General features: G+C 37.6%; 2 protein-coding genes and 1 long non-coding RNA gene across 4 annotated transcripts; 1 reads left to right on the forward strand and 2 right to left on the reverse strand.

The window, feature by feature from the left end:
• Window positions 1-14,935: 14,935 nt before the first annotated feature.
• On the forward strand, window positions 14,936-16,443 carry LOC136775096 (uncharacterized). 2 transcript variants are annotated; one of them, XR_010822880.1, is made up of 5 exons: window positions 14,936-14,972; window positions 15,039-15,389; window positions 15,489-15,638; window positions 15,704-15,838; window positions 16,201-16,443. It is a non-coding gene; the product is annotated as an uncharacterized lncRNA (long non-coding RNA). The 2 variants fall into 2 exon arrangements; XR_010822879.1 differs by having other exon boundaries at window positions 15,039-15,638.
• A 38,987-nt stretch (window positions 16,444-55,430) lies between these two features.
• LOC136774996 (uncharacterized) lies at window positions 55,431-56,209 on the reverse strand. Its single transcript, XM_066729472.1, has 2 exons — window positions 55,837-56,209; window positions 55,431-55,765 (listed from the first exon to the last, which is right to left on the reverse strand). The coding sequence occupies exons 1-2, from the start codon at window positions 56,207-56,209 to the stop codon at window positions 55,431-55,433; spliced, it is 708 nt and encodes a 235-aa protein (XP_066585569.1).
• A 37,575-nt stretch (window positions 56,210-93,784) lies between these two features.
• LOC136774998 (uncharacterized) lies at window positions 93,785-99,497 on the reverse strand. The gene is made up of 5 exons (XM_066729473.1): window positions 99,362-99,497; window positions 98,579-99,123; window positions 94,357-98,499; window positions 93,940-94,312; window positions 93,785-93,801 (listed from the first exon to the last, which is right to left on the reverse strand). Exons 1-5 carry the CDS (start codon window positions 99,495-99,497, stop codon window positions 93,785-93,787), a joined length of 5,214 nt encoding a protein of 1,737 aa, XP_066585570.1.
• Between the last annotated feature and the right edge of the window lie 44,682 nt (window positions 99,498-144,179).

Here is a 144,179-nt window from a genome sequence, read left to right on the forward strand (position 1 = left end):
CCATGGGTTTAATAACTCCGAAATCTTATCACTAACAGGGATCACGGAAGGAAGGTTAGCTATTTTGGGATCGGTTAGACTAAACCTCTTTGGAACATCTGCCAAGTTCCATGTAGTTTCAGATTCTTTCCCTATTAAATATGATGGAATCCTCGGGGATGAATTCTTTGCGCACAATAAGGTGCAAATTAATTATGAGGGAAAATGCTTGAAGATGAACGGCATCACCGTACCGTTTAAAATTCCAGTGTTAATCTCGCTGCCTGCTAGGACGTGTAGCCCTTTTAAATTTCGGATAGGTAACCCGGAAATAAAGAAGGGATGGGTCCCCAGGATTAACCTTCTTCAGGGGCTATACGCGGGAGAAGCCTTGGTTACCAACTCCGAAGGGTATGCCCATGTCGCTGCCCGTAATGTTAACGAAGACGATGTGTTGGCCGAAGTTCCTACCGTGGAACTTCTCGAATATAACGGGGTGCCTAGCAAAACACCACCGTCCACTGAATTTTCTAAATCCACTGAATCCACTGAATTTTCAAAGTCCACAGAATCCGCTGAATCCACTGAATTCCAAAATATTTTTCAAATCTCTAGTAGTAGTAAGTTAGGAGTAAATCTAAATCTAGATAATCTGAACACTGAAGAAAGGGAGTACGTAACGAATTTAGTTGCAAAGCACATAGAGAATTTTAAGAGACCGGGGGGCCGATTGGGTCCAGCCAACATTCCAAACTGCTCTTTCAATACCATCGACGAAATCCCAGTCGATACTAAACAATACAGGTTCCCTCCCGTACATAAAACAGAAATAAACCGATAAGTACAGGAATTGTTGGACAATGACATCATTGAACCCTCATTCTCTCCTTTCAATTCCCCAGTCTGGATTGTCCCGAAGAAAGAGGACGCCGACGGTAATAAGCGTTGGCGCATGGTGATAGATTTCCGCCACTTAAACGAGAAAACCATAGCCGATAGATACCCGCTGCCTAACGTTACGGATATCTTAGACCAACTAGGAGAGGCCAGGTATTTCACGATACTAGACTTGGCATCGGGTTTTCATCAAATTGAAATGTCTAAAAGGGATGCACATAAAACTGTGTTTTCTACCCCCCACGGACATTACCAATTCAAACGAATGCCATTCGGCCTGAAAAATGCTCCAGCCACGTTTCAACGCGTCATGAACTCGGTACTAGCAGGGTTGCAAGGGACAGAATTGTTCGTCTATATGGATGACATTGTGATTTATGCCAAGACCCTGCAAGAACACACGGTAAAATTCGAGAGGCTGATGAAAAGACTGAGAGGCGCTAATCTCAAGTTACAGCCTGAGAAATGCAGTTTTCTGAGGAAAGAAGTAGTATATTTAGGGCACGTTATTAGTGAGGACGGAGTTAGGGCAGACCCGAAGAAGATAGAGGCACTTCAGACTTTTCTTTTACCTAAAACCCCTAAAAACATAAAACAGTTCCTGGGACTCGTGGGTTATTACCGACGATTTATCCCCGATTTTTCTAAAGTCGCCAAACCCTTGACAGACCTACTGCAAAAGGCGAAACCTTTTGTCTGGACTCATTTACAACAAAAAGCGTTCGAAACTTTGCGAGACGCCCTGTGTACGGCCCCGATACTCCAGTACCCGAATTTCGACCAGCCTTTCATAATCACAACTAACGCATCAGGTTACTAGATAGGCGCGGCGCTGAGCCAAGGAGACGTAGGCAAAGACTTGCCGATTTCATACGCATCGCGTGTATTAAACAAAACCGAGGCGAAATATTCCACAATAGAGAAGGAGTGTTTAGCCATTCATTACGCCATCTCTATCTTCCGACATTACGTTTACGGGCATAAATTCACGGTAATCACGGACCACAAGCCATTAGTGTGGCTTAAAAACGCAAAAGACAAATCGTCCAAACTCTGAAACTGGTGGTTAAAGATCTCTGATTTCGATTTTGAAATAAAGTATAAACCCGAAAAAATAAACGACAACGCGGATGCCCTTTCGAGAAACCCTCCAGAATATGTCCTCTTCAGTCGTGTTATTTATTACCTCGACTGCCATAAACCCGAGCTATGTGGACCCCACTCAAACCTTCTTACTGACCAAGAGACAGAAACCAACGCACACTATTTAGATTACGAGGAACATGAACCGACAAACATGCGGGACAAAGCCGAAATCTACGCTCTCCACGAAGACCCCAGTAGCAACGAGTTGACTGACGATGAAATAATAGACGATATAGATGACAACGCGCAAATTACTGGGGCAATAAGTTATATTGCTTTACCACGAAAATTAATTCGTGACAATTATATTTCGTAATTATATTATTTTTACTTCAATGTATTGATTTTTTAAGAAGTTTATTAAAATATGATTAATTATTTCAAGTTATTACAACTCCTTTTTCTTAACTTTTTTAAGATCAACTTGAAGACAAGCTTCACAAACTCGTAATGTTATATTTCACCTAGGCAACCAAAAACATCTATATTCAATTCGTATAGAATAAACGCGCCTTTAAACAATTAAGGCGCGTTCAATTACTACACCCCTAAACATCGACTCGCCCAAGTTTGTCGAAACACGCGATTGCCTGACTAACCGGCGCGATAATATCGTCATTCTTACTGATTGCAATGGAGAACCTGTAGACAAAGGCGCTCTGAAATTGCGTGAAGAGAACCTTTTGCCCTCCTATCAGGAACTAACGCTAAACGAAGCTCATATAGTTTACCAAAATCAGAAGGTCCTTGTAACTCTTCCAATAAAAAAAGAGTGTAAAGATTTACTAACAGATGAAGATTTAAACCTAGCTTTACTATCATTACTGCAGGTACAGGACACCTTCAAATTTAAGACCATATGCATAGCCAAAACAGAGTCAATGGACGACATCCCTTGGAAGCGAGTTGTAAATCTGCTAAAGCGAATTTTTATAGGAAGAGAGATAACCTTCATAGTTTGTAAGCAATTAGTAGTAACACCAGAGAAGGAAACGCGTAGAACTTTAATCAGGGAATACCACGAATCTAGCTCAGGAGGGCACAAGGGCATCTCCAAAACGTACAACAGAATGCGGCCTTATTATCATTGGAATTCCATGAAAAGGGATATCCAAGAATTCATTCAAAGTTGCAGGAATTGCCAACTCCGTAAACTAATTCGGGTAAAAACAAAACAACCGATGATTCTAACGGATACTCCAGGAGCCTCTTTCGACAAGATAGCTATAGACATTGTTGGCCCTCTGCCTGAAACACCTAGAAATAATAAATATATCCTAACTATGCAATATTTGCTAACAAAGTTCCTAATTGCCGTACCATTGTCGGCCGCTAATAGCATAGAGACCGCGCAAGGGTTGCTTAAGAGATGCATTTGCGTATTCGGCGCCCTGAAAGCCCTGCTCACCGATCAGGGGTCGAATTTTCTATCTAGCATAATGAAGAGCGTTTCTAAAAAATTTAACATTAAGCAGTTCAAAACTACTGCTTATCACCCGCAGTCCAACGGGTCCTTGGAGAGGTCCCATCATGTATTGGCCGAGTACCTAAAGGCTCATGTTAATGAAAATTTCACCAATTGGGACGAATGGTTGGAAAGAGCCACGTTTTCTTACAATACAAGCGTACATGAGAGTACCCAGTTCACCCCTTATGAATTGGTATTCGGGAAAATAGCTAAGCTCCCCGCGTCCGACCCTCCAATAGAAGAATCTACCGAAAACACGTATGTCGAATATATCACCGAATTATTTCATCGCATTAACAATGCCCAAACGTTAGCCAGAGAAAACCTGATAAAATCCAAAGAACGGAACAAAAGATATTATGACTCGCGAATTAGACCTGTGACTTTCAAAAGAGGAGACTGGGTATACATCATAAAGGAACCGCGAGTTGGGAAATTCGCAAACCAATACGAGGGACCCTTCGAGGTTTTGGAAACGCTCTCCAATAATAATATTAAGATTAGATATAAGAACAAAATACGCATTGTACACGAAGATAAGGCTAGGCTAAGTAAGGATGTGCCTGGATTTCAGGATACATCATGCACACCTCACCTCCCCACATCCTCCTCATCTTAGCACTCGTACATCTCTGCACGGGACTGATCGGTTATGACTGCCGAGGACCACACCTGAATGTCACCACCATCAGCCTACTAGATGTAGACGACTGCAATATAAAAAGCATCCAAACCGAAACCTATCCCACCTATGTCCAAGTACTCCAAATCGCCGATTATCAACCCATCGAGATCATACAATGTCTAGTCCATTATTCGCGGACTGTAAAATATTGCGGAATGCACTCACACACCTCTGAGGTACACAACGGGTTTGTCTCATATATCAAGGAGATCAACGAGCAACAATGCCGCACCATGCACTCCACCGGTGTTTTTTACTTTAACGACCGTATAGTCATATCGGATTTGAAACCAAACTCTACCACATCCAGGCCGGTCACAGCTGCAGGGAGAATAGACAATGACGGGAAATGTATTGGAACATATTATGCAGATACCTACGGGTCCTGGGACAATGTGATCGTCCAGGGGTCATTGGAAATTACGTTGAAGTCTGGGATAAGCATACTACGAACACCTACAGGCAAGATCAATTTACCCTCCGGTACAGTATGCCACGCTGGAGACCTAGAATGCATGGATGTATAAGACGGGAACACGTACTGGCAGTTAACTCCTTCCAGTACCTGCGATTTCTCTGGGTATGATGTCCTATATGAAGGCAAAGCCCAGAAAATTCAGGAGGTCGGGTCAACAAATGCACCTAAAATCTTCTCTGTCATCTCTAACGACATTACCTTCGCCTTGACTCATACAATTAGCCTGAAGATATGCGGATACGAGCTATACCGCACCGAACACCCCAAACTATTCATACTGGAAACTCAAGCAGGAAATACTTTCCCGAAATCCTGGGACAAGTCGGTCGAAAACATGGACCTGTTCACCTACATAAACTCGAAGTTTATCTACGTAGAAAGACATATTCGCAACCAGGTAAATTCACTATATACAGACATCATCAGACAAAAGTGCGATATGGAACGCCAACTATTAGAGATTACACTGTCAACCGCTGCTTCCAACCCCACCGATTTCGCGTATACCCTTATGAAAGAACCAGGATACACCGCGGACCCAGCAGGAGAAGTCATCTACGTGATAAAATGCATCCCCGTGCGGGTGGAAATCCGGGAAACACTCGACTGCTTCCTGGAACTCCCAGTGACTTACCTCATCGAGTCTTACTTTTCGTAGCCCCCAGGTCAAGGGTTCTGAAAAGATATGGCACAAAAAGGGACTGCTCTAGCGTCTTACCGACGCGACACTTGACTGAGCACGAATGGGTGAGACTATTACCAAAAGCTCTGGACGTAAGTGCCCCCGAAAAACTGAAACCGAAAACCCGACTTACTTGGAAATACCTATCACCTGGGAATCTTGCTACTTCCGGTATATATAGCCAGAGTGACATCGATCGGCTAAGAGACCACATCATGTTCTCAGCCGAAACACCCGCCCTAACCAAAAACGTCATTAGGAATTTCTCGGGACGACCATCTATGGAGGAGGGCGTATCTATTCACCACCTGTTAGACGAAACCGCCCTAGAAAAAATCACGCAGCATACTTTAGGGAAAATTTGGATGGGAATGACTACATTTGGGACCACGAGCGCTGGTTTGTTGGGAGTCTATTTGGTATACATAATGTTCAAAATGATGATCGATACGCTATTGCATGGGTATGCCCTGCACGCTGCGTACGGTTGGGGAATTCACCTGGTAGGAGCATGCTGGAACTCTCTCACGAATTTGTTGCTTCATCGGACCGTCGCAAGGAGACAAAACCAGGGTACAGAAGCTGAACGAGAAAATGACGGAATGGAAAGAGGAACCGACGGGGCTGTCCCTGAAGATCCACGCCCCACGACTGAGCCAACAATATATCCTACCTTACGCCGAACCGAAAGGTCCATGGACCTTCGCAGAGACGATCTCGATGAGCGAAATGATAGACGAATACCTTATACTCCCAGTGCACCGCTTAATCCTAGTTCAACATTCCTAGACCTCACTAGAGGGTAATCAAGTGCTACTAACGTTCTCGAACGATACTAACGATCCTTTATTTCAGGTTTTCCTTCCAGACCCTCCTACCTCACACAGCAACATTACGACCATGGACACTGAGCAATTCTACATAAAGGGGGCTGCCAGGGTATACTGCACCAAGGGCTCTCGCATCGTGTTACAGGGAGACCTCGCTAGTCCCGGGCTCATCTGCCGCCAATGTTTCGACGCCAAGGATTCCGAGCTGCAACAACTATACCATGTGCGAGAACACCTGCAGATTTCGAGGTCGACCCCCTCCAAGGAAATAAAGTGTTTCGAATGCCGAGCAAGAATCTACACCTGTTACCCTCGATGTCCTAGCTGCCACCTGTGTTTCATAATAGACAATTGGTGTAATAACTGCATGGCACAGGATCCCCAGTATAGTTTCCACAAGGTGTGCAACCTGTGCGAAACGTACATCGATGACCCCAGGGACGAGTGCCCACGCTGTGTGAAATGGGTCCTGGAAAGGCGTACCAGGCGATCGAAAGCAGAAGAAGATGTTCAGGCCCCTACCTCAGAAAACTAGCGTTAGTCCTTTAATTTAGAGATAAATAAAGCCCCTATGGCGAGCTATGGGCTCCCTGATCCCATTTTCATAAAAGAATTTTTCTAATTCTTTTAACCCATTAACGTCCAAAATGTCAAAATTTCTTGCACGTTTTCAAAGTGATTTTTTCCTATGTAATTGGCGTTGAAAAAATTCTTGAACCACATATTCTGATGTAAAATTGCATGCTCTTTCAGAATCCGTTGCCAGAATCATGATAAAACTCACAGGAAAAGAGATATGCTCGATTGAAACATAAAAAACACCTAAATATTCGAAAAAAAAATTTTTTAGGATTTTTTTTCGAAGTGTTACGGTGAAGATATCACCTTGCGACCGTGATCAAAGGTGATCATGGGAGTTGAAGTTTAACAGGGAATTTTTTTGTTGACCTTGAACCATCGCTTCTTTACAAAATGGCGGAAAAAACGATTTTTTTTTTCAATCTTCATCAACGTTTTTCTCGAAATCTATGGTCTTTAGAAAAAAATTCATAAAAACAAAAATGCCTTAGAATCGCTCGAGGAACATTCTCAATTTTTTTCAGAATTTTTTGAGATAATTTTTGATTTTCCGGGAAACTTGTGAAATGGAATTTTCAAAAATGTCTCCAAAAATTCTGAAAAAATTTTAGGATGTTTCTCGAGTGCTTCTAAGACATTTTTGTTCTTATGAATTTTTTTCTAAAATCCATAGATTTCGAGAAAAAAATTGATAAATTTGAAAAAATAAAAATTCGTTTCGGCCGATGTTTTGAAAACCTATTGGTAAAAAAACGTTCTGTCTACGAAAACTCGGAAAAAATTTTACAATATTGCTCGAATGATTCTAACTTATTTTCATTCTTTTTTCAAAGACTTATAGATTCCGACAAAAATTTCATCCTTTATTTCCATTTCATTTCGGCAGATAAGCGTAATTTTTGGTCTCATGTATTCATGAATATTCGTCTTTTTTTGTTCTCTTCTTTCGTATTTTTGTACATACGGATGAGTGATCAATAAACGAAATCATTAATTTCATACATTATGTCGCGGAAACGTGTAAGATCTTCGGAATATGAATCAGATTCTTCAGATAGTGATTCAGAACGCAACGTATTGATTCCGGATCCTGACTATTCAGGTTCCGATGATTCTGGTTCCGATTTTGATTCAGATTGCGAACATGAAATACCCAATATCACTTACAATAAAGCTCGTGCAAATTATTCTGAAAAACAAGATAAACTTGAAAAAGGTCATGAATTCACTTGGATTGAGGGTGAAAAGTTACACCCTGATTCTTGTGAAGATAAAGTATTATTGTCCGAATCGCAAAAAAAGAAAATACGTAGGAGCGAACCTTTTCAATTGTTTGAAACCTTTTTTTTTCTATTGAAATGAAAAAATATATTATTGATGCGTGTAAAGACAATGGTTATGATCTGAAATTGAAAGATCTTGATATTTTTATTGGAATAGTTATTTTTTCTACATTCAATCCCAGAAAATCACAGAGAGATTACTGGTCATCTGATCCGTATTTATCTAATGAAGTAGTTTCTTCTGCAATGTCTCGCCAACAATTTGAAATCACAAAATCTAAATTGAAGTTTTCAAAAAACAAAGACAAAGATTCAAATGATCGAGGATGGCGCGTTCGTTCTCTACTGAAACTTTTTCAAAATAACATCATGAAATTCGGAATATGGAGAACTGCTCTATCCGTTGATGAGATGATGGCCAAATCCTATGCAAAAACTGTTTTGAAACAATTTATTCGAGGAAAACCGATAAGATTTGGTTTAAAATTTTGGGGCTTGTGTACTTCGGACGGCTATCTACTGAATTTGGATCTTTATTGCGGCAAGAATTCTCAAATTGGAGATAAGTTATCTAAATGTGCTTTAGGTTCACGAGTAGTATTATATTTATTACAACCATTTTTTCAAATAATAAGTTATAACAAAATTTCTCAATTTCATCTGTACTTTGACAACTTCTTCACGAACATGGATTTGGTATTACATTTGAAGAAATTGCGTTTGAAATGCACTGGTACTATCAGAGATAATCGAGTCAAAGAAAAAAATGTGCTTGATAAGAAAGCTCCAAGAGGGACATATGTGGTGAAGCACGACGTAAACAGTGGCATAAATTTCATTACTATCATGGATTCGAAGCCCGTCTCAATAGCTTCAACTGCAGCAGGTGTCAATCCTCTATCTATTTCAAAAAGATACAGCGCAGAGGCTAAATCTAAAATTGAAATACCTTTTCCGCAAGCTTTTCACCTATATAACAAATTCATGGGAGGTGTTGACCTGCATGACGGACATTGCAATGACATACTCCCAAGTATACGATCAAAAAAATGGACATGGGTAGTTTTTATGAGACTTATACAGGCGTCTATTACTAATTCTCTTGTAATTTTCAATGCTGCTAACGATGGAAAGAAAAAAGTTGGAATAAAAGAGTTCACTATTTCGATTGCCAAATACTACTTACAAAAAAGTAGTCGCAAAAGTAAAGCACATGGACGATCTAATAGTGACAAATTGAGGATTTGTTCGAATGGAAACTGTCCAATAAGAACAAGAATTTTCTGCAAAACATGTAATTTAAATATTTGCAATAAATGTTGGCTAAAAAAGCACACCTAAAAGTATGAATAAGTGAGAGGCAAGGGGACTCACGGAAAACAAGCACCCCGAGACGTGAGAGGCAAGGGGACTCACGGGAAAAAAGCACCCCAAAGGAGACAGAATTTTACCACGTCCACGCCGTAGTCTCTGGGTAACGCTAAGAGTAAAAAAATCTTCCTAAAATTTGCACAGAAATCGTTTTTTACCAATAGGTTTTTAGAACATAGCGGCCGAAACGAATTTTTATTTTTTCAACTTTATCAATTTTTTTCTCGAAATCTATGGACTTTAGAAAAAAATTCATAAGAACAAAAATGTCTTAGAAGCACTCGAGAAACATCCTAAAATTTTTTCAGAATTTTTGGAGACATTTTTGAAAATTCCATTTCACAAGTTTCCCGGAAAATCAAAAATTGTCTCAAAAAATTCTGAAAAAAATTGAGAATGTTCCTCGAGCGATTCTAAGGCATTTTTGTTTTTATGAATTTTTTTCTAAAGACCATAGATTTCGAGAAAAAAGTTGATGAAGATTGAAAAAAAAAAAATTCGTTTTTTCCGCCATTTTGTAAAGAAGCGATGGTTGAAGGTCAACAAAAAAATTCCCTGTTAAACTTCAACTCCCATGATCACCTTTGATCACGGTCGCAAGGTGATATCTTCACCGTGACACTTCGAAAAAAAATCCTAAAAATTTTTTGTTTCGAAAATTTAGGTGTTTTTTATGTTTCAATCGAGCATATCTCTTTTCCTGTGAGTTTTATCATGATTCTGGTAACGGATTCTGAAAGAGCATGCAATTTTACATCAGAATATGTGGTTCAAGAATTTTTTCAACGCCAATTACATAGGAAAAAATCACTTTGAAAACGTGCAAGAAATTTTGACATTTTGGACGTTAATGGGTTAATTATCCCAGAGGGGGGGGAGGTGTAACGTCTCAGTCCTCCTCTGGGAACAGATATTATAGCAGCAAGATAGTGGGGGAACCATAATATGCGCCTTAGCTCGACGCGCACCCCCACTCCAAGGGTCGGAGAGTCCCGCTCTAAGTTAAGTTAATGTATCAGTTAGTTCTTAGATTCAATTCATTCTATTCTTCTTTCTTAAATGAAGCACATCGTTTGCTAGCTAATCGATTAGTCTCAATTCCGTTTAATTACTTGTATTCAGTATTTTGCATAGTTAAATAAGTAACTCTGTATAATTGTTATAATTCTAATTATCCATAATAATAATATCTTTATACGGTACTAAATTGTGAACGGAGTTTACGTTTTCCTTTTCCCGCCATCGTTTTCCATCTTCATAGAGAGGACGGCCACCAACATCACCCAGGTATAACTCTAGATTTCTTTCATTTAACCAATCGAATCGCGGCCAAGTTCCCGGGAAACTAGTCCAAAGTATAGTGCCCGAACTAGAGAATCCACGAACAAGCCGACAGTACAGTAAAATCAGTCCTCACGAGTCAGGACATTACACAGTCAATAGCGGAACGGGGCCGCAGACTGCACAAAGTATACTGCCAGCAGAGATGAAACGGGAGATAGCTCACCTGCAGCTTCCAGATGATTATGCCCTCGCGCCATCTATCGAAACTGATGCGAAACAATACGGCAGAGCGGTAGTATCCCATATGGCCGAACAGTATTATGGCCGAAAAAGTGCTATAGTCAGATCAGACAATCTGTCGTAAGATTGTTATCGACAGAACAACATTTCTGTAGGTAACTTGACAGTTAGCCGGAGAATAAGTATATGATACAGGCTGTTCAAAAAGTATGTACGGGTGATTCTCTAATGGCGGGACATAGGAGATTGGTTTTAGTTGATTATAGCACCCGCAATGATGAAATCCAAGAACCCTGATTGGTCAATATCGTATAGTGCCAACTTAAAATAAGCCATTACCAATAGTTTAACACAAAAAATGAGACCTATCCGCCATTTTTGTGTAAAAGTGTTTACACACTTTTCGTAAATAGAAGCAGAACGAAATGAATGAGCTGTCAAAAGTAGTGATGATTCGGATTAATTTGTGATAAGTGTAACTCTGGCAAATAAAAGTGATGATTATAATAAAAAGAGGAGATAGGGAAGAACTTGGTTTTCATAAAATTTGTTATTTAATGTATTAACCATGACTGACTCAATGGGTTCAGTCAAAGCCTTACATTACAGCGTTTCCATCTTCTTTAATAATCAAGTGTATTTTTGTAACAACAAACACAAAGTTCTTGTTATACCAGTGGACACAATGACCTATCAGATGTTATCCATTTCCATCAAAGGAAAACATATTTAAGTTCTCATTGAGTCAGTCATGGTTAATACATTAAATAACAAATTTTATGAAAATCAAGTTCTTCCCTATCTCCTCTCTTTATTACAATCATCACTTTTATTTGCCAAAGTTACACTTATCACAAATTAATCGGAATCACTACTTTTGAGAGCTCATTCATTTCCTTCTGCTTCTATTTACGAAAAGTGTGTAAACACCTTTACACCAAAATGGCGGATGGGTCTCATTTTTTGTATCAAACTATTGGTAATGGCCTATTTTAAGTTGGTACTATACGATATTGACCAATCAGGGTTCTTGGATTTCATCATTGCGGATGCTATAATCAACTAACACCAATCTCCTATGTCCCGCCATTAGAGAATCACCCGTACATACTTTTTGAACAGCTTGTATCATATACTTATTCTCCAGCTAACTGTCAAGTTACCTACAGAAATGTTGTTCTGTCGGTAACAATCTTATGACAGATTGTCTGATCTGACTATAGCACTTTTTCGGCTATAATACCTTTCGGCGGTCGTAGACCAAATCGCAGAAAGACATTTTCGCAGAAAAAAGCTAACTTCAGGTCAAGAAAATTAATTCGCAGAAATTGTCGGTAATGCATGCCGGTAATGCCGGTATTTAACGTACCAAGATTGAAGAAAGCTTAAATGGAGTATACAAATATTTTGACAGGAGGAGAAGAGGTTAGTGTCAGGAATAAACTGCGGAAGTAATCATCTGTAATGTAATTACAGACAAGCTAAGAGAATAAATATCAGATAAGTATCTCGTATGTCATGTAAAAGTATACAATTATTTTATTTTAAAAGAGATTGATTCTTTGGTATCATATATATTACAGATCTTTTCCTGAACTCTAATATAAGGAGAGTGATTGAAGACACAATGGTTTACAAAAATGTTGGTTATACAACGGAACTTTGTTATTGCTGCATGTGCGTTTACTCAATATGGATGATACATTATAGCAAGCTGTTACGATTAGGTTATTATGAGTTAATACAAGGAATTATTCATTTAGGTGATATGGTTACCACATTCAGGAAACAATATATTTTTGATTTTTATGGGTCAATCTCTCTTTTAAAAAATCTCCACATACCTAAATACTTATATATTTATTATAGGTGTACAAGGAAACCAGTGGTATGACTCTAGGGGAACCAGTACTCAAACCAAGAAAGCCCTTGTCTGTGTTGAATTGTGACCTGATATTCTTGGTAGCATCTTCCATGGTATTCAGCGTACACTCAAAGACATCAATGAGCTCGCTAGCTCCATTTGTGTTCCAAAGGGTGTTAGGGTGTCTTGCTTGTTCGATAATACACATCCTGAGAATTCAATCTAAAAAATGTTAAAAGTGGCAGCCACATCACTGCTGCTGATTTATTTGGAATTATTCACGAGAACACACTGGTAAAGCACAGTATGTTACTTCCCTTAGTAAATATTGAAGAGCCTTGAACGAGTTCTACAACAAGAAGTTTCCTGAATTTGTCCAACTCACAGCAAAAGTTAATCAAATTCTTCAGGAAGAATAGGATTTGTCTGTAATCAAGTTGTTAAAGGACGACTTCTTGCAACAAAACATATAATATTAATAGTTTAAATTTATAATGTAAAAATTAGTAATGTTATTTTGTAAATTCATTTTTTTGTTCTCTAGCTACCCGCTGCACGATCGTTTCTGTCCGCTCTACAAAACTGTCGGAAAGTTACGAATAATGATTGCCTGTAACAATATGGCTAGGCACGATATAAAAGGAACAGCTCAGCCAGACAATAAAATTACGTAGAACGTTATTCGCGAGGGCATGGGAAACATTCTCCATCAACTATCATGAATTTCAAGGTAAATTTATCAAAACTATTTATATTGTTACATATTTTATTCCTATCTTATAATTTATTTTTCTTAGGACCCTATAAAAGAAGGAGAAGCAATGATTAACTCAGACTTCGATCACTTTCGCGAAGACATCCAACGGACATTCAGGAATGTGGAAGATTAATTTTGTCGCATCATCTACAAAAGAATTTTGCTATACGGAATGATGACCCTCGGCGATTGTAGCATGTCCTGATTCATTTTAAAGATGCTTGAAAATGAAGGAGGGTGAACAAAAAATTGCTCTTTCAAAAATGTATCATCTAATTTTAAATTTTATTTACTTAAATTCAAAAGCTTATTTTAATTGCACATAGAAAGTGTTTCTTGCTCTTAAAAAATGTTTATAAAGAAAAAAGCACTGGGCCTTTCAAAAGTAGTTTCATCAGAATAATTCCGTCATGGGCGACAATTATTTATTGATTACTACTTCCTGCTTCCATTTCTCCTTGGGCCGAGATATTTCCGGAAATATTCCGTTGTCTGCTTGAACTGGCTAGCTCTCTCCTTTGATCGTCCGTAGCATTTTCATTGTGATTAACTGCAAAATAGAAATGGAATTCGCTGATGTGGATAAGTGAAATTATAAATCAAGAGACACGGTAGTGTCTCGACGGCAAGTACAGAAAAAAGTAGATAATGACATGTATATACGGCCGTCGAGGCACTACTCTCTTATACAGCAAGTTTGGCTGTCCTAATTTTCAAACCGATTTTTCTTTGTGAATAATCCACTATCATGATTTAAGCAAAGCTTTTCTTAAAATGGTTTTGAACGAGCTTTCATTTGAGCCCATAAACATTAAAATCGGTTCACGCAATCCAGAGATCTCATACTCTGTTAGCTATATATATGCCGAAGTTGAAATTCTTCTCCTTCCTTTCTGTATGTCTCGGGCTGATCTGTATGTCTCGGGCTGAAGTTGACCGCTTCTGTATGTCTCGGGCTGAAGTTGGCTGCTATATTCACCTGCTATATTCAATACCGGCATAACCCTAAATTTCAATCGATTTCGATAGAACTGTCAAAATCAAAATTACTCTGTTGGGATAAAAATAGTATGATATAATTCAAAGTGTAGATAATTAAACAAACTAAAGGAATAAATACATGAAGGAGTCTGATGGAGAATCAGATAAGTAACACAACATTGTAAAATATATTAAAATTTAATATTTTGTGGTACTTTGTGGGATTTTATTTCAGGTTATAAATAAAATATTTTCCTTGTATGCACCTCTGATTTGAAGTCATACCAGTGCCAAATGCTCTAACAATTCTTGGAAATACCCTGTTATTAAAGAATGTAGATTAACGAAAATTGTAAATGAAACAGAAGGATGAGGTTGTTACGTTCACTCATAACCAACACACATGGTAGTGTTTCAACAACAATTAACATAAACGTTTTTAAGAAAAGTAAGTACATTGTGAAAAAAATTAGTTTAATTAAAGCAAAGTTATATACAAGGTATCCTTTCATAGTTTGCAATTTGATGCCAGACCAGTGCCAAATGCTATAACAATTCTTGGAAAAATGCAAGCACCAAAAAGTACTACAATAGTTAAAGAGGAATCAGTTACAGTTCCAGTGGATATTACTACTTTTTATAATAAAATAGATAATGAAGATAGTGCTGCCATGTGTTGCTGGAAAACAGAGCTTTGGTTTAATGCAACTACGGAGTACTGGTTGAGCAATGGAAACAGTAGTTTGAAATGTGATTAACTGTTGATGACTCAATGATATGTCAATTTACTAGCGAAAGAAAAAGATAAGCCAATTGTTCATTATCACATGGTAAAGTATGTGTAACTCATTCAACCGCTTAAAATGTATGTAATTAAAAATTAATTGTTTATTTATTTATTTTTTAATTCAGCTCAAGCATGTATTAAAATATAACAATTACTTTGTTGAGTCTCTCTTTCCAGATGTACTTCAAAGGTTATTGAAATACCCTGTTATTCAAAAATGCAGGTTATTGCAGATAAAACAGATAAGGATAATCTTGTTACATTCACTCATAATTAAGACACACGGTAGTGTCTCAATAGCTATAAACATAAACATTTTCATGTAAAGTAAGTACATTGTAAAAAGAATTTGTTTAATTAAAACAAAGTTATATATAGGCATTATTTCATAGTTTGCAGTTTGATGCCAACCAGTGCCAAATGCTATAACAATTCTTGGAAATACCCTGTCATTGGAGAATGCAGATTAACAAAGGTTGTAAATGAAACAGAGAAGGATGAGGTTTAAACATATGCTAAACATCCAGGTATGGAAATAAATAACAAAATTCATGTTTAAATTTTTCTTTTCTTTAAACTCATATGGATTTCAATTGTCCGATAGGTTATATCATATATAGAAACAATTTTCCATGAGACAATAAATCTTTCTTATTACTACGATTAAAGAAAAGCAGATAAATATTTTCTAATCGTTATTTAATATTCAATTATAATATAAAAAAGTATTAAAACCATATATTTACCTACGCTTCCCCAATCAGAATAGAAAGAAATTATTATTATTACCAAAAAAATTATTCAAATTTAATTTTTTATAAGAATAACATTGATTTTTATAATATAATATGTAATATATCTTTTGGTACTTAGTGAGATTTTATTTCAGATTGATTTACAATAACATGTTTATTGTGTCATTGTGCAGGGTTAAGCTGTAATATTTAATACAAGAAGTCAGAAATGATTCCAGTTTACCATAGAAAGAGCCATAATGCAAAGTTAATGTTGAGAGTTAAACCTAAGGAAAAGGTGGAGAAATTAAAAAATTAATTTGGAAGCCAATTTTTAATAGCGAAAGGCTTGCAGGTGATTTTGGGCATAAACCCTTTGAAATATATAAGTCAATTAAATCATAATTTTAATGATAACGTCATCTAGAAATGACACAATGAAAAGAAGTCATCATATTAATATTTTCCATGCAATAGAATTTACAGTGAATAACTTTGCGAAACTGAAAGCAGTATATCCACAAAAGAGTGGCTTCCATTGTATAAATTGGTGTATTTCCTAGTTTATATTAATGAAAGGAAAATATAAATGGTACTAGTGTGCTGGAGAAAGTGCCATAATTCAAAGTTGATATTGACGGTAACAGCTAAGAAAATGATGGATAAATATGAGCTAATTTATAAGAAAATCCTTAAGAGTGAAGTGCTTGCAGGTGATTTTAGGCATACAACTTTGGAATTAGAAATCACATAGTTGATGAAAATTATAATAAATTTATGTAGATGTGTAAATATGAAAAGAATTCATGATTGCAATATTTTACATGTGATCAGGCATATGGTGAATAAAATTAGGAAACTGAAAGCTGTATATTTAATAAAGAGAGGCATCCATTGTATAAATTGGTGTATTTCCTAGTTTATACTAATGAAGGGAAAATATAAATGGCACTAGTGTGCTGGAGAAAGTGCCATAATTCAAAGTTGATGTTGAGGTTAACAGCTAAAAAAGTGATGGATAAATATGAGTTAATTTATAAGAAAATCCTTGAGAGTGAAGTGCCTGCAGGTGATTTTGGGCATACAACTTTGGAATTAGAAATAACATAGTTGATGAAAATTATAATAAAATCATGTAAATGTGTAAATATGAAAGGAATTCATAATTTCAATATTTCACATGTAATAGAACATACAGTGTGTAACTTCAAGAAACTGAAAGCAGTATACCTAAAAAACATAGACTTCCATTGCATTAACTGGTATATATTTTACAGTTTATATTAATGAAAAGAATATATAAATGTCACTAGTTTACCAGGGAAAGAGCCATAATGCAAAGATGATAGTGAGAGTAACACCTAAGAAAAAAGTGGATTTAAAGGTAAATTTAGAAACAAATTTTTGAAAGTGAAAGGCTTTAATGTGATATTGGGTATATGATGTTGAAAATATAACTCAAACAGTCATTGAATCCTATGTTAAATGCCTCTAAAAGTGTAATTATGATAAGAACTCATCATTGTAATAATTTGTATTATATTTAATAGATTAATAAATTAATATCTCGAATTGAAGCTTTACATTATGGAACGATGAGAACATTGGAAAATGTTTTATTAGATTGAATTAGTTAAAAGAATTTTTAGTTTTAATTCCTATATTCTTACAAAACGTTATAAGATCCCACAAAAAACAAGCTTTGCTTGTAAAAAAAGGACGGCAAGTACATAAGTCGTATCTAGTATGATTAATATATAGTAATATAAAATATTTTAATTAAAAAAAAGTAGTGAAATCCAAATGTTAGGCAAGTATAAATTTTTTCCATGGCGAAAATTGAAATTTAGAAAAAAGTAAATAGTAATACAAAAATTACTTGCCGGGCCCGTAATATTCATGTGTAAGTTGCTATCTTGCAATATAAGCATTGCTTCTCGTAAGTTAAAAATGTGGCTATTTAATACGATTGCATACAACGGGCCTGGCAAGTAATTTTTGTATTACTATTTACTTTTTTCTAAATTTCAATTTTCGCCATGGAAAAAATTTATACTTGCCTAACATTTGGATTTCACTACTTTTTTTTAATTAAAATATTTTATATTACTATATATTAATCATACTAGATACGACTTATGTACTTGCCATCCTTTTTTTACAAGCAAAGCTTGTTTTTTGTGGGATTATACTATTTATTAAGATTATATTTTAGTATCATTCACATTGCAGATACAAGTACCATAGTATTTAAAGTTATTATGAAAATAAAAAAAAAGAGAATTATTTGTATAAAGAATGTACCTGTTTCTCTTGAGTCGTTGTCACTAAATATGAAGGGAGTAAAGTTGGTCGATTGCTCCAAAAATTCAGCTATTATTCTTTCAACCATTCCCTCATTTTCAGTTGATAGAGCCTGAAATAAATTGGCCCATGCAATAGGTAACCACTTGTCCAATTTGGAATAGGTCTTGCCTACTTTGCAATTACCTCTTCCTAATTGTTTGTACTTAATGCGATAATTTCTCGCTATATCCAATATTCCGCCTATAAAGAAATTAGTTTATTTAATTCTTTTTACATATTTTTCATAAAATATTGTATTTAAATAATTATAATTATAAAATAAACTATTTACTCACAAATAAATTTATAAAAGGTTGGTTTAACTCCTATGAAACTTGTTGAAAATAGGTGGTATCGCTCTTGGGCGTTGTTTGTTCGATTCGCTGCCTTATAAACCGAAAATAAATCAGGGCCCCTTTTTCTTATCCATTCTCTGTGAAAATACAGTATCAATGGAGAAACAAATTCGAATAGAGTGTCGTACTCTTCTATTTTCTCCAATAATTTTGAGTATGCCGTTTCTATTAAGGATGCAGGCAACAACGCTAGATTTAACAATTTTCGCAAAAATTTGTCACACATTTTGCGATCGGTATTGCTTAATCCCACAAAAAACAGACTTGGCCTGTAAAAAAAGGCGGCAAGTATATAAACCATCTAGCATAAATAATATAGTAAAATTATCTAATTAAAAAAAGTAGTGAAATCCAAATATTAGGCAAGTATATTTTTTCACCTTACCAAAGTTAAATTTTCGAAAAAAAAAGGAACAAAAAAGTTACTTGCCGGGCCCGTAATATCCATGCACAGTGAGAAATAGAATCGTATGTGGATCGGCTAACTTCACTCTGTATTTTAACATGACATTTGCTATACTACGCTATAGCTGAATCTCACACACGATTCAATTTCCCACTGTGCATGGACATTACGGGCCTGGCAAGTCACTTTTTTGTTCCTTTTTTTTTCGAAAATTTAACTTTTGCTAAGGTAATAAAATATACTTGCCTAATATTTGGATTTCACTACTTTTTTTAATTAGATAATTTTACTATATTATTTATGCTAGATGGTTTATGTACTTGCCGCCTTTTTTTACAGGCGAAGTCTATTTTTTGTGGGATTTCATAACGTTTTGTAACAGTATAATATTTAAAAAATTAAATTATTCTTTTAATTTCTACAGATTTTAAAGAAAATTTCCACCATTCTCATTTTTTGAAACAGCAGCGCTTAACTAATAAAAATATATATATTTATATTGAAAAAATATCGCAGTCAACACATTGATTTTATTGATATTTGTAATGTATTTTGTATAAATGAACTTTATAATTAATGCTCAGGCTAGTTTTTTAATGTTTTCAGTTTCACCATAATAAAAGTATGATTAAATTTTTCATAATCAATAAACATACTTTCAACATATAAAAATAATGAAATAAAATGTTTATATTTTAATTAATTTACATTTTCTATTTATGAACATTTGACTTGTTACCAACATCTAACTTTGCCAAACTTCAGTAACTCCCTCAGCTACTTCAGGTGATACAGGGGCAAGACTGGAAAAGCAATTCGTAAAGCTTCAAATAAGATACAATGAAGCATATAATCGAAGTTGGCATTGTCGTTTTGCATACGCCGATTCTTTTTAGCACCAATCATTGTCACCTTTATGCTGCTAACACTTGACAAAGGTGACATGGGAGATACATTGGCAATTCGTCCTTATAACATTTCCTGTGCCAAAGTCCTCAAATTTTCGTTTCGTAAATTTCTATACACTTGAAACTGGTCTGATTTCTGGTGCTGCAAAATGCAGTCGAAACAACTAATTTTTAGACTGAGTTTTTTTCCATTGAGAATAAACGTGCATTTTTTCATCCATACCAATGACCAGTATACTGCCTCTCGTCTTGAATACTTGCATAGGTAATGGAGAAAAACAATCAGCAGCTATTAACTGCATTTTATATCATTTCATCCAATAAATCTCATACTTAAATTGTGGCTGAGCAATGGACGACGTTTTTCTGAAAATTGGCTTATTCTTACTTTGCCAATCTTTCAATACTTTTTATATTTGCCTGTTTCAAGTCTCAGAATACAGGAGCGAAAAGCATAATCTTTAATCCAACTCCAATAGTCACTATGTGTGCGAAAAATCCTCATTGGATTTTTAATTGAATTGTACCAAAAGTATTTAAGTCAAAGCACAAGTATTACTGTTTGCTATAATACACTTGCACAGTGACTGTAAAATACTAAATGATAACACTATGAGTAAGCCTGAAATCAAATTCATCATTTAAGAATTATAATTCCTCAAAGAAAATAAATATTTGAAGGTACATGAAGCATCTTATTTGCTTACCGACATTTGACTTTTTACCACCATCTGACCTTGCTAGACTTCACTAGTTTCATCAACTGCTTGAGATAATACTGGGGCAAGGCTGGACAAGCAATTCGCAAAGCTTTGAATAAGCTACAATTAAGCATATAATCAAAGCTGACATTGTCGTTTTGTATACCACGTTTCTTTTTAACACCAATCATTGTTAGATTTATGCTGCTAACTCTTGACAAAGGTGGCATGGGAGATACATTGGCAAGTCGTCCTTATAACATTTCCTGTGCCAGAGTCCTCAGATGTTCATTTCGCAAATTTCTACGCACTTTTGAAACTGGTCGAATTTCTGGTGCTACAAAATGGAGTGGAAACCATTAAATTTGGACTTTGCTTCAATTGAGAATAAACGTTCATTTTTGCATCCATACCAATGACCAGTATACTACCTTTGGCGCAGAATACTAGTATAGGTAACAGAGGAAAACAATCAACAGTTATTAACTCAATTTTACAGAATTTCATCCAATGAGTCTCATCCTTAAATTATGGCTGTGCAATGGATGACGTTTTTCTGAATATTGGCTTATTCTTACTTTGCCAATCTTTCAATGCTTTCATCTTTGCCTGTTTCAAGTACCAGAATGCAGGAGTGAAAAGCACAATTGTTGATTCAACTCCAATAGCCAGTATGTATGCGAACCTTCCTCCTTGGATATTTAATTCAATTGTACCAAATGTATTTAAGTCAAAGCACAAGTGTTACTATTTGCTATAATACACTTGCACAGTGACTGTAAAATAATAAATGATGACACTACGAGTTAACCTAAAATCAAATTCATCATTTAACAATCTCAATCTTCAAAGAAAATAAATTTTTGAAGAAACATGAAGCATCTCAGTTACTTACCAGTATTTGATGTTGCTCCATCTCCATTTTCTTTAGTGCTTGGTGACTTAACTTCCTTGAGACTAAAGATCTGTAATATTTGGGTGTCTTTGCGTCTTTTGTAAACATCTATTATTGTATAATTAGCTTAAATCCAAACACTAGTCAACTGGTACTCTACGTAAATGAAGGTTCATCGGAATGCTTCATATTTTCCAAACAAGCATTACTATAATTTAGTCTGAAATATTTGTACGCATATATGATATTTGTTTTATTTAAAATCTTCCTTAATCTGCATCCTCCAATAACAGGGTATTTCCAAGATTTGATACATTATTTGGCACTGGTTTGGCATCATACTGCAAACTATGAAATGGTGCCTTATATATAACTTTATTTTAATAAAACAAACTTTTTTTACAATGCACTTACTTTACTTTAAAACCTTTATGTTAATTGCTGTTGAGACAATACCATGTGTCTTGATTATGAGTGACGTAACAACCTCATCCTTCTCTGTTTCATTTACAATCATCCTCAATCTACATTCTTCAATAACAGGATATTTCCAAGAATTGTTAGATCATTTGGCATTGGTAGGACTTCAAATCAGAGCTGCATACAAGGAATATGCATATAAGGAATATTATATAACCTGCAATAAAAAAAATCCCAGAAAGTACCACCGAACATTAAATTTTATACGTATTTTTCAATACAATGTGACTTATCTGATAATCTTGCTGGCTCCTTCATGTTTCTCCCTTAAATTATCCGTAGTTTTGATTATATTACACTATTACACTATCATTACAGCCAATTCATTTTTATAAAAATATTAAGGTTATACCGGTAAACCTTACAATTCAATTGACATTCATTTGACAGCTAACAGTAGTCGCCATATTAGTTATCGATTATATCGATTATTTAGACGTCGCGTTTGTAATAATTACGTCATTTTCTTTAGCGATTAACTTCAGCCCGAGACATACATTCTGGTTGGAGAAGAAGATGACGGAAAGAAATTAAATTCGTTATATATATATAGCTAACAGATTATGAGATCTCTGGATTGCGTGAACCAATTTTGATGTTTATGGGCTCAAATAAAAGCTTGTTCCAAACCATTTCAAGAAAAGCTTTACTGAAATCATGACAGTGTTTCATTTACGGAGTAAAATCTATTTAAAAATTGAGACAGCCAAACTTGCTGTATAAGATACAGTAGTGCCTCGACGGCGGTATAGACACGTCTATACTTACTTTTATGTACTTGCCGTCGAGACACTACCGTGTCTCTTGATTCGGATATCCCACTCTCTATTTTCATCTCTCGAGCCTTTTTTCTAATATTCTTTAAAAGATTAATATGAATGTATTTTAATTATGCCACAATTGTTATTATGGTCTATTTGCATTACACAATAAAATATATTATCCAGACTTATATAAACAAAATAAAAGTAGCATCCCTGTGTGTGACATTCAGGAAAGATTTGCCTGATGCTACTATATAATCCACTTTCATAATCAGTAATGAATGTTTTTGGATTCATTGCAGGCGTAAGTTTTTCTTTAATCAATTTCAATGATTCTAAGTAGAGTTTTTTTGTCTTATTAGACATTAAGACCCAAGCAAAGGGAAATACCTACAAAAAGCATAATAAACGTTAAAGTTTCAAAAACTGTAATAAAATGTTTTTTTTTTGTAGTACGCAATATTTCTTTTGCTATACAGGGTGTCCGGTTAACTGTGGCTAATCCGGGATATTCGGATAGAGGGTAAAATTTCGAGTAAAAAAGTTCGAAACACTTTGTGGCTAGCACCCTCAATTAAAAAGTTGTTAGCGATTAAAGATCCTGAGTTTTAATTGGATTTGATTAGACGGATGATTCTATTGGTCGCATTATTGTTAGCCCATAAACGCTAAGATTCAGTAAAAGTTAATACTAATGCAAACACACGGGCAGTGGACACACCCATTTGAGCCTGTGGTAGTGACCGAAAGCCGAGCGACCGAGTCTCGAGAGCGAGCGTCATAAAAACAATGAAAACATAAACACATTGTCAAGAGTGTTTATGTTTTCATTGTTTTTATGACGCTCGCTCTCGAGACTCGGTCGCTCGGCTTTCGGTCACTACCACAGGCTCAAATGGGTGTGTCCACTGCCCGTGTGTTTGCATTAGTATTAACTTTTACTGAATCTTAGCGTTTATGGGCTAACAATAATGCGACCAATAGAATCATCCGTCTAAGCAAATCCAATTAAAACTCAGGATCTTTAATCGCTAACAACTTTTTAATTAAGGGTGCTAGCCACAAAGTGTTTCGAACTTTTTTACTCGAAATTTTACCCTCTATCCGAATATCCCGGATTGGCCATAGTTAACCCGACACCCGTATATTTAATGAAATATTATTATATAATGATAATGGGACGAACTTTGCCATATTTTTCCGTCATAACAGTTAACAATTGATATGTCCCTTTTAATTGCGGCTTGGTCTTATATGTTGCATCTGCAAAATAATCTGTTGCGTCTTTTGTGATTTCTTCGGCTAATTTAGGAAATCCAAAAACAACGCATCTTGAATTATTAATTTCGTCATAATAGCTATAAGCTTCGAGCTTAAAGCTTACGCGTTCTCCGTTTTCAATAGCAAAAAAATTCATGATATTTAGCCATTGAATTTGGCTTCTCAAAAGCTCTTCGATATTATCCAAGCTTTTGGGTACTGTCGGCTTTGTATGTTGAATCCAATTTTTTAATGACCTTTTAATATTTTCAAATGAAACATATTGGCATTCTTCGGGGTATCTGAAATGAAACAATCCATACAATTTACATATTGATAAAATATACAGTTATTATACTGAATATTTTATCAATTTGAATTTATTACCTTCTAACACATTCGTCATAAATCTCCCGCGGTGTTGCCATTGAATTTTGACAAAGATCAAATGCATATTTTCTTATTTTTGCTTCACATAAATATGAAGGGTCCGCATTGTGCATGTTGTGTTCTGTTGTTAGTAAGAAATTGCCGGCTGCATCAATTATGCCTTTGCCCGAACAAAGCCGGTCTTTACAAATTAAATACCTACCAATAAAATTAATATTAGTTCATAAACTGTTAAAAATTAGCGGAACAGTTATTTTCATACAAAATTTAATTATGTTGAATCTACGAAACTATTTTATAACTGTTTTGTAGATTCTACATTTATCAACAAATGTAATAACGAAGACTAGAAAAAAAGCTAATGAAAATATTCTTTATCACGATTGGTTTCAATAACTGTAAGGCTATTAAATTATATTTATAATAAATATAAATTTACTGTTTGGTTTCTCCTCTGGCATTCACATATTTTTTGTTACAGTGGTAGATGAACCCGTCATAAAATACATTATCCTTTTTTTTGGGATTGATCTCTTTACTGCCTGAAAATTTACATTTCCTCGGCCTAATTTGAAGGGATTGGGACACAGTATTGATAGATTCGATGAATTCGTTATTAGACATTGTCTATCGTTTATCACAATACACAGCTTATACGGGAAGTGAGTATATATAATAAATAACAATATGGATACAGAGAAGAACGATTTTTATTTGTTTCAAGATACATTGGCTGCATTTCAAAATTTTAGCGTTACGGTAGCGCTAAAGTTTTGAAACGCAGCCTTCAATCGGCTCACAATAATAGTAAGATAGCTGATTGGACGTAATAGACGCATGATAAATAAATTATTTGGTTTGTATACTTGATTGCCCCTCAGATAAGAACACACCGAAAAACAATTCAATCCCAAACTTCGAATAAAACTACTTTTGAAAGGCCCAGTGCTTTTTTCTTTATAAACATTTTTTATGAGCAAGAAACACTTTCTATGTGCAATTAAAATAAGCTTTTGAATTTAAGTAAATAAAACTTAATATTAGATGATACATTTTTGATAGAGCAATTTTTTGTTCACCCTCTTTCATTTTCAAGCATCTTTAAAATGAATCAGGACATGCTACAATCGCCGAGGGTCATCATTCCGTATAGCAAAATTCTTTTGTAGATGATGCGACAAAATTAATCTTCCACATTCCTGAATGTCCGTTGGATGTCTTCGCGAAAGTGATCGAAGTCTGAGTTAATCTTTGCTTCTCCTTCTTTTATAGGGTCCTAAGAAAAATAAATTATAAGATAGGAATAAAATATGTAACAATATAAATAGTTTTGATAAATTTACCTTGAAATTCATGATAGTTGATGGAGAATGTTTCCCATGCCCTCGCGAATAACGTTCTACGTAATTTTATTGTCTGGCTGAGCTGTTCCTTTTATATCGTGCCTAGCCATATTGTTACAGGCAATCATTATTCGTAACTTTCCGACAGTTTTGTAGAGCGGACAGAAACGATCGTGCAGCGGGTAGCTAGAGAACAAAAAAATGAATTTACAAAATAACATTACTAATTTTTACATTATAAATTTAAACTATTAATATTATATGTTTTGTTGCAAGAAGTCGTCCTTTAACAACTTGATTACAGACAAATCCTATTCTTCCTGAAGAATTTGATTAACTTTTGCTGTGAGTTGGACAAATTCAGGAAACTTCTTGTTGTAGAACTCGTTCAAGGCTCTTCAATATTTACTAAGGGAAGTAACATACTGTGCTTTACCAGTGTGTTCTCGTGAATAATTCCAAATAAATCAGCAGCAGTGATGTGGCTGCCACTTTTAACATTTTTTAGATTGAATTCTCAGGATGTGTATTATCGAACAAGCAAGACACCCTAACACCCTTTGGAACACAAATGGAGCTAGCGAGCTCATTGATGTCTTTGAGTGTACGCTGAATACCATGGAAGATGCTACCAAGAATATCAGGTCACAATTCAACACAGACAAGGGCTTTCTTGGTTTGAGTACTGGTTCCCCTAGAGTCATACCACTGGTTTCCTTGTACACCTATAATAAATATATAAGTATTTAGGTATGTGGAGATTTTTTAAAAGAGAGATTGACCCATAAAAATCAAAAATATATTGTTTCCTGAATGTGGTAACCATATCACCTAAATGAATAATTCCTTGTATTAACTCATAATAACCTAATCGTAACAGCTTGCTATAATGTATCATCCATATTGAGTAAACGCACATGCAGCAATAACAAAGTTCCGTTGTATAACCAACATTTTTGTAAACCATTGTGTCTTCAATCACTCTCCTTATATTAGAGTTCAGGAAAAGATCTGTAATATATATGATACCAAAGAATCAATCTCTTTTAAAATAAAATAATTGTATACTTTTACATGACATACGAGATACTTATCTGATATTTATTCTCTTAGCTTGTCTGTAATTACATTACAGATGATTACTTCCGCAGTTTATTCCTGACACTAACCTCTTCTCCTCCTGTCAAAATATTTGTATACTCCATTTAAGCTTTCTTCAATCTTGGTACGTTAAATACCGGCATTACCGGCATGCATTACCGACAATTTCTGCGAATTAATTTTCTTGACCTGAAGTTAGCGTTTTTCTGCGAAAATGTCTTTCTGCGATTTCGTCTAAGGCCCGGGTCGATAAATCAAACCTAGCTCGAATTTGAGCTTAGCATTAACTTTAGATTTTCCTAGTGAAGTTTAAGCTTAGCTAATGATCTAAGAACAGACTAAGTTGATTGTAAAATACTAGGGACATTCATAAGATAATACTATAGTTACATGTACAATACATGCGGTTTGACGGGCTGTGCGGTAAATGGCAGTAAATTCGGTTGTATTATGTCGTAAGTCTTGGCTTAAACATTAAAATTTATTAATGGGTCTTTATATATATATATTAAACTAAAGAATATTAAATCCCACAATTAAAGCATTTTTATTAACTTTTTATATAATAAATTGCATCCTAATTATTGCTTGAAAAAAGTTTAGAGAAGGTATATATTTTTCTCTCCGTTGAAGTTTTTTGATTATGCATTTGCATCCACTGCATGATGGTTATAATCATCTTTATAAATAATTATTAAAAGAGAGCAGTAACTTTCATTCTTGTGTTTAAAAACTTGAAACCACAATTTTCTGATATAATTGTAAGTCTATTATATATATATATATATATATATATATATATATATATTGTCAGTTGAGATATAATTTTGATGTATAGAATAACATTATTTTATTTATATGCAATTAAACAAACTCTTCAAAACTTCTTTCAAGCCATGGTGGAATTTCAAAAATAAACTGCAGACCTCAACCATAACTTCTGTTTGTAACATGGAAGGATATTTGGCTTTAAAGTCTATATTGCAGAAGTTTACCGACAATACAATTTTTGTAGCTATATTAGGCTTTGTTTAGCAAAGTATTATTATTTTACAATTTATATTACAGCTTTTAAATAAATAAAAAACGAACAATAATCACTTAAATAAGTATGTTAAATGTAGATGATGTAAAATTCATATTTCGTATTTTTTAATAATATTGATACCTTAATTCTCTATCGAGTTGCAATCATTTGAAATTTGTCGATTATTTTTTTAATTTTCTGGATACCTGTTTTTCAGAAATTCATATACCGCGACAAGTGTTTATAATACTCTGAGTTTATTATGAAGATTCTACCTTATTGATACAATTTTTGGTGCTTTTTGCAAACAAATCAAACTTAACTGGAAAAATTGTTATTCATTTATTCTACAGAGACCCTACAGGAGCAGAAACAGTAAATTTTCAAGCAATAGATCGTAGTATTAGAAGATGGAAGCAAAAAGATTTTTTAAAATTAGACATTACACTAGAAAATATGGAAAACGTCTTAAACGATAAGAAATTGAAAAACTTTTTAAGATTTTATGTAAAGAAGAATAAACACAGATTACGTGTGTTTGAATACATTGAAAATGAAATCATAGCTATTTTCTTCTACGATAAAAAGTTATGCCAGTCGCTTAAAACGTTCGAGGAAATATATGTCGATGGAACGTTTGAAAGTACTCCTCAATTAAACAATATAAAAATTTACCAGCTTTTAACTTTTATGACTGAGCACAAAACAAAAGTAATAATTCATTGAAGTATATATTAATAAAATGCTTTAAAAATATGCTATGAAATAATTATTATTTTAAAATCAATATAGGCAGTCCCATTTTTATGGGTATTAGCTACTTCTAAATCACAGCAGTTGTATTCAGCAATATTAAATTTTATGAAATTGAAGATCATACCCAATTTGGAACCTGATATAATCCATGTTGATTATGAAACTGCTTTGCAGAATGCTTTATTCTTTCATTTTCCAAGAAGCAAAATAAGAGGCTGTTATTTTCATTTTGTTCAGGTAAAAAATAAAAAGTAGCTACGATAATGCAGTTTCATATGAAATTTATTTCTAAATCTCTATTTGTAGAGTATAAGGAAAAATGCAAAAAAATTAAAAATTTTTAAAGGCTTCAAGAACTTATTACCGGAAACACAAATGGAAATTTTATTTTATTTGAGGCTTCTTTACAATATTCCCTTACTTCCCAATTTTTTGTTACAAACTGGATTTCATCCAATAAAAAGAAAAATAGAACAGTCGAATGTCCGCAACAAATTTGATAAATTACTATTGTATATAGAAAGATACTGGATAAACATTGTGGATCCTAGAACAGTATCGGTGTTCAATGAAAAAACCAGGACAAATAATGTCATAGAACGTTACCATCGAATATTAAAGGAGAAATTCGGATCACATCCTAACTTATTTAATTTTATTAGTAAATTATAATTTTTAATTATATACTTATAAACCCTATTTTCATAATGTTATAGATACATGGAAAAGCTATATAGATGTTTTAATAATGAGGTTTTTATTCCTATTTCATAGACGAGTTAATAAAACTAATAAAAATATACACAATTGAAATTATTAATGGAAAACAAATTATAAAAAAGCGAATTAAAAGCAAAACAAGAAAATATGAAAATAATTTACAAAATATTTCGAAGAGAGCTTTCGTAATCGTCACACCCGAAAATGAAAATCAAATTGTTTATAATTTTCTAGTGCAAATAGCTTTTAAAAATCCAAATTTTAAAAAAAGTATTGACAAGTTAATTTCCACAAATACTGCAGGTTTGAATACAATAAATCATTCTTTATAATTGCCTCATTAATAATTGTTTCTATAATAATTTCTCTTACATTTACAGATTCGACTGCAATTGAGGAAAAACTATATGAGCTATACTATAATAATTTTGAATAAAGTGTATTATATTTATTTTGATTCATTAATGTTCTATTTTATTGAAACATACATAATATGTTCTATTATATACAAATAAGCATGAAGAAATAAATATAAATAAAATCTATGAGAATATGTATTAATAAGTAGTGGAGAATGTATTTAATAAAACTGAAGTAAATTTTCAAATATCCTTTCAAAGTGAAACCAACAACAATGGAATAACTTCCTTGAAGCTGTAGAAAAATTATCAAAAATATTTTTGTTTTCAAAATCTTTCCACAAATATAGGCGAGTGATAAATTAAAATCGAATATCTTGTATTAAAGATCTTTCAAAAAACAAATCCTTATAGCTTAAAAAGAGTAAGAGAATTTTTTAGTCTAATTGCATGATAATGAAAAATAATTCTTTCTGTATATCTTAGGTATTCGAAATTGTCTTTGAAATTAGAAAGAGTTGAAGAAAGAATTCTATTTTACTATCATGTAATGGAACTCCATTGCTATTTTGTAATAAATCTTCATGTTATTGCTCTGGATCGTCAAATCATGGCCACAGGTATTTATCGTACGTTGGAAGAGTTTGTAGACCGTAGGAGTAAAGATTTGTGTCGCTATGGGAAGAGTAAGCAGATGATAAAGCTTGCATGATTAAGCTCTTCCAATTTTCAAGCTCTTTTAACGATAAGCCCATTAATGTGCCAATTTTGTAAATTACTCCATACATTGCTACACTACAAAAATTTTGGCTGACCCTTCGATCGTCGTAAACTGTACCTAATCAAACTCTAAAACGGAAGTTGGGCGCCAGGTTCCCGAAAGAACCACTGTACTGTAGTAGTCGCAAAATACTGTATTCGTCAAACTAAAATGCCAACTAGCTCAGTGAATTTAAGAGTAGGATTACGGAAGCGGAGAGTGGGTGGATTCCTGAAACGTAAGATATGGACGTATTTGGCAGTTCGGGTCAAATCACTACACAAAATATTCGATAACAAATTCTCTATATTTCCGTAAAGACATCGCTGTATATGTCGGATCTCATAACGCATAGATGGTTCTTCATATTCTACAAAACTATAATTACGGATGGTCTGGAAGACGGTTCTTTCAGAGCGCTCGGGATTACTCCAACGAATTTCTCTACTAATTAACTAACTACTAAATAAATAAAGGCCTACTCGAGGCAGGTGTTTCTCCTGCGACCTTTTAACGAAAACGAAACGGAACTCTCGCGAAGAGAACCGAACGGAGTAGCTCCTTTCGGGGAGAATTCACCTCCGGGGTTCCTTCGGACGAGAAAACGAACTGTAATACCACAAGGTGATCGAACAAGGTAGCTCCTTTCGGGGAGAATTCGACCTTGGGATGCACCTCTGGTTAAACGCAACAAAACTATACTAAACGTAACCGAAATCCGAAACTGAACGAATATCCCGATCACTCTTTACAACCGAATTCGACCCATCAACTGTACTATAAGCGTATAACTAAATTTCCGGAAACTACAAGACTTTAGGACGGCATTATATACACGGTAATCGATAAAAGCATTTAAGATAAGTTACACATAAAACTATTTATACTTCATATCCGAAAGCCCACAAAAGACTTGGTCCTCGAATTAATGGCGAGTCTCAAAGTTTTCTCAACATTAGACTATTATTCCGATTCTTAATTTAATGTCTTTAATTCCCAATTCACGCACTTTGGGAGCAGATTTAACTCGTAATTCGTGATTTTTAGGCGATTCCACGGCTATTAACGCACGTTTTCCGACTTTTACTCTTAAGATAAGGATTCCTAGGAGCTGGGACTCCCGCTAACCTTTTTTTTTCGTCGAAGCTGGAGAAAACAGCAGAGCAGAGCAGAGCAGATCGGAGCAGAGCAGAGCAGAGCAGAGCAGAGCAGAGCAGATCGGAGCCGAGCAGGGCAGAGCAGAGACGAGCAGGGCAGAGCAGAGACGAGCAGGGCAGAGCGGCGTCGAGCAGAGCAGAGCAGAGCAGAGACGAGCAGGGCAGAGCGGCGTCGAGCAGAGCAGAGCAGAGCAGAGACGAGCAGGGCAGAGCGGCGTCGAGCAGAGCAGAGCAGAGCAGAGACGAGCAGGGCAGAGCGGCGTCGAGCAGAGCAGAGCAGAGCAGGGTAGCGTCGAGCAGGCAGAGTAGAGAAGAGTCGACTCTCTTTCACACTTCTCACTACGAGTTGCCGAAAATACGTTTGATCCTCTTCAGGACTAGATAACGAGTCTTCAATTTACGTCTGTTCTATCTCAGGAAAAATAGTGTCTGAACTCTTCCAGGACTATAGTACGAGTGCCGCAAAAATCGGGAGACACCAGCAACGAGCTGTTGGTCCCTTATCCCCAACCTTTCGTAACGCTAAATCTAATTGGCGGAGCCGATTAAGCTATTGGTACCACCAATCCGATCCAAGGTCCGACTTCTTCCGAAAATTCAACTTGAATGTTCGGGAGTTGCGGAAAGCTGTAGTTCGTTAGACCCATTTAGCATACGACTTATGGGCCGCGATCGTTACTCTACTTTTATGACCTATCCATCACCGAACGTTATACGGTATTTCAGATGATGGGCAGGACAGGTGTATATGATATGATATTATGGCCTTGATATTGGGACCATAATATGTCTCATGGTTTTATCGAAAGACATACATACCTCTTTTTAGTGAACATGTACTATCCTAAAATAGTACGAGGTCACAACTCTACCTTCCCACGAAAAAGAGACCGAATCGAGGTCGAACACACCTCAAACCTCACTAAACGCCAATACGCGCGGATTACTTGACTTCACGTAGGCGTTAGACTGGAGCTATAGCTCTTTGACAAGAGGGCTGCGTGAATCTTCAATAGTCGTAAGTCGGAAGTTCGCAAAGACAAGAAAAGAAACGCTATATTCGGCATGGGCTAATTACACGATAATATAACGGTAGCTTAATACTAGGTAAACGCAGGCGGTATACACGGTACTGCAAAATATCTGTACAAAGGAGCGTGATACGCACTATAAGAGTCTATACTAAACGAAATTATTCACACGGTACTGTACTGAATCGAAAAGGTGTACACGATAAAGAATATACTTCATACAAAACGTAATCTTAATCTGTACTAACTGTAGCGATATACACGATACGAATCGAAATCTGTACAAAAGCAAACTAGAATAATACGCTACGGAGTTCAACGAAACTCAGAATCGTAAGAAGATGTAACCTAAAGAAGAGAAAGTATATACAAAGAACTATACGAGAATCTGCACGTAACCAACACAATATACTGGTCGCGAATACTATTTATTGCATTTACGCTATCGAATCTCGAATAGTCGCGAAAAAGGAAAGAAAGAAGCTCCAAAAGAAGAATTAATGTCTCGAAATCACCGTACCCTCAAATTAGGATCCCCGTGACTCTGGTAAACCTGTAAACGATAGCTACGATAGGGAAGAAAATGATATTAGTTCCCGATGCATAAGTCCGAGGTTGGCGAAGTTCCGAGAGGTCGTTGTGGCTGTCAGCGTCAAAAATAAAATGGAATGCCAAAGATATATAAAACACAGATATATTTATCGAAGGCCCTCAGGGCAATATATATACAGGGGCGTATAGGTAGAGAGAGGGGAGGCCTTATCGGCGCTGGAAAGGCCCTGGTTCACCCGAAAGGTCGACCTCTAATGGGGCTGGGCGCTGGTATTGAGGACTGCATCGCGGGCAGGTCCGCGTGGAGTATCCCCGCCGTCCACACCGGAAACAGAAGGCCTTTGTCCTAGGCCGAGGGCAGCGGGAGTAATTGTGGCTAGGAGAGCCACAATTGAAGCATCCCCGTTGCACGGGGGGCGGGGGGGTCACGATAAATGAAGGAGAGGACCTCCGCCTCCAGCTCTGGCCAGACGTCCAGCATCTCCTTAATATAAGAGAGAACCTCTCCCTTGGTCTCGGCGACCACATCGCGGCGGGGAAGCCGAAAGTCGGGACGAGACATCCTACAGTGGCTAAAAAAAAATAATAGCGGTGAGTCCCGATCTACAGAGGATGGGAAGAGACGAGCACAACGGGAACTGCGGACGACATTACTGGACGTATAATTTTACATCGTTGACGTGCGTTTTGATACGCGTTTTAGCTTCTACATGTTCGATTTCGATAACTGTAGGAGAACGGAAATGAATTACGCGATACGGTCCCTGGTAACGGTGAGCGAGTTTGGCGGAGAAGAAATTAGCGGAGGACGAAAGAGGTCGGTGCCGAAAGAGGACTAAGTCGTTAATTTTCAACGGTCTTTCTCTTCGACGTAAGTTGTATTTTTCGGCCTGTTGTTGATAAGCGGATTCTAATTTAGTCGCGACCCATTCGTGAAGATCTCTCATCCGTTTCATTCGTTCCTTCCACGGATGGATAGCGGCAGAGTCAGCCGCTGAGGGCGGAATGGCGAATTTTTCGAGTTCGCGCGGAGTTGGTTTGAGCTCCCGACCGAAGTTTAAGAAAGCAGGACTACACTCGAGGACGGAGTGATGAGCGGTATTATAAGCGAAATTGAATTCTGATAAGTGTACGTCCCATTCACGTTGGTTGTTTCCGACGTACGCAGTGATCATAGTTTTAATAATTCGGTTAATGCGCTCTACGGGGTTGGCTTGCGGGTGATACACGGGAGTGGTCGAATGATGGATTTTATATTCCCGGCAAACTTGTTCGAGTAGTTTGTTTACGAACTCCGTTCCATTGTCCGAGATGAGTACTCGAGGGGTTCCCCAACGGGTGATCACCAGATCAAGAAGGAGTTCTTTAATTTTCGCACCATTTACCGTACGTACTGCCCGACATTCAATCCATTTCGAAAACAAGTCTTGAAAAACAACGATATAAGCGTTTTGGTGTAAACTTTTCGGTAACGGTCCCATGACGTCGACGGCAACTAGGTCCCAAGGTTGCTCGACGAATCTACGACCCATCAGTCCAATAGGGGGTTGCTGGGATACCTTCGTACGTTGACAAATGTCGCATTTCCGGACGAATTCTAATATGGTTCGATACATTCCAACCCAGTAAAAACATCGGCTAATTCGATGGTACGTTTTATCGACGCCCAAGTGTCCGGACATGGGAGTATCATGGAATTCGTGCATGATTCCCTCGCGAAACTCACTGGGTACGACCAGTTTCCAAGGTTCGAGATCTTCCAGTTCCTCATGGTAACGACTAGCGGTGCGTTTATAATATAGAAGATCATTCTCAATCTTCCAGTCAGGAAACTTAAACGGTGCCGCCTTGAGGGTATTACGACGATCTGTATACCAGGAGTCGGTGGATTCGGTCCATCCCGTCGTGGGGTAGCTCATGGAGATCGCAAGAGTACAAAATTCAGGTTTCTCCGAACTAGGTATTCGTGAAAGCGCATCGGGTACAAGATTTTGTGAACCTTTACGATAGACGATATCGAAATCGTACTGCATCATTTCTAATGCCCATCTTCCTAATCGACCTGAAGGGTCTTTTAAGTTATTAAGCCAACGTAAGCTATTGTGATCTGTCATTACCGTGAATTTGTATCCCTCTAAATAACCGCGAAATTTCCGGATGGACCAGAGAACAGCAAGGCATTCTAATTCCGTTGTCGTATATTTAGTTTCCGCGGGAGTCAGGGTACGACTCGCGTATGCTATAACACATTCACCATGCTCTTGGCTTTGAGTGAGAACGGCTCCTAATCCTACGTTACTGGCGTCGGTCTGTAAGCAAAAAGTTCGCTCGAAATCTGGACATGCTAATGTGGGAGTCGACGTTAACTTCCGTTTTAATAAATCGAATGCTTGGGACTGTAAATGTGTCCAAAGCCAAGACTGATTCTTTTTAAGCAATTGATTCAACGGTGCGACAGTAGTAGCGAAATCAGGAATGAATCGGCGATACCATGAAGCCATACCGAGGAAACGACGAAGTTCTTTAATATTACGCGGCGCAGGATAGTCTACAATCGGCCGAATTTTCTCAGGGTCGGTACTAAGACCACGATGATCGACAATAAAACCGAGATAGGTAACACTAGTCTTACAAAATTCGCTTTTATCTGGATTAATCAGAAGTCCGGCGGTAGTAATTCGCTTAAAAATTTTATCTAACCATTCGAGATGTTCCGAAAAGGTCTTCGTGACGATAATAATGTCATCTAAATAAGCGAAAGCATGGGGTTCCATGTCCGGTGTAATGATTTTATCTAATAATCGTTGGAAGGTCGCTGGTGCGCCTGTGAGTCCGAAAGGCATTCGTTTAAATTGGAAAAGACCTCGACCTGGTACCGTAAAGGCGGTGATTGGTTTACTGGACTCTTCCATTGGCACTTGAAAATATGCCTGACTAAGATCGAGGGCGGAAATATAATTAGCTGATCGTAATTTATCCAAAATAGCGTTCATGAACGGTAAGGGATAAGCATCTTTCCGCGATACCTCATTGACTTTACGAAAATCTAGACAAAACCTATATGAACCATTCGATTTTCGTACCATAACTATAGGCGAAGACCAATCGCTATTCGAAGGCTCGATAATATCGTCCTGTAACAGTCGATCTACTTCCTGGTTTATAGCCTGCTGAATAACCGGAGAAACGGGGTAATACCGTTGTTTGATCGCTGTCGGAGTTTCTACGATGATACGATGTTCGGTCAGACTCGTTAGTCCCGGTGCCTGTTTTAATATCGGAATCTGTTTATCTAAAAACGTTTTTAAACGATCCGATTCGCAATCATTAAGGACTCGAAGTGCGTTGCAATAGGGCACGTTGTCTCGCGCATCCACGAAGCTATACTGTCTATTCGGTTCGTCGCGATAACTCCAGGTACGTTCCTGATAATTAATAACAATCCCGAATTGGTGTAGAGCATCGATCCCAAAAATAAGGGGTACGGCTAGAGACGGGAAGAATAGGGTCGGAATGACTTGGTTACGACCTTCTATGTGAAACTGTAGTGGGTAACATTGCGATAGATTTTCGCGATGTCCATCGGCAGTGACTATCGTAACTGGAGGTACCGTAGAAGCACGAACGTCGGCCGACGAAATTTTTAAAAGACCGGATTTCCCAATAAAAGTACGCGATGCGCCACTATCTACTAAAGCCGAGAAAGAATGGCCCTGGACTCTAATTTTTATGTACAAAAGGGCGGTAGTCAACGAGTATATCTTCTCGATACCGGACGAGAATTCTCGCGAAAGGCGACATGAATTTAATTTCACAGCTGGAAACTGCACGTTCGGTATATCTATTTTCGGACACGATCCGGTATTTATCGTGTCCCGGGTACGTTTCCCGTACACTTAGGGCAATTGCGTACTGTAACTCCATCACGGCCACATTTATGGCAGAAGTAACGAGAACGCGGTTTTGGACATTCCGAATATCTATGTCCACGCTCCTGACAATTCCAACACGCGAAGTCTATAGCGAAGGACGACTGTGGTTCGATGGGTTCCGACACGAACGGATTAGTAGTAGTTCCCGAACTCGACGAGATGGAAGGTGCCGGTGACGGTATGTCCTTCGGGGCTTTTGTTTTCTTAGATTTCTCCTGGGCGACTAATACCGGTTGCTCTTCAGCAGCCAAGGTAGCACGCGTACGTCGAGCAGGTCGGCCGAAAGCTAAGTCGGGGAAAAGCGAATGCTCTGGTAAGGGCGGTGCCCGATACCGGCTTTGGCGAGCTAAGCTACTCTCGATCTGGATAGCGCGAGATTCTAATGCCTCAAAAGAGACGATGTTATTGATGTCTATCAGCGCTTGAATGCGTGGAAGCATGTTCGTATGCGCCCAAATAATCCACTCTTCTTCCGACATGGGAGGTGAGACTCGTTCGAATAATACCCGAATACACGTAAGGTAATGGTCTACGGGTTCATCTTCCGCTTGCGTCCGTTGGGCTATTTCTACCCGCAGGGAGACCTGAAGTGAGCGGGCCCCGAAACGCGAACGAAAGGCACGCTCGAAATGTGCCCAATTCTCCCAATCTCGCTGGTGACTACGAAACCAGTGGAGAGCCATGTCCGATAAAAGCAAAGGAAGGTACTTTAATAGTTCCGCATCTGGAAGATCGAAAATAATGCGAGTTTCCGCGATGCGCGCTAAGAAAGCTTCTACGTCCTCGCCTGATTTGCCGCTAAACGAAACGTTCATTCTTTTCAAGGTAGAATGTAGTTGGTTGAATTGCGCGGCATAGTCCCTATTCGCGAGAGATCGAGGAAAACGCGGTGTCTGAAAGTGACCTCTATTAGGGCGACGGTATATTTCCCTCGGCTCTTCCTCTTCGGGGAAGTATTCTTCCCTTGGAGCAGGAGCAGTCGGGACTGCGGATGTAGTACGCATCTGCAAAACCACATCTCGCAGTTGACCGATCATATCGTGCACGTCCCGTTTAAACTCGTCGAAATCTGCACGAGTGGGAGTGGACGACCCTCGCGGAGGTGAGAGTGACCGATCTCTAACATCCCTAGACTCGACAGGGGCATGATATTCTTTCCTACGCGTCCCGGTACGAATGGAAGTATAAATCTCCTGCGGAATGGGCGTAGGAGTAGCTGGTCGCGTAACCCGAACTGGATTCGGCATATCTTCAATCGCCTCTAATGGTTGTACGGTATTAGCAGCTTTTTCCAAAAGCTGCGAAATATCCATGACCGCACGCGTGGTCTGGTGTGACTGGGTACCCGGAGGAGTACGCGGTAACGCCGAACTCTTTTCACGCGAAAAATGTTTTCGAAGCCTCTGACGAAGGGTGGGTAATATGCCCTTGTCGTCTAACCGATACTGATTGAGGATCTTCCGAGCCTCATCCTCTGTCAACCCTTCGATCCAATCTAAATTACCGTAAGTCGCGGTAGCCATCACTAAACTTAACGCGAAAACCGAAAAGGAATTAATATAAAATGTCTAATTCCCGAAGAAAACCGAAGGAAAGGCAACAAAAGGATACCCGATTACGCGTTACCGAAAAGGAATATACATATAAATGGGAAAAATGCAGTTTAAACCATTAGTAATTCCTGAAAAGAAAAGACAAGGTACACAAAAATAAAGAAAATCCTAATTGGGAATCGGAGCGACCATGTTCGCGATTTTATTTATATTCGGAGGATTACGGAAATGCAGCTCTGACTAATGTACGGAAGTCAAACCTTCCCAAAACAAAACAAAATAAACTTGAATATGAAATTACTAATTGTAATTCGCGATTAAATAATTTAATAATCAATAATTAATAATCAATAATTAGTTTATTAATTAGTAGGCGCAATATTCCGTAAGTGTCCGTTATCCAAGCTCCCCTGAAAGTCGCGAAAACAAAGGGAAAAATGCTAAAGTAATTCGTAAAGATATCGAAATAAAATTAAATTCGCTTTGCGAATATATATATATATTTATAATAGTCGAATATTCTAAGTCCTATGCCGAGACAATGGAAAGTCAGCGGAGTGTGAGTTAATCGGCTTAGTTCCGCGCGGCTGGGCACTCGCGGTGTCCCCCTAGTTTCCCCCTCAATAGTTTTTCTACACGTAGATTTCGTATGCCGAAATCTTCCGTATTAGAAATTAAAGATGATTATTTCGGCTCGAAATAAGACCGGAATATTCGACTAGAATTACCCGTATCTTATAACAGATACGGAAAGGCTATTAACATATGAAATAATATGAGCATAAATCATTAATGCTCGTTACGACAATCCTATATGAGAAGACGTTAACTTCGATTAAATTCGACTATTTGAATATTAATCGTGAGATTCGAAAGCCTAATTACTGTATAACTCCGAATTGCCAAACAAAGGATTTGGATTGGAGACAATAGGAGTTCGAAAAGGAAACGGATATGAAACATAATATGACTCGAATTAAAATAATTGTAAGCCGAATTTGCGAAAGACTATTTCACCAAATTCTAGCTTATATTTGCCCTATGCGGGTGTTATTATACGCGGCAAATAAGACTTTACTCCCGATAATTTGAAGTCGAATTTGTGAAAGCCTATTTCATCAAATTCTAACTTCGGTGGGCCCCACGTTGGGCGCCAAAATTTGCTACACTACAAAAATTTTGGCTGACCCTTCGATCGTCGTAAACTGTACCTAATCAAACTCTAAAACGGAAGTTGGGCGCCAGGTTCCCGAAAGAACCACTGTACTGTAGTAGTCGCAAAATACTGTATTCGTCAAACTAAAATGCCAACTAGCTCAGTGAATTTAAGAGTAGGATTACGGAAGCGGAGAGTGGGTGGATTCCTGAAACGTAAGATATGGACGTATTTGGCAGTTCGGGTCAAATCACTACACAAAATATTCGATAACAAATTCTCTATATTTCCGTAAAGACATCGCTGTATATGTCGGATCTCATAACGCATAGATGGTTCTTCATATTCTACAAAACTATAATTACGGATGGTCTGGAAGACGGTTCTTTCAGAGCGCTCGGGATTACTCCAACGAATTTCTCTACTAATTAACTAACTACTAAATAAATAAAGGCCTACTCGAGGCAGGTGTTTCTCCTGCGACCTTTTAACGAAAACGAAACGGAACTCTCGCGAAGAGAACCGAACGGAGTAGCTCCTTTCGGGGAGAATTCACCTCCGGGGTTCCTTCGGACGAGAAAACGAACTGTAATACCACAAGGTGATCGAACAAGGTAGCTCCTTTCGGGGAGAATTCGACCTTGGGATGCACCTCTGGTTAAACGCGACAAAACTATACTAAACGTAACCGAAATCCGAAACTGAACGAATATCCCGATCACTCTTTACAACCGAATTCGACCCATCAACTGTACTATAAGCGTATAACTAAATTTCCGGAAACTACAAGACTTTAGGACGGCATTATATACACGGTAATCGATAAAAGCATTTAAGATAAGTTACACATAAAACTATTTATACTTCATATCCGAAAGCCCACAAAAGACTTGGTCCTCGAATTAATGGCGAGTCTCAAAGTTTTCTCAACATTAGACTATTATTCCGATTCTTAATTTAATGTCTTTAATTCCCAATTCACGCACTTTGGGAGCAGATTTAACTCGTAATTCGTGATTTTTAGGCGATTCCACGGCTATTAACGCACGTTTTCCGACTTTTACTCTTAAGATAAGGATTCCTAGGAGCTGGGACTCCCGCTAACCTTTTTTTTTCGTCGAAGCTGGAGAAAACAGCAGAGCAGAGCAGAGCAGATCGGAGCAGAGCAGAGCAGAGCAGAGCAGAGCAGAGCAGATCGGAGCCGAGCAGGGCAGAGCAGAGACGAGCAGGGCAGAGCGGCGTCGAGCAGAGCAGAGCAGAGCAGAGACGAGCAGGGCAGAGCGGCGTCGAGCAGAGCAGAGCAGAGCAGAGACGAGCAGGGCAGAGCGGCGTCGAGCAGAGCAGAGCAGAGCAGGGTAGCGTCGAGCAGGCAGAGTAGAGAAGAGTCGACTCTCTTTCACACTTCTCACTACGAGTTGCCGAAAATACGTTTGATCCTCTTCAGGACTAGATAACGAGTCTTCAATTTACGTCTGTTCTATCTCAGGAAAAATAGTGTCTGAACTCTTCCAGGACTATAGTACGAGTGCCGCAAAAATCGGGAGACACCAGCAACGAGCTGTTGGTCCCTTATCCCCAACCTTTCGTAACGCTAAATCTAATTGGCGGAGCCGATTAAGCTATTGGTACCACCAATCCGATCCAAGGTCCGACTTCTTCCGAAAATTCAACTTGAATGTTCGGGAGTTGCGGAAAGCTGTAGTTCGTTAGACCCATTTAGCATACGACTTATGGGCCGCGATCGTTACTCTACTTTTATGACCTATCCATCACCGAACGTTATACGGTATTTCAGATGATGGGCAGGACAGGTGTATATGATATGATATTATGGCCTTGATATTGGGACCATAATATGTCTCATGGTTTTATCGAAAGACATACATACCTCTTTTTAGTGAACATGTACTATCCTAAAATAGTACGAGGTCACAACATATATATAAAGAGATTTACTTAGGAATGCCAGCTGAAAAATTTACCATATCAATAATAATAATGTACAAATAATACAATTTCACTAAAATTTATATTGTGTGAATATTTTACCTATTTAATCCAAAATAGAAACTTTACACAAAAAAGCTCCTTTGATCCAACTGACAAATTGCACATTAGTTGTCGGTTCCAGCTTTAATTTATGTGAAACAGCAGTTTTTGCAATGTACCATCCGTAGCAGTCTTTCAGATAAAGCCTACGAATAGTACAATAAAAAATATTGAAAGAGTGTTAAAATATTCTCAAAAATAGCAATAGAAAATAGATTAATAATTACACAAACTACTTTATTAATACTAACTTTATCAGTTTCGCTTTAAAATTGATACATGCCTCAAGTGCTGCGTTATGACTGTGGTATATTTTACTAAACCAGATCATCCATCATCCATTCGAACCAGTGACCAGTTATGCTGTTTATTTTAACCTTTCCCTATGAAGTTTTATTTGCATGGTATTAATGAAAGCAACTATACATGAAAATAATCAACCTGCATTTCCTCTGTATCAGGGTTTAATAAACACTAGATCTGCAAAAGAGATATAATACAAAGAATCAAATATTCCTCAAATTGTAAAGTTAAAATTTTACATTAATAAATAAATAAAACCCTTATCTGATATTTATACATTGAAACGTATGCACGTTTACAGAAAGTGATGACGTAATCAAAGTTTTCCTTATAAGTAATTAATAAACCAGCAAAATTTGTATATAGTTGCCTGACAGTTGACTTTTTCTCACTAATATTATATCACTGGGCCATCGCACAATTATCTACTCCCCAATTCTCTATCATTTTTTATTCATAAATAAGGAGCAATGGCTTTTCATAATAAATCTGCAAACTGAATAATTATAAAGCGTAAGAAAGTTTTGTGAAATTTCATGATTAATAAACAATAATATACTATACCTTGTATTTCTTTCCTTAATCTTATTCCTTCTCTGAATCTTCCAGTTCCAAGGAGTTTATTATAACTCAGTAGAAATAACGATTTCTTCTACGCATATAATACATTACGTTCTATCAAAATAATCTAAAAGTATATAAAGCAAAGAATCAACTTCTTTTACATTAAATAAGCTAGACTTAAATAATGAAAGTAAATTACTTATCTGACTTTAACTCTCATATAGCATAACAGACCTGTCAAAATGTACCTGTCACACATTGACGTAAATGTAAACAGAATTTAACCAACACATCTAAAGCAGCATGAAACTGCCTCTTTCCTATGGAACTCCTCCATTAATATTATGCGCATGCTCGAATATCCCTCTACTTCAGTCATATTCATAGGATGTATAGAAAGACTACTCCGCTTAAAAAATTTTGTAGGTCTGATGTCCGGGTACCATTTTACCATATGATAATGTACATAATTTAGTAAATTCAATAATACCATTGAGTATTTCACTCAATTTTACAGAATTTCATTCAATGAGTCTCATCCTTAAATTACGGCTGAGCAATGGATGACGTTTTTCTGAACATTGGCTAATTCTTACTTTGCCAATCTTTCAATACTTTCATCTTTGCCTGTTTCAAGTACCAGAATGCAGGAGTGAAAAGCCCAATTGTTGATTCAACTCGAATAGTCAGTATGTGTGCGAACCTTTCTCCTTGGATTTTTAATTCAATTGTAGCAAATATATTTAAGTCAAAGCACAAGTATTACTATTTGCTATAATACACTTGCACAGTGACTGTAAAATACTAAATGATAACATCTGAGTAAACCTAAAATCAAATTCATCATTTAACAATCTCAATCTTCAAAGAAAATAAATATTTGAAGAAACCTGAAGCATCTCAGTTACTTACCAGTATTTGATGTTGACCCATTTCCATTTTCTTTATTTCTTGGTGACCTAACTTTCTTGAGACTAAAGATCTGTAATCTTTGAATGTCTTTGCATCTTTTGTAAACATCTATTATTGTATAATTAGCTCAAACCATAGCACTGGTTAACTTGTATTCTACGTAAATAAGGGTTATTTGGAATGTTTCACATCTTCCAAACGAGCATTATCATAATTTAATTTGAAATATTTGTTTGTATATATATGATATACCTATCGGACAGTTGAAACCCACATCAGTTTAAAGAAAAGAAACAGTTAAATATACATTCTGTTAATTATTTCAATACTGGGAAGTTTAGCATATGATTTTCAAATACCTTAACAATATCTTGCAATTAATATGCTCCTGATAATCACTGATACATATATAAACCCACAAAAAACAAGCTTCGCTTGTAAAAAAAGGACGGCAAGTACATAAGTCGTAACTAGCATGATTAAAATATAGTAATATAAAGTATTTTAATTAAAAAAATAGTGAAATCCAAATGTTAGGCAAGTATAAATTTTTACCATGGCGAAAATTGAAATTTGGAAAAAAGTAAATAGTAATAAAAAATTACTTGCCGGGCCTGTAATATCCATGTGTAAGTCACTATCTTTGCTATATAAGCGTTGCTTCTCGTAAGTTAAAAATGTGGCTATTCAATACGATTGCATACAACGGGCCCGGCAAGTAATTTTTGTATTACTATTTACTTTTTTCCAAATTTCAATTTTCGCCATGGTAAAAATTTATACTTGCCTAACATTTGGATTTCACTATTTTTTTAATTAAAATATTTTATATTACTATATTTTAATCATGCTAGTTACGACTTATGTACTTGCCGTCCTTTTTTTACAAGCGAAGCTTGTTTTTTGTGGGATCTTAGAACGTTTTGTAAGAATATAGGAATTAAAATTAAAAATTATTTTAATTAATTCAATCTAACAAAACATTTTCCAATGTTCTCATCGTTCCATAATGTAAAGCTCCAATTCAAGATATTTATTTATTAATATATTAAATAAAATACAATATATTACAATGATGAGCTCTTATCATAATTACACTTTTAGAGGCATTTAACCTAGGATTCAATGACTGTTTGAATTATATTTTCAACATCATATACCCAATATCACATTAAAGCCTTTCGCTTTCAAAAATTTGTTTCTAAATTTACCTTTAAATCCACTTTTTTCTTAGGTGTTACTCTCACTATCATCTTTGCATTATGGCTCTTTCCCTGGTAAACTAGTGACATTTATATATTCTTTTCATTAATATAAACTGTAAAATATATACCAGTTAATGCAATGGAAGTCTATGTTTTTTAGGTATACTGCTTTCAGTTTCTTGAAGTTACACACTGTATGTTCTATTACATGTGAAATATTGAAATTATGAATTCCTTTCATATTTACACATTTACATGATTTTATTATAATTTTCATCAACTATGTTATTTCTAATTCCAAAGTTGTATGCCCAAAATCACCTGCAGGCACTTCACTCTCAAGGATTTTCTTATAAATTAACTCATATTTATCCATCACTTTTTTAGCTGTTAACCTCAACATCAACTTTGAATTATGGCACTTTCTCCAGCACACTAGTGCCATTTATATTTTCCCTTCATTAGTATAAACTAGGAAATACACCAATTTATACAATGGATGCCTCTCTTTATTAAATATACAGCTTTCAGTTTCCTAATTTCATTCACCATATGCCTGATCACATGTAAAATATTGCAATCATGAATTTTTTTCATATTTACACATCTACATAAATTTATTATAATTTTCATCAACTATGTGATTTCTAATTCCAAAGTTGTATGCCTAAAATCACCTGCAAGCACTTCACTCTTAAGGATTTTCTTATAAATTAGCTCATATTTATCCATCATTTTCTTAGCTGTTACCGTCAATATCAACTTTGAATTATGGCACTTTCTCCAGCACACTAGTACCATTTATATTTTCCTTTCATTAATATAAACTAGGAAATACACCAATTTATACAATGGAAGCCACTCTTTTGTGGATATACTGCTTTCAGTTTCGCAAAGTTATTCACTGTAAATTCTATTGCATGGAAAATATTAATATGATGACTTCTTTTCATTGTTTCATTTCTAGATGACGTTATCATTAAAATTATGATTTAATTGACTTACATATTTCAAAGGGTTTATGCCCAAAATCACCTGCAAGCCTTTCATTATCAAGAATTGGCTTCCAATTTTTTCAATTTCTCCACCTTTTCCTTAGGTTTAACTCTCAACATTAACTTTGCATTATGGCTCTTTCTATGGTAAACTGGAATCATTTCTGACTTCTTGTATTAAATATTACAGCTTAACCCTGCACAATGACACAATAAACATGTTATTGTAAATCAATCTGAAATAAAATCTCACTAAGTACCAAAAGATATATTACATATTATATTATAAAAATCAATGTTATTCTTATAAAAAATTAAATTTGAATAATTTTTTTGGTAATAATAATAATTTCTTTCTATTCTGATTGGGGAAGCGTAGGTAAATATATGGTTTTAATACTTTTTTATATTATAATTGAATATTAAATAACGATTAGAAAATATTTATCTGCTTTTCTTTAATCGTAGTAATAAGAAAGATTTATTGTCTCATGGAAAATTGTTTCTATATATGATATAACCTATCGGACAGTTGAAATCCATATGAGTTTAAAGAAAAGAAAAATTTAAACATGAAATTTGTTATTGATTTCCATACCTGGATGTTTAGCATATGTTCAAACCTCATCCTTCTCTGTTTCATTTACAACCTTTGTTAATCTGCATTCTCCAATGACAGGGTATTTCCAAGAATTGTTATAGCATTTGGCACTGGTTGGCATCAAACTGCAAACTATGAAATAATGCCTATATATAACTTTGTTTTAATTAAACAAATTCTTTTTACAATGTACTTACTTTACATGAAAATGTTTATGTTTATAGCTATTGAGACACTACCGTGTGTCTTAATTATGAGTGAATGTAACAAGATTATCCTTATCTGTTTTATCTGCAATAACCTTTGAAGTACATCTGGAAAGAGAGACTCAACAAAGTAATTGTTATATTTTAATACATGCTTGAGCTGAATTAAAAAATAAATAAATAAACAATTAATTTTTAATTACATACATTTTAAGCGGTTGAATGAGTTACACATACTTTACCATGTGATAATGAACAATTGGCTTATCTTTTTCTTTCGCTAGTAAATTGACATATCATTGAGTCATCAACAGTTAATCACATTTCAAACTACTGTTTCCATTGCTCAACCAGTACTCCGTAGTTGCATTAAACCAAAGCTCTGTTTTCCAGCAACACATGGCAGCACTATCTTCATTATCTATTTTATTATAAAAAGTAGTAATATCCACTGGAACTGTAACTGATTCCTCTTTAACTATGGTAGTACTTTTTGGTGCTTGCATTTTTCCAAGAATTGTTATAGCATTTGGCACTGGTCTGGCATCAAATTGCAAACTATGAAAGGATACCTTGTATATAACTTTGCTTTAATTAAACTAATTTTTTTCACAATGTACTTACTTTTCTTAAAAACGTTTATGTTAATTGTTGTTGAAACACTACCATGTGTGTTGGTTATGAGTGAACGTAACAACCTCATCCTTCTGTTTCATTTACAATTTTCGTTAATCTACATTCTTCAATAACAGGGTATTTCCAAGAATTGTTAGAGCATTTGGCACTGGTATGACTTCAAATCAGAGGTGTATACAAGGAAAATATTTTATTTATAACCTGAAATAAAATCCCACAAAGTACCACAAAATATTAAATTTTAATATATTTTACAATGTTGTGTTACTTATCTGATTCTCCATCAGACTCCTTCATGTATTTATTCCTTTAGTTTAATTATCTACACTTTGAATTATATCACACTATTTTTATCCTAATACAGAGTAATTTTGATTTTGACCTTATTGACAGTTCTATCGAAATCGATCGAAATTAGGGTTATGCCGGTATTGAATATAGCAGTTGAATATAGCAGCCAACTTCAGCCCGAGACATACAGAAGCGGTCAACTTCAGCCCGAGACATACAGAAAGGAAGGAGAAGAATTTCAACTTCGGCATATATATAGCTAACAGAGTATGAGATCTCTGGATTGCGTGAACCGATTTTAATGTTTATGGGCTCAAATGAAAGCTCGTTCAAAACCATTTTAAGAAAAGCTTTGCTTAAATCATGATAGTGGATTATTCACAAAGAAAAATCGGTTTGAAAATTAGGACAGCCAAACTTGCTGTATAAGAGAGTAGTGCCTCGACGGCCGTATATACATGTTATTATCTACTTTTTTCTGTACTTGCCGTCGAGACACTACCGTGTCTCTTGATTAAATTTATTTTATATAATTGAACATTGTAAAATAACTCTACAAGGACTGAATAAATGTAGTTGTACCAAAGTACTTGAATTAGTTTGTCACGGTGTGAACCCATAACAATATGTAGCTAACATAGTATGAGATCCCTGGATTGCATTAACCGATTTTCATGTTTATGGTCTCAAATGAAAGCTTGTTCAAAATCAGTTTAGGAAAAGCTTGAGTTAAATCATGACAATAGTTCATTCATGGAGATAAATTGGTTTAAAATTTGGGACGGCCAAACTTACTGTATAAGTTACACGGTAGCGTCGGCGGTACAGACATGTCATTATCTACTACTTTTATATGTACTTGCCGTCGAGACACTACCGTGTCTCTTGATTGTTTATTACTATCTACATTAAATATTAGCTCAAAGTATTATTTATTATAATAAATAAAATATAAATTTGATTTATTTGTTTTAGCCACATATATTACAATTACTAAAATATCTTATATTTATATCTTTATTCATTATACATTTTGATAAAAAATGTACAAGTTGTAAAAGTTGTAAAACGATTCTGTCTAGACATATAGACCCGTTACTTCAAACTAGAATTAATAAACTACTATGTTGACGAAACACTCATTCGATACCTGACCAACTGTCATAATTAAACCCACTTCCTCTTTTTGACCAAGATACATCACAGCTTACTGCAAGTTCCACAGATTTCTCTGCCAACCCTTCATTGGATCTAATAAACATTTATATAATTACTCATGATTATTTGTACAATTTTCATAAATGGATATGTATCACAGCAATAACATAATAAGGTAAGCTGTTATGAGTGTGCAATGTCTAAAAGTACCGAGGTTCAATATTTAAACTTATAATTCAACATATGCAGTAATTGGTGATTATAGTATTATCTCTTCTTCATTTATTTAAATTATCTACTTAATATTGCATATATTCAAATCAAACTTTAATATTAAGCTTAAATACTCACAGGGAATTTACACCCCTATACAGATATCTGAAATTATAAATACAAATAAGATACTTACTTTGAACCATGCTTTTCCATAGTTAACCTTTTTTCTTCTTTTAATGCTTGCTTGCAACTGCTGTCTGCTGAAACTTTCAACGCTTTTTCTATAACAAGTTGATGACGTCGAAGTATACTGTCATTTATTTCAGGTATGTTTAACTCTGTAAGTAACGTGTTCAGCTATGATGAGCCTATACCTGCATCTATCAATGCTAAAAATAATTATAAATATTACTGAATAAATTATACATTAAAACCGTATACAGTATCAAATTAATTTGTCGGCATTCCAGCTAAATTCTCTGAGTAATTCTGTAGCCTATACAACCAATACCTGAAACTATGGGGAAATTGCTGCAGAGGTATATGCTAGAGAAGCACGAATTGAAGTTAATTGAAATATTTACAAATAAATTTGGCACAGTGTAACGTACACATTGGTAAATTTACATACAAAAATATATTATAAGATTCATTACTCTCTCTAATGTAAATAAAATTAAAATGATTATCTTACCTGCAGCAACTTTGAAATTTATGGGGTAATGACGTTTTCAATAGTCTTCGATTTTTAGATCTCCTAATGCAGATGTGTGATCTAAACATATGCATAGGCATTGTCGGCAACGTACTTCAAAAACGCTCGCCAATCCGCAAACACGTTCATTTTTGCAATCTCGTAAAGAAATAGGTACATTGCAAGCTTTGCACCATAACTCTTCCGCCAAATTAAATATTGAAGTGATTTGACTTCCTTCGACTGTACATTTATTTTCATCAGAAATAGTATTTTGATATTTTCGTCTCTTACATGCATTTCTACAATTGTTTCTCCACTCAGTTTTACTTTTTCTTTCAAACTGTCCTTTATATCGGTGCTGTTGTTCATACGCAATTTTAATACAATTACAGTGCATCCAATTCATTGCAAATGTTACCAACTGACAGCAAAATAAAAATAGTATACTTCCAGCGATGTTGCCAAGTTTATGCAGATGTTTATGTAACTATAGTATACATATTGATATACTAGTCATAATAGAATCTATAATGATAATATTTTTGCACAATTTATAATAAAATTGAGTTTAATTATATTTATATTGTGTTATTTATTGTAATATAGTCGTAAAATATTTTATTTCCTTGAGTAAAGCAATGATTTTTATCGAACGTTCAACGACTCAATTGCCTCGCAAGAACTACCATAAATATTCAAGATTAGTACACATGCTAAACGCAAAGGGTAGCCAGGCTGAAAATTTGTATATACAGGGTGTAACGAAACGACCGCCTTTTCTCGTAACTGGAGGTTCGGGGTGACCATCCAAATGCACGTGTAAAATTTTGTTCGAATCGTTCAAGGTGTTTAAAAGTTATTTCCATTTAAAACTCACCCTTTTTCGGTCCTTTTCGAACGACTTTAACTGTGCATAATAAAGTGGAGAAAGTGAAAAAACAATTGACGAACACCCCACTAGAATGTAAAAATTATCGATCGCGCGCGATAATACATTTGCTATTTATTTCATTAATTTGGCTATTAGATTAATTTTAAAAATAGCAAAATCCTTTTCATTACAATTCCAAATCAATTCAATACAAGTATCATTGACTGAATTGATGGAAAAAGGGAGAAGATAGAATGAAAAGGAAAGTATCAAAAGCTAAGATGTCACGCGACTGCACTGATAATTTAATAGGAAACACATCAAGGCATTTTCTTTCTACAAACGAAGGTAAAAAGAATTATTTAAAATCAATTCATTGATGATAGAAAAAATTAAACTTACCCATTATTGTTCTCCAAGTTCCTTTACACCGAAGTTTTTGAAAAAGCTTCAAACTGACTCCTCGATGATTTCCAGAATGCACACTTTCATTGATTTTGCATTTAAGAACTCGCGAATTTAAGCAAATTAGGTGTTAACCTACGTTTCTTCAAAACACCGGTTAATTTGACACTTTTTGAACTGTTTGAAGTAGGCTGAAAAGAGAGACACAGAGAGATAGAATAATCAATAATTCGTTTCGACCACTATTAATCACCCTACTTCAAACAGTTCAAAAGTGTCAAATTCTCCAGTGTTTTGAAGAAACGTAGGTTAATACCTAATTTGTTTAAATTCACAAGTGTTTAAATGCAAAATCAGTGATAGTGTGCTTTCTGGAAATCATCGAGGAGCCAGTTTGAAGCTTTTTCAAAAACTTCGATTTAAAGGAACTTGCAGAACATTTAATGGGTGAGTTTAGTTTTCTCCTTCATCAATGTATTGATTTTGAATCATTCCCTTTAGCTTCGTTAGTAGAAAGAGAATGCCCTCATGCATTGTCTATTAAGTTATCATTGCGCTCGCGCGATATCTTAGCTTTTGATACTTTCCTTTACATTGCGTCAACTCGCTCTTTCCATCAAATCAGTCAATGATGCTTGTACTGAATTGAATTGGAATTGTAATATAAAGGATTTTGTTATTTTTAAAATTAATCTAATAGCCAGATTAAAGAATTAAATAGCAAAAGTATTACCGCACGCGATCGATAATTTTTACATTCTAGCTGGGTGCTCATCAATTGTTTTTCACTTTCCCCACTTTCCATTATGCAGTTAAAGTCGTTCGAAAAGGACTGAAAAAGGGTGATTTTTAAATAGAAATAACTTTTAAACCTCTTGAACGATTCGAACGAAATTTTACACGTGCACTCAGTTTGTCACCCCGAACCTCCAGTTACGAGAAAAGGCGGTCGTTTCGTTACACCCTGTATATTCCTTCTAATATAAGTAAAACAATAGCACTATAAAGATTTTGGGGCAGCGCTTCCTATTTTGTATAAAAAATAACAGTTCTCTTATGTTGCAAAATAAGTAAAGGTCAAACGCAAAGAGTATTTTCAGCCCAGATACTCTTTACGTTTGGTTTGCACTTATTTTGGAAGATATGAGAATTTTTATTTTTTAAACAAAATAGGAACCACTGCCCTAAAATCTTTATAGTGCTATTGTTTTACATATGTTTCAAGGAATATATGCAAAAAATTTCATTCCAGATACTCTTTGCGTTTGGCCTGCACTTATTTTGAAAGATATGAGAACTTTTATTTTTTAAACAAAATAGGAAGCGCTGCCCCAAAATATTTATAGCCCGATTGCCTTACATATATTATAAGGAATATATGTACAAATTTTCAGCCTGGCTACCCTTTGCGTTAGCATGTTTACTAATTTTGAATATTTAAGAATGATACAGTCCGTGACAAAAGTTTCGCTGAGCGTCGTCGGCTGGCCGCCAGTTTCAGCTTCATTTCATAGAGTGATCTATATACGAACGGCTTCGTATCTTTCTTGTAATGATGTCTAATCGGTATTGGCTGTACTAGCTTCATCGCTTCGCGAAGGTTTTGAAGAAAATATTGAGGTTTCCGTTGCATTTCAGGGTCGATGAAAAAACTTCCTTTGAATCCTCAGTGTAGTTTCGTAAACCAACTCAGCTGAGGAACAGTTACTGTGTTCTTTGACTGAAGTTCTGAGTCCCAATAAGACTGTTGGTAAAACTTCTGTCCAATTCAGAGTGCTATAACACATTATTGCTGCTTTCAACTTACGGTGCCATCTCTCAATCATTCCATTCGCTGCTGGATGGTACGCCGTTGTGTGTATTTTCTTCGAACCTATTAAATTGCTTAACTCCATGAAGAATTGTGCTTTGAATTGCGTTCCTCTATCCGTGGTTATCAACGATGGAGCACCAAATCTTGCAACCCATGTACGATAGAAAGCTTCAACCGCTGTCGGCGCTGAAATGTCGGCAATGGGAACTGCTTCCGGCCACCTAGTATAACGGTCTATCATAGTGAGGATAAATGTAAATCCGTTGCTGGCTGGAAGTGGGCCTACTATGTCAATATGCACGTGCCTAAATCTTTCATCAGGGATAGCGATCTTTTCATGCATTGTTTTGGTAAGCCATTGTATTTTGCATCGCTGGCACTGGAAGCATGTCTTTATCCAGTTCCTGACATCTTTTCGCATATTGGCCCAAACAAACTATTTGCTAATGTTCTTGTATGTAGCTCTAGCGCTAGAGTGTGCAGTTCCATGATTATTTTTGAAAACCTGGAATCTGAGTGAAGGAGGTATATAAGGGTTTAACCATACTTCCTGACACATCGCAAAATAAAGTTGTGCCTTTATCGTTCACGTGCAGCTTCCTGAGCTTTAGTGATGTGGCATTGGCATCTATCATCTTCTTTAACGTCTCATCCTTTTCCTGTGCTTCTGCGAGCTCTTCTTGTGTAAAAACAGTTGGAACGTTAATTTCTTCCAATCTGGATAATGTATCTTCGATTGTATTATCTTCACCTTTTATATAAACTATTCGTGTAGTTTATTGACTGATAAAATCGAGAAACCTTAATTGGCGTGGTGATGTTTTATCAGGTCTCTGTAAGAACGCATACGTTAATGGTTTATGATCTGTCTTAATAATTACCTCTCGTCTTTCGATTAGCTGGCGAAAATATTTAACTGCTTCATACACTGCTAACAGTTCTCTGTCGTAAGAGCTGTACTTGGTTTGCGCGTTTGAGAACTTTTTGGAAAAGAATCCTAGTGATTTCCACTCTTCTTTAATTTTCTGCTCCAACACTGCACCTATTGCAATGTCTGACGCGTCTGTAGAAAGTCCTAATAATGCATTAAGCTCAGGATGAGCCAACAGTGTTGAGTCTGCTAACAACTTCTTGCATCTGCCGAATGTTTTCTCTGTTTCATCGGTCTAGTGTATTAACTTTTGTCCTTCTTTTTTGCACCAACTAGGAAACTATAAAGTGGGCTTTGGACTGCTACCGTACCTTTTAGGAATCTTCTGTAGATGTTTAACATCCCAAGGAATTTGCGTAGACTCTGAATATCCTTAAGCTTCTCGTATTCTTGAATAGTCTTGACTCTCTCAGGAATAGGTTGTGATCCTTGTTCATTAATCAGGTAACCTATATACTCCACTTGACTAGCACCGAATACACATTTGTCTAAGTTTAAGGTTAGGTTATGCTGATTCAGTCTTTTTAAATATTAATTCTAAGTGTTCCTTATGCGTTTTCTGATTCGTAGATGCCACTAATATGTCATCTATGTAAGCATGACAGAAATTTAATCCTTTTAGGATATTGGCTAAATGTCTTTGAAACGTTTGTGCAGCATTTCTTAACCCAAATGGCAATACTAAAAATTCGAACAAACCAAACGGGGTTATTACTGCAGTCTTTTGAATATCTTCCTCTGCAACTGGAATCTGATAAAATGCTCTGCGCAAGTCCAATTTAGAAAACACCTTGCATCCCTGGAGAGAATGTGCAAAGTCCTGAATATGAGGAATAGGGTACCTATCGGGTATGGTCGCAGCGTTTAATCTCCTATAGTCCCCACATACTCTATATTTTCCAGCTTCCTTGGACACCAAATGGACCGGTAACTACTATGTGCTACTGGAAGGTCTGCAGATATTATCTTGGACCATTTGGTAGACTGCCTCTTTTGCTGCCTTCAATTTCTCTGGATGCAGATGCCTTGCTTTGTCCGTAATATAATGTCCTTTGGTGGTAATACAGTGACGTACTGCGCTCTTTCGCTTACCCTTTTTTTACTACAATCAGTTACACCTGGGTAATTCTTTAAAATATCAGCAAATCGTACTTGATGATTAAGTGTTGATAGTGACGGAATTCTAGTTAAAATACTAATTCCTTTAATCTCAAGGTCCGTTACTCCATCTCTCAATTTTCTATTAGTCAGGTCCACCAGGAGATGAAAATGCGCTAAAAAATCTGCTTCAATAATAGCTTTTAAAACGTTTGCTATCACAAAATTCCACACAAACCTTCTTCGCAGGTTTAGGTCCACTATTAGTTGCTGTGTTCCAAAAGTCTCAATGGGTGTGCCATTTGCCGCATATAATTTCCCTGCATCGCACTTGGATTTGCATTGTCTAGTTCTAGGAATTACTAACACATCAGCACCTGTATCGATTAGGAACTCTATACCTGTCCTCTTGTCTGACAACATCAAGCGGCAGTATAGCTTTTTATGCCAGATTCAATCGCCTGTATCTAATCTGACTTATCTAGTTTTCCTGGATCTCCCAGGAGCACGGCTGTACACACGTCTTTGCTTGTTTCTTGAATCGTTGGTGGTACCAACATAAAACTCTGTCACTTGGTGTGGATCTGTCTTTGGATCTGCTTCTCGACTTTGAACGAGAACGATTTCTTCCTTTGTTAGAAATGTTACTCTCCAGCCTGTCAATTCTTCTTATCAATTGTGCAATAGTCCCTTCAGTGTCTATGTGATGATAATGTTGGTTGGCATCCACCGCATTCACCATTGGTGCTGTTATATTTGCTATTTTATCTGCTAATAGAGCTAGTTTTTTTAAGGGATATGAACTTACCGACAATACTGTTTGCATTTGTGTTGGGAGCCTTGCAGCCACAATGACCTGAGTACTGATTCATCTATCTTATCCTCACCTAACTCCCTCATTGTTCTCAACATTTTTGAAGGCCGTTGGTTACCTAGATCTGCCTGGTTGAGAAGACTACGGAGACGTTTCTCTTCTGATACTTGAAATTCCTCTAGGACCTTTTTCTTCAGGGTATCATACTTTCCTTCAGCCGGAGGGTTGATAACTGTTTCACTGACCTCTGATAAAACTGTTCCGTCAAGCGCTTGAATTGCATGGTGGAATTGTGTTAGGTCCTGACTAATGCCACAAGTAGCGAATTGGGCTTCCATTTGTATGAACCATATCACTGGCTTATCTCTGCAAAACTGCGGAAGCCTAACTGAAACTCGTTCGATTGCACCACGTGCATTAATTGGTCCCGAATTTGCTGAGGTCATAATTGAGTCGATTGCGATTGCAAATACTAATACCGTTACGACTTCTAAAAAGAACTGCATAAGTACTACCAGTATGAATGCTTATTGTCTTCAGCCTTTATGCTTTACTTCCTTCTTATCCACGAGAGTTTGAACGAATACCGGTCAACATGACCGCTTGCTTCCACACGTGAATATAAAATCCCATAAAAAACAGACTTCGCCTGTAAAAAAAGGCGGCAAGTACATAAACCATCTAGTATAAATAATACAGTAAAAGTATCCACTTAAAAAAAGTAGTGAAATCCAAATATTAGGCAAGTTTATTTTTTCACCTTAGTAAAAGTTAAATTTTTGAAAAAAAAAAAGGAACAAAAAAGTTACTTGCGGGGCCCGTAATGTCCATGCACAGTGGGAAATTGAATCGTGTATGAGATTCAGCTATAGCGTAGTACAGCAAATTTCATGTTAAAATACAGAGTGAAGTTAGCCGAACCACAGACGATTCTATTTCTCACTGTGCATGGACATTACGGGCCCGCTAAGTAACTTTTTTGTTCCTTTTTTTTTCTAAAATTTAACTTTTGCTAAGGTGAAAAAATACACTTGCCTAATATTTGGATTTCACTAATTCTTTTAATTGGATACTTTTACTATATTATTTATGCTAGATGGTTTATGTACTTGCCGCCTTTTTTTACAGGCGAAGTCTGTTTTTGTGGGATTTCATAACGTTTTGTAAGAGTATAATATTTAAAAAATTAAATAATTCTTTTAATTTTTTTACAGAATTTAAAGAAAATTTCCACACTTCTCATTTTTTGAAACAACAGCGCTTAACTAATAAAATAATATATATTAATATTGAAATAATATCACAGTCAGCACATTGAATTTATTGATATTTGTAATGCATTCTGCATAAATGAACTTCATAATTAATGCCCCGGCTACTTGTTTAATGTTTTCAGTTTCACTATAATAAAAAATTTGATTAAATCTTTCATAATCAATAAACATACTTTCAACATATAAAAATAATTAAGTAAAATGTATGTTCTAATTAATTTACATTTTCTGTTTATCAACATTTGACTTTTTATCACAATCTGACCTTGCCAGATTTCACTAGTTTCATCAACTACTGAGTTGATACTGGGGCAAGACTGGACAAGCAATTCGCAAAACTTTGAATAAGCTACAATCAAGCATATACTCAAAGCTGACATTGTCGTTTTGCATACCACGTTTCATTTAGCACCAATTACTCTCACATTTATGCTGCTAATTCTTGACAAAGGTGACATAGGAGATACATTGGCGAGTCGTCCTTATAACACTTGTGACAGGAATATCGCCTGTCACAGAGCGTTGACTCTGGCGTATTAGGACTGGTGGGCGCGGTCGGTAACTAGCTTACCGGCGCGCGACCCACTAGCCTAAATTATTAATTGGGTCGCCTGCGGCAGCACGTGCCGGGATCGCGGATCGATATCCGCGATCACCGCCCGGGGCGCTGATTGATCGCCGGCACGTGCTCCGTTGCCGCGGGGACTCACTTTTTTTCCGTGGACGCCGTCGCAGGAAGAAGACCGGCGAGACAAAAATCACATAGAGTAGGTATCCGATACCTCCTGCCGCGGCCTAAGTCTTCGTTCACCTATAGCTCGCGCCGTTTCGGTTCCCTTGTCCTTTCCCTTTACGTAGTGCATGATCCTGTGAATCCTATTCATTGTCGGAATATCATGCGTGAAGTGAGTGCCTAGGGAAACGAGAGAAGAGGAGCTGCGGAGTCCGTTTGGGCAGTACGAGGGGTGAGAGCAGGAGCTCGAAGAATGAGGTAGCGTGTAAATCCCGTATGGGAGAGTACACGGTTGTGTTTTCTTCTTCTTTCTGTCGCCGGTGGGGTTGAGGGAGCAGCTGCGGCCACGGGCGGATCCCCCCCCCCCCCCCCGTGATTACTCTTTCCTCCTTAATTAAGCCTCGCGGATTGAGCCGGCGTACGCCTTACGCCGTATTGAACATTAACGTTCATTGGCCCGGAGGGTCCGGCAGCCATTCGCAAAAGGCGACTGTCACCTAAGAAAACGTTTTGTTTTTTTTTTTGTTTATATATTAAGTTATTCTCATGTCTTTTGGTAAATAGGTGCAGAACCTGATTTTCCGAGTATCGCGAAGTATTAGTTAATTCAATTTAGTGAAATTTTGGTGGATTCGGAGTTAACCCATTTTTATTTACACACCCTGGGAAAAGTCTCAGCCGGTAAGCCGCGGGTGAGCCTATGCGTGGCGCCCACCCTAATTAATATTTCTTTTGTTCATTTATTCGCATAGGCTTCTAGCTTAAAATACCGGGTTATTTAGGCCACCCGTGTGCCTTGTGTACACCGCTTTAATTCCGTGCTCCCCTCGCGGAAGAGACAGGCGAAATCTTCAAGCCTGGTAAAAGAGATGTCACAAATGGCGCCCAACGTGGGGCCTTAAAAATTGGCAGGGGACGAATCCACCCCATTAAAATAAATTTTTATTATTTAATATTTTTTTTTTCTTTTGTGTAAAATGGTTTACTAATTTCAGGTATATTATTAATGTTAAATATATATTTCTTCGGAGAGCCACCCAAAGTTTATGAGTTTGCTTGGGAAAGTCACCCACAGCACTTCTAGGGATAGCCACCTAGTTGTGTTTGTTTGTATTTTTTTTCTGGAGGTACAGCGGCCTATCCATGAAGACAATAATAGCCAGTGTAAACTGGTTGATTGATTGTTAGAAAGGTTGGCTGAGATCGGGCGTTGAAGGATTAGAATATTTCTATCCTTACAGCGCCGTTCTAACCTACGGTATTTATTATTGGTTTTTCAGAATTGATGATTCTCTCGCTAGTTTTTGCGAGTTCTATTGGAAATATAAACTGTTCGAATATTGCAGACAACTTTATAAATTCCATATGGACTCTGAAAAATTACATTAAAATTAATTTACGTATTTAGGTCCTACCTATACATTTTTTTTTTGAATTAATAGAAGCAATTGATGTCTGCTGTCTACAAATAGGTTACAGTCACCTTCGTTATTGGATTTTTTTTTGGTAATTTAAAAATCGGGCAGAGTAAAATTTCCTATTATCAAAGTTATCTGAGCCGACAGTTCTTTTGGAGTTTTATTATTATATAGGTATCCGGAACCTTAAATAGAGAATTGTTAATAACTTTAAAAAGTTTTTTTTTGGAAATTAATAATTTTCCCTTCTCTTTGGTACCATAGTACCCTCGGATTGGGAAGACTCAATGATGCTTACTTTTTGTTAATTAAGCGGTTCCTTTTAGGTAACAGTCACCTATATTTACTGATTACAAGTTGTAAATTCTTTCTTTAATTTTCCATAATTTTTTTTACTTCATGCATGGCGTGGAGTCTGAATTAATTAGTTTACTAATTTGTTAATGGAGAATTGAGATAAACCAATGGTCTTCGAACATTGGTAAATTAAAGTCGTTTTTTTTTCTGCTTAATACCATGGTACACCGTTAATAAGAGCGCTCAATGAAGCAGCTATACGGGGTGGATCCCGAGTAACAAAGCCCGATAGCAAAATTAGTTGAAACATCATTGCGTATAAAGCTGCTCCCGTGGACTCTGCCGGTGACGGGAGGAGAAGTTACCTGCCTTTGTCGATGGCTCTGCTTAGCTAGTCGAATATAATTGCTCTCTAAATAGGCAATCAAATTTCTCTCCTCCTTATTGATAGTTGGTGGTAGATAGTAGATAGTTACTTTTATATATATTGAAATGATTAAATCTATTTTCATTATTATGTTCTATTGATATTCATATTGTGTCATGCCATATTTTTTTTTGTCTGCTTTCTGCGCTTGCTTTTCCATTTACAGGTCAGCAATGAAGTGAGTACGTGCGTAAATTGAAAATGCGTACCATTATATTTTGACCAATCCTCCTTCTGACCTAAGGCACAAATTTTACTTTATTGAAATAAATCACGCTTGCTTGGGCATTCCCTTACGCCCTGCTTATTAATTCTGCTGCCTGACATTTGCGCTTTTGGTTTGCTGAGTGCGTTGCTAGGGCTGGATGCTAGGAAAAACAGTGATTTGCTTAATATTAATTCTTGCGTTTTTAGAATTTAGCGAGCGGTAGAGCAGATTCCAAGAACTTATGGCATACAGATAATTTAAAAATCTTTAATCTAACTTTGATCTGAATTATTATTGTTTCTTTCAACTACAGTTGTTAATTAAAGATTAAATTAACCCATTAGTATTTTCTTTCTCTTAGTAAAATAGCATTTCAGATAATTTTCCTTCGAATAATTATTGAGAAGCTTCCTATAACCTGCTTACCAATAGGAATTGCGTTTTTAATTAGTTTTTTGTTGTTGTTGGTAACTGCTAAATACCTTAACATTTCAGCCCATAACTAACTGTTGTGATAAATAAGTACTCAGATTGATACTTTCACTTCTACCTTCTTTTTAATGACTTGCGAATTCTAGAACTAGGGTACAGTACTCCTTAAAAATAAGAATTATATTTTGTTAATAACCTCGACTTTGCGGACATCATCAGCAAACTAAAGATAAGGAACTAAACCCATTCTTGCGAAAATAAAGGCTTTACCTCCATCCCTGCGAACTACCCACCTTACAAGAATTGTATTGCTCCCCATTTTCTGTCCCTTTTCATGCGATAAATTGTTAGCTATTGCCACCACCATTAGGAGACAGACCCTGATTTAAAATGGCTTTCCTACCAAGAAATGAGCTGGATCGAACCAACCACGCCCGGGATCAACGAACCCAACAGCGAGAGGAACATCGGCAGACAGACCGTAACATCAAGGATTGGACTAATACCCTCCAACTGGGCGAGATAATTAGAATTCTACAACAGGAAGGTCTTAACACTGACGGAGGAATTAACAAATTAAAGGATCGACTCTACTGTTTCATGAGAAGGAAAGAACTCGGTATAGACGCCGCCAAATGGCATCCCCATGTTGATGAAGTAGCTCCAGCAACTATGGTTCCTATGCGACATGAAACATGTCAAGGTTCCAATCACAACTTACCTGGACCAAGCCAACCCAGAGTATCCCCACTGAATGAGGAGGTTCCTTTACTGGAACTTACAGGAGTGCGACCTGTGACATCACCGGTCTCTACTGCCATAGCTATCACCACGGTAGCTTCCACCGTTGCTGATACTCGTTTAGTATCTACCTTAGGTAGACCGATTTCTTCAAGTGTTCAGCAAATTTCACCCATTATCTCAACTGTGGGTACGCCTTAGCTGAGACTGGAAGATCGTAGTCATACCAGACAGGCACTGAACCTCCATGTATGGCCAGATTCCCAACACCCAGTAGTAACTCTACATGAGTCACACTCGAGAGATCGGCCTCCGAGTGCACAAATAATTACAGAAGTTTCGGGAACAGGTACCATACCTAGAAGGGATCAGCCTCCTATTTTTGCCACATCAACCACTAGAAGTGGAGTAACACCAGCTTGGTGGTTACCAGGAGAACGAGATGGAAGTGCTACTGATATCGAGGAAGCAGCTCATTCTGCCTTAGATCATTTCAAGAAACTAACCATCGAAGCTCGCCATCGTCGCCGGCAACAAAATGAAGAAGCTTTCCAGCGTCTTGAGCGACAACCAAGAACAAGCAAACCATCACGTGAATTGCCACCATCTCATGCCCAAGTTCGACATCGAGTCATACCGACGTCATTACCACCAGAGTTTCCAAGGACGCAGTAGGCCTCACCTCGTCATGTGGAAAGAAGAGGCTCCCAATCCTCTAGAGGAAGAGTTCTATCACATGCAGGACAAAATCAACATTTGGAAGAGCACAGACCTAGGCCCGAGCCTATGGATAATCGACGGAGGCGTCATAGGGAAGACCCTGAGGATTTTGATTCTGACCAAGATTCTTCTGATTCCACTTATCAACCAAGACCTCGTCAGAGAAGACCTTATAGATCTCACAGTTCTTCTTCTGACGATTTCTCCGATCCTGAAGACGAGCTCTATGACAGAAATAGCCGCCGACAGCGTCGCCATAGGATACGTGATTCTTCCGCCGAATGTCACCCTGCCAGAAGAGGGACCAAAACTGTAGACACCCTACAAAAGTGGCGGATTTCTTTCGATAATGAACGAAAAGAAAGTGCAGTATCCTTCTTAGAACGCCTTGAAGACTGCATAGAGGGATCCGGCCTACATAAACGAGAAATTTTGACAGCGTTACCAGTAGTCCTGACTGGCCCAGCTAAAAAGTGGTACAGATTGCATGGACGAGACTGTCAAACTTGGTCTGAATTCGAGACAGAGTTTAAACGAATATTCTCAACTAAGGAATATCGAACCCGAGTAAAAGAACAGGCTCGCAGTCGCCTACAAGGAGAGCAGGAAGTAATTACGGAGTATATTGAGAATATGGAGACCATCTTTTCATATCTCGATCCTCCATTATCCACCAGAAGGCGATTGGATATTATTTATTATAATCTCCTACCTGCTTACACTCGCTACTTTCTTCGGAGCGATTTCTCATCCGTGCGAGGCTTGATTCAACAGGGAAGGGAATTGGAGTATCAGTGGAATAAACTCAAGGAAAGAAGAACTCCGGGAAATACTGTAACGCCATTGCCTGTCCCCACCGCAGTTTATAGTAAACCCTCTAAAACTAGTCAAGCCTGCGCTGCTATTCAAGACCCCGCATCCTCTGATCAGTCGGACTCTGGTGCCCGGAAAAAGAAGAAAAAGAAGACACCACCCATCGAGGTGGAGGATAAAACAAATTCGGAGGAAATTAAGGTTGCTAGTGTCGAAGACAAGATCTCCAACAATACCAAGAAACAGGGGAAAGGGAGAGGAAAACTCACACCAACTTCACCGATTACACCTGCAGCCACACCACCAGCAGTTCCTCAATTCATGGTATTCCCTGCATGGCCACCAGGGTTTCCCTTGCCATCTGGATTGCCCTGGCCGCCTGGAGTTTCTTGGCCACCAGCACCAACGACACCGCCTACCACTATGGCTGACAGTATGCCAAGACCCTTACCTAAGAATCAACGAAGTAGGACGAATAGTCCTTGTTTCAATTGTCAGCAAATGGGCCATTGGGCCTCAGAATGTCCTCAACCGAGAAGGCCGAGACTAACAGGGACTAGGTCACCTAGCCCCAGAAGTGAAACAGCAGCAGTTGCTACACCAGGTACATCAGCGGGAAACGCCAACGCTGGTGGACAGCAAGGGTCAGGTCCACTTTAGCATCTAACGAAGAGACCCTAGGTTCAGGTGACCGCCACCTACCCACACGCTCATATAGCGTAGACAGGACAGAACAGGACATGGCTAAGGAATTAAGAGAAATTGATGGATTAATTGATTATTCGATTTTTGAAGAAGGGGAAGAGTTTATCACACCTAAGGACGAGAAGGGAGCTGACGACGAATCACCACTGGTAATTCGCAGTTCAGTATTAAGTAAGGACACGGACGTCATCCCAGAGGAACGTCAAGTAAAGAAGCTGATCAGCGACCCTCCTAAGTCTGTGGTGGCAGTAGGCTCCCCCATTAACGAAACTTTTGTTATAAGGTCTAGGACCATTTTTCCTGATTTGGCGGGCCTGAGGCCCGAGCCTTTAGATTATCGAGGATTTTTGCATATCCAATTATTTGACAAATTATTTTTAGGTTTAATCGACACGGGCGCTGAGTTTAGTTATATAAGTCTTAGAGCTGCGAAACAAATTAACCCTTCTGAAAGTTTGACCTCGTCGGCTGGCGTTCAGGTAGCGGATGATCGATCTTGTGTGATAGATCGAGACGCCGTCTTGCAGATGACCGTAAATGGAAAATCTGCCAATATCCAGGTTAGCATAATACCAGCCCTAGCAATTGATTGCGTTTTAGGAGTAGATTTTTTTAAGTTGTTCGACTTGGTGGTCGACGCTAACAGGAATATGTGGGGAACTTGCGATGTTCCACAGTATTCGCTGCTACTGCCAGGAATGGATCATATACCCACGGACGAGTTGGCTGTGGTAGCTAGAGTGGTACAACAACCAGAGCGGATAAGACAACCTAGCGTTAGGGATGAGCGACCCTTCTTATGGCTTCAGTTAGGTAATGTTCGAGCGCGAGTATTACTAGATACAGGTGCCGTGAGAACCTTTATAGGCGAACGCCTAGTCACTTTAGTCCAACCTTCGATAGATACTACCAAAAGTAGTCTTATGCGATTAGGAGATGGTAGTGTGACTAAAACTATGGGTGAAACTTCCATTGAATTTGAAATTGATGAAGTAAAACGAACCCTGTCAGTCAAGGCTGTGCCTATTTTAGATTATCATTGTATTTTAGGCATTGATTTTATCAAAGCATTTGGAATTACTATTAATTTGCGCCGGCGATTATGGAAGGTTTCCGCGGGAGGATGGAGGAATTTCGCACCAGTAGGCGACTCCACCAATTGGAAGGAAGAACCTTGGGATTGTGCAGCATTAATGGAACTTTCATCGGATCATACGATTTCGCTTGAGGGACTGAAGAAACGACACGCCAAACCTCTTTCTGACGAACCAGGTGTAACACGACTAGTGAAACACCATATCGACATCCAGGGCCATGCACCTATTCGGCAACGCGCCAGACGCATCTCCCCGAAAATGTACGAGGTCGCACATCAAGAGGTGGACAAGATGCTTGCGAGCAGAGTGATCGAGCCTTCGTCCAGTTCCTGGGCGAGTTGTCCTGTTATCGTTCCCAAGCCTAACGGGAAATTTCGTTTCTGCATTGATTACCGGGAGGTAAATGCCGTCACCAAAAAGGATGCCTATCCCCTCCCACACATGGAGGCGATATTGGATAAACTGAGGTCAGCTAAATATATTTCAACGCTGGATCTCCGTCAGGCTTACTTCCAGATTGAATTAGAAGAATCAAGCAAGGAAGTAACTGCCTTCATAGTTCCCGGGAAAGGCCTGTTTCAATTTCGCCGAATGCCCTTCGGACTAACTAATGCGCCAGCTACTTTTCAGCGGCTCATTGATCGTTTAATAGGACCAGAGCTGGAACCCGTAGTATTTGCCTACCTTGACGACATAATTTTGGTGACGCCAGGTTTCGTCGACCACTTGGAGTGGCTCGAGAAAGTTGTGGGGATCATCGAAAACGCGGGCCTGGAGATCAACTGGGAGAAAAGCCAGCTTTGTTGTTCCGAAGTACGATTCTTGGGATATCTAGTGAATAAAGAGGGCCTGGCACCTGATAAAGAAAAGGTAGAACCTATCCTGGAGTATCCTCCTCCTACCAACCTTAAGCAACTTCGGCGGTTTTTGGGTATGGTAGGATGGTACGCCAAGTTCTTGCCAAATTTATCAGAGGATAAAATTCCCTTAGTCGATTATTGTGCAAAAATGTTAAATGGGATTGGGGTAGCGAGCAACAGAAAGCTTTCGACAAATTAAAACATTCGCTGTGCTCGGCCCCCGTATTAGCAAGACCAGATTTTTCCTTACCTTTTCTCCTGCAGACTGACGCGAGTGACTACGCTATAGGAGCCGTATTAGTTCAGAGCATTAATGACGAGGAGCATCCTATAGTTTTCATCAACCGTGTTCTCTCAGCCGCCGAGGTTAAATACACTGTCACCGTAAAAGAGTGTCTAGTAGTGGTCTGGGCTATCAAAAAGTTGCGACCTTATTTAGAGGGATATTCGTTTACAGTCATAACGGATCACAGCAGCCTGCGATGGCTTAACAATCTCAAGGACCCTACGGGAAGACTAGCGCGTTGGGCATTAGCACTTCAAGCCTATGACTATCAAGTCATACACCGTAAAGGTGCCTTGCACCATGTTCCAGATGCGCTGTCCAGAGCTTTTGAAGGTGCTCACCTGACCGAAGCAACAGGAGAAGAAGAAACCGATCCTATGGCTGTGGTGACAGAAGGGACAGACCCTTGGTACCACCGCAGAATGAAAGAAATCAAGAAGTCCCCGGAGAAGAATTCTGAGTGGAAGATGGAAGGCGAGCGATTATACCATCACTTGCCTAACAAGAAACACCAGATCCTGGGGCCAGAGTTAGATGCCTGGAAATTAGTTCTACTCCGTGGTCAACGAATTGAAGCAATCAAGACGGCTCACGAAGAACCATCGTCTGGACAATGTGGCGTCGCGAAAACCAAGTATCGCTTAGCCACTCGATTCTACTGGCCAGGAATGCAACGTGATGTATGGCAGTTTGTTCGCTCATGTTTAGTGTGTCAAAAAACTAAGGTTTCCCAAGCTCCGCCCACTGGGTTGATGATACCTAAAATAGTAGAGCACCCGTGGACGGTAGTGTCCGCCGATATAATGGGACCTTTACCTCCGAGCCGATCCCAAAACCGCTATATTATCGTATTCCTAGATAATTTCAGCCGGTGGGTCGAGATGAAGCCACTTCGTAAGGCCAATGCGAAATCAATCGTTACCGCCTTCAAAGATTTGGTTGTTTTTCGGTGGGGCGCGCCCCGTCTATTTTTGTCGGATAATGGAACTGAGTTTGCGAACCTAATCTTGCGATAGTGTTTGGATAGACGTGGAGTGAAGCATTTTACCATTGCACCATATCATCCACAATCCAACCCAGTCGAGAGAGTAAACCGGGTAGTGAAAGGGATGATATCCGCGTTCGTGGGTGAGAATCATAAAGACTGGGGCATTCTTTACCGGAATTTCGTTATGCGATTAACAGTTCTTTTCATACTTCTACGGGGGAATCACCTGCTTTTCTAAATTTTGGACGTGAAGTGCAGTGTTCCCGGTATAACCCTCAAGAAACCAATTCTAGTGAAGTGATGGTTAAAACTGACAAGGTGAACTGGACCGAGCGTTTAGGGAACATGTCAAAACTGTACGAGGTAGTGCGTCGACAGATGCGTAAAGCTAGTGAACGACAAGCGCAATATTATAATAAAGGGCGAAGGGACCTAGTTTACAAAGTGGGAGACCTAGTGTGGAGACGCAACCATGTCTTATCCTCCGGCGTGGACAATTTTGCGAATAAACTGGCTCCGAAATTTGAAGGACCTTACCGAATATTGCGAGCGTTATCTTCTAGTGTTTACGAATTAGACGATACCAAGTCGCGACGCAACCCACGAGCGCACGTGTCAGACCTTAAACCATTCATTTCAATTTATCCGGAAACAGATTTCTTTGAGTTGAAAGATACTCCGGAAGAACACCCCACTCCAGAAAGTTCTGGCAGCCCTCAGGTCCAGAAGGACGATAATAAAGCGCGAAACGAATCAATGGATCTGGGAGATTCAAATGACTCCCCATCCGCGGGAAAGCAAGCCTCAGTTAAGCCAACCTCGTGGATTCAGCGTTTACGTCCCCGACCAAATAAGAAGTAGAAATTGTTCATAGGACTAGTTAGTAGAACAAATCTCTTCGCATTATTTCCTTTTGTTGTAGTGATAGAAGAGTAGTTAATCCTATGTGTAGTAAGGTCCTGGTCCTGTTACTGTCTCTCCTCGATCACGTATTGTAGTACATTGCAACCCGATACCGCTTCCTCGGTTAGTAGATTATTGTAGGACCAGTGTTACTGGTCATTGCCTGTAAGAAGTCACCTACTTATTCCTCTCCACTCAGGTAACCCGGAACCGGCATCATTAGGAATTGACTAACTTTTATTACAGTAAGGAGACTGTCTCCTGTTCATCTCTAATTTTTTTTGTGTTCTGCCCCTTTTCATTTCTGTAGAAAAGACGTTTCAGTTAGCTACTCGCGCCAACGATGTCAGGCAGTGTGCCATACGGTCGTGGGCCCTATCAGCCCTTGGTGGGTGAATTGGACGGGGTCCCTCGAGCTTCCCCGGACACCGAGGACAGATTTCTCACCCGGACTCCGGGTGGACCCACCAATGCCCCCGAGATTGTGGGTCTGAATTGGCCTCATTCCTTCCGCGAGCACTTCCTCCGTCGCCGAAGGGTCTGGCGTTGTCAGAGAGAGAGAGAGGTGCCCCTACCGGCCAGGATGCCAGATGTTGCCGCCTTCCGGAACACACCCCCGGCCTGGATGCTACCCGAGACCATGGAGCTGGCACCCGGGGACTTATTAGTACGGCCCGCCGCCTTCATGGTACCTCGGCAAGGCGAGTGGAACGAGGAGCGCCGGAGTCTCCCGGAGACCGTACCGGTCTTCCATCCGGATCGTCGCTGGTGGAGTGCCGGCCCCCTTTCCACCGACCAGTGTTTCCAGTGCCGTCTCCCGGGGCATGCCTGGAAGGACTGCCCTCGCCCGCCGCTCTGGGAGTATTGTTACCGGTGTGGCTGGCCCTTCGAGACCATCCAGACTTGCCCGCGATGTGCCACTGGATACTGGAGAGCTCTCGGCCAACCTCAGCCCCCACGGCCTGCATCCCTGGGCTGGACGCGGGATATGCCGTCTCCTCCACGTGATACCATACGCCGACACCGCTCCGACCACGACCTCGCCCGGCGACGCGAGTACTGGCGGAGGCACCAGCAGCAGGACCCTAGCGGCTAGGCCTTTGCTCCGGCGAACTCGATTTTTAGGTGGCAGACACCTCTTCAGCTCAAGGAGCAGTAATTGTTTATTTTCTTTGCGATCTCCAGGTGGCCGACACCTATGTAGCTCGAAGAGAGCATAAGTTACTTTTTCGCATTACTTCTTAGTCCCTAAGGTTGGGCGTTAGCCCCTTTTGTTCAGCTCAAGGAGCTGCACTTTGTTTTTGTCAAGGCGATCAACGCCTATTTAGCTCCATAGAGCACTCTGTTCTTTTATTTACTAGTTTAGTAGTAGGTTAAGGTGGCTGGCACCTATTTAGCTCAATAAGAGCATAAGTTGTTTATCAGCGCTTATTCCTTAGTCCATAAGTTCGGGCGATAGGCCTTTTTCCAGCTCAGGGAGCTGTATTTTGTTTTTGTTAAGGCGATTACCGCCTATTTGGCTCTATATAGCATTTTTTTTGTGTACTCATTATTTACTAATCTAGTATAACTTAAGGTGGCTGACACCTATTGAGCTCAAAAGGAGCATAGGCATTTTCCCAAGCGTTTATTGACTTTATAATTTAAGGTAGCGAACATTTATCTAGCTCTAGGAGAGCATGCATTTTTTTTGGTTCGCTAACACCTCAGTGTGATATTGTTCTAGCTTAAGTAGCACACCTGCATGGCTTATATGAGCCCTTTTGTTATATAGCTTCTGTATATTAATCAATTGTGTTAATTGCAATTCTTAATTTTCTTAAAGGGAAGGACGAGAGTTACCGCCCCTTCACGATCTTTCTATTATATTATTGTTTCCTACCAGGGGTAGATGTATTTGTGGTATACTTTTGCTTTTGTACCCACCAGTCATTATCATTATTATATTTCCTTTATAATCTTTCTTTTGTTGTCAGGGTATTATTCTCTCCATTAAGGAGCTTCCCGTCCCTTAGTGCGTTAACCGGGTTGATAGAGCTCCGGGAGCATTATCACTATCTTCCCTGGGTTGACATTATCTCTGGGTCTCGCCAGATACTTTTTAGGTATCGTGCTTAGCAGCCCCTATTCCGGGGGACCCCCAGGTTTTTCTTACGGGAGGGGATGTTGTGACAGGAATATCGCCTGTCACAGAGCGTTGACTCTGGCGTATTAGGACTGGTGGGCGCGGTCGGTAACTAGCTTACCGGCGCGCGACCCACTAGCCTTAATTATTAATGGGGTCGCCCGCGGCAGCACGTGTCGGGATCGCGGATCGATATCCGCGATCACCGCCCGGGGCGCTGATTGATCGCCGGCACGTGCTCCGTTGCCGCGGGGACTCACTTTTTTTCCGTGGACGTCGTCGCAGGAAGAAGACCGGCGAGAAAAAATCACATAGAATAGGTATCCGATACCTCCTGCCGCGGCCTAAGTCTTCGTTCACCTATAGCTCGCGCCGTTTCGGTTACATTGTCCTTTCCCTTTATGTAGTGCATGATCCTGTGAATCCTATTCATTGTCGGAATATCATGCGTGAAGTGAGTGCCTAGGGAAACGAGAGAAGAGGAGCTGCGGAGTCCGTTTGGGCAGTACGAGGGGTGAGAGCAGGAGCTCGAAGGATGAGGTATCGTGGAAACCCCGTATGGGAGAGTACACGGTTGTGTTTTCTTCTTCTTTCTGTCGCCGGTGGGGTTGAGGGAGCAGCTGCGGCCACGGGCGGACCCCCCCCCCGTGATTACTCTTTCCTCCTTAATTAAGCCTCGCGGATTGAGCCGGCGTACGCCTTACGCCGTATTGAACATTAACGTTCATTGGCCCGGAGGGTCCGGCAGCCATTCGCAAAAGGCGACTGTCACCTAAGAAAACGTTTTTTTTTTTTTTTGTTTATATATTAAGTTATTCTCATATCTTTTGGTAAATAGGTGCAGAACCTGATTTTCCGAGTATCGCGAAGTATTAGTTAATTCAATTTAGTGAAATTTTGGTGGATTCGGAGTTAACCCATTTTTATTTACACACCCTGGGAAAAGTCTCAGCCGGCAAGCCGCGGGTGAGCCTATGCGTGGCGCCCACCCTAATTAATATTTCTTTTGTTCATTTATTCGCATAGGCTTCTAGCTTAAAATACCGGGTTATTTAGGCCACCCGTGTGCCTTGTGTACACCGCTTTAATTCCGTGCTCCCCTCGCGGAAGAGACAGGCGAAATCTTCAAGCCTGGTAAAAGAGATATCACACACTTCCTGTGCCAGAGTCCTCAAATGTTCGTTTCGCTAATTTCTATACACTGTTGAAGCTGGTCGGATTTCTGGTGCTGCAAAATGGAATGTAAACCATTAATTTTTGCACTGAGTTTCAATTGCGTATAAAAGTGCATTTTTCCATCGATACCAATGACCAGTATACTGCCTTTGGCCTAGAATACTAGCATAGGTAACGGAGGAAAACAATCAGTAGTTACAAACTGGTTTGAGATTACAATACATCTCAAAATATTACTTTATTGTTTAAACGATAGAAGGCTACATAATGTAGCTTGCACCAATTCTACCGCGCTTTTCGAGGGTTGACTAGTAATGGCACTCTCTACTAGAGCCCGACCAGCTGGCGTTCGCCGACGAATTTCCACTACCTAGCAGCTAGTACCGAGCTTGACGCTAGGTGGATATGGTTTTTCCGCGTTCTCGCTCCCAAAAATGGTTGCTCCATTTGTTATTAATAGGAGGATCGGACACAAAAATCAAGGTTTGTACCATACCGGACCAGGCAGAGTACTTGAATAGGTATCCTACAATAGTACCAACGATAAACTCTGCGGTGATCACCGAGAGTTTCAGCATCAAATAAGTATATCCAAAATTCAACTTCTACTATCCTCGAGGTGAGGGCAGTGCTGTTACATCGTGCCGGATTTCTCTCCCCACTACGCGACCGTAGTCTCACTAACCAATGGTCAGCCGGTAGCATCTGTGAGAAATCCCTACTCATGCGCTACTCCCTAGTCAAGCACACCATTGCAGCGATACGTGCGTACCTCGGCTGCCTTCACTGGGTCTCAGTCAGATTCGGCACAAGTGCAGAGCGAGAGAGAGCAGTATAGTTTTCTCGGCCCTCTAACTCTCTCCCGATCTTGACTGTCTCTTAGCCAAGGAAGCGTGGCAAAATCCTTTTCAGCCAGCATAGCGGGTACACCCGATTTTGTCAGAGAACTTTTTCACTTAAAGCATGCCCATCTATGTAATCTATAGCTTTATTACAAGTGGATAGTTTTCGAAGTTGGTAGCATTGCAATAAATACACGTGGGTGTGTTTACGATGATAGTCGTGAAGGATGGCGTAAACAGGATTTAAATCAGACTTGATCACAATATTAATGTTAGTAGAACTAGAGGTTACGTTAATATTCAATTGTCAGATAAGTATAAAATTTTCTTTTTACCTTAGAATTAGAGTAGAAAAATTCGGTACTTTGTTTAGTATAATTTTCAGGTGCGCAATGAGAAACTTTAATATAAAATTAATTATAAGTTTGGAAAACACTGTGGACCTCTTAGAACTACAAATGTCAAAAGGTAATGAATGAAGAACCTACACTTTATTAGAATGTAGATAATACAGTTACTTTTGTGAAAATTTAATTAGACCCCTCCTGAAAACAGATTTTAAAATTATTGATGACAGCTCTAAAATGTGTAACATTCTTATTAAACCTTCAGTGCATACTAACATTCTGTCTGATTGCTTTCTTTAGAATTTTCTAATTTTGATGAACACTTTGAACAAGACCAATAATTATATTTATGGAGTCTGCAGTACATAGGTGACTTTATACAATTGTAATGGAGAAGAAATTGGTTATCGTATCTTACTGGAACCAACAGTAGGTTTACGTAGTCACTAAACATGAGTATGTATGACATCTAAGAATGATTTTCAATGGCATCAGTTCTAGATGGTATTAAAAGCAATTTTTTATACTGTACAAAATGCAAGTAACCACAATGATCCATTTACTTTACATCTGGAGGTAGAAGTCTTTATATGCATATTATTACCATAGAATTTATGTAAGTAACAATTTATTTCATACCATGAAACCTTTTTTTTAATTCTTCTAAAGTATATATGATAGAGGTTACAGGATAACTTATTTAGCAGATGAATAAAACGTTAACTTTTCAATATTGAGAACATTAGAAAATTGGAATACTTTGTTTCACTTTTATTTCAGTGAGCAGTAAGAATTTTTACTGAAAAATTAAGTGTATCGTTGGAAGAATAATTAATAACCTTATATAATGTATATTTTTTAAAACGTACAATTGCCAAAAGGTTACATGAATCTTTTATCTATTAATTGATACAATAAGCTATGTCTGCTGTAAGTTAAGTTAAAATCTTGTACAAGTTTCATTAATTGTTCAATACACATATTCTTTTTTATCCCTTGATTAGAATGCTGTCATGGAGAACTTTTAGATGACCAAATCGAAATCAAAAGTAATTTCAACAAATTCTGGATTTGAGCAATTCCCTCAGATTAATACAGCCAAGAGAAATTTTATATTTGTCATTTAATCATACACTGAAGTTTACGCAGTCACTAAATTGAGGTATCTATAAGATATGATCGATCACTTTTAATGACAGCAGCTACGAATGGTGTTAAATACAATGTTATAATGTAAGAATGCAATTGAACTAATTCTTACTTTTGTAGAATATTATGTATTATAAGCAATCTTATGGGGGATTCTGTTATTTTTCTCGTTCTTCATTTATTCCTTATTTTTTTTTTGCTGAGCAATTGTATTGGAAATCACAAACTTGTTATAAATAATTAAGATTTTAATAAATGTTCATTGTTGAATACAAAGTTTATTTAATCTGCATTTTTTACCATGATAAATATATGGACATCTTTAGATTATTAACTTCAGAAGTCAATCAATATTGCAGATATTTTAGAAGTGATAAGCTTCTTTAAGAAATCTACTAAAGCTATTTGAAAAAAGATATATCTTTAGAAGTGATTTTGAAACATTTAAAAAATATGTTATTTTTTGTTATAGCTGTTTACATAAGAAATATTTTCCAGTACGATTTAGATGATAAAATATATAGACATTTATTTGATAAATTTACCAAATTATGTTGCGGAATAATTCAGTAAGCAGTTAAAGAAGTGCGGACACGTTTTCTAATTATAAAAAATGCGTTTTTTGTCGTAAAATCTGTATAATAACATTCACAAAATAAAGTAGCTATATGTGTATACATTTTTTCGTATTACTGAATCGTAAGAATTTCGCTATCTTACTTATTTTAGCATTCTTAGAAGAATATGTATCCTTTAATTTTACTATTAAAAAAACAAGAATCATCTATAAACACATATTTATTAGAAATAACCTTAGAAATTATATATCTGATGCATTATTACTTTCTTTTTATTAAACTAATTTAGAAAAAAGATTAAACTACTTGATTGTTTTCTTCAGTCGCTGTACATAAATCTTTTCTTGACTTGATTGTTTTTTCTGTTGCTGTAAATATATTCTTGCCTGTGCTCCATTGTATTCTTATGACATTTCGCAGTTAGCTATCATCGTTCATCGATTACGACAAACAAATTGGAGATGAAATCCATAAAAAAATCATATAAAACGATTTATCCAGATAATTATAAATATTATATTAGCAGCAAATATATCAATAAAAATGATGAAACAATAGTGTGAGTTTATTAAATTGATAATTCGTGTTAGTTTATTAATCCTTTTTGAAAGTCTGGTTATTAATATTAAAATATTATTGAATATAATTATTATATAGTAGTACATGATTTAAAATTTGGATCTCATAATTAAAAGTTACTTTAATTATTTCTTATATATTTGTAATAATTTAGATTTTTAAAATGTGCCATTAAAGACTGCTCTGGAAGTGCAAAATATATTAATATTATCGAAAATTTTGTGGTTGTTAATAATCATAATCACGATATTAGTCAAGCTTGTATAAAAGAAACAAAATTTAGAGAAGAAGTTCATAAATACATAACAGAATTTCCCTGCACGCCTAAAGAAGCGTACAATATCACTGCCTTAAAGTAATTTTTAAAACAAACTAAGCTATAGCATGATGTCTATACCATTCTTGTATAGATTATTAATTAGTATTCTACAGATACCCAGAAGAAGCCGAAAATGTACCATTTCCGAAAATTCAAAAAACTTTAGAAAACTGGAAAGCAGTTGAACATCCGAACATTCCAAAAATTTTAGAAGAAGTAGCGGATTGTTTTACTTCGGCAGAATGGGATAAATTTTGAAAAATGGAAATAAACCATGAAGTTTATAGTCTGAAAGTTATTGCGACTACCAATACGGAGACTACAAATGTTATATTTTATGAAGAAAATTTTATCAAAAACATTTATGGTAGTCAAGTTTATCACATAGATGCGACATTTGATGTAGTTCCAAAATTGGCCAATGCTTATCAGTTATTAACTATAATGGGACGATATAAGGAAAAGGTAAGGTATTTTAAAAATAAATATGAAATTAAATATACATGTATATATCTTACAATTGATGAATACAAATAATGCATTAATACACGATTGAATTAATTCCAAAATATTTGCCATTGATTAAATTATATATAATATTATTAAAATAACTTTTAGTAAAAGGCGTTTCCTTTGATTTGGGTTTTAATGAAAAATAAAACTGAAGCAGCGTATGATGACCTTCTAAAATTTATAAAAACAAATGTATTCCATGATTTTAATCCAAAAATGATTCTTTGTGATTACGAAAAGGCTTTGCAAAATGCAATTAAAAAGAATTTTCCTGCATGCTAAGTCAAAGGTTGCTTTTTCCATTATATACAGGTATATTTTATTTTGTCTACTTTGGCTTTACTGCGAAAAATATGTTGTTATTACTGACAATGTATATAAAATCTGTACGGTCTTTAATTGTAATTGTATTACTTAAAGAAAGGCTGAATGAAATAAAGGTAGACTTATCACCTTTTACTGATCTTGTATATTCCAGGTAAAACTGTATTTATTATTTTTGCGGGAAATCTATAATTTTTACTTTATGCTATTATAGTTTATATTTTTTTTCTGCTTTTCTTTAAGTAATGCGATTCCTGCTCTACGTTATTTGAATTTCTAACAGCTATTAAAAATATGTATTTTTTTTCTATTTAGAGTGTAAGGAGAAAAGCAACAAAATTGAAAATGTTTACTGATTCGAACAAGTTAGATATATCATTTCAATCAAAAATTTACCTAAATTTGCGTAAGCTATATAACTTGCCATTGTTGCCATCATATTGTATTTCTAAAGGCTTCTATCTCATATGTAAACAGCTGAAAAAGGAACATGCATTATTTAAAAAATTTAGTCAGTTACTTAAATATATAGCAAATTTTTGGATAAAAAGTGTAGATTGTAAGATCTTATCGGTTTTTAATCAAGTAAATAGAACAAACAACTGCGAAGAGAGATACCACAGATATCTAAAAGACAGCATTAACCGTAAACCTACCATTCATAAATTTATTGGTATATTGATATCTTTTCTCTTTTACAGTTTACATTTGATACCATTTTTATAACAGCCATAAATATAATCATTTTGTTTTCCAATACACAGAAAGATTATTAAAAATATTAAAATTATATTACATTGAATTTAATATATTAAGAAAACAAGAAAGTGTAGCATTTAAATATAGACCTAAACGCAAGAGTCAATTATTCGAGAGCATATTAATTGAAAATTTTCAAAACTTTGAAAAAAAAATTAAAAAGACAAATGAATACAGAACAATAGACTATTTTTTAACTATCACAGCATTTAAAAATGAAAACTTTATAGCAAAAATTAAAAAATTGCTCAAAAATAAGATAGGTATAAATAAATTACTTTAGGAAACATCTTTTATATATCAGCTGTTCTAAAGTATTTAAAGTAATTAATTCAAATAATATAATTTTCAGGAAACTTGGAGTATATTAATCCGTCAAAATTAAGAATTAAAATAGACAGAAAAAACAAACTTATTTTAATAAATACATTTCCAATTTCTGCTCTGCATGAATCATTAAAAATTTGCACAACAATAAAAAAATTACTCCACTAACACTCGAAATTTATGGTAACAGCATATAGATAGCCTTATTTACATATACATCAAAGGTAATATCAGGTTCAATTGCATTCTTACATTATAACATTGTATTTAACACCATTCGTAGCTGCTGTCATTAAAAGTGATCGATCATATCTTATAGATACCTCAATTCAGTGACTGCGTAAACTTCAGTGTATGATTAAATGACAAATATAAAATTTCTCTTGGCTGTATTAATCTGAGGGAATTGCTCAAATCCAGAATTTGTTGAAATTACTTTTGATTTCGATTTGGTCATCTAAAAGTTCTCCATGACAGCATTCTAATCAAGGGATAAAAAAGAATATGTGTATTGAACAATTAATGAAACTTGTACAAGATTTTAACTTAACTTACAGCAGACATAGCTTATTGTATCAATTAATAGATAAAAGATTCATGTAACCTTTTGGCAATTGTACGTTTTAAAAAATATACATTATATAAGGTTATTAATTATTCTTCCAACGATACACTTAATTTTTCAGTAAAAATTCTTACTGCTCACTGAAATAAAAGTGAAACAAAGTATTCCAATTTTCTAATGTTCTCAATATTGAAAAGTTAACGTTTTATTCATCTGCTAAATAAGTTATCCTGTAACCTCTATCATATATACTTTAGAAGAATTAAAAAAAAGGTTTCATGGTATGAAATAAATTGTTACTTACATAAATTCTATGGTAATAATATGCATATAAAGACTTCTACCTCCAGATGTAAAGTAAATGGATCATTGTGGTTACTTGCATTTTGTACAGTATAAAAAATTGCTTTTAATACCATCTAGAACTGATGCCATTGAAAATCATTCTTAGATGTCATACATACTCATGTTTAGTGACTACGTAAACCTACTGTTGGTTCCAGTAAGATACGATAACCAATTTCTTCTCCATTACAATTGTATAAAGTCACCTATGTACTGCAGACTCCATAAATATAATTATTGGTCTTGTTCAAATTCTTCATCAAAATTAGAAAATTCTAAAGAAAGCAATCAGACAGAATGTTAGTATGCACTGAAGGTTTAATAAGAATGTTACACATTTTAGAGCTGTCATCAATAATTTTAAAATCTGTTTTCAGGAGGGGTCTAATTAAATTTTCACAAAAGTAACTGTATTATCTACATTCTAATAAAGTGTAGGTTCTTCATTCATTACCTTTTGACATTTGTAGTTCTAAGAGGTCCACAGTGTTTTCCAAACTTATAATTAATTTTATATTAAAGTTTCTCATTGCGCACCTGAAAATTATACTAAACAAAGTACCGAATTTTTCTACTCTAATTCTAAGGTAAAAAGAAAATTTTATACTTATCTGACAATTGAATATTAACGTAACCTCTAGTTCTACTAACATTAATATTGTGATCAAGTCTGATTTAAATCCTGTTTACGCCATCCTTCACGACTATCATCGTAAACACACCCACGTGTATTTATTGCAATGCTACCAACTTCGAAAACTCTCCACTTGTAATAAAGCTATAGATTACATAGATGGGCATGCTTTAAGTGAAAAAGTTCTCTGACAAAATCGGGTGTACCGCATGGCGAGTGTAGTCCAGTCAAATCAATAAACATAATTACAAAAAAATCATAACTTTTGTATTTTTTTTTAAGTGGTAAATCCTAAGGATCGAAAATTTGCAAAATTCAAACTTTTAAGGGGTTTGCTAACGGCGGGGGGGGGGGGTGAAAAAGGGGTATCCAAAAATATTTCGACTCCTGCACTTCGTAGAATAACAATTTTTTTTTATTTAACTTAGAAAAAAATTCTCTACAACAATTATTGGACAATATTCTTTGTAGCGAAATCGGTTAAAAAGTTATTGAGGAAAAAAAAATACAAATTTTGCAATTTTAACTTATTTAATTTAATATTTTGAATCCGGCTATTTTAATCGAAAATAAGTTTAAATATTTTTTGTAGGGTATTTAATTAAGTAGAATCTAAGTTAATTAAAATATGATTTTTGTCAAATGGAACCTTAGGTAGGGTAGATCGCGCGAAGTTTATTATTTTAATGACTTATTTTGCTCAGCGAATGAAGTACACATCTTTACTTGCTATTCTTTACGTTCAAACATTCAGCTCCTCTTGCTTTTAATATATTTACGAAAAATGCTTTAAATAATAAACTCTTTTCCACCCTACCCTGGAGGTAGAGTTGGAGGCGCATTTTTTTCCCCGTTGTATCCCCAGAAGGTATATTCTACAGGAATGCATTTTTAGCCAACATTAACACAATTATAACGAAATTTGTTAAAGGGAACAATGCCAAGACGTGCATTTGGAAACATTGATGACCTGGCCTACTTTTGCCAAAATCGTCGGATAGTATTTATTTTAGTATTATAATCTGCTAATAATGGAATTTTTTATTTATCATTGAGTCCAATAAGTTATTGGTTATTAAAAAAAATCCTTGCAATGAAAAAGAAATAAAAAAATTATAAACTTCGACAAGACTCGTACACGAGCACGCCGCGTGACAAACGGTAACCTTACTATCTGCGCTACTGCGCTCACTTGGTGTACCAGTGACAAAACAGCTTTTTAAAGACTTATTACAATTCTTTCATTAACCCGTCATAAACGATCAGGAATTAGCAGCAATTATAAATACTTTTATTTACACACCATTATTGCACTAAATTTATTACGTTTTTCATTTGAAGCATACATTTTGCATGAAGATAGAACAGTTAAGGGTATTCATGCAATACTCTAAATACAAAAGTATTCATACGCTCATTACCCTAAATTATTCGACTAGACGTAACATACACTGCAGGCCAAAAGTTTAGGACCACTTGGTAAAATTGTGAAAAAGACAGGCTCTCTTTTTAGTGCATGTAGTTTGGCAACCCTAAGAGGTAGAACAAAGTTAAGGATATCGTCGTAAAGCTTATTAAATACAGCGTCTTACTACATTGATTTGACCTAAAAGAATCTAATGGGTGCCTGTATTAAAGGTGAGAGAAAACATACATTTTTTGATGTCTTTTTATATATGGATATCCAATTTCAATGTCTTGCAACGGCTATAGTAATAGTCTTACGAAGTCAAAACTTAAGTAGGTGAAAGCTTGAAACTTAAGCTTTCATTTAAGCCCAAAAACATATATGAATTGTTATTTGTTCCGTAGTTATTTGAAAATTAGTCAAGCAGTGTGCGAACAGCATTTTGTCGGCAAAACATTTGCTCGCTAAGCTCTAAGAACAAATGCAGGCCGGTATACACTATGGGGGTGGGTAGGAGAATGACCTAAAGATAAAATGTCCTAACGATAAAATGACCTAAAAACGCTAACTTCACGTTGGCTAAAAGCCGGTATTGCAGATTACCGACCGAATCGTCCGAATTTCCTAAATTTGAGTAGCTGGCAACGCTGGACTGTCAAACGTCAGTAAATAGAGACAGAGGTTATGCACAGTAGGGAAAAATTCTGGACCTGTCAGATAAGTATTTTAAATGAATAAATGAAAATGAATGAATTACTTTGTGGGTATTTCTTACATTTTACAGAAGAGCTACGAGAGGAAACATTTAAAATATTATGATGTCATGGAAGATGAGGAGGTATTCATAGAATTTGCTAAGCAACATATTTTGAAATATTTAAGAGCCCGAACCACAATAGGATTATTTGTTATCCACACTGACAGTCTTTGGATAAACGAGAGAGAGAAGGTTATGCTGCTCGAATAATGTCAGGATATTAATACTGTGCCTGGATTGCATATTGCTGCCAAACAGTTTTTGCTTTAGCAACCTTCGTGTTGAATAATGCCTATAAAGAAGGCATGTTTTCAAGAGGTCTAGTATATAGGGGAGATCGTTTTTCTCGTGTAATTTTGGTAGTGAGTATAAACTTAAAACTTTTCAATCTGGAACAAGCTTATGCAGGATTAACGCAAATTACTTGTATAGTTATTTGAGCAAATAAATTCTTTTTAGAAGCTCTATCAAACATATACCTTTTGCTTGGATATAATGTTATATGTTTTTTGTAGATTTGTTGAGAAGAAAAGATGTGAGATTACCTTTCGAACAGTCTTTGGAAACTGCAGAAGCTACCTGACAAATATGGTTGCAATCTCACTGAGGTAAAAGAATGAGATATCTTGGTGAATTTTGTAAAATACAATTCTATAGAAATGTCCCAGTTACTTTTGATAAGAAGAAAAACCAATTAATTTTATTGAAACAATCTGTGTATGTGCTATAATATTTATTACTTTTCTTAGATTCAATGATGAAATAAATTTCTGATTGCCTGGCCTGTATTGTGGAGAACCTGATTCAGAAATAACTACTACTAGACTCGAGGAATCGAATATAAACCTTACTAGAAGAAATTGGAATATTAATGTAAAGCATTGCATGCTGTGCATTTCTCTCAAATAGAAATTATTCTTTCTATCATGATAAATACTTCATAATTTTAACTGAACTTTGTTAAATGACTGTTTCAATTTTTCATATTATTCTGTAGATTTCACAATTTACCTGATGGAAGAAAAATATGATTAGAGGATTTCTAAACTACTAATAGAAGCATTATAAATTTCCAGTGCTATTATTACACGAATTTCCTGAAATAGCTGCCTATAATTGGGGATATACAGAGTGTCCACATTTTAAATGTTGAAAAATCAGGAATTTTTGGTTCTAAAGTAATGACTTAAAAAGACCCTCGATTAAAAAATACATTTTGTGCATTAAGTGGAACTTAGAAGAGTGTTTGCAGATTAAATTTAAAAAACGCATGTTCCAATATTTATAAATGCGGTGTGGCAAATTTATGGTCAGATATATATGAAGGTAAAAGACACAAAGGTTCTTATATATCTGACCATAAATTTGCCACACCACAATTATAAATATTGGAACATGCGTTTTTTAAATTTAATCTGCAAACACTCTTCTAAGTTCCACTTAATGCACAAAATGTATTTTTTAATCGAGGGTCTTTTTAAGTCATTACTTTATGTAAGAATAGCTTTGTCGATCGCACGTAACGACGATGTGGCGCTGCGAGCGACGGGACTGTTCCCCCCCTAGCGCCAGCGACGTCGAGCGCGAAAATTAATCTGTCCGCGACAGGTGACGAGAACGGACCGCGTTTGCGATATATACCGTATCATCTTTAAGAGTGTTGTAAGGGTTTTATAGAAAATAAAGACTTCCAGAGTATTCAGAGTGAATCTTGTGCGTGTGTGTGAAGATTATTGAACCACCCCTCTGACATTTATAACAAATACGGAGTGTGTGCAAAAAGAAAGCCAATATACTCCTACATGGTACCAGAGCGTGGTTTCATCCACGGGAAAAAGGAAAGCCGGGTCAGCTCGATTAAGAGGCAACTACTACAAGGAGTGCAGAAGCCAGGAAGGTGATCTAGTGAAAGCCGTGAACAACGTGTTAAAACTTGCCGAGCAGCGTGCCTGAGCGGTGTGCTTTATTTCCTGCATCTCCAGAGCGACAGGCAAAGCGGCAAATCTTCTACAGAGGTTTAAAAACGTAAGTTGGTGTGATAAGAGTGACTCTCCTCCGACGGTACAAAAATTTAGAGTAAACGAAAAGAGAGTGCTAGAAACATAAAATCACAAAATCTTATCAACGTTGATACAGGAAACAAAACGCGTTTGTTTTTGTCACGAGCCAGAAAGAACGGGAGTTCCGAGAATCGGGCGGCGATCGTGTGCAGGGAGAGGCCGAGCGAGGCACGCCGGCGCATGCGTCGCGCGCGTGTTTGACGTTGAGTCGGCAGTCGAGCGCTTCTGTTTACATGCAGGCTCGGGACCTGCTCGCGTGTAGATTTTGTTTAGGAACGGAATTTTCGTGAAACGCGGATTGGGTCGACCCCGAGGGCATAAAGTCGTGAAAGTAAGAGTTAATATAAGTGCGACGCTGTTTGGCTCTGTATCTTCTCGCATATGCGTGTGCGTGACGGACGACTTTGTAACGAGCTCGTGCGCCTTGCGTTCGGGTTTTCGTCGCGGTCTCTCTCGCGCTCGTATCGGCTCCTTGAGTTAATACGTAGCGCAGCACAACGACAGTCGTTCTGCGAACAAGTGAACGGCTTGCATTCGCATAAAACGGAGGGAGTTTTGACGATTTCTCAGGATATCTCCTGGGCCGGTACGTAGTCTGTGGAACATCCTTAGTCCCTTGCATGCTGTGTTGTTCTCTCTCACAGATGCAAAAAGGAGTTAACATTTGCTGCCGTGCTAATAAATTTGATTTAAATTCAGAGTAAAAGAGTTAAAAGTGTGTTTATTTGTGGTTGATAAAATTCTCTCATTTTGTGACGATTGAACTTATGAGGTTAAGTATAAGAGTATATACTGAACATTTTTTTCAGCTGCTTAAGTTTATTTAAAATAAATAAAAAAAAAAAAAAAAATAAAGTGTTAAAAATTAAAGCTTGAGTAAATTTTAATTCAGAGGTAGTGAAATGAGAGGAGTATTCAGTCAAAGTTTAATATGAAAAATGCTCTGAGTAAACTTAGTATAACTACTGCTAAAAGTGAATTGGAAATTTTTCTCGGAGTTTGGTGTCTCTCTCTGACTTGCCTTGCGGTTAGACATAGATTGCTGACTCTTGGGATGTTTTCATTTGCTGCAGAGATTAAAATTGATTGAATTTTTTTGAGCAAATTCATAAAATTCTGGGGTCAATGTTTAAATGAAAACTTGTGTTCGGTAAGTAGTTTACTCATTGACTAGGGAGATTGGTAGTATCGAAGTCGTGACTCACACGTGTGCGTGTGCAACCCAAAACCGACTGGCTTTCGTGGTAACACTTGGGGTCAAATTTCGGCGAGTGTTGTACATGTGTGATCTGCACGATTAGAGAACCTGATTTCTCGCCTCGGATTAATATAGTTGCAGTGCGCTGTGTGTTGGTTCAGAGGCACGAAACATTAATCTTTTAGTAAAATTCAGAGGTACCTGGTATTACTTAAGAGGACGAGTTACTAAAAGAGAGAAAAATCTGAGTAAAATAAAATTCGAAATCAAGATTTGAATACAAAATACAGAGTTGAAAATAAAATAAAAATTGTGTTAAACTCATACTAATTGATGGTGTTTTGCAATCCTGGAACAGATGACTGACAACCTGAGTCAAGAGTATGCAGAGTACATGAGATTGAGGGCCGAATTGGAGGAGACCAATCCGGATCAGATCAATAAATGTAAGTATGTAATTTAAATTGTTAGTCATCTGAGTTTGACTGAAAATTCAGAGTGCTGTGATTCAGAGGGAGTTTTAAAAGTTTAAATTCATAGAGGGAATTTAATAAAAATTTTTTAACACTTAAGAGGGAGCGGTTAGATCTGACAATATTAAAATCCAGGGAATAATAGAGTATTTTTTATCACAGCAACAACCACAAATCTAGGAAATTCTAAGAGTAATAAAGGGACAAACAATTCAGATATGGATAACAACAAAGATTCTGGGCCTGACAAGAACACGGAAGAGTTACAGAGCGTAATTTCACGAGCTCGAGAGTTGGCAAAAGGGTTGTCATCAAATGTGTCTATAGATCAAGATACACGAAGCTTGTTGAAAGACGCAGTAGACAAACTTGCACTGGCACACAAAAAGATACTTGAATCTGAAAAGTCTAAGTTGAAGTTGAAGCAGTCTTCAGAGCAAGGAGGATCAAACACAAGTAACGTCAACATGAGACCAAAAATTCAGAGGAATTACAAACTAACCTCAAAAGCGAGTTTTGAAGTATGGTTAGACTGTCTCAAAACAGAGTTGACAAGCTGGATGTTACTCTATCTGATCGATCCGAAAACACCACAACCGACTGAAGTTTCAGAAAACGAGACGACTCTAAGGAAGAATTCGGTCAAAGACATAATCATTAGTCATATCGATGAGGATTATCACAAGAAAATCTTAGGTTTGACAGAGCCCATGGAAATTCTTCAGAAGTTAAGAGAGAGTAGAAAAGGTGAAGTCAGCTCTACGCCAACTTCAATAAGAACAAAGCTGTACAATCTCAGGATGAACAAAGGTGAAAGAGTTCACACTTTTTGTGATAGATTCGATCAAATAATAAGAGAGCATGAACTGAGCGATGATCCAGAAAAATTAACAGAGCAAGAAAAGCGATCTACATTCTATCAAGCTGTTATTGGAGTTATGCCTGAAATACGACGCACAGACTCTGCTGTCATTACAACTACAGGCAAAGAAATGAATATGGAGGCTCTGAGGAAGGTTATGATTCGCATCCAAGAAGATAACGGTGCTGATTCAAACAAGCCTGAGTCAAAAGAACCAACAGCATCCAGAGCAAGCTCTAAAAAATTCAAAGGAGATAAAAATAAATGCTTCAGATGTAACAAAACTGGGCATTGGCAACAAGAGTGTCCACTAACAAATATAAATCGCTGGTTCTGTTACGTATGTAATTGTGAAGCTGACCACAAAGGAGAGGATTGCCCAAGCAAGTTCAATCAAGTGTCTCAAGGACAAAATAAAACACACACCAACAAAGACGGTGAAGGGTACGGACCTCCTGCTAAAATGAATAAACCTAATAGTCAACAGACTAGCAGAGGCCGAGCCAACTTCAGAGGAAACAGAGGTCAAGGCAGAGGACAGTCCAGAGGCAGAGGCAATCGTCGAGGTTTCAGAGGCCGAGCAATCGCCAGACGAGCTGAGTATGAAGATGGTAGTGAGTACTGGGATGAAGAAAACGAGCAAAATCAAGGTAAGACTGAATATATCAATAATAACTCCAATAATGGTGGGCACATAGAATTCATAGCAGATTCGGGAGCGACCGAACATATTGTAAATAAAAGTTTTATTCTGAGTGATTTTAAAATATCTGAAAAGGGAGTTATTAAAAGTGCCAATAAAAATGATTTTGCTGATATCGTGATTGATGGTAGAGGTAATCTTTTGCTTAAAAATAATATTTCCAATGAGAATCCTATTAATTTAACAAATGTAATAGCTGCAAAAGAAATTTCAAAAAATCTACTATCATTGCGAAGATTAGTAGACGCAGGGTTTAGTATAAATCTAGACGATAAGATATTCAGAGTATATAATAAAGAGAACGATAAAACTATATTTGAAGGTGTTTATGAAAAACCCAACTGGGTAGTGAGATTTGAAGTTAAAAAAGTAACACACAAGAATGATACTATGATAAATGAGTCTAATAACTATAGCTGCATAGCGTGTCTAGCGATAGACAATGAGTCTTCAAAGCAATCACAGACAGATTCTAAGGTTAAACTACCGTCAGTCTCGGAGGGAGACAATTCAGAATATAATACAGAGGCATCAAAAGAAAAAGAGTTTGCGATTGGGAGGGAGAAGTCTGAAGAACTCATTGAAACGAATGCAGAAAATGTAAATTCAGAGGAAACAACAAATACAGAGTATGACGCTGGCCTGATGTCCCATAGAACAATTAAAGTGGATGACTTAAGTACTATTGAGAAATTGGAAGAGTTACTCGTGGAAAATCCACCCGATATACTAAATTCAGAAGTTAAACAAAATGAAGCAATGCTATGGCACATCAGACTAGGTCATGCATCTTTGAACTATCTAAAAATGTTACAAAAGAAAGAAAAGAGTCTAGAGCATGTAAAATTCGATGAGTCCATAAGAGATTGTGAAGTATGTATATTGTAAAAAATGGAAAAACTTCCATTCAAACAAAACAGAAGCAGAGCAGAAAGGCCATTACAGATCATACATTCAGATTTAATGGGTCCGATCAAACCTACATCATGGCCAGGAGGAAAGAAGTACATTATGACGTTTGTAGACGATTATTCGCGGTATGCCAGAATATATTGTCTAAAGTCAAAAAATGAAGCAGGTCAAGCGTTTGAGAACTATCTGACAACTGCTCGAAACCTTTTAGGTACAAATGCAAAAGTATGTTACGTTAGGTCAGATAGAGGTACTGAGTACACCGGTGGTAGATTTGCTGAGATCATGAAGAGAGAGAATATTGAACCTGACTGGGGTCCACCCTATACTCCAGAACTAAATGGAGTAGCCGAGAGGTTCAATAAAACAATTCAGAGAACAATTAGAGCACTCATGTGTGATTCTGGTTTACCACTAAGCATGTGGGAATTAGCAGCAGAGGAAGCTGTACATTCTTATAATATCACTCCGCACAAATCAGTTAACTATGAGGTTCCAATATTAAAGTTCTCACCAAAAACAAGGTGTCATCTAGAACAGATTAGGAGATTTGGGTGCATAGCTTACATCAAGCTACCCAAAACAGAAACCAAATTCAGTAGTGTATCTGTAAAAGCAGTCTTAGTAGGGCATACAGATACTGGATATATTCTATGGCATCCTAGCTCAAGAAAGTTCTTAGAGTCGAGACATGTGAGATTCCTTGAAAAACTAGTGTATAAAGATACTTATAAAAAGAGTCAAACTGAAAGTACAGAGGTAATGAGACAAGAGCATGAAAATACATCCGATAAGCAGATTGAATTTTCAGAGAATCAGTCAACAAAAGAATCGCAAGATGCGACTGAAAGCAATCAAAAACTTATCTCAGAGAACTCAGAGTTGAAAGAAAATGTACAAAGAAAAAGAGGGAGACCAAAGAAAACAAGGGCAAATGAGCATAAACAAGATTCAGAGTTAAATAAAAGGAAATCAGATGATCTAATTGATCAAAATACTGGTCCAACTACAAGGAGCAAATCTAAGAAAATTAATGACATCAGTTTTGCTCGCTACACAAAAACTTCAGAGATTGAAGAGGTAAATGAAGATGAGCTTGGACATATACTCCTAGCATCAATTCAAGAAGATCCTATTTCGTATAAAGAGGCAGTGAATTCAAAGGATAAAGACCTGTGGATACAAGCTATAAAGGAAGAGTTAGAATCCATGAAAGAGAATGAAGTATGGGAATTAGTAGACAGACCTAAGGTACAACTAAACGGTAAAAGGCCCAATATAGTTGATTCAAAGTGGGTATTTAAAAAGAAACTAGAGAGTGATAGCACAATTAAATATAAAGCCCGACTAGTAACACGAGGTTTTAAAGACAAAAACATTTATGATCTTAAAGAGACATATGCACCAGTTTCAAGACTGTCGCTTATAAGAGCAACCATTTCCATAAGTAATAAAGAGGACTTAGAAATATGTCAAATGGAAGTAAAGACGGCATTCTTGAATGGTGAACTGGAAGAAGAAGTGTTTATGGAAATACCAGATGGAGTGAATAATTCAGAGGATATGAGACTAACCAAAGTTTGTAAATTAAAGAAATCATTGTATGGGTTAAAAGTTAGTCCAAAGAAATGGAATAAGAAATTTTCAGAGGAAGCACGTAAACTAGGTCTTGAGAATGATCTACACGATCCGTGTTTATTCACTTGGAGACAAAAAGGTAAACTGGCAATGGTTATACTATACGTAGATGACATGTTAATTGCTAGTAATGATACAGAGAAGCTCAAGCAAATTAAAAGTCACTTAAGGAGTGTCTTTCAAATGAAAGATCTAGGAGAACCAAGAAACTTTCTTGGAATGACAATTCAGAGGAACAGAAAAGAGAGAAACATTGTAATACAACAGGCTGATTATACAGAGAAAATTCTAGAAAAATTCAATATGCAAGAGTGCAGGCCTCAGAGTACCCCTATGGTAACTCGGCAAGTGAAAAATAGAAACAACAAGGTCAAACTTCATACAGAACATTCAGAGTCAATTGATGAAATCAAAAGAGTACCGTATAGAGAAGCTATTGGAAGCCTAATGTACCTAGCAAATGCTACACGTCCAGATATAGCGTATGCAGTCAATTATCTAGCAAGAAAACAGTTAGAACCCACTGAGGACGATTGGAATGATGTGAAAAGGATCTTTAGATATCTAAGAAGAACAACTGATCTGGATATAAAATTCACATCTAATTCAGAGCAGCTAGAAGCATTGACTGACTCGAGTTTCAGAGATTGCGAAAACTCAACATCCACTGGTGGATACGTCATAAGACTATTTGGTGACACCATCGCCTGGAGAAGCCACAAGCAGTCATGTACAACACTATCTACATGTCAGGCAGAGTATTTGGCCATGAGTGATGCGTGTCAAGAGGTGATATCGCTGGACAAATCAATCAGGTACATACTAGGTCGAACGATGTTTCCTGTAATCATATGGTGCGATAATAGGTCTGCGAGAGACTGCACTGAAATGGACGGGAGTCACAAACTTAAAACGTTCGATCAGAGTTTAGAAAATATTCAGAGAGAACTAATATTCAGAGAAGAAACGGGAACTAGAAAACCCATGGCAGAATCTCATGGTGACTTCATAAAACAGTGCGTTGATGAGAAAAAGGTTAAAGTCCTGTGGATACCCACCAAAGAGAATCTAGCTGATATCATGACAAAACCCTTAGCTGAGAAAGAGTTTACTTGTCTAAGAGATCTAATCAGTAATATGAGACTGAAAGTTATGAGTTAAAATCATTCAGAGGTTCACGCAAATTTCTACATGAAACTAATAGTTATATGATTTTATGTTTACAGAATACTAATGAGCGGACTTTATGCAAGGAATAGAAGATCGAATCAATCAACCAAGAAAAACAAAATAGATATCTTATTTAACTAAATTCTAGATTTACTTTTGTACTTAATAGTTAAATGCTTTTCGTTGCTAATGTAATTTTTGTTCCTTAGTTTTAAAATAGTTTATAGTTTATGCATATAACATTTGTTCGAGTAAATTTGCAATCGACAAAGGGAGGGAGTGTAAGAATAGCTTTGTCGATCGCACGTAACGACGATGTGGCGCTGCGAGCGACGGGACTGTTCCCCCCCTAGCGCGAGCGACGTCGAGCGCGAAAATTAATCTGTCCGCGACAGGTGACGAGAACGGACCGCGTTTGCGATATATACCGTATCATCTTTAAGAGTGTTGTAAGGGTTTTATAGAAAATAAAGACTTCCAGAGTATTCAGAGTGAATCTTGTGCGTGTGTGTGAAGATTATTGAACCACCCCTCTGACATTTATAACAAATACGGAGTATGTGCAAAAAGAAAGCCAATATAATCCTACACTTTAGAACCAAAAATTCCTGATTTTTCAACATTTAAAATGTGGACACTCTGTATATCCCCAATTATAGGCAGCTATTTCAGGAAATTCGTGTAATAATAGCACTGGAAATTTATAATGCTTCTATTAGTAGTTTAGAAATCCTCTAATCATATTTTTCTTCCATCAGGTAAATTGTGAAATCTACAGAATAATATGAAAAATTGAAACAGTCATTTAACAAAGTTCAGTTAAAATTATGAAGTATTTATCATGATAGAAAGAATAATTTCTATTTGAGAGAAATGCACAGCATGCAATGCTTTACATTAATATTCCAATTTCTTCTAGTAAGGTTTATATTCGATTCCTCGAGTCTAGTAGTAGTTATTTCTGAATCAGGTTCTCCACAATACAGGCCAGGCAATCAGAAATTTATTTCATCATTGTATCTAAGAAAAGTAATAAATATTATAGCACATACACAGATTGTTTCAATAAAATTAATTGGTTTTTCTTCTTATCAAAAGTAACTGGGACATTTCTATAGAATTGTATTTTACAAAATTCACCAAGATATCTCATTCTTTTACCTCAGTGAGATTGCAACCATATTTGTCAGGTAGCTTCTGCAGTTTCCAAAGACTGTTCGAAAGGTAATCTCACATCTTTTCTTCTCAACAAATCTACAAAAAACATATAACATTATATCCAAGCAAAAGGTATATGTTTGATAGAGCTTCTAAAAAGAATTTATTTGCTCAAATAACTATACAAGTAATTTGCGTTAATCCTGCATAAGCTTGTTCCAGATTGAAAAGTTTTAAGTTTATACTCACTACCAAAATTACACGAGAAAAACGATCTCCCCTATATACTAGACCTCTTGAAAACATGCCTTCTTTATAGGCATTATTCAACACGAAGGTTGCTAAAGCAAAAACTGTTTGGCAGCAATATGCAATCCAGGCACAGTATTAATATCCTGACATTATTCGAGCAGCATAACCTTCTCTCTCTCGTTTATCCAAAGACTGTCAGTGTGGATAACAAATAATCCTATTGTGGTTCGGGCTCTTAAATATTTCAAAATATGTTGCTTAGCAAATTCTATGAATACCTCCTCATCTTCCATGACATCATAATATTTTAAATGTTTCCTCTCGTAGCTCTTCTGTAAAATGTAAGAAATACCCACAAAGTAATTCATTCATTTTCATTTATTCATTTAAAATACTTATTTGACAGGTCCAGAATTTTTCCCTACTGTGCATAACCTCTGTCTCTATTTACTGACGTTTGACAGTCCAGCGTTGCCAGCTACTCAAATTTAGGAAATTCGGACGATTCGGTCGGTAATCTGCAATTCCGGCTTTTAACCAACGTGAAGTTAGCGTTTTAGGTCATTTTATCGTTAGGACATTTTATCTTTAGGTCATTCTCCTACCCACCACTATGGGTGCGAAAGGGGTACCACTTTTAATTTTTTTATTTTGATTATTAACAATACTACGTATTCCAATTCAATCAATAAAAATATAAATATGCTTAACGGGATCCCTCAAGCCCTCTGTAGCCAACATTACGGAACGAAAAACGAGGGAGAATTGTCCAGCGCTATTTTTCAACCGATTTCAATGTTTTTGGGCTTATGGGAATCATTAGGACTCGCACTTTGTCATAAGTAAAGCCGTATATTCCAAAAAACGTAAAAAAAAATAAAATTGTTTAAAAATTCGCATTAATATTATTTAAACGCAAAACAAATCGAAAAATCGGGCTTCTTTATGACGAGATGCCAGACCTAACGATTCCAACAAGCCCAAATACATTGAAATCGGTTGAGAAATAGAGCCGTACCATTGTCCCGCGTTTTTGAGGTGGACGAAAAGCAAAAATTTTTAGGAAAAAAGCTAGGCTTCCACCCCTCTCGCGGCTCACGCTAACGTATTCCCCCACTCCAGCATCGAAACTTACTGCAAAGCTTTCCTCATATTTACGCTATTCCCCTATCTGTAGCTATACACATATAAATACCGCTAAAATAATGTTGAGAACATTTCATTTCACCGATATAATGAAATTACTGAAAATGCAATTATCATTTTGAAATAAAACTGTAGAAAAGGAGATTTCGTAATGCTTGAAATATAGGGCATACGGTAAAACGCAGGACAATGGTACAGTCGTATTTTTCAACAGAATTTGATGAGACTGGTGTTACGTACTGGGTAGTCGTGGCCGCCTATCGGTCGTGTTACGCGCTGACTCGACACTACAGTCTGGGTCAGTAGAAACGCCGATTGAGCTTTGCGACTCACAGTACAATGAACTAAAGTATTACACTCCGAGCGGTAAGAATGTAATGAATTGGCAGGATTCGGGGTGAATGATAGTGTGTATAAACACACGTTGGAACAGCAGATTTGACACAATGCTATGTATTTTCAGATATTACAAATGCACTTACAGTAAACACTAAATATGCTGTATCAGCATTCGCAGGATTATTTACTAGTCGTCACAACTATTGGAGAGACTAGACTCTCCTATGGTTGTGGATTACTCGCACTTAGTTAATTATGATCAGTTCGTAGTAGTTGTGGGTATCTTTCAGAACGGTACGTGTTAGGCACGACTGAAAGATGAACACTCGCGACAATTTCTACACGACTTGGTTCGGACTGAATTATACTAGACTTAACTACCAGTACACGGCGACTGGGCAAGAGATTTTAGTTAGAATACGGTGGAGTACTCTGCTCCCGTGGAACGAACACTAAAGTTACGACCTTGGAACGCGGATGATGCGGCAGCGGCTAAGCTTGCACAGAATAAGACTCGACTTGAGGGTCGCGGAACTCGCATATATGTAGGAGGCTTAATAGGTCATGCGTCGTCAGTAGCGCCATGATCTTTCGACACATGACGACCAAAAAGTCTCCACATCCACGGCCGACGCCCAAGGTTTGACGCATTTCCGGAAAAGAATTCCGGGTGTCAGCAATGTGCAATACTACCGGTATTGCACACGGACGCGTGCGATCTACTTTGGTTCGGCGAGGTGGCTGACCCCTACGTTACACTGGTAATAGTTAAAGCCATTCTTCATGTAGATTGGCCTAAAGAGCTCGCATTTTCGATAAAGCTTATAGTTTTTCAGCTATGAACGTTTGAAGTTGCACGGCGCACAAATACATGTTTCTTCTCTCGCGTAGATCAGCTGTAGCGCACGTCCATCTTCAATCGTTCATAACTGGAAAACTATAGGCTTTATTGAAAATGCGAGCTCTTTAGGACAATCTACATGAGGAACTGCTTTAGTTATGACTAGTCTCATCAAATTCTATTGAGAAATACGCCTGTACCATTGTCCCGCGTTTTGCCGGAATTTCAGGTCTTCAAGCGTCACTGACTCGTTCATTCTGCTATTTATTCCGAGCAAAGTAAAAATGCAACAACAACTTGGTTAGCATCATTGAATAGAGCGTGAAAAGGGGAGACGCTTATATAATATTTTCATAATTTTGCAACGCTTCTTTTGGTCATTATAATGCAAACTGTAACAAGATGCGTACTCGGAGTAAATAAAGTTGGCTTCCCCTTCTGTTACAAAAGAATAGCACAACTGTTGTAATATTAGAGATTTCCTTTGTTAGGGCTGCTGCCCTTTATTGCTTCAATAAGGTATAGCCTTTTTGAAATGATTGTACACCAGAACCTTGTTATATTGACTATTTATTGAACACTCTCTACAATGACCTTGTTGTCAGAAGTCCGTGCGACGACTAACTACTGCCGACTGCTACACAATTATCAATCTATTATTCCAATTTCAAATCACTCAGTGACGTAGGACTTACTTCTAAATATATATGTAAAAACGCGCGCAATTTAAATAACATATGCCGCCCACCTTGAAATATATTATTTCAACAAATACCTCTGCTACTCCTTGACGTTGCAGTTTTATTATCGTCTGTCGGTAGCGGGCATAATTTTATCACCGGACGCTTGATCATACCTCCAACTGTGCGGATAATGGCCACTCGAGGAACGCCATCCTTTCCGAAAATCAATTCGGTTACTCTTCCCAGAGACCATTTCATAGGTGGCAACCTCTCCTCCTTGATCAGCACCATATCATTGACCTTGATACCCACATCCTTCCTCTGAACGTCCTTAATTCGTATTTGGAATTGGTTAAGATATTCGTGTTGCCATCTCTTCCAAAAACGTTGATATATCTGCTGTAACCGTTGAAACCGGTCCAACCTATTTTCTCGTAACTCTGTTAGATCTGGACCAGGTATCGTCTTGAGCGCTTGCCCAATTAGGAAATGTCCTGGCGTTAATGCACGCAAATATCGTTGAGGTCATCAGACAGAGGACAGATAGGTCGGGAGTTCAAGCACGCCTCTACTTGGATGACGACTGTGTTGATTTCCTCATAGGTCAAACCACTAGGTCCTAATACCACCTTTAAATGACCCTTGACAGATTTCACGGCCCGCTCCCACAATCCCCCAAAATGAGGGGAATGGGGAGGAATAAAATGCCATTCTACGTTCTCCTCACTCATGACCCTATGTACCTCCTTATTCCTTGCCGAATCTAACAGCAGTACTCCCAATTCTGACAACTCGTTACGGGCACCCACAAAATTAGTACCATTGTCAGAGTATATTCTCTTACACAGTCCTCGTCTGCCTAAAAATCTTCGTAGACAGTTCATAAAAGATTGGGAGCTCATATCGCAAGCCACCTCAATATGTATGGCCTTCGTAACGAAACAGATAAAAATGCAGAGATAAGTCTTGATCAACTTTCTGTTCCTGAGCTTACCATCCTTTATATACATGGGACCTGCATAGTCTACACCAACGAACTCGAAAGGGCGAGCTGGCCTTACCCTTCGTTCAGGTAGATCACCTATCTGCGGCCTACAATGCACAGGCTTCGCTCTGAAACATTTCACACATTTCGACAGCAATCGTTTTACCACACTCCTACCTTGCACAGGCCAATATTTCGCTCTTACAGAATTAAGCACACTCAACGGTCCCGCATGACTCAAGCGTACATGCTCGTTTTGGACGATTAAATCCGTCAATAGATGCCTTTTTGGGATGAGCATCGGATGTATGGCGTCATATGGCAGATCAGCGTTTCTAAGGCGCCCACCTACTCTGATTATGCCCTCTTCATCTAGAAAGGGGTTTAACAGGCGTATTTTGCTACGGCGCGATACTTGGGAGTTACTGCCTAATTCAGCCAGATCGGTTTCAAATTCGTTTGCCTGCACCATTTTTACCAATCCTTTCATGGCGTAATCTAGCTCCCTGGTCGAAAGGCAATTCTCTACCCTTACGCCTCCTGACTTGCGGGCATTGCTTACAAATCTTAATACCCAGGCCATTACTCTGCACAACTTGTTCAAGTTTGAGAACCTTTGAAACAACTGGAACTGGTCCCCGCCGGACTGGACGACGAAGGCCTTTCGAGTTTTAGCTTCTGGCAGGTTAGCATTCTCCGTCTGTGTCCGATGCTCCGGCCAGTCACCCTGTTCCAACAACAACCATCCAGGCCCGTACCACCACAGGTGATTATCCACTATCTGTTCGGCCAACAATCCTCTGGATACTAAGTCTGCCGGGTTGTCCTCCGAAGGCACGTGACGCCATTGAACGATGTGGGAGGTTTCTTGTATGGTCGATACTCGGTTGGCGACGAAACTCTTCCAAATGTTTGCCGGTTTTGATAGCCAAGATAACACAATTGTAGAATCGGTCCAGAAGTGTTCCCTGCATTCGTCCAGCCTCAGCACTTCCTTTACCTTCTGCATTAATCTACTCAGCAATACAGCGCCGCACAGCTCCAAACGAGGCAGGCTTTGGCTTCTCAATGGTGCCACCTTTGATTTGGCGCATATCAACCTGCTACTTATTTCCTCTTGATCACTTGTGCGGATATATACACATGCCCCATACGCAGCCTCAGAAGCGTCACAAAAACCGTGCAGCTCTATCAGCTGATAGTTCGGCAACATCACGTGCCTCTTGACGGACACCTTATTAATAAAATGAAGAGTATTAGTAAAGGTCTGCCAAGCCTGGTAAACGGTCGGAGGGACCGTTTCATCCCATGCCAGCTTCAACTGCCACATTTCTTGCATGATGATTTTAGCCTTGACTATTATTGGGTTAATCAGACCCAACGGGTCGAAAATCTGCGCAATGCTTGACAAAATTGACCTCTTAGTAAAACGCTCCGATACTCTTAAATTTACCTTGTAACGCAAGCGATCCTTAGCAGGTTCCCATACTACACCTAAAGTTTTGTGCTCGTTCTGCATCAAATCCATTTCTCGGGTTGGTACGGTCAAACCCAATTCCATATCATAGTTCGAGATCCACTTTCGTAGTTCAAATCCATACCTTTGAAGAAGCTCAGTTAATTGCCTAGTCAGCTGATTAGTCTCTTGTATGGTTGCTGCGCCGGTGAGGAGATCATCCATATAAAAATCGTGCAGTATCACCTGAGAGATCGTAGGGTAGTTCTTGCTGACCTGCTCAGCAATCTCCTTGAGGCATCGAGTAGCCAAGCATGATGCCGATGTCATGCCATATGTCACCGTGTTCAATTGATACGTCTTAATTTCGTGATCGGACTCACTTCTCCACAAAATGCTCTGCAGTGCCCTCTGCCTGTCCTCAATTAGTACCTGACGATACATCTTAGCTACGTCAGCAGCTACTGCATACCTATGCTTTCGAAATCTGCATATAATCGAAAACAGTTCTTGTTGCACTACTGGGCCCGTCATCTGCGCTTCATTAAGGGAGATTTCGCTCTCTGTTTTACAGGAAGCATCAAACACTACACGCAGCCTTGTAGTGCTGCTGCTCTCCTTCATGACGGCGTGATGTGGTAAGTAATGGCGATATTGTGTCTGTGGGCTACCAGTCTCGTCCCTCACTAAAGTCATGTGACCCAGTGACTCGTATTCCTTCATGAATTTCGTATATTCCCTTTTCAAATCGGGGTCCCTATCTAGTTTCCTCTCTATCCCTTGCAATCTCTTCAAAGCAGCTTTGTGATTGCTACCTAACCTACTCAGCCTTTCATTAAACGGTATGCGTACAATGAATCGTCCACTTGAACTACGCCGCGTAGTTTGTATGAACAATTTTTCGCAATCCCTTTCCTCCTGTGACCAAACAGGCCTGGCCTCGGATCCGATCTCTTCTAGTTCCCAAAAGCGTCGGACCTCTTGTTGCAAACTATCCTCCTGCACTACATGAGATTGTATGGCCTTACCTTGTCTTCCTTGTACGACGTTTAACCTGCCTGCCAGAATCCATCCTAATTTTGTCTTCTGTAATATAGGTTGTCCGTCTAATAGTCGGATTTGACCGACGCATACTATGTCCCAGAACTTAGCAACACCCAGCAGTACGTCTATTTTACGAGACTCGTTGAATTGCGGGTCTGCCAGTACTATATGCTCCGGTATTCTTAATTCACTCCGCCCCGTTTCAATGCTAGGTAGATTCTCTGTAATCTCCTGTACCACTAAACACTCGATCCTTGCTTCGAAAGTACCATTTCTAGAGCATATATTGAGGCTCACTTGCTTTTGTACGTCTGCGGCAAGCTTAGCTACTCCTGTTATTCTTACGCGTACTTCCCTCGGCACTAGACCTAATTCTTCGCAGGCAGCTTGTGTTATGAAGTTAGGTTGTGATCCATTATCCAATAATATCCGACAGCTGACCTTGCGTCCGTTCTTACCGATGGCATGCGCTAACGCTGTAGACAGGAAGACATGTGACCTACCTCTATCGGAGCATTTCGCTGCAATGTTAACTTCACTCTCCTGTCCTTCTTGTTCCACTTTCATCAACGTTTCCTTCTTTTCAGATTTCTTAGCCCTGCCTTGCTTATCCCCATTTTCGAAATGGAGCAATGTGATGTGCCTTTTGGTACACCTTTTACAATTGCCTGCTGTGCAATCCTTACTACAATGGCCTGCTCCAAGACAGTTGAAGCAACGTCTAGCGTCCCTTATTACTCGTAGTCTCTCAGCTGGATTTAATTTCAGAAAAACCTCGCATAAGTAGCTAGGGTGTGCTCCCTTGCAACATGCACATTCCTGCTTGTTCATCGCAACGCAACTCACGACGTTTTTCTTATTCCATGTATTCATCCCGTGCGTCGGTTGCTTATCCGATGTTGCCCTTCCAGCTTCAAAACTGCATTCGCCTCTTGATTTTAATAGCCGACAGCGTGTTGACAAGAATTCTGACAAATCGCTCCAGCTTGCCTTGTCCAATTTAGCTCGCCTTTCCTCCCAATCCATTCGTGTCTTGGGGTCTAGCTTCGCTGTTATTGTGAATAGTATTATCGAGTCCCATTGATGCACAGGTTCTCCTAGTCTTGCCAAGGCAGCCAAATGATTTGCTGCGCTGTCGTGTAGCTCTCTCAAACGCTCGGCCGATTCCTTGGCCAAGGCGGGCAAATTAAAAAAACACCTTAATGTGGTTGTGGATTATTAAATTCTTGTCCTCAAAACGCCTCACCAAAGCTTCCCAAGCAAGAGCGTAATTCTCACCGCTAACGCTAAAGGCTTGTATTACACTCCTTGCCTCTCCAGTTAATGCTGAGAACAGATAATGGAACTTATCCACTTCGACCAAGTTCACATTCTCATGTATTATCGATTTAAAACTGTCCCTGAAATACAACCATTTTTCATATGCTCCGTCAAAGGTCGGTAACGTTATGGTCGGTAATTTGACAAATGCATTTCGGGATTCGGTTGATACGTTCGAATTTGCTCGTTGTTCGCCGTTCGGTGTACGGCCTGTGAGTCCCGCAGTGGCGCTCTCGCGCCTGCCTATAAATTGCCTTGCTCTTCCTACTAGCTCGAAATGCAACAATTCGAATGCTGCCAAATCCTCTTGATAAGCCTCCAATTCTTCTTTGTCAGCGACCAGGCCTGCTATTTGTGTATCTAGGTCCAGATACGTATCATACATCCTTTCTACCTTCTTAGTCCATGCTATGACGGTCTCGGTCGCGACATTCTCGTCCATTGAGTCCACAAAACCCTTAAGAGTAAGGTCTATACCGACATTACAGAGCGGTTCCACCTCAAATCTTAGTTTTCAAACTACAGCGTTATTTATGGACCGATTTTCAAATTTGCGATTGTTTTGGAATCGGCAGAATAGCAGCTTTCGGATAAAACAAAGAAATATAGTAAAATTGCAAAAAAAAATATGTGAAAATTAATTAATAAATATTAAAAATTAATTAAACAAAAATTTAAATATTCCGCTATTTTATCCGAAAGGCGTTACTTTGCTGATTCCACAATGCCCGCAAAATCGAAAATCGGTTCACAAATAACGCTGTAGTTTGAAAACTAGTAATTTTGATGAAATTTGCTTCAAAGAGACGTAATGTCGGTAAAACAGACACTTTTTCTAATACCATCTTTACACAAAAGAGGGCACTGTAAATACACAATTTTGTAAATGAAAGCATCTAAAACAAAATACGGTTTCCCAGAATTATTATTACATACACTATTTGAGAATACTGAAACTAATGCTACAAGGAGAGCGATGTCTCGTTCATTACACGTTCAGCTAAAATAACAACAAAGAGCTCGGACTAAAAGTTTAGATGCAAAAAATGTATGAATCTAACAGAGCGACGTTTGAAAAAGGATAAACGTACCGATTTCTGTTTCCTACTCTTTCTAGCAACAAATCTCAAATATATGAAATTAAATGAAAATGATACTATAATAATGATCAAGGTAGATGCTGTAATATAGATTTTACCTTATAAGAATATGATTTATTCTGTTTTAAATGCTCAGTTGATGCTAGACCGAGAGTGAGAGAGAGAGGGAGAGAGGGAGAGCGAGAGAGCGAGAGCGAGAGAGAGAGAGAGAGAGAGAGAGGACGCATGCCGCAGTACCTCTTTCCTCTTCCAACCAATAATCGGTAATATTAAAATAATTTTTGCAGCCAAACTACCAGGCTGATCAATTTCGTTGTTGTTTTAGCTGCTATGGTCGCCAATGAGGAGCTCTCTATAATATTTCCAGATTTTTACCATCAATAATAAGCGTGTATGACCGAAATTAGTACAAAGCTGTTTTTGCCGCCCCTCTTCCCCACCACTCCCCCCAACAAAGCATTTTCACCAGCGTGAAACCGAGCATATAGGCAGTTACGCGGTAGAGGTAAGGGGAGTGCTCCGCTCGCTAGCGGGCGAGACGGAGGGAGACGCGAGGGGAACGCAATTTATAGATTAAAACAATTTTTCCTGCCAAACCATTGGTCCGATCTAGAATATCTTTGTTTTAGACGATAGTGTGTCCAAAGAGGAATGTGCCTTATTTTTTTCAGATTTTTCCGACAACAAATAAGCCCGTAGTATGAAAATTCGTCTCACGAAATTTGCAGTCCCCTCGCGTCTCCTTCCGTCTCGCCTGCTAGCGAGCGGAGCACTCCCCTTACCTCTACCGCGTAACTGCCTAGATGCTCGGTTTCTCGCGAACATTTCTCGCTTGTTGGAGGGGAAGGAGGAGAGACAAAAGCAGCGTTGTACTAATTTCGATACTACACGCTTATTTGTAATGACAAAAATCTAGAAAAAATATGACAGATTCTCCAATAACCATACTTGCAGCTAAAACAACGATTATCTTGATCGGATATATGGTTTGTCTGCCAAAAATATTTTAATATTACAGAGCTTTGAATGTGAAAGGCGAAGAGTACCGAAACATACTTTGCTTTCTTCCCTGTACAAGGTCCTATAAATATCAATGAAACCAGTAAATTATATTACGAAAAATGACAAAAGATAATACTTTATTACCGTTTAGTTATCAAATAATCATTTCGTTAAGTTTCAATCATCAGCTGATGACGGAAAGAGATCGAAGCGTGCCGTAGTACGTCTGTCCTTCTTCAATCAACGCTCTGTAAGGTTTATACAATTTTTACAGCCAAACTACTAATCCGAGCGATATCATGCTAATTTTACCTGAAAGATTGTTAAATGAGGAACATGAAACAATTTTTTCAGATTTTTCCAATCAAAAATGAGCCTGTACGAGTCAAAATCATAAAACGCTGTTCTTTACTCTCTCCTTTCAACTCCCAGGCGAGTTAAGATCTTAGTTTCACGTTTACCGTGCTTCGCATGCCTGGAGGGCAAAGAGGCAAGAGACAAAAGCAGCATTTTTTGATTATTGTTCGTAAAAATTCATTTTTGATGGGAAAAATCTGAAAAAATTGTTGCATGTTCCTTATTTAACAATCTTACAGCTAAAATGACAATAAAACCGCTGCGACTAGTAATTTGGCTGTAAAAATTGTTTAAATCTGACAGAGCGTTGATTGAAAAAGGACAGACGTACTACGGCACGCGTCACTCTCTTTCCATCATCAGCTGATGATTGAAACTTAACGAAATGATTATTTGATAACTAAACGGTAATAAAGTATTATCTTTTGTCATTTTTCGTAATATAATTTATTGGTTTCATTGATATTTATAGGACCTTGTACAGGGAAGAAGCAAAGAATGTTTCAGTACTCTTAGCCTTTCACATACAAAGCTCTGTAATATTAAAATATTTTTGACAGGCAAACCATATATCCGATCAAGATCATCCTTGTTTTAGCTGAAAGTATGGTTATTGGAGAATCTGTCATATTTTTTCTAGATTTTTGCCATTACAAATAAGCGTGTAGTATCGAAATTAGTACAACGCTGCTTTTGTCTCTCCTCCTATCCCCACCGCCCAGCGGGAATGATCATGTGAAACCGAGCATCTAGGCAGTTACGCGGTAGAGGTAAGGGGAGTGCTCCGCTCGCTAACGGGCGAGACGGAGGGAGACGCGAGGGGAACGCAATTTATAGATTAAAACTTTTTTTCCTGCCAAACCATTGGTCCGATCTGGAATATCTTTGTTTTAGACGATAGTCTGTCTAAAGATGAATATGCCTTATTTTTTTCAGATTTTTCCACCTACAAGTAAGCCCGAAGTATGAAAATTCCTCTCGCGAGACTTGCAGTCCCCTCGCGACTCCTTCCGTCTCGCCAGCTAGCGAGCGGAGCATACCCCTTACCTCATACCGCGCAATAATCTTGAAACTCCGTTTCACGCTGGCGTAATAGCTTTGTGGAGGGGAAAGAGGGGCGTCAAATGCAGCGTTGTACTAATTTCGGTCGTATACACTTATTATTGATGAGAAAAATCTGCAAATAACATAGCGTGTTCTTCATTAACCATATTTTCGACTAAAACAAGAAAGAAGTCGCTGGGATTAATAGTTTAGCTGTAAAAAATGTTTGAATGTTACTCAGCGTTGGTTGAAGAAAGATAAACGAACTATTTGATGCCTTGCTGTGTTTCCTGGTAAAAATCGAAGAAATGTTCAAGAAAATAAGCATTTGGTTTAAAGTAAATGTTATTTTTTACATCTACCATCCCAAAATCATTTATTCATCAATTTTCAGAGCTCAGCTTATGATGGAAAGAGAGTAACGCGTGCCGTAGTACGTCTGTCCTTGTTCATTCGATGCTATGTAACATTCAAACATTTTTCGCAGCCAAACTATTAATCCGAGCGACTTTTTTCTTGTTTTAGTCGAAAATATAGTAAATGAAGAACACGCTACATTAGTTTCAGATTTTTCCCATCAAAAATGAGCCGGTACGAGACGAAAACATAAAACACTGCTTTTGTCTCTTCTCTCTTTCCCTCCCAGGCAGGCGACGCACGGTGAACGTGGAACTCTGATCTCGACTCGTTAGGAAGGGGTAAGGGGGAGTGCACAGCAACGTATTTTGATTCTGACCTGTACAGGCACATTTTTGATTGTGAATATCTGAAAATTATTTAACATGTTTCTTTTTTACCATTCTTTTAGCTTTTTCATAATTATCTCCTTCGGATCCATGGTTTGGCGGCAAAAAACGTTTTTGTGCTAGAAAACGTATATAATACTCTGAAAAAAAGTAGGCAAGGATTTTCAAATTTTTGACACATTGGATTATGTTAATAAATGTTTATTTTATGTACAGTCTTTATCGGTAGAGTGGATAATATCCTGGGCCTGGTGGGTAGTATTGAGGGTACCCAGGCATTTGGGGATATGGAATAGAAGGGGGTGGCATATACCCGGCTGCGGTTGCAGGCATAGCGTAGGCGGAGGGGCAGAAGAATCCGGGGGTGGGCTGCTGCTGCTGGTAGTGGTGGTGATGGACGGTTGTGTTTGGTGTTGGAGGAGGAGCGGGTTGGACCTCCACTGCTTCCATTGAGTAGCTTCTAATCTGAAAAAATTAAATTATTGTTCAAAATAGTACGCGTATAACGAGGAATGGTTTTTGTTACTTACAGCTACATTTTGGCGGTTTGATGATCGTCGTGATCGTCGCGTTTGCTGCTGCTGCTTGACTGCAGCCAATTTGGCAGACCGCCGTCGGCGGTAGTTCCTCCGCCGGTCTCTTGCTTTTTCTGCTTTCTTCTGAAAATTTTAATTATATAAGTGATGCTAGTTAATTCAATATATTAGAAAAAATGATTAAATATGTACTCACCGAAGCTTCTTCATCTACCGCCGACGGCGGTTGCGGAAGCGGCGGCTGCGGCTGCGGAATCGGCTGCGGAATCGGCGGCTGCGGCTGCGGAATCGGCGGCTGCGGAATCGGAGGCTGCGGAGTTGGCAGTTGCGGCTGCGGAAGCGGAGGCTCCGGAATCGCCGGTTGCGGTGGTGATGGCGGGGGTGGCACCCACATTACCCACCTAGATGATGGGAGCGGCGGTGATGCGGCTTCTGCCGCTTTTGTAGCCTTTGCCGGCTTAGTGATGCTGGCCGATGGGGCTGTTGTGTCCCTGGGACGTGGAAGGGCCGGGAACTCCTCTTTTTGGCGAGTTCCCGATCTGGAGCTTCTCGTATTCTGGAAAGAAAAAATTACATTATCAAATATAATTATTGTTAGCAGTACTGTATACAATTTTCAAAGAGTCGCAAGCGTACTCTCAGTAACGCTGTGAATGTAAACAATATCTAACATAATGTTTACATTCACAGCGTAACTGAAACCACACTTGCGACTCTTTGAAGGTTGTATACAGCCATTATATGTATATACGTTTATCTAATTTTATTCATTTTTGTAAAATATGTTCACTGTTTCATTTTGTTTTTTGTACAGCTTCTTGTATCTATTCTTTGTATACTTCTTAGAAGTCTACAAGGAAAAGACATAAGCAGTTGCACAAACGACGAAAGGAAACACTGAACATATTTTACAGCACTTTTAGTTTTATTTTCAGGTTTTATTTTAAGGTATTCTACGTGTACTCGCACTTATAATTTGATAATTGTAAATTAGACTCACCATTTTTCTGCCAGGATCCTGCGACATGTTGATTTGTAGCACTAATATCACTCAACTAGTATTCACTCTCCTGCGATGCAAATGGCACTAAGCAACAGTGATATGAACTTGTGGGAATTTGGTACCCCCACCACGTCCCCGCACAGCTACCTCTTGCGTGCTGCGTGCTAGCTAGCGGTGACGTGGTGGGAGTACCAAATTTCCACAAGTTGGCATCACTGCTAAACAATAAATAAGTTAGTAAATCTTCACGTCACCTTTGGGGGGAGGGGTGTTCTTCTTCTAACCATAATTCGCGATTCCCCTATAAATGATTTCCTTGGTGACAACTGTGGTAGACGTGCGTAACGCAGACGCGATTTACAAGTCTTCGAGTGCGGTGCGGAGTATTTTTTAATAAGTGATTTTGTGAGTGGAGTGCCATAATTAGGAGGTCCGGGTCAGTTTGGCGAAATCGGTAAGTGAATAATTCAATTTCTTTGTTATTTTTTTATGTATCACTCAAATTTTCTCTCCCTTCATATGTCTTAGTCGGTTTTCCAGTTTTCCTTGTCCTGCTATTTCTTTCTCTATCCTGCGTGACCAACATTTCCCTATAATCCCTTGCCTCTTTCTTTTTATTCTTTTCTTTCTTTCATTCCTACACTCTGCTGTGTTAGTTGCGTCACCCCCCCCCCCCCCCCTATACCTTCTTATTACATGTTTATAATGTTTCATTCATTTCAGAGCCCTCTTATTCATTTTCTCCCTGTAGTATTGTCTCCCTCTTTTTCATTCACCTTCCACCTGTCAAAAAGACTTTGCAACTATTATTGTTTCCCTATACCCTTACTACGCAGCCAGGCTTCTGTCAAAATCCACCTGTCTCAATCATTCTCTCAATCTCTCTTTTCCTCTCTTTTCTATATCTTCCCCTCTATTATCCATGTTCTTCTATTACTACCATACTTGGACAGACATCAGGTAAAATTTCTATGTCACATAGATATTCTTTTTTTCCATGTTACTCTCTTTTTGTCTTTATCTGCAATAGAAACCTTGTGTCAGATGTCGGTCCATTTCCATTAGCAATAGGGGAACATTGATTATAGAAGGGAAGTTATAGAAAAGAGGGAGAAAGAGATAGAGAGAAAGGAGACAGGTGGATTTTGACAGAAGCCTGGCTGCGTATAGTAAAGGTATAGGGATCACAGATACAGATGCAAGACTTTTTTGACAGGTGGATGGTGACAGAGAAAGAGAGAGATTCAAGGGGGAAAATGAATGAGTAGTCTCACTGAAATGAACTAATCATTACATTTATGAAATGAGCAGAGGGTATTGGTGGTGGCGCAGAAAGGTTTTCTTCTCTTTTCCTCTCTTTCCTCTTTTCATACAAAACCTATACCTTCTGCCCATTTTATACATGCAATGATTAGTTCATTTCAGAGACTACCCAGTGAGAAATATGGTTTCAATTTGACATTGATTTGATGTCTGACTTATCTTATCAAAATAGTATCAATTTGAGGATCGATGTTGATTCAATTGTGTCCAGAATTTTGAACTATCAGCTTTTCGAATTACCATCGATTTTATATCGAATGTATTTCAATTTATGGTTAGCCGCAATGAATGGATATTTTATACTACACAGCAGGAAATTAATTCGTGTGTGGTTCAGATATAATGTATTATATCAATTTTCGTGTAAAAGTACAGAGTGAAGCTTGCAGAATCACACACAAATCAATTTCCCTCTGTATACGAAGTGCTATATAAGAGCCACAATTTCGAATGAGCACTATATATGGGAGACAACAGCTATATACAAGGAATGTAGGTCATCTGAAATTAGATAATTTAGTATACCATTGATTTGATCCTATAAAAAAATTGGGCGCGTAAATAATTGGTATGAGGTAGTAAGCATGATGAATTTACCGGTCTTATATACATTTAAGCTGAAGCTAAGCTTATGCATCCCGGCTATAATGTATGTATATATATATTTTCAGGTTTTAATTATAAACAATATATTGCAGGATGTGTTATTAAATTAATTTTTAAGTTCGAATTGTATTGAGTAATATATATATTAATAAACTATACATATTTCTTTCAGAAATTAAAGCAACGATTAATTATATTAATTAATATTTTTAAATAACCTCTTTCTTACGTTTGTTTTAACATTTTATAAACGCTTATAAATTTGAGAAAATGATGAAATATATTAATTAAATTTTGTAATCAGGAAATTATTATTTTTTATATGAAGTAATGATTTGAAGTTTTAAATTTTTTTACGTAGCGTTGTACCATCACTTTGCTGTCTTCATTTTGCATTTGCTAGCCATGAGCCAGCTACTTTTTCCGCATTTGTTAACATCTCTTTTCCAAAACACTGCAATAATGAACCTGCAATTATGATATATTAATTAATAGTATACCATATTAATAATTAAAAAAAAAGATTTGAAATTAATACAGGATATCTCAGAAGTTGTGGTGAAGCTACAGGAACCCTCGATAGAAATATCATTAATTGAATAGACAACACGATTATATAATCTTTGTCTAAACCCCTTATTTAAAAAATCATTATTTATAAAGAAAATCTTAGGAAAATATTTGTAATGGTTTCCTGTTCATGATCGGCTTTTTCGTCGATGTTTGCCGACTTGACTTCATCATTTAAAATATCTGATTGAACAAGTACTATTACAAGTTATAAGATTAAAAACGATAAATTATAATTAGAAAAAAACACCAACCCTGTACAAGATTCCAAAGTTTTAATGATTCAAATTTCTTCTTCTCTGCTCGTCCTTGAAAACTAAATTTTTGCGCTAAAGTGTTGGTTATAACTTTAGATAAAAGCTTCCTTACTGAGTTTTCCAGACTAGAAGGATCAACGTATTTTGATAGATACAGAGCCTGTAAAAAATAATTTAAACACGATTTTAATAAATTAAAAAGTAAACATTATATATGTAGACTATATATAGTACACTTACTGCTGCAGACATATTTCCGTCATCCCTTAAGAAACTTTCTAGGCAATTTAGCTGATTTTCAGAATCTACTGGTAATGAAGGAAAATTTACTGGCTTTTTAATTATCTTTTCACCTGGTAACATAAAATGATTAATTTTTTCTTGGTTCATTAAACATATATCCATTTTACAATTTATCTGATTTATTTCTTTTCTCATTTCTTTAATTTCCTTGAAAAGCAAGCTTTCCCATTTTGGTATATCTGAAAATATTTGTTATATTAATATAGCTTTCTAACAAATGAAAACAAGAATAAACCAAAGTAAGCTTGAAACTTACTTTCTACATCAAGAATCACACTTTCATTATTTTCGGTGAATTCATGAAATTCGCGCTGAAAGCTGAATCATTTCTATTGAATCGCGGAATCGATAACATTTTGTTTTTTGGTATTTTAATTGACTGAGTGTTAGACTGACTACTAGTATTAGTCATGGTACGAGCTTCGTTAATTAATGGAGAAACTAAATGACGATGGCTATCAGAAATGGTTTTCCTTTCATTTGCATGACTTTTTTCTGGCGATTCTTTACAAAGCTTATTTCTACTATCATACACATTTTCCTATCCCGGTGTAATGTTTTCTAATTTCTTATCACTACAAACTTTTGATTTCTTAAATTTCAATTTCTTATCTTTGTATGGTGATGCTGACAAGCTTCTATTAGACGATTTTGAGATACTAATTGTATTAGTTCTGTTGATAGTGTTAGGTGATACAATCCTTTTTGGATATGGTGGTACTATAGGAATAGACGATGGATATTTTTTTAACGAATTATTAGCTGCTTCGTTTAAATTAAAATCAACATTATATTCAAGTTCACTTTCAGATGACTCTGAATCTAAATGAATAGGCTTCCTTTTTTTTCTCATGCCTCTACCTAATTGGATGACGCTGAAGATAGCCGACAGTTTCAGCCGACAGTTTCGGAGACAGGTTGAGCACCACTGCTCATGCTCAATTTGCCTAAAATCGTAATATTTACAGATTTAAATCACGTAGAAGCTTAAACTAATCGAAAATAAAACATTTCCAATGACATTCATTAAAAAAATCGACTTACTTCACTTAATTTTACGGTAATGAAAACATGTCATTAGCGAGTCATTCACAGCTACTATCAAATAGCAGGAAATTTTTTTAATTTTTTTAACCCATACAGTCTTGTAGCCTATTAAATTCTGGGTAGACCAGTATAAATTTCGTTAGGGATCGCGACCCCCTTATTAAATTTGTTAACATTGAAAGCAGAAATACAGACGAATTTTCATGTTTTTGGACTTTTGGCTAAGTTTTTCAGGTAGCAGGAAATTTTTTAAATTTTTTACAACCATACTGTCTTCTAGCTTATGAAATTCTCGAGAGAATGGTGCTAGTTTCGTGAGGGATCGCGCTCTCCTTAATATCGTATTTTAACAATGAAGATAGAATTCGTGAATCACACAAACACGTTTTCGAACTGTCGGCTGAGTTTGTCAATCCGCAGGAAATGTTTTTATTTTTTTAAATCATACAGTCTGGTAGCCTATTAAATTCAGAGCAGGCCTGTATGAATTTCGTTAGGGATCGCAACCCCCTTATTAAACTTTTTAACATTGAAAGCAGAGATACAGACGAATTTTCATGTTTTTGGACTTTTGGCTAAGTTTTCAGATAGCAGGAAATTTTTTTAATTTTTTACAACCATACTGTCTTCTAGCTTATGAAATTCTCGAGAGAATGGTGCTAGTTTCGTGAAGGATCGCGCCCTCCTTAATATCTTTCTTTTTTACCTATGAAGGTAGGACTCTGAATCAGAAAATCACGTTTTCAAGCAGTCGGCTGTGTTTTTTGACTAGCAGGATATTTTTAAAAATTTTTAGAACTATATAGCCTTGTAGCCTATTAAATTCTGAAGAGGCCGGTACAAATTTCATTAGGGATCGCGATTATCTTAATGTTGTTTCTTTAGAATAGGTAGCAAAGATAATGCGGCTGAAGCTAGCCGCCACTTCCCAGCCGCCAGTTGGGAAGTAGAAAACGTATTGTCGAAACGGCTATGTTCAGACAATACGCAAAAGTAGCAATCTAATAAATTTTTGAACGTTAGGAATTATTTTTATAATTTCTAATTTGTGCTGTTATCTAGCGCATTAAATTTGAAATTAACTGGTGTGTATTTCATTAGAGATCTCCGTCGCCAAAGATATTTTCTTACCGATTGAAACGAAAGACTACAGACGAAATCGTGACATGTAGACAAACAAGTCAATGTTTCCACCTATGGGAAAGCTTTTTCTACTTTTTCGCTTATATGGTCCTTTAATAGATACAATTTTGAAGAAAATGGTATATATTTTATGAGGGATCTCGATTGTCAAAGATGTTTTTTTACCGGTCGAAGTGTCACGATTATGTCTTAAGTCTTTGCTCAAGACCGATTAAAAAATAACTTTAGCGATCGAGATCCCTCATAAAATATATACCATTTTCTTCGAAATTTAGTGTACTAAAGGATAGTGTAAGCGAAAAATTGAAAAAAATTTCCTGCGGATTGACAAACTCAGCCGACATTTGGAAAACGTGATTTTGCGATTCATGAGTTCTATGTTGATTGTTAAAATACGATATTAAGGAGAGCGCGATCCCTCACGAAATTAGCACCATTCTCTCGAGAATTTCATAAGCTAGAAGACAGTATGGTTGTAAAAAATTTAAAAAATTTCCTGCTACCTGAAAAACTTAGCCAAAAGTCCAAAAACATGAAAATTCGTCTGTATTTCTGCTTTCAATGTTAACAAATTTAATAAGGGGGTCGCGATCCCTAACGAAATTTATACTGGTCTACCCAGAATTTAATAGGCTACAAGACTGTATGGGTTAAAAAAATTAAAAAAATTTCCTGCTATTTGATAGTAGCTGTGAATGACTCGCTAATGACATGTTTTCATTACCGTAAAATTAAGTGAAGTAAGTCGATTTTTTTAATGAATGTCATTGGAAATGTTTTATTTTCGATTAGTTTAAGCTTCTACGTGATTTAAATCTGTAAATATTACGATTTTAGGCAAATTGAGCATGAGCAGTGGTGCTCAACCTGTCTCCGAAACTGTCGGCTGAAACTGTCGGCTATCTTCAGCGTCATGGGAAGGTATAGAAAAAAGAGAAAGAGAGAGAGAGATTCAATGAATGTGTGAGCGAGGTAGATTTAAATGCAAGCCTGACTGCGTAGTAAAGGTATACAGATTACAAATACAGTTGTACTGTAGTTTTGACAGGTGGATGGTGACAGACATACAGAGAGATTCAAGGGAATAAATGAATGAGTAGTCACTGAAATGGACTAATCATTACATTTATGAAATGAGCAGCAAGCTGAAACTGGCGGCCGAAACTAGCGGCCGATGACTTTGTTTTTTCGCCGACTGTACATTGAATTTTTCCCCTTTCCCCCTCCATTGCTCAATTGTCGTACTGACACATATGAGCCTAACCGTGAAGTTGCGGCTATACGGTGCGCGAACTAACGCACGGCGCGTAAAGAAGACACACCAGACTCGACGCGCTTAGAGCGAATGAGTATCCTTATATATAGATATAATTTGCGCCTCGCTCATACTGTACACGTCGCGCCCATATTCATTTCCGAATATTCTAATACCAAGGCAAAACGATCTAAAAGCATTTCCAAAGATGCACAAGACCTGTGAGAGCAGGCAGAAAATCCGAAATCTTCTAATTTCGCGTTTTCCCTCCTTTTGATCAGTGCTGCTTAGTGAAGGACACATGGAAAAATTTTGAAAAAATTCAGGAATCTTCTCTATCATTGTCCATTCATAATAAGATCATTTCCAGTACCTCACGCAAAAATACAGACTTCCGAATTTTCTGCCTGCTCTCACAGGTCGTGTGCATCTTTGGAAATGCCTTTATTTCGTTTGGCCATCAATGCGAAGCATGCCTGAATTTTTTCAAGAATTTTCTATGTTTCCTTCACTAAGCAGCACTGACCCAAAGGAGGGAAAACGCGAAATTGGAAGATTTCGGATTTTCTGCCTGCTCTCACAGGTCTTGTGCATCTTTGGAAATGCCTTTATTTCGTTTGGCCATCAATGCGAAGCATGCCTGAATTTATTCAAAATTTTTCCATGTGTCCTTCACTGAGCAGCACTGACCTAAAGGAGGAAAAACGCGAAAATACAGACTTCCGAATTTTCTAACTCCACTCACAGGTCTTCTGCATCTTTGGAAATGCCTTTATTTCGTTTGGCCATCAATGCGAAGCATGCCTGAATTTTTTCAAGAATTTTCTATGTTTCCTTCACTAAACAGCACTGACCTAAAGGAGGGAAAACGCGAAATTGGAAGATTTCGGATTTTCTGCCTGCTCTCACAGGTCTTGTGCATCTTTGGAAATGCCTTTATTTCGTTTGGCCATCAATGCGAAGCATGCCTGAATTTATTCAAAATTTTTCCATGTGTCCTTCACTAAGCAGCACTGACCTAAATGAGGAAAAACGCGAAAATACAGACTTCCGAATTTTCTAACACCACTCACAGGTCTTGTGCATCTTTGGAAATGCCTTTATTTCGTTTGGCCATCAATGCGAAGCATGCCTGAATTTATTCAAAATTTTTCCATGTGTCCTTCACTAAGCAGCACTGACCTAAAGGAGGAAAAACGCGAAAATACAGACTTCCGAATTTACTACCTCCACTCACAGGCCTTGTGCATCTTTGGAAATGCCTTTATTTCGTTTGGCCATCAATGCGAAGCATGCCTGAATTTTTTCAAGAATTTTCTATGTGTCCTTCACTAAGCAGCACTGACCTAAAGGAGGGAAAACGCGAAATTGGAAGATTTCGGATTTTCTGCCTGCTCTCACAGGTCTTGTGCATCTTTGGAAATGCTTTTAGATCGTTTTGCCTTGGTATTAGAATATTCGTAAATGAATATGGGCGCGACGTGTACAGTATGAGCGAGGCGCAAATTATATCTATATATAAGGATGCTCATTCGCTCTAAGCGCGTCGAGTCTGGTGTGTCTTCTTTACGCGCCGTGCGTTAGTTCGCGCACCGTATAGCCGCAACTTCACGGTTAGGCTCATATGTGTTAGTACGACAATTGAGCAATGGAGGGGGAAAGGGTAAAAATTCAATGTACAGTCGGCGAAAAAACAAAGTCATCGGCCGCTAGTTTCGGCCGCCAGTTTCAGCTTGCCGGGTTATAGTACGGTTTCAAGCGTTTGCTAATTGGGTTTTTTTTGAATTTGTTTTTTGTATATTTTTTTCTTTACTTTGTTTTATTTATATTGTTTTTTCTGTTCAATGTTGTTTTTTTTTATAAAGTTATGGGTAAGTCAAAGGAGCGTGGTAAGCGGTTCCCGTCTCAGACGAAATCTAGACGGAGGTGGAGTAAATCCATGAGGGAAGCTAGGAAACATCAGACAGTGCCTTCGTCTCAGATTTTTGGCTTCCAAGTAAGTGAATCTATCAATATAAATATGAACAATGTTACTCTTTGTGACGTTGTCAATGTTGATAGTAGCTCTGCAGGAAATGATGATAGCATAACTTTTGATATTATCAATCCTGCAGAATTTGATTGCGATAATGTTATTATGATGTGTGACGTTATCAATTCTGAAGCAATGGCTTTAGAAAGCGATAATGTTACTGTCATATGTGACGTTATCAATAATAATGAAATATTTTCAGAAGTAGATAATGCTACTGTAACTTGTGGCGTTATAAATGAAAATGAAAATATTTCAGAAAACGATAATGTTGCTATGAATTGTGACGTTATTTGTTGCGATAGTATAAGTTCTGGAAGTGATAATGTTACTGCAATAGGTGACATTATTATAAAGTATAATGATGCTGTAGACGCAAACGTTAGCAGCAGTAATTACGCTTCTAGTACTGGCTACTCAAGTTTATCAAATACTACATCAATTATTGAAGATGTAGCATTGATGAACGAGAGCCAAAGGTGCGTACAAGAGATATCAAATGCTCAAAACGATCGACGGATAGTCGATTTTGTTTATGTGTTTTCGGAATTGCAAAAAGTCTTTGAGGAACATAGTAAATCAAATAACTGTGCATTCAAGGACTGGCAATTGGTGAAAACACGTAAGCAAGGACTTCTGACCCAATTTTTTTTTAAATGCAACAAATGCCATGTTGAAGAATGTATTTGGTCCGAGTCTGTAGAAAACGCGAACATCTTAGATGTAAATATGGCAGCTGTCTTAGGATCAGTTGCTTCTGGAATTGGTCATTACCAATTGCAAGAATGTCTTGCAGCGATAAACGTGACCAGTATGACAAAACCAACTTATATTAAGTATATGGCACGTATCGTGGAACTACTTCACGAAACTGCCATTGAAAATATGAAAAAAGCTGGTGATATAGAACGTCAACTGGCAATTGAAAAAGGCAATGTTATAAATGGTATCCCGTTTATCACTGTTATCCTAGACGGAAGCTGGCTAAAAAGATCTTATGGTACGACTTATGATTCTCTATCAGGAGTTGCTGCTATAATCGGTAACGTAACCGGCAAAGTAATTTTTGTTGGCATACGAAATAAATTCTGTGCTCTCTGTAGCTTCTATCAAGCAAAAGGTTGTAGTCCACGACCACATACCTGTTTTAAAAATTTTGATAGAGGCACAAGTTCCGCTGCTATGGAAAGTGACGCCATAGTGGAAGGATTTCGATCTAGTATCGAATTGCACGGAATGATTTACAAAACATTTATCGCCGATGGTGATAGTAATGTATTCAAAACGATTCTTGATAATGACCCATATAAGGAGTATGGAGTTATTGTTAATAAAGTTGTGTGTGTGTGAATGCAGTAACCATCTGTTTCGAAATCTGTGCAAGAAATTGACAGCTGTTTCCATAATGCCGCACCCAAACGGTGTTAGGAGCAAGGAATTTTTCGGAATTCGGAAAATTTTGAAGGAAAAAGTTCTGAAATTTCGAAGAATCATTGAGGAAGCTATAGCATTTCGAAGCAATGGAAATATTGCTGAGGAAGAAAAGGTAGATTTGTTACACAAGGATATAATGAACGTGACAAATCACCTTTTCGGACATCATTCGACCTGTAAAGGTCGAAGTTATGAAAAAGACTGCGAAGCAATGAACGATATCGATAAAGTTCATTTGCTACGTTTGCACGGGTTATATGCAAAAATCGAAGATGCTCTGGACTATCTGAGTCATCATTCGGAAAGTCTTTTGCTTCGAGTTACAAATAATCAAGTGGAATCACTGAATGCTATTATTTGTAAAGAAGTTGCCGGCAAAAGAATAAATTTTTGTGCAAGAGGCCAGTATGATGCTAGAGTATATGCGGCCACATTGCAGCATAATACCCAGCAAGTACTTTCCGAAGTACATAAACATGCTGGTAAAACAATTCCTTCCGCTGTTTTGAAGCTTGAGAAACAGCGACAGGCGAAAGTAGCGAGTACTCGAGCCTATAAAAAGAAAGAAGGAAAACATAAAAGTGACAAATGGTTCGTAAATGATAAGAAATTTTATGGACTAAACGCACAAAGGCCTGATCTCGATGAAACGGTTTTCAATAGGAAGCGCGAGATTTTACTTGATAAACTAAAAGAGAATCAAGTAAATTCTTGTGATATTGAAAGCGCAACGAGAGATCAAGCCAAATCCGAAATGTGGATGTCTCTAAGAAAAAACATGTTGACGGCATCCAATTTCGGACCAATATGTCGCAGGCGTCCAACGACTTCTTGTGCGGCTATGATTAAAAAGATTTTGTTTCCCTCGTTCGTCGATAACGTGGCATTGCATTATGGTCGAGAAAATGAATCTAATGCAAGGAAACAATTGGAATCAATATTAAATAAATGTATTCGTATTTGTGGATTATTTATTGATAGCGAGTATCCATACTTGGGAGCATCACCTGACGGATTGATTGATGATGATGGGCTTGTTGAGATAAAATGCCCATCGTCAGCAGAAAGTATGTCAGCGGAAGATGCTCTAGAGTCGTTACCTTCGTGGCGCGCAGTCCTTCGAAAGAATAATAATGGATATCAAATGAATAGAAATCATATTCATTATTATCAGGTGCAAGGACAATTACATATAACGCGTCGAGAATATTGCGTCTTTGCAGTATGGACACCCAAGAGTATTGTTTGGACGCGAGTAAGCAAAGACGATGATTTCTGGAATAAAGAAATGAAAGTAAAGTTGACACAATTTTATGAGCATTGTCTTCTTCCGGAAATCATTGATAGTCGATATAATCGCAATATGCCTATTCGCGATCCACAATACATTGTGGATGCTCAAGAAAAGGCACGCAGTGCTAAACAGCTGAAAAAGCAGAGAAATAGCACTGCGTGCGAAAAAAGAAAATCAATAAATCTTTCAGAGAATGATGATGATGATTGCGTTATATTAAATGTATCGAAGCATTGTGATACACCGGATAGCGTTTTGAAACGTCGAAAATTTGTCGATGGTTCACACACAACTCTGAAAGAAATTATTGAAAATGTATTACCGGAAAACAATTATTGCAATGATCAGAGTCTCGACGAAATTCTCCGTATCATAAGAGAGAGAACGGATATCGAAACTGAAAGTGTTTTGTTCAATGTATATCCAAATTTGGTTATACCTGCAACAAAACTTAAAAGCATTGCAATTATTGGCGGTAATCATACAAATCATTGGAGATGTGTATATGTCAACGAAGAAAAGCTTTTTGTGTATGACAGTATACCAAACTGCACGTACAAAAAGCTTTCCAACGAGGAGCGACAATACATATCTCTAAGATACCCTTGGATAAAAGAATGTAACATTCACTGTCCAAGGGTCCAAGCGCAACCAGATGCATCTAGTTGTGGTATATATGCTATAGCTTTTGCAACTGCTATAGCATTGGGTGGAGACCCAAGTGAACAAAAATACTCAGTAAATGTTTCCGAAATGAGGAAACATTTTATAAAAATAATTGAAAAGAAAGAATTGCTAGCTTTTCCAAAGGAATAAAGGATTCTATCTTTTATACATATATATTCGTTTGAAATGCCAAATTTTAAACGAGGAAAAGCTGGTGGTAATCTTCTTTTTAACCATTCTTTCTATATGGCCAATTATACATGATAGTACAGTGCTTCTAGAAAAAAGTTGGAGATTTTGAAATTTTCAAAGTTTTCAACTAATGGTTTATATTTGTAAATCATCTGAGGAGGGGTTTTAGTGGGTAAACGCTTAGTAGTCCCACATACCCTCTGGCTCAAGCCAGTGGAAGATGCATAAAGCATTTCCCCTTCTCAATAAAAAGAAAAAAAAAAAATTGTCATGGAGATGACAATGGTTTTACGGCTTCTTTGTTTTTTCATAACGTCGAAGAAACTATGATAAAAGCTATAAACCGTGAGGCGTAGAAAGAAAAATGAGTTTACACTTATTTTTTTTAGCCGCATTTGTACGTTTGAGCTTAGCAAAAGTTCATAGTAATGGTACTTTTGGCGATATCCTTATGATTACCGTAAGAAATCAAATAATTTTTGAGTAACAAACAATGTCTGTGCCGTATATTGAACGATACCCATTGTTGTATTACTGGAAAAATGTGTGTAAAAGGTTCTCTGAATCTTTTTACGGGAACACTATATAAATATCTTGTAAATGGTGAGACAAACGCAAATACGGTATAAATTTTGTAGCGCCGCTGTTAGGGGGATTGAACTGGCTTAGCTGATTTGTATTATGCAATTTTTAATTAATTATTATTAAAAAAATTGTTTAAAAAAAAATTGCGACATGGAATATGATTCAGCTAAGAAAGTACGAGCCCCCTATTGTCAAACCCCCAAAATTTTAACCGTTTTCGCGTATCTCTTACCGTTCTCGAGATATAGCTAATATTAATTAAATAACGCCTCCCCTGCAATCTCATTAGTTGGGCTTCGGAATATAAACATTCGTTGCGCCATCTGTGAGCAGTCTAAACAACTGTCTCAACACGCACGTATAATGTGGTGTGACTGGCCCTGAGCGGCGCTTCGGTACGTCTTGACCTTCCCGTTAAAACGCGTTAATAGCCCTTTAACCTGGCCTCTCTGTAACTTTAATTTCTTCAGCGCTTCGGCAGACTTTGTAACGTTATTAACTCGAATCGTCAATTTGCCCTTAAACGACTCTACGACAACTGTGTTTATTTTGCTGTGCCTAAGCGCTCTTATTTCTGTTATATCTTGACTCTATCTCGTATTGATTTCGTATCGTTAATAACTCACGTACAAATATGCGAAACCCTAAGTTGTTCCATACGATTTTTCGTTCAAATCCCTCGAATAATCTTATTTCGGTACCTTATCCTTTTGGTTGCATATACATCTCCTGAAGTGACTTCGTTCTCTCCTATCCAGCTCGAAGGACCATTTGATTATGTTACAAAAGAATAGCACAACTATTGTAACATTAGAGATTTCCTTTGTTAGGGCTGCTGCCTTTTATTGCTTCAATAAGGTATAGCCTTTTTGAAATGATTGTACACCAGAACCTTGTTATATTGACTATTTATTGAACACTCTCTACAATGACCTTGTTGTCAGAAGTCCGTGCGACGACTGACTACTGCCGACTGCTACACAATTATCAATCTATTATTCTAATTTCAAATCACTCAGTGACGTAGGACTTACTTCTAAATATATATGTAAAAACGCGCGCAATTTAAATAACACCTTCCCCCTCTGCAGTTTGTTGCCTTGTCCAGCGTATGTAAACCAGCATAGTAGGCCTACATACATACGGGTGCGACTGTGTTAGTGACTCGTGGAGTGTACTGTAAACAAACACACATAGCGTTTACCATGTATGTACGTGGGTCATATTTTCAATCGCGAAATTGCCCTTCTAAATTTATTGCATTGCACCTTCTACGACAAGCTTCATAAGATTAAGAAATACTCATAGCAGCATGTACATTATCGAGAGCTTCTAATGTAATTTCTCAACGTGCAATCGTACTTTTATTTGTTCCGAAATAAATAGCAGAATGAACGAGTCAGTGACGCTTGAAGACCTGAAATTACGATAAAACGCGGGACAATGGTACAGGCGTATTTCTCAATAGAATTTGATGAGACTAGTCATAACTAAAGCCGTTCTTCATGTAGATTGTCCTAAAGTGCTCGCATTTTCGATAAAGCCTATAGTTTTTAAGTTATGAACGATTGAAGATGGACGTGCGCAACAGCTGATCTACGCGAGAGAAGAAATATGTATTTGTGCGCCGTGCAACTTCAATCGTTCATAGCTGAAAAACTATAAGTTTTATCGAAAATGCGAGCTCTTTAGGACAATCTACATGAAGAATGGCTTTAATTATTATTAGTCTTATCAAATTCTGTTGAAAAATACGACTGTACCATTGTTCCGCGTTTCGCCGTATGCCCTATATTTCAAGCATTACAAAATCTCCTTTTCTACAATTTTATTTCAAAATGATAATTGCATTTTCAGCAATTTCATTATATCGGTGAAATGAAATGTTCTCAACATTATTTTAGCGGTATTTATATGTGTATAGCTACAGATAGGGGAATAGCGTAAATATGAGGAAAGCTTCGCAGTAAGTTTCGATGCTGGAGTGGGGGAACACGTTAGCTTGAGCCGCGAGAGGGGTGGAAGCCTAGCTTTCTTCCTAAAAATTTTTGCTTTTCGTCCACCTCAAAAACGCGGGACAATGGTACGGCTCTATTTCTCAACCGATTTCAATGTTTTTGGGCTTGTTGGAATCGTTAGGTCTGGCACCTCGGCATAAAGAAGCCCGACTTTTCGATTTGTTTTGTGTTTAAATAATACTAATGCGAATTTTTAAACAATTTTATTTTTTTTTTACGTTTTTTGGAAAATACGGCTTTATTTATGACAAAGTGGAATCCTTACGATTCCAACAAGCCAAAAAACATTGAAATCGGTTGAAAAATAGCGCTGAACAATTCTCCCTCGTTTTTCGTTCCGTAATATTGGCTACAGAGGGCTTGAGGGATCCCGTTAAAGCACACATTTATTTGTAAAATCTTACAAGAGATTAATTTTGTTTTTCATCGAAAAAGCAGCCTCTTCTTTTAATAACTTCTCTTATTATTCTTGGCATTCTGGAAATCAACTTGTCTATTGTAGCGATAGAAATATTTTTCCAAGTTTCTTGTAATAATGCCAATAGATTATCCGCTGATTTTGGATAAATTTGTCGGATGCGTCCATTGAGTTCGTCCCAAAGGAGCTCTATTGGATTAAGATCCGGTGACTGAGGTGGCCAGCTCATAATTATCAAAATTGCTGCATCTTCTAGCTGTATTAAATACGACATGCATAATTTCGAAATATACTTCAGATTATTACCTTGCTGGTACGTAAAGCCATGACCATTCAATTATAGTCTAGACGGAATAGTATAATCCCTTAAAATATCTTTGAATTTCTCCTTATTTAAATTGCCCGTTATTCTAATCAGTTTCCAGTACCTATGCCAAAAAACAGCTTCATACCATGACTGAGCCATCGCCATATTTAACTGTAGGTATCGAGCTTTATGGAGCCACTTTTTCATGAGTAGTCCGACGCACAAAAACTCTTCTTTTATTACAAACACTTCAAATTTGGATTCGTCAGTCCATAAAACTTTTTCCAATTACCTACCGTCCAATTTTTGTGTAACTTAGCCCATTGTAATCGTTTTATTTTGTTGATAGGCCTTAGCAAAGGCTTCTTTATTGCAATTCTGCCATTCAAACCTGCTTCTCTCAATCGTGGTTTTACGGTATTTAATGAAACCGATTTGTTTTTCATTTCCTCCAAATTTGCTCTAATTTTTTTAGCTGTTAACCATCTATTTTTTTCACTTTGGTTAATAATATACTTACCCTGTTCTTTAATGTTACTCTTGGTCTTCTTGACCAAAATCTGTCCGTATTCCTTCCACTTTCTTCGTAGCGTTTAATTGCATTATGCACCGCTGTTTTTTAAATTTGCAACTGAGCAGCAATAGCTCTTTCAGATTTGCCTTCCTTGTGTAATATATTAATTGCAGAACGAGTGCCTGAATCTAATTGTTTTTTTTTCTCCCATTTCTGTGTTTATAATGACTTTAGTTCTATGAAATTTAATGATAAATGATTGGCACAAAATAACCAGAATAACAAATGTATTAAATATCGTGCGAGTCCTTTGTTTTATGTTTATTGCATTTGTTATTCTGATCAGTTTACCAATCATTTATGATTAAATTTCATAGAACTAAAGTCATTACAACCATCGAAATGGGAGCAAAAAAACAATTAGATTCAGACACTCGTTCTGCAATTAATACATTACATAAGGAAGGCAAATCTGAAAGCGCTATTGCTACTCAGTTAAAAATTTCAAAAACAGCGGTGCACAATGCAATTGAACGCTACGAACAAACTGGAAGAAATATGGACAGACGTCGGTCAGGGAGACCACGAGTAACGTTACCCGAACAGGATAAATACATAGTTATCCAAAGCAAGAGAAACAGAAGATTGACAGCTCCAAAAATAAGAGCGAATTTAGAAGAAATGAAAACAAAATCGGTGTCATTGAACACCGTGAAACGAAGATTAAGAGAAGCAAATTTGCATGGCAAAATTGCAGTTAAGAAGCCATTGCTACGGTCTATTAATAAGCAAAAACGATTACAGTGGGCTAAGTCACACAAACATTGGACCCTAGATGACTGGAAAAAGGTATTATGGACCGACGAATCCAAATTTGAAATTTTTGGCAATAAGCGAAGAGTTTTTGTGCGTCGGGCTACACATAAAAAAATGGACCAACAATGTGTAATTCCTACAGCGAAACATGGTGGCGGTTCAGTTATGGTATGGGGTTGCTTTTCTGGCGTAGGTACGGAAGAACTTGTTAGAATTACAGGCATTTTGAACAAGGAGAAGTTCAAGGATATTTTGAAAGACCATGCCATTCCTTCTGGTCTACGACTGAATGGCCGTGGCGTCATATATCAGCAGGACAATGACCCGAAGCATAAATCAAAACTATGCATGTCTTTCTTGGAAGAAAATGAAACAAGGAAAATTTTAAAAATAATGAAGTGGCCACCTCAGTCCCCTGACTTGAACCCAATTGAATTAATTTGGGATGAACTCGACAGACGCGTTAGAGTAATTTGCCCAACATCAGCGGAAAACATGTGGGTTCTACTGCAAGAAGCTTGGGAAAACATGTCTATGACAATAATAGATAAACTCATCGCTAGGATGCCAAGGATAGTGGCTGAAGTTATCAAAAGAAGGGGCGGTTTTTTCGACGAAAAGAAAATATAATTGTATATTCTTATTTTGTAAATAAATGTGTTATTTAATCGTATTTAAGCTTTCATTCATTTACTTGAAACCGTTGAATAGTAATTAATGAAGTGAAAAAAAAGTTAAAAGTGGTACCCCTTTAGCACCCACAGTGTATAGCGGCCTGCATTTGTTCTTAAAGATTAGCGAGCAAATGTTTTGCCGACAAAATGCTGGTCGCACACTGCTCGACTAATTTTCAAATAACTACGGAACAAATAACAATTCATATATGTTTTTGGGCTTAAATGAAAGCTTAAGTTTCAAGCTTTCACCTACTTAAGTTTTGACTTCGTAAGACTATTACTATAGCCGTTGCAAGACATTGAAATTGGATATCCATATATAAAAAGACATCAAAAAATGTATGTTTTCTCTCACCTTTAATACAGGCACCCATTAGATTCTTTTAGGTCAAATCAATGTAGTAAGACGCTGTATTTAATAAGCTTTACGACGATATCCTTAACTTTGTTCTACCTCTTAGGGATGCCAAACTACATGCACTAAAAAGAGAGCCTGTCTTTTTCACAATTTTATCAAGTGGTCCTAAACTTTTGGCCTGCAGTGTATATTATAAGATTACTCAATTGATTTATGATAATTGAGCGTATTAACATTTTTGTATTTAGAGTATTGCCTGAACACCCTTAAACTGTCGTATCTTCATGCAAAATGTATGCTTCAAATGAAAAACATAATAAATTTAGTGCAATAATGGTGTGTAAATAAATGTATTTATTATTGCTGCTAATTCTTGATCGTTTATGACTGCTTAATGAAAGAATTGTAAGAAGTCTTTAAAAAGCTCTTTTGCCTCTGGTACACCAAGTGAGCGCTGTAGCGCAGATGGTAAGGTCTCCGTTTGTAACGCGGCGTGCTCGTGTACGAGTCTTGGCGAAGTTTAAAATTTTTTTATTTTTTTTCATTGCAAGGATTTTTTTTAATAACCAATAACTTATTGGACTCAATAATAAATAAAAAATGCAATTATTAGCAGATTATAATACTAAAATAAAATACTATCCGAAGATTTTAACAAAACTAGGCCAGGCCACCAATGTTTCCAAATGCGCGTCTTGGCATTGTTCCCTTTAACAAATTTCGTTATAATTGTGTTAATGTTTGCTAAAAAAGCATTCCTGTAAGAATATACCTTCTGGGGATACACCGGTAAAAAAAATGCGCCTCCAACTCTACCTCCAGGTTAGGGTGGAAAATAGTTTATTATTTAAAGCATTTTTCGTAAATATATTAAAAACAAGAGGAGCTCAATGTTTGAACGTAAAGAATAGCAAGTAAAGATGTGTACTTCATTCGCTCAGCAAAATAAGTCATTAAAATAATAAACTTCGCGCGATCTACCCTACCTAAGGTTCCATTTGACAAAAATCATATTTTAATTAACTTAGATTCTACTTAATTAAATACCCTACAAAAAATATTTAAACTTATTTTCGATGAAAATAGCCGGATTCAAAATATTAAATTAAATAAGTTAAAATTGCAAAATTTGTATTTCTTTTTCCTGAATAACTTTTTAACCGATTTCGCTACAAAGAATATTGTCCAATAATAGTTGTAGAGAATTTTTTTCTAAGTTAAATAAAAAAAATTTTTATTCTACGAAGTACAGAAGTCGAAATATTTTTGGATACCCCTTTTTCACCCCCCCCCCCCCCCCCCGTTAGCAAACCCCTTAAAAGTTTGAATTCTGCAAATTTTCGATCCTTAGGATTTACCACTTAAAAAAAAAGTACAAAAGTTATGATTTTTTTGTAATTATTTTTATTGATTTGACTGGACTACACTCGCCATGCTGGCTTAAAAGGATTTTGCCACGCTTCCTTGGCTAAGAGACAGTCAAGATCGGGGGAGAGTGAGAGGGCCGAGAAAACTATACTGCTCTCTCTCGCTCTGCACTTGTGCCGAATCCGACCGAGACCCAGCGAAGACAGCCGAGACACGCACGTATCGCTGCAATGGTGTGCTTGACTAGGGAGTAGCGCATGAGTAGGGATTTCTCACAGATGCTACCGGCTGACCATTGGTTAGTGAGACTACGGTCGCGTGGTGGGGAGAGAAATCCGGCACGATCTAACTGCACTGGGTGAGGGATCACTCACTGGACCCACCCATCCTCAAGAATTCGAGGTATCCTCAGATTCATCTCCTTAATCTCTTCCGTACGATTTCTAGGGGGATCCCCAGTATCGTACTGCTATCCTGTGGGACCTTGGCCATTCTGGTAATCCAAGGGTGGGTAAATTCAGGGTACATTCCGGGGTAGACTAGGCACCGCGCCTTCTTACTTATACGGCCCAAGCGCCAAACTCTGATTTTTGCGGCTTTAACGTCGACCTAGCTTCACTCGATTCTAGCGACATCTTTCGGCCATAGCGCCAACTTAAACGTCTCGGTTCTAATTATTTTCAGCTGTAACAGCTAAACATTTTAAAATTCAATAGACACTTTGAGAGATTCTCAAGTGTTTTATTAAACTATACATTTCATGTAATCTGTTAATCTTGTTATTTTATAGAAATAAACAATTTATTTATTTTGTTAAATAATTAATTTTATTACAACTCCTTTCCCAGTTGTTTTTAAGTCAATCTTGAATATAACTCGATTTTACAGAATTTCATCTAATGAATTTCATCCTTAAATTATGGCTGAGCAATGGGCGATGTTTTTCTGGAAATTGGCTCATTCTTACTTTGCCAATCTTTCAATGCTTTCATCTTTGCCTGTTTCAAGTACCAGAATGCAGGAGTGAAAAGCCCAATGTTTGATTCAACTCCAATAGTCAGTATGTGGGCGAACCTTCTGCCTTGGTTTTCTAATTCAATTGTACCTATGTATTTAAGTCAAAGCATAAGTATTACTATTTGCTATAATACACTTGCACTGTGACTGTAAAATACTAAATGATAACACTATGAGTAAGCCTGAAATCAAATTCATCATTTAACAATCTCAATCTTCAAAGAAAAAAAAAATATTTGAAGGAACATGAAGCATCTTAGTTACTTACCAGTAGTTGATGTTGCCCCATCTCCATTTTCTTTATTGCTTGGTGACCTAACTTCTGTAATATTTGGTTGTCTTCGCATCTTTTATAAACATCTATTATCGTATAATTATCTTAAATCCAAACACTAGTCAACTGGTACTTTATGTAGATAAAGGTTATGACGAGTAATTTCGCGCGTATGTTTCACCAAGCCGTCGTTACCCTATAAAACTCGAAAATTGCTGGTAGTAGACCTAATATAACCCGGTATTCGGGAGAATTGTAATGCGATCCTGTAAGGGATCGGTTGGGCGCCAGGCTCGATGTTGGAGCCGAGGCCTATTCTACCCTGCAACTATCATACCTATCCTGATTGCGGCTAGTCAGCCCCGAAGGTAGGAGAGGGGATGGATCAGGATGAGTGAGAAGCCACGCGGAGATGGTCCAGCCGGAAAGGGACATGAATTAAAAAGAAGAATCAAACACACAACTTTCGTTCCAGGGAGATGGATCTAGGCTTTATTTTGTCTCAGCACTCAATTTTTTTATAAATTGGACTCCGATCATCCCTTTAATTATCTCCAATTCGCGCACACACATTCCATCCATACTCATTGAATTTCACAATCATCCCTTCTCACACGCACACTTCCATACCGACCCGAGGAGCGGGGAGAAAAACGGAGCTCCTGGTGACCACTCCCAGGTTACTTCCCTTCGTGTGTCAGAAACGGCCCGATGACGGGGAATAACACCCAATCCCCAGGTACCGGCCAAGTCCCTTAGGGAGGCCTCCTCACGAGCCTCAGAACCTTGCTCCCGTGGGGCGACTCGCCTTGGGTACTCTCCCTCCAATCGCGCTATATTGGAGGACGCCCCGACGAGGTGAGTACTCGGCCACGGCCCTTTTCAAGGACTCCCGGCACCCCTCGGTCCACTCGATGGCCGAGCAAGCCCAGGTCCCGTCCTATGACCGATCGGATACTCACTCCCGTCACGTGAGCGGGATATCTGACGAGATATCTCCTCGCTCTTAAGGGGAACAGCGTTCTGGGCCCGCGCGTCTACTATGGGGCCAACCGACGGCCATCCTCCTCCTAACCCAACCCACTCCAAACCAGGGAATCGGACTACCCGGACCAGAAAACTCACCCCACAAACTTTGCCCTTCGGTGGGAGAGACGCCTGGGGAGAAACACCCTAGGAGAGGCCCAGGGTTCTCGCGAGAGGGGAAAACGGCACCCTCCGCAGCCCTGAGATCCTCGCCCAGAGCATCTCCCCCCTCCTGGGCCGATCCCACCCACTACTCTGACACACAAAAGGAACGATAAAATGTCCTCACCTCAACAACATTTCTCCCCAAGGCCTGGAGCGGCCCGGCACCTTCTCGCTTCTGGCCCAAACCCGCATCAATTCTCCTCGCTGCGTCGTCTCCGAGGCATCCAGCATCCTTCGCCTACCTCACTCATCTCTAGTTGAGTTTCCCTGTCCGGGAAGTTCTGGGCCGACTCGGGCTGGCCTCTCGTTCTAGGCCTTTTTCGCCCCCTTCCTGTCCGGCCAGACACCTTCCTTCTACGCTCTCTGGACACACTCTGGCTCTCCTCTCCTCTGCTTTCTCTCTCGACGCTTTTCTCCTCTTTTTCCCCGGCTCCTCTCCTCTGCTTTCTCTCTCGACGCTTTTCTCCTCTTTTTCCCCGGCTCCTCTCCGCCTCCCCCTTTACCACTCCTTCTTTCCTTATTTTTGGCGCAATTGGCCACATAGAATCACGTGAGTAATCGATTTCACGTGTTCTATATCCCCTCCATTACAGCGAGGCCTTACTGCGTAAGGTGCGATCGCTTCTTACGCAGAAGAGCATGGAGACTCCTTGGGGCGTTGGCGGCTGAGGAGGGCTCCGGGGAGAGGTACTTTTGCGTCTCTCTCTCTCTTCGATCCAAGTCATTCTCTCTCTCCCTCTGCTTAACTCCGGGTTTGGGCTCAGGATAGTGCCTAGTCTTTCCTCCCTACTACTCTATGCTTCCTGCGCTTCTCCCCCTCACTCCTCGAGTCATTCCCTCACATTCCTTCATTCCCACGACCTTACATACTAGACAACAATTAATAAGTGGCACATAGGTGCTGACTCTATACAAATCTAAGGTGGATTAGTCCATGGAGTAAAATATGGTTACAATTGAGAGGGTATAGCGGGTTGAGCAAGGATGGAGGGCCTGTCGACTGGTGAAGCAAACGCATTATAGCTAAAACTCCCACTTATAATGGGGGTCCCAAAAATCCCCGTTATAAGGTTCATCGGAATACTTCATATTTTCCAAACAAGCATTATTTTAATTTAGTCTGAAATATTTGTTTGCATAAATCATATAACCTATCGAACAATTGATATCCATTTCACTTTAAAAAGAGAAGAAGTTAAACATAAATGTTATTAAAGATTTCCAAACCTGGAAGTCGAGCATATGATTATTAAATACCTTAACAATTTCTTTCAATTAATATCCTCCTGACAATGACCGATCCACATTAATGTTGAAAGTATGCTTCTCATTGGCACAGAGTTGTAAATATTAATCTTATTTAATCCAGTCAGCTCTATCCTAATCAATGAATATGAAAATGTTCTGTCTTAATTTCATCTGAAAAAGAAATACCCCCCCCCCCCCACAAAGTATACTATATCCTGTATTGTAAAATATAATGTTATACTTATCTAATTCGCGAATCCTTCAGTCACTGTTAATTGAATTATTTGTGATTGTAGAAATTAACAGATGCAATATCGCAACACGATGAATAACTTCACTGCAATAAAAAAAAATAACCTCACATTACTATTTACACAATTCAATATAGTCGCCGAATTGACAGTTCACAACCATATATAGTTTGATCGTTGAGTATATTATGTTGGAAGCGTTGTGAAAATGACGTAATTTTTCTTAGCGACCAACTTCAGCCCGAGACATACACTCTGGCTGGAGAAGAAATTATGAAGGAAAATTTTATTTTCGATATATATAGAGCTAACAGAGTATGAGATCTCTGGATTGCCTGAACCGATTTTGATGTTCTTAGGCGCAAATAAAAGCTTTTTCGAAACCATTTTAAAAAAAGCTTTACTTAAATAATGGCAATGGATTATTCGCGGAAAAAAATCGATTTGAAAATTGGGACTCCCCAACTAGCTGTATAAGAGAGTAGTGCCTCGACGGCGGTATAGGCATGACTTTTTCTACTTGTATGCACTAGCCGTCGAGACACTACCGTGTCTCTTGATTTTACTTTTACTCTCGGGATCACGTCGGGGTCACCATTTTAGCCCTCCTTGTTGCGGCTAAATAAATTATTTCAAGTCTATATATTTTTAATATAAGTATATTGCTTTATTTATTCACACTGGTATTACAATCAAAACTCCTTATTAACATGTCCATTCCAAAAAGGTTACAGAACGAGTAAGAGAGTCTTTTATAACCGAAAACGGAAAAGGTAACTGAAAGTATACATGAAAAGAAAGGGAATATAGGGAATCGGACTGACCAATCATATTGTCGCTAACTATAGCTTAATCTTTCTGTTGGCGCTAACTCCGCCACAGAGTTGAGAGGGGAAAGGGGACTCTCTCTAGACACTGTGAGTTGAGACGAGCTAGCGAGCGTACTGTTGTTATTTCATTGGACTACTATTGTAACAAAAGGAGGCTGTTCCTCAGTAATTGTTGACTGAGAATTTGTGATAAACTGAATCTGAATTATCCAAATTATGTAAGGATACAAGGTGTTGTGGAATTTTTCTGCTTTTTTCCTCTGATTGAGGGGTTTTTTAATGCGCTGTAATTAAAGGTTTTGTTCACTGAAAATAAAGATTACTTAACCTCCTATCCCTTGACAGCATTAGTAATACTAGTCATCAATATATGTAAAATCATTAATTCGAAAACATCTTTAGCTTTGTTATTAAAAACAGAATGCCCTCATGCATTACCTATTAAACTATCAGTGCGCTCGCGTGACATCTTAGCTTCTGATACTTTCCTTCATTGCGTCAATTCGCTTTTTTTAACAATTCAGTCAATGATGCTTATACTGAATTAAACTGAAATGGTAATGAAAAGGAATTTGCTATTTATGAAATTAATCTAATAGCCAAACTAATTTCAAAAATAGCAAATATATGATCGCATGCGATCGATAATTTTTGCATTCTAGCAGGGTGTTCATCAATTGTTTTTTCATTTTTTCCACTTTCCATTGTGCAGTTAAAGTTGTTCGAAAAGGACCGAAAAAGGGTGATTTTTAAATGTAAATTACTTTTAAACCCCTTGAACAATTCGAATGAAATTTTAAATGTGCACTCGGGTTGTTACCTTGAACCTCCAGTTACGAGAAAAGACGGTAGTTTCGTTACACCCTGTATATATTGAAAATGAATTATTCTTCGCTTTCTCCTTCTCTAGTCGAATGTATATATGTCTCGGGCGAAAGTTAGCTCGTAAGATTGTGATATCTAGTTTAGTAGAAATAAACGGATGTAAACGTAAATATAGTTCATAAACCTATACCGGCGTAATACTCTAAGAGCTGGCTACAATTTGAGCTACATGCCTAGGTCCATGGAATATTTTACATGGAAAAGGTTCGATCGACATCCAAAAAGCAAAAGCCCGACCGTCAGAAGGCGCGCAGGAAGCTGTATGCGTGGGCAGGCGTTCAATCATGTAAATTTTCCGACAAAAAAACTGACGATTGGCATGACTGAAAATTTACAGAAATATTGAGGAACACGTGGTAAAGCAAGGAAAAAATTGTCAGAAGGCTAAGTGAAAGATAAAAGTTTGTCAGAAGCTGCAATAGTTGCGAAAAATGTCGGAAAATTTACATGTTAAGCGGCACTTCTGACAATTTGTATTTTTATTGTTTACATATTTAATAAACCGAGTGCAAATTGTCAGAAGGCAAAGTGAAAAAGACAGTGAGAAAGTCGGAGTTGAAGTACGAGAGCATATTTCGACATGTGGCGCAGCGCCCAGCATACCGATAGCTTTTCCTATGATTTTCACGCCGTACATTTTTTCTGGCATTTCTGACTATTTGGATTTTTATTGTGTACGTGTTAAAAAAGCTGTGTGCAAATTGTCAGAAAACAAACTGGAAGAGATTTATAAAAATTAAAGTGCAAAGTGTGATAGCATATTTCGACGCGCGGCGCCGCGTTTAGTAAGACGATCGCTTTTCTCTTGATCTTTGCGCAGTATAATTTTTATTGCAATTATAATTTCTTGAAATGTTTATAAGAATAATTATAAACAAAATAAAAATAAATTTTTTAATATTCGATTTATAAATGTACATAATATATGAAAAAAAAATTTATAATGGGACTGCCCGCGTAAAAAAATTCAGTCTTAGAAAGATCTTGATGGTGATTTGAACGATATTTGTAAGATCTTTGAAAGATCTTACATTCGTATTTCATGAAGTCTTGCTCTCGTCCATTAACAAGACAAATTGTAAGCTCTTTCTAAGATCTTTCAAATATCTTTCAAATACAAAAATGGCGTTTTGGATTTTCAAAGATGATTTCCAATATGATTTCAAAGATAATTTCAAAGATGGTAATCAATATGATATCAAAGATAATTTCAAAGATGGTTTCCAAGATGGTTTCAAAGATATTTTCAAAGATGTTTTCCAAGACGGTTTCTAATATAATTTTTAAAATGGTTTCCAATATGATTTCGAAGATAGTTTCCAAGACGGTTTCAAGATTTTTTGATAAAATTTCTAATTGGTTACCCGAGTAGACAGCGAATATAGAGTATTCGATTCAATTGCCGATACTATAGATGCATTTTAAAAAATGCAAAAAATGGATTATAATTAATTAATTAATTTATTTATTTGTTTACTTTAATATATTACCTATTATAATCATAGACTAACAGTTATCAATTAATTTTACAGCATGATAATTTTTTTCCGCACTGGGACCCGAACCTGGAACCGATGTCAATCTGACGTGCAGCGGTCCGAAGTTTAGTCCACTCAACTAACCTAAAAGTTATTGTACATAACTTCATTTATTTAACTTAAAATATACGATATATTTGTCCATTGTTTCTATCCATGCGAAAATTGTTGTTGATAGAAATCGAAGTTTAGCCGAGTGGACCAAATGTAGGACTGCTGCACGTGAGACTGACATCGGTTCCAGCTTCGAGTCCCACTGCGGAAAAAAATTTTCATGCTGTAAAATTAATTGATAACTGTTAGTCTATAATTATAATAGGTAATATATAAAAGTTGTGACCCTGTACTATTTTAAGATAGTCTATGTTCACTAAAAAGACATATATGTTTCCGTATAGAACAATGATATCTATTATGGTCATATTATCAAGGCCATAATACCGAGTCATATACGATTGGCCTACCTATCATCCGAAATACTGTATAAAGCTCGGTGAATGATGGGCCATAAAAGTAGAGTAACGATTCTGGCCCATAAGTCGCGTGCTAAATAGGCCTAACGAACTTCGGCTTTCCGCGACTCCCGAACATTCAAGTTGAATTTTCGGAAGAAGCCGGACTCTGGGTCTGATTAGTGATACCCATACCCTAATCAGCTTTACCAATTAAATTGAGAGTTATGATAAGTTGGGGGTAAAGGAACTAGCAGCTCGTTGCTTGCGTCTTACGAATTTTGCGACACCCGTATGTTAGTTCTGGAAGAGCAGGGAAGCACCTTCAACTCCGCTCTGCTCTGCTCGGCTCCGCTCTGCTCTACTCTGCTCAACTCTGCTCCGCTCTGCTCTGCCCTGCTCATCGCTGCCCTGTTCAACGCTGCTCTGCTCCACCTCCGTCGAGGGATCCAGCCTCCTCCTTCAGCTTCGGCGAAAAAGGTTAGCGGGAGTTCCAGCTTCTAGCAATTCTCTTTAGTATGAGCAAGATTTGGAAAACACGCTAATTAGCAGTGAGACTGTCGAAAATCACGAATTACGGGTTAAACATGTTCCAAAAGTGCGTGAATTGGGAAGTAGAGCCATAAAATGATAGTTGGAATAATAGTCTATCGTCGAGGAAATTCTGAGATTCGCAATTAATTCGACGACCAAGTCACTTATGGATTTTCGGATACGGAATGTATATAGTTTTATATGTAACTTACGTTAAGTTCTTTTATCGATTACCGTGTATTTAATGCCGTACTAAATTCTTTGTCATTTCCGAAACTTTGGGTATGCGCTTATAGTACAGTTGATGGGTCGAATTCGGTTGTAAGGAGTGACCGGGATGTCCGTTCAGGTCCGGATTTCAGTTACGTTTAGTGTAGTTCGTCTCGTTTAACCAGGGGTGCATCCCGAGGTCGAATTCTCCCCGAAAGGAGCTACCTCGTTCGATCACCTCGTGGGAGTACAGTTTTTCTCGTTGGAAGGAACCCCGGAGGTGAAATCTCCCCGAAAGGAGCTACTCCGTTCGGTACTCTTCGAGAAAATATCGTTTTGTTTTGGTAAAAGGTCGCAGGAGAAACACCTGCCTTGAGAAGTCCTTTAGTTTATTAGTTAGTCGTTTGTAGTAGAGGAATTCGTTGGATTAATCCCGAGCGCTCCGAAAAACCATTTTCAACGACATTCCTAGTTATAGTTTTATAGTATATGAACAACGATCTTTGCGACATGAGATCTGACATATATAACGATGTCTTTAAGGAAATATAGAGAACTTGTTACCGAATACAGTATGTCGTTATTTGACCTGAATTGCCAAATCCTTCTTCCTTTTACGTTTCAGGGACTCACCCACTCTCCGCTTACACGATCCTAACTCTATATACACTGAGCTAGTTGGTATTACAGTTTTGACGTTTACCGTATTTCGCGATTACTACAGTACAGTGGTTCTTTAGGGAACCTAGCGCCCAACTTATGTTTTAGATTTTGGTCTAGTTATCATTTACGAATACTGAAGGGTCAGCCAAAATTTTTGTAGTGCAGCAAAGTAAATAAATAAATAAATTAATTAATTAATAATAATCCATTTTTTGCATTTTTTAAAATGCATATATAGTATCGGCAATTGAATTAAATACTCTATATTCTTTGTCTACTCGGGTTACCAATTACAAATTTTAACAAAAAATCTTTGAAACCGTCTTGGAAAAGATCATTGAAAATATCTTTGAAACCGTCTTGGAAACCATCTTGGAAATTATCTTTGAAATTATATTGGAAACCATCTTTGAAATTATCTTTGAAATCATATTGATTACCATTTTTGAAATTATCTTTGAAGTCATATTGGAAATCATCTTTCAAAATCTAAAACGCCATTTTTGTATTTGAAAGATCTTAGAAAGAGCTTAGAAAGATCTTAGAAAGAGCTTACAATTTGTCTTGTTAATAAACGAGAGCAAAACTTCATGAAATACGAATGTAAGATCTTTCCAAGATCTTACAAATATCGTTCAAATCACCATCAAGATCTTTCTAAGACTGAATTTTTTTACGCGGGCAGTCCCATTATAAATTTTTTTTTCATATATTATGTACATTTATAAATCGAATATTAAAAAATTTATTTTTATTTTGTTTATAATTATTCTTATAAACATTTCAAGAAATTATATTTGCAATAAAAATTATACGGCGCAAAAATCAAAAGAAAAGCGATCGTCTTACTAAACGCGGCGCCGCGCGTCGAAATATGCTATCATACTTTGCACTTTAATTTTTATAAATCTCTTCCAGTTTGTCTTCTGACATTTTACACACAACTTTTTTAACACGTACACAATAAAAATCCAAATTGTCAGAAATGCCAGAAAAAATGTACGGCGTGAAAATAATAGGAAAAGCTATCGGTCTGCTGGGCGCTGCGCCACATGCCGAAATATGCTCTCGTACTTCGACTCCGACTTTCTCACTGTCTCTTTCACTTTGCCTTCTGACAATTTGCACACACTTTATTAAATATGTAAACAATAAAAATACAAATTGTCAGAAGTGCCGTTTAACATGTAAATTTTCCGACATTTTTCGCAACTTTTGCAGCTTCTGACAAACTTTTATCTTTCACTTAGCCTTCTGACAATTTTTCCTTGCTTTTCCACGTGTTCCTCAATATTTTTATAAATTTTCAGTCATGCCAATCGTCAGTTTTATTGTCGGAAAATTTACATGATTGAACGCCCGCCCACGCAAACAGTTTCCTGCGCGTCTTCTGACGGTCGGACTTTTGCTTTTTGGATGTCGATCGAACCTTTTCCATGTGAAATATTCCATGGACCGCGGCATGTTGCTCGACATGTAGCCAGCTCTCCGTCTATAACTCTAATATTATGTCAAAATTATTCGGTTGTGATGATGGTGTGATATAATTAAAACTATGGATGATTAATTAAAATAAGTGAATAAACATGAAGGAGTCAGCAAGAGAATCAAAGAACTAGCACTGTCCGAACTGTCAATAAAGTCAAAGCCTAAATATTTGATTGTGACGATAAGAGTGTGATACAATTAGCACTGTGGATCATTAAATTAAGGTAGTTGTCGTGTGACAATATTCGATAAAAGTTTTTGTTTTTAAGATGTGCAGTTATGCATAACCGTATATGTACCGTCCGCACTCTACGCTCTTGAACTTTGTGTTTGACTGTACCTCACGTGACCAAATGTACAGATGAAACTTGCGTATGTTTATGCACACACACAAATATTTTCAGCGATCATATTATTCAGCAACACTGCATTCAGTTGCGCTAAAAATGTGCGCAGATTGCCTATATACGATATTGGTGGCTGACAGTAGAGAACGTAACCTCAACATAAATTATTGCTTCATTCCATAGTTATTACTAGCCAATTATTAACTATGTCTAATTTTTATTACCGAGACAAAAGTGGAAAATTTAGTAGTCAAAAGAAGATACTAGGGGAAAAAGCAGTGATGGATAAAATAGCAAAAGCAAGACTTGTGAAGGCTGTCCAAATTTCGAGTGAAACTAAATATTCCAATATTTGCAAAGGAAGACGCATTATAAATATTAAAGAACTTGGAGCAAACTTGAAATGTTCACAGTGTAAGGAGGTGTTAAGCTTAGAAAATATTCAAGCTGAAAAAATAATGGGGCTTCAATCTATTTTAAGCGTTAAGTGCATAAAATGTAATATATTGACCTGCGTTCATACAGACAAAAATCATAATTTTCAAAACCACAGTCATTCAGATGTAAACACTGCAATTGTACTTGGTAAGCTGCAGTCTGCACATTTACTTAATATAAATCATTTAATATTAGATCTATTAGGTTGTTTGTCATGTAATTACTTCTTAATCATTTAACTTGTATCATATACACATATTACGATATTTATATAATAGGTACTATTCATTCCGGTGGGGGTTGCAGTGGATTAAATAAGATTTTGGCTTGTCTGGATATACCAACTGTGTCGAAAGATTTATTTAAGCGGTATGAACGAGAAGTAGGCTTATCTATTGAAGCAGCCGCTAAAGAGAGCTGCACAAAGGCTGCTAAAGAAGAACGAAGACTTGTAATTGATAATATTAAGGCAATCTCTAGTGAACTGTAAGATATTTTTTTAAGATTTTTTAATATTATATACTAATTATTTAATGATTATACAAGGAAGTTATTACACTTAATCGTGTAGTCAATCATGCATTAAGTTATACATAGTCTACGGAGAAAAGAACATTTTTACTTTATTCTCTGTTAAATTACATAACAAGTTTTAGTTGTGATGAATTTATATATGTAAATAAGAAATAAATATTATACTCATGTTTTAGGTTTAAATAAATTATTTCATTTACAGACCTCCTGATATTTCTAAAGATGTTTATTCCAACCTACAAAACCTAATTTCCTCTCACAATGCTATGAATAGTACAGTAAATGAAGAAAGTACTGAATCCTTAACCTGCAACTTTGATTATCTTTTAGGCAGTACTATTAATATTATAGTATCCTACGATATGGGTTGGAGTAAAATGGGTAATGGTTGTACCTATGACAGCTTAAATGGATATGCAACAATTATCGGATTTTTAAGCGGAAAAATTTTAGATTATAAAACACGAAATCGCAAATGTGTTTTATGCGATTTAGGACATGATAAAGCCAGTCATGACTGCAGACAAAATTTCAACGGGAGTGCCAAGGCGATGGAAGCCGATGCAGGCAATGACTTAATTAATAATAGTAGCATACTTGAAGCAATTGGATTAAAAGTACGAATAGTAATTGGAGACGAAGATGCTACTGTTATGGCAGCTGTTAGAAAAAATAGCTCAGAAACAGTTTACAAATTATCAGATAGGAACCATTTATTGAAAAATTTTAGTAAGGAGCTGTATGAATTGGCTAAGACTTTCAGTGAAATGAAGAAGCCTGGTATTATTAAACATATTAAAAAATGTTTCGCTTACGCAATTGCTCAAAACAAGGGCAACCCAGAAAATCTAGCTACAGTATTAAAATCTATCCCAGGTCATTTGTATAACTGTCACGAGAAATGCGGATTTTGGTGTAAACGCACAAATGACACTTACACACAAACTGTTAATTTAAAAAATCATGCATTGCGTGAAAAATTAGATGCGATATTTTACAGATATTCCAACAATTCAAGAAAATTTTCGGTGTCAGCATCTAACCAAGCTAACGAAAGCACTAATAATATTATAATTCACAAAGCACCAAAGAATATTTGTTATAGTAAAAGTGAATCTACTGATTTTCGTGTAGCCAGTGCCGTGTGTTGTAAAAATGACGGTGAAAGTAGTTTGTTGCAAATTAAAAAAAACTTAATTCTTTCACCGGGCACACATACAGCTAAATATGTCAAGAAATATGATACCGAAAGACTGAAAAGACGTGCAATTTCATCCAGTAAAAAAATGAAATTACGTAGAATACAATTGTCCAAACAAAGAGAATTACTCAGAAAAAAGAAAGATTCTACAGAACTATATACATATAAGTCAAACATTGGCATGCACATAGATTCTGTGCAAACAAATAATTTAAAAATGGAAGATAATTATTTAAATCTTGATAAAAATAATTATCTAATTCCTTATTTTTATTTGAAAACTGGTGGCTTGCGTATAAGCGATGATATTTTACAGATTGCTGTAAAATGTGAAAATATTGAATTAAATCTTTTTATTACACCTACAAAAGATATTTCATCGAGTACGATTAAAATTACAGGTTTACATAATATAGGGAATAAACTTTACTTACATAATAGTGAACTTGTAACTTTGCTATTAGCAGACGCACTTCGAGTATTTATCCAATTTTTACAAAAATTGGAAAAACCAATTATACTTGTAGCATATAATGCCCGATTTGATGTGCCTAGATTATTAAATGTGGTAATCAAGAATAATTTAGAAAATCAATTTAATATGGTCATTGGATTTAGTGACAGTCTTACCGTTTTAAGAAAAGCTTTTCCCAATCGTAAAGGTACTGGTTCTTTTAAATTATCAAAACTTGCCGAAGATATGTTAGGTATTACTTTGAGTGAATGCTTTCATGGAGCTCTGTATGATGTAACAAACTTACAAAAATTAATGAAGACTCTTAATTTAGAAGCTCAGCTATACTATAATAACAAAACTTATAAAAATTGTTTAATAGACCAAATAAATTCTAATAAAATAAAAGTACCTTTACATCAATTGTATGAACTAAAAGCTGTTATCTCAAGAGGCTTGTTAACAAAATTGGCAACTCAAAATTTATCCTTTAACATATTATTGGAAAAATATAAATCAGAAGGGAAAGAATTGGTAATTCATTTACTGTCAGAAAAATTAGATAATGGAAAGCCAAGAATTACAAATAATAAAAATGCAATAAACAAAATAATTTGTACAATCCAAAAGTATTTATAATGTAAAAAAATGTTATGTTTATTATATATATATAATTATAAAAAAAACTACTGTTAGTTTGTTAACATTGATATACTTAAAACAAATACAAATTTAATGTAAATTTTATGTTATGTTATGTATGTATTTCCGCGCTTAGCGCAAAATAAATACAACATTTTTATAAAATATTTGAAACCCATGATTACATTTAATTTAATATTATATTTAAAATCTATAATAATCTATCATATTTAGTATACATTTTCAGCATATTAAACTTAAAATGACAGTTTCGTCTCATTCTTCGTATTTCCCGCGTCGTTATCTTATTGCAACGTTGCCGTGCTTCCTTTGACTCCCGAACCATCCCGAACTGAGCAAAGACTCAAAATTGATTTCTACAGACAATCCTATATTTTGAACGATTTCATCTTCCAAAATAGTCGGTCAATTGTTCCGATTTTTAACATACTTTTTTATTAGACTATAATAGCAATCATATTAGTTTTTTGTTACATTTGTATAGAAAATGATTCCTCACGACTATGAAATTACTCAATTTTCCTGCATTCACCTATCTCAACCATGTTAAAGTGGCATGTTTTGACAATGATTATCTCAGAAACTGTTCGGTCAAATTACAAAAAAATGTTACAGCTTTTAGGTGAGGTTAAATACTAGTGATTCCTAAATTTTGAAACAAATCGTATATAAGTAAGTTTACACGACAACTACCTTAAATAGGGGAACAACGATAAATGAGTAAGCAGGAAAATCAAATAAGTAACAATGTATTGTATAATAAATTAATTTAATATTTTGTGATACTTTGTGCTAGTTTATTTCAGGTTAAATAATTAAATTTGCGGATAATTAAATTCAAATTGTTAAATCATCAATTTGATTTTAAGCTTACTCGTAGTTCTATCGTTTACTACTATACAGTCACTATGCAAGTCTATTGTAGAACATGGTAATACTTGCCCTTTGACTTAAAATCATTTGGTACAACTCGATTGTGGGCTTCCAAGGAGGTTGGTTTGTATACAGGGTGTATCAGCAATTATGCTTTTAATTTTAACCACATATTCTTGGGAATAAACTAAATCGAAAAGTCCTATACTATAAGGTCTGGAAAAGCATCATTGTTGAGATAAATCAATCTTAAACCGATAAATTACGGCTTTCATTCAACGGAAAATTACTCTACTTTCACTATCGTTGACAGTTTCCCTTCATAAAACAAAAGAAGTTTGTACTTCTCTGCCGATCCGTATTGTCGTACACGCATATACACACACGCACGCAACTACGTCGATTATTAATATTACTTCCTAATCTCCTACATTCCTGATCCTGGTGTTGATGAAATTCATTTTCTGTCTATGTTTAAAAGGATCCTCGACAGCATCCATTTACATAGTTGAAAAGTCTAAAGAATAATACGGCGTTATTTGTAGATTAATTTTGAAGGCGTTTTATCTTTGCGGTGACACGACATATGAACTGTTCTAAGATAGTAAAGAAATAAGTATTATATTAAAAGAGCTATTATTAGAAATTTTATTTTTTTCTATTTTTAAAAATCTTACTGTTTTATGAGATAGAACAGTTTGCTACATCATTGGAAGATCAAAATGACTCCAAAGTGGATTTTCAAGTAAGGCCACAGTCTTCTCTGGAAATTTCAATCTAAGTGGAGAGGTTGAGGGATCCCTTTAAGAATAATTGAGCCTTTTTTCATTTTCTGAAGGGACAAGCCAAAAAATTAAGAATAATTTTTTGATAATGCTGTAGATTATTATTCATAGTCTTTGTACGCTCTTAGGTACGAGAAAATTTCAAAGAGAAATTAGTAAATGCTTATGCTTTTCTCTTCACTTTATTACGATTTCCTAGGTGAATTGTAAAATATTTCTTTTTGGTGATCATATAAACTGTGTGACGAGACGCTTGCTTTGTCGCTGCCCCATGCACGATACCGCGTGGTGGGGAGAGCTGTGGCATACGTGCCGATACCGCGGCCTATACTGTAGCGTGCGCAAAGTATAGGGTCCTCGTCATGCCCCTCCCTAACTACCCAGAACGGCCGCTCCGCAGCGCCGATTCCGTTTTCGGCGGCTCAACTGGGTATATAAGACCGAGCTCCGACCCAGTTGAGCATTCCGTACCCAGGAGCTCTCCGGGTATATTCCACCTATCCTACGCAGGAGTTCTCCGCGTACACCCATCCTTGGCTCAGGAGTTCTCCGAGCACTTCCTGGCGCAGGAGTTCTCCGCGTCATCCACACCGATCCCGCCGCCTATGCCATGCTAACGGCCGTGTCCAGGAGTTCTCCGGACCAACGGCCATTTTTCTTTCAGCCGCTAACGTTCTTACTTTGCAGCTCCCCCGTTGACCGCCATATTGGCTACCGCCAAATTGGCTCCCCGGGCCCTCCCGTGAGGCCACCTACCGTCGCGCCGCCTACCGGTCCGTTCCGAGCCCTACCGAGAGGCTACCGACCGTCGCGCCGCCTACCCGAGCCCTTCCGTGTGGCTACCGAGCGCAGCGCCGCCAGCGGGCGATCATTGTACCTGCGAGATAGCGACCGACACATTTGCGTACACACCTGCAGCGGCAGTACATGAACAACATAAACACAATAGGTTAAGGTTATTGTGTACAAAAACATTGTAAATACTATATGTCTTTTATTTATCCTGAATAAACACTTTTTATTATCTACATTAAACTCGTCCAAATTTATTTTGATCCTTCTCGGTCAAGCGAACCGAACGGTTTTGCGACGACTAAACTCGTCAGCAAAACACGTTACAAATTGGCGCCCGAACAGGGACCGAGAGCGATCAAAAGGACGGTTTAATGCCCCGACCGAAAACATCGACCGGCTTCATTTATAAGCTCAGCAAGGCGGATTTAGCAAAGAAACTTGCTTCACTGCAATTGTCCACCGAGGGAAACCGAGACGAACTACGCGCCCGACTAGTGGAATATCACTTGGCGAATATTGAACCGAATACTTCGGCAGCTAGCACCATGGACGAAGAGCCCGATTTTAACCCGCGCCAAGCGCTAGAGTGGGCACGTAAGTCTGGTATTCGTTTTGAAGGGAAAGATCCCCTAAGTTTCCTAGAAAGAATCGAGGAATTGCAGGAAAGTTACCAGATTTTGGAAGCCGAGTTGCTTGCCTGTGTACCGGTCCTTTTGGCAGGACAACCTCTTTTATGGTATCGTTTAGTAAAAGAGGAAATAAACACGTGGAAAGAGTTTAACACTCTCTTCCGCAGGCAATACTTACCGGCACGATTTCTTGTCGCCATGGAGGAAAGTATCCACCAGCGATTACAGAAACCGCAGGAAAGAATCCTAGATTACATCACGGGATTAGGAACTCTTATGCGCCGCCATGGAGAAATGTCCAAAGCCTCGCAATTGGATCGTTACTATAACAACCTCCAACCGGCTTATAGGAACTATATCAAGCGAAGGGAGGTACACACCTTAGCCGACCTAATCGAGCTTGGACAAGAATTCGAGATTAACCTAGATTTGAACAAGGCATTCTCCAGCAAATCCGAATCTAGGAAACCTCGATCCGAAAAAGCAGTGGCCACCGCTAGCCCTGCTTATAACCCTAAAGACTGTTGTTGGAATTGCGGACAACGAGGACATAACCGCAAGAATTGCAAACGACCTCGGAAGTTGTTCTGTTCCCGTTGCGGAAAAGAAGGAGTATACTCCCGTGAATGTCCGTGTCCGGGAAACCCCGTTGCGGGCCGAGAGGGAACCGGAGCCTCCCGGCCCCCTACCGAAGATTGAGAGACCCGCGTCCTCATATCTTACTCCATATTAATAACCGGAATTACCGAGCCCTGATTGATACAGGAGCTACACACTCCTATATTGGAACAAAAGTATTCCAAGAGTGCACACCATTAACCAATCCCTTGCAGGAAGCAACGCGATTGGCTAATGGCGAGAAAATTCCGGTTACGAAAACCGCCCGCTTAAAGATCCGGATAGGAAAAGTGAAGTTAAATCACATCTTCCGCATCTTACCGACCTTACCAGTAGACGTCTTGTTAGGACTAGACTTTCTGAACCGTATCGGATTCCAATGGAATACCTCTGTTCCAGTAAAAGCATGCCTTATCGCCTCCGAGGCGAGTCGAGGCCTGCACAAATGTTCTCCCGCCGAGAAAGAAAAACTGGACAAAATGGTACAAGAAGAGCTCCGGACTACCGAACCTTCCAGGAAGCACACCACTTGGACTCAACATTGCATCCGGGTAAAAACTGGACAAGAACCCATCCGTCAACGCTATCGGACCTACAATCCTAAACTACAGGGTATCATTGACCAGGAACTGGACAAAATGTTAGCTGAGGACGTAATAGAGCCTGCCGACAGTCCATGGAATTCAGGGATCGTTCTAGCCAGAAAAAAAGACGGAAAATACCGCTTCTGTATTGACTTCCGACAAGTCAATACTGTTACCGAACGGGATGCATACCCGTTACCGCCGGTCCAAAATATTTTGGACAAACTTAAGGGGGCCAGATATCTTTCAACGATTGACTTGAAAAACGGATACTGGCAAATTCCCCTAGATCCGGAAAGTCGACCGATTACGGCTTTCGCTATACCAGGCAGAGGCCATTACCAATTCAAGGTAATGCCTTTTGGCCTACATTCCGCACCGGCTACCTTCCAAAGGCTTTTGGACAGAGTAATAGGTCCAGCTATGGAACCTTATGCCTTCGCGTACCTCGATGACATAATCGTGCTCGGGAGTACGTTCGAGGAACACTTTCAAGCCTTAAAAGAAGTATTACGCCGGCTAAAAGAGGCAAATCTCCAAATAAATCCAGAAAAATGTAAATTTGGACAAACAAGCCTCAGATATCTGGGCCATATAATTGACCAGAATGGACTACACACCGACCCGGACAAGGTAGAAGCAATCACAGCCATAGACACACCGACCAATCTACACGAACTCCGAAGATTCCTCGGTATGGTATCATGGTACCGCCGTTTCCTACCAAACGTCGCCACCACGTCCGAACCACTGAATAAACTCCTTAAGAAGAAACAACCCTGGAATTGGGAATCCGAACAAGAAAACGCCTTCCAGCAACTTAAACAACAGTTAACCAAGGCCCCCATCCTGACTTGTCCAGATTTCTCAAAGGAGTTTACACTACAAACGGACGCCAGTGACGTTGGATTAGGAGCAGTCCTCACTCAGGATTCAGAAGGCGAAGAACACGTGGTTGCTTACGCAAGTCGAACGCTAAGAGGAGCCGAAATTAACTACTCCGCCACCGAAAAGGAATGTCTAGCCGTCATTTGGGGAATTGAGAAGATGCGACCTTACCTGGAAGGATATCACTTCACGGTAATCACCGATCATTTTTCGTTAAAATGGCTTCGCAATCTCTCCGCACCCAATGGCCGACTAGCCAGATGGTCCGTGGCTCTCCAACAATACGACTTTGAAGTAAAATACCGAAAAGGCGCTTCCAACCACGTACCAGACGCCTTATCCCGAGCACCCGTTAAAACTAACTTGGATCCTGAGATATACCAGTTAGAAGGGGTCACTTGTCCCTGGTACAGCCGGATAATCAAAAATTTGTCCAAAGAACCCGAGAAATTGTCCAATTATCTAGTGGACAAAAACGTATTGTACCACCACCATCCTCAGCATGGCTGGTGTCAATGCGTTCCGACCGAACTCCGCCCGCGAGTATTAGAAGAGTGTCACCACCAACCAACGGCCGGACATCAAGGGGTTGCCCGTACCCAGGCTCGCTTAGCCGAACAATATTTCTGGCCCGGAATGTTGCGAGAAGGAAAAAGACATGTACAGAAATGTACCTCCTGCCAGCAACATAAAATTGACCAACGAGGAGTAGCCGGAAAAATGTTCACAAAACACAGCACCGAACCGTGGGTTTCGGTCTCCATGGATTTGGTCGGGCCACTACCTAGGTCAAAAACAGGTAATAATACCCTGCTGGTTATTCAGGACCGTTTCACTCGCTGGGTAGAAGTTAAACCCCTCCGAACCGCTACCGCTAAAAATTGCCTAAAAGCCCTCCAAGAGCTGGTAATTTTCCGCTTTGGGTGCCCTAAAGTCCTTACGACCGACAATGGCCGACAATTCATTAGCCATGAATTCAGCGAAGGTCTTCAAAAACTCGGGATTCAGCACAGACGGACGCCGCCATATTCCCCGCAGTGCAATCCCGTAGAAAGGGCAAACCGGACGATCAAAACAATGATCTGTCAATATGTCGGTAAAGATCACCAAAAATGGGATGAAAAGCTGTCCGAGCTCATATTTGCTCTAAATACGGCTAAACAAGC

The sequence above is a fragment of the Prorops nasuta genome, unplaced genomic scaffold, assembly GCF_024137725.1.
Source record: "Prorops nasuta isolate Cenicafe-Biocafe unplaced genomic scaffold, Cenicafe_Pnas_1.2 PNAS00007, whole genome shotgun sequence".
In the NCBI taxonomy this organism is placed as follows: Eukaryota; Metazoa; Arthropoda; class Insecta; order Hymenoptera; family Bethylidae; genus Prorops; species Prorops nasuta.

Bases quoted from the DNA above. Each gene is read 5' to 3' on its own strand.
- LOC136774996 (XM_066729472.1), bottom strand. From the start codon at position 56,209: ATGACCTCAGCAAATTCGGGACCAATTAATGCACGTGGTGCAATCGAA. The intron at 55,766-55,836 runs GTGAGGATAAGA...AAATGCAAACAG, and splicing joins GAGAACAATGAGGGAGTTAG to TATTGTCGGTAAGTTCATAT.
- LOC136774998 (XM_066729473.1), bottom strand. From the start codon at position 99,497: ATGGTATTAGAAAAAGTGTCTGTTTTACCGACATTACGTCTCTTTGAA. The intron at 98,500-98,578 runs GTGAGGCGTTTT...GCCTTGGCCAAG, and splicing joins CTCTTGCTTGGGAAGCTTTG to GAATCGGCCGAGCGTTTGAG. The intron at 94,313-94,356 runs GTGCATTAACGC...CAAGCGCTCAAG, and splicing joins ATGACCTCAACGATATTTGC to ACGATACCTGGTCCAGATCT.